The sequence below is a fragment of the Salvelinus alpinus genome, chromosome 3, assembly GCF_045679555.1.
Source record: "Salvelinus alpinus chromosome 3, SLU_Salpinus.1, whole genome shotgun sequence".
NCBI lineage: Eukaryota > Metazoa > Chordata > Actinopteri > Salmoniformes > Salmonidae > Salvelinus > Salvelinus alpinus.
Window position 1 is genome coordinate 12,879,079 of NC_092088.1, and position 116,415 is coordinate 12,995,493.

Consider the following 116,415-nt stretch of genomic DNA (forward strand, 5'->3'; position numbering starts at 1 on the left):
CTCTCTCTATTCTCCCTCCTCTCTCTATTCTCCATTATTCTCTCTCTATTCTCCCTCCTCTCTCTATTCTCCATTATTCTCTCTCTATTCTCCCTCCTTCTCTCTCTATTCTCTGTCCTTATCTCTCTATTATCCCTCTATTCCAGGCAGTTTCCATGTGGGTACAAGTGTCAGCTTGGTCCAGGACGACACCATGAAGAAGAGGATAGTGATGGCTGCCAGAGACAACTGGGAAAACTACTTCACAAGACTGTTCCCTGTCAATGTGAGTTTTCTCCCTCTGTCTCTCTCCTGTGTGTTAGAGGCTGGAGTGTGTATAAACCTGTGTGTGTGTGTGTGTGTGTGTGTGTGTGTGTGTGTGTGTGTGTGTGTTATAGGGTGATACCAGCGGGGACACCCAGGTATTGGGTGTGTCTCATCGTGGGCTTCGTCTGCTGAAGGTGACCAGAGCATCAGGCATTAACCCCAAACACCTGATCCTGCTACGCAGCTACAGGTACTCCTATCCTTCAATCACAACAAAATGGAAAAGATGTATGAACTTTGAACTATGAATGATTAAGTGAGAGTGAACATCTAGTATGTGATGTCGGTGTATGTTCTCCCTGTGTGTGTACAGTAAGTGCTGTGGTTTTCTCTGTGTAGCTATGCGGAGCTGCTGTCGGTGAAGCTGCGCTCTGCAGACATGGTAGAGTTCAGTCTGAAAGAAGAACAGCTGCAGCTGCAGAGCAACAGAGCTGTTCAGATCACTGCTATGGTCAGTCTGTTCCACCAAGAGCTCGTCGAGGTAACCGCCCTCCTCTTCCTCATCTTAAATCATACAAATTGTTGTTTATATACACTACATGACCAACAGGAGGTGGACACCTGCTCGTCAAACATCTCAATCCAAAATCATGGACATTAACATGGAGTTGGTCCCCACTTTGCTGCTATAACAGCCTCCACTCTTCTGGATTTTGGAACATCAGCCACAAGAACATTAGTGAGGTCGGGCACTGATGTTGGGTGAATTGGCCTGGCTCGCAGTCTGCGTTCCAATGTAACCCAAAAGTGTTCGATGGGGTTGAGGTTAGGGCTCTGTGCAGGCCAGTCAAGTTCTTTCACACCGATCTCGACAAACCGTTGCTGTATGGACCTCGCTTTGTCATGCTGAAACAGGAAACTGTTACCACAATGTAGGAAGCACAGAATCGTTTCGAATGTAATTTTATGCTGTAGCGTTAAGAGTTCCCTTCACTGGAACTAAGGGGCCTAGCCAAAACCATTATTCCTCCTCCACCAAACTTTACAGTTGGCACTATGCATTCAGGCAGGTAGCGTTCTCCTGGCATCCGCCAAACCCAGACTTGTCCGTCGAACTGCCAAATGGTGAAGCAATTCATCACTCCAGAGAACGTGTTTCCACTGCTCCAGAGTCCAATGGCGGCGAGCTTTACACCCCTCCAGCTAACGCTTGGCATTGTGAATGGTGATCTTAGGCTTGTGTGCAGCTGCTCGGCCATGGAAACCCATTTCATGAAGCTTGTGGAGAACAGTTCTTGTGCTGCTCGTTGCTTCCAGAGACCGTTTGGAACTCGGTAGTGAGTGTTGCAACTGAGGACAGACAATTTTTATGTGCTACGCGCTTCAGCCCTCGGCGGTTGTGCTCTGTGAGCCTGTGTGGCCTACTACTATGTGGCTGAGCTGTTGTTGCCCCTAGACGTTTCCACTTCACAATAACAGCCCTTACAGTTAACTGTGGCAGCTCTAGCAGGGCAGAGATTTGAAGAACTGACTTGTTGGAAAAGTGGCATGCTATGACGGTGGCGCGTTGAAAGTCACTGAGCTCTTTAGTTCTACTGCCATGGCGATTGCATGGCTGTGAGTGAGATAGTGTCATCTCTGACATGGCTATGGTGATTGCATGGCTGTGTGTTCGGTTTTATACACCTGTCAGCAACGGGTGTGCCTGAAATAGGCGAATCCACAAATTTGATGGGGTGTCTACATACTTGTGTATATATAGTGTATATTTCCTGGTACATCTTACCGTATAGAATCTTTGTTGTGTATAACCTCCTACCAAACCTTCTCAGGGCTCGGATCATGTGATCGCCCTGAAGAGCTTTGAGACGGTCGACAAGAGCCTGCTCAACTTCCGCAAGGGTGACATCATCAAACTGCTGCCCATAGATGGCCTCAAACCAGGTGAGGTCATCAGTGACCTTTGACCTCTGTCTCTCTCTCTGTGACAGTCCTAACCCTGCTGTCTCCCTCTCTCTCAGGTTGGTGTTTCGGTTCCATTGGGGGGCGCTCGGGTCTCTTCCCCACGGACATCACTCAGCCGTCTGCCCCTCCTGACTACCACCATGTCCACCTTGACCGCCGCGACGAGAGGAGGAAGAGCATGAGAGCTCCAGCCCCCAGACCCACCTCCCACAACGGCTCAGCACAGCCCAGCCGAGATGGCTCCGTCCTGGGGTCGGCTCGGTCGGTTCAGGGTAGTGAGATGAATGACGTACAGACGTTCCTGATGACAGAGTTTGCCATGAAATACTTCAGAGATGCTGCCACGAGGTAAGAGGGTCATTTTAATTGAACCTTTATTTAACTAGGCAAGTCAGTTAATATCTAACCCAGACAACGCTGGGCAAGTTGTGCGCCGCCCTATGGGACTCCCAATCACGGCCGGTTGTGATACTGCCTGAAATCGAACCAGGGTCTCTAGCACTGAGATGCAGTGCCTTAGACCGCTGCGCCACTTGGGAGCCCAATTACAACCCTGGTAATAGGGTTGTACAATGTACAGTGTGTAATCCTATGTTTAGTGTTACAACTGTCTCCCATAACTACACAATCACCTCTTATTTTTCTCTTTAATCATCACCCCTCCTTCATCTTTCTCCTCCTCCTCCTCTTTCTCTTCCTCTTTCTCCTCCTCTTTCTCCTTCTCCCTTTGTCTCTCTATCACAGCATGGAGGGTAGAGGTTTTCTTGATGGAGGTAGAAACTTATCAGAGATGGTTCAGTACACAGAGGTTCCCGTTCAGGAATCTCTCATCCTGTACGCTGATCCTGATCTTAATAACCTGGCTGTCCAGGCCTTCATGAGTGAGTCCACACACACACACACACCTGCACGGACACTGTTTAAGTGTACATTGCGTATCAATTTTTTGCTTCCATACTACGCTCTCTGAAGGTGTGATGCAGTTCATGGGAGACCAGCCTCTGGGGAATCACAAGTCTGAGGAAGACTGTGTCAGCCACGTCTTGATGGTGAGACATACATATATCTTACACACACACACACACTATCGCTCACCGTACACTCCTAATGAGGATACAACTGCTTGAATGAAAACATGGGAGAAATATCTGTCCATTGTGTTTGTGTGTTCAGCTGGGGAAGGAGAAGGAGTTCCTGAGAGACGAGATCTACTGCCAGGTCATCAAACAGACCACTAACAACACTCACAGGTGAGAGGCTGGCAGTCTGTGTATAAACCTTTACCTGTGAATAGTGTACAGAGGGTCAATTTCTTACGTGTGTGTGTGTGTGTGTTTTGTGTGTGTGTGTGGTATACAGGCAGAGCTGTACCCGAGGTTGGCGTTTATTGAACCTGGTAACAGGGTTCTTCCCCTGTTCTGGCACTCTCTATCCCTACGTCACACAACTCTTACAAAACATCAGCCAAGACCCCTCACACCCTTACCAAGGTACACACACACAGCCCTGCACCCCTCACACACTGGCGATGCCCCCAAAGAGATCCCTTTAAAAGTCTGCAGCTGTCTGCTACCCCAGTGCTCTTCTGTATCTAATGCAGATGTGTGTGTGTGTGTGGTTTTTCCTCTCCATCTCAGAGCTGTCTCAATACTGTAAGGAGAACCTGTTCCGGTCTCTGATCCATGGAGGTCGCAGACACATCCCCTCTCAAGTAGAGATGGAAGCTATACTGGTGAGACATGAGTGTGGATTTTATTTTGTGACGATCAGTTCCGTCATCGCTTGGCGTGTGTTGTTCTCTGCAGGCTGGCAGAAGCTCTCGCCGGTTCCCCATCAAGCTGCCAGGTGGAGTAGACTTCCCCTGTAAGATACGCAGCTTTAGCGTAAGTCAAGTCTCCTTCTTTTTCCTTCTCTCCTTTCCCCTGCCTCCCTTTAGTTATCATCATGAGAAAAATAAAGATTGACTATGTGTACCCAGGTGGCTCTGGAGGTGGTGGAAGAGCTGTGTACAGAGATGGGCATCCAGGACCTGGTAGAAGTCAACGAGTTCTCTATCCATGCCAGCCGGGACCAGGGTAGGAGGACAAACAGACATGAATCATAGTGATTCAGTAGTAACATTAAAACAGAATAAATATCCTGCCAACATTAGTCAGATTAAAAGCAGTCAGATGGTATTTTTTTGCTAAGTGCGGAGATGTATTATAGGTAATGAATGTGCAGAGATGTATTATAGGTAATGAATGTGCAGAGATGTATTATAGGTAATGAATGTGTAGAGATGTATTATAGGTAATGAATGTGTAGAGATGTATTATAGGTAATGAATATTTAGAGATGTATTATAGGTAATGAATATTTAGAGATGTATTATAGGTAATGAATATTTAGAGATGTATTATAGGTAATGAATATTTAGAGATGTATTATAGGTAATGAATATTTAGAGATGTATTATAGGTAATGAATATGTAGGGGACTTCTAAGAATGCTACAGACTTTGTGGAGAAGCAGAAAGATCTCTCTTCTCTCTTCGTCCTGCCTCATCACAACCTCTTGCCTGCCTCTCTTCTTCCTCTCGTCTGTCAGAGGGGATGGTGCGGCCAATCCACCCTGATGAGTACCTGTTTGACTTCCTTTTGGATGACGGCTCCATCTTCCTGTCCTTCCACCGCGTCATGTGGACACACCCCCTTCACTTCGACAATGACCTGTACCTGGAGTTCCACTTCCAACAGGTACCATAGTAACAACCCCTATTTCTGTCATTACCATAGAAAACACCTCCAGTTATGTCAGGCCCTGGTGACAACCCTTTTGTTCCTGTAGTTGAATGAACTCCTTCTGTCCCTGTCTGTTGCCTGCAGGTCCTGGGTGATTACCTGGATGGCAAACTGCTGCTGCCAAGCGGTGGTGCCAACACTGTCCAGCAGATGGCAGAGCTGGCTGTCCTGCAGCATCTGGCACAGGGTCTTACTCAAGAGCCCTCTGTGTGAGTACTAGCCTTAACCTTTAGCCTTTAGCTCAGTGTTACTCACTATTTTTTGTAAGGGGGTCACTTTGGGTAGACAATCATTCAGAGAGCCGCACAGATCTTTAATTTGTTATACTCTTTCTTCCAATATTATCTAATCATCAATTTGAGAGCAAATTGAGAGCAATAGAGCACCTGTAATTGATTTGATGTACAGCACATCACAAATATATACATACACACATCAAATAGGCTACATCACATGTATAAGACCTATATTAAGGGTTACCTCAGTCGTTGGATGAGCGAAAATGTCCCTTCTGCTCCTTGACTGAATTCATTCTGAATATATAGTCTGTTGTTGCTATTCTAGTTAGGCAATCCAGGTGTGCATTGGTCAGTCTGTTTTCACAATGTTCATTGTTGAAAATGTTGCTTCACATGAATAAGTCCTGCACACACTGCCTCAGAAGTGGATACTCTGTCTGACAAGGCTCCAGAAATGGGTGCTCTTAGTTCACCTTGCAATGTGTCATCTGTCTGCAGCTCCACTATCTCACTCTCTATTTCAGCACGGTCAGGACAGAGGGCTGTGATGACTGGGGTCAGAGATGACACTATCTCACTCTCTATTTCAGCACGGTCAGGACAGAGGGTTGTGATGACTGGGGTCAGAGATGACACTATCTCACTCTCTATTCCAGCACGGTCAGGACAGAGGGTTGTGATGACTGGGGTCAGAGATGACACTATCTCACTCTCTATTTCAGCACGGTCAGGACAGGGGGCTGTGATGACTGGGGTCAGAGATGACACTATCTCACTCTCTATTTCAGCACGGTCAGGACAGAGGGCTGTGATGACTGGGGTCAGAGATGACACTATCTCACTCTCTATTTCAGCACGGTCAGGACAGAGGGCTGTGATGACTGGGGTCAGAGATGACACTATCTCACTCTCTATTTCAGCACGGTCAGGACAGAGGGTTGTGATGACTGGGGTCAGAGATGACACTATCTCACTCTCTATTTCAGCATGGTCAGGACAGAGGGTTGTGATGACTGGGGTCAGAGATGACACTATCTCACTCTCTATTCCAGCACGGTCAGGACAGGGGGTTGTGATGACTGGGGTCAGAGATGACACTATCTCACTCTCTATTTCAGCACGGTCAGGACAGGGGGCTGTGATGACTGGGGTCAGAGATGACACTATCTCACTCTCTATTTCAGCACGGTCAGGACAGAGGGCTGTGATGACTGGGGTCAGAGATGACACTATCTCACTCTCTATTTCAGCACGGTCAGGACAGAGGGCTGTGATGACTGGGGTCAGAGATGACACTATCTCACTCTCTATTTCAGCACGGTCAGGACAGAGGGCTGTGATGACTAGGGTCAGAGATGACACTATCTCACTCTCTATTTCAGCACGGTCAGGACAGAGGGCTGTGATGACTGGGGTCAGAGATGACACTATATCTCACTCTCTATTTCAGCACGGTCAGGACAGGGGGCTGTAATGACTGGGGTCAGAGATGACACTATCTCACTCTCTATTTCAGCACGGTCAGGACAGAGGGTTGTGATGACTGGGGTCAGAGATGACACTATCTCACTCTCTATTTCAGCACGGTCAGGACAGGGGGCTGTGATGACTGGGGTCAGAGATGACACTATCTCACTCTCTATTTCAGCACGGTCAGGACAGAGGGCTGTGATGACTGGGGTCAGAGATGACACTATATCTCACTCTCTATTTCAGCACGGTCAGGACAGGGGGCTGTAATGACTGGGGTCAGAGATGACACTATCTCACTCTCTATTTCAGCACGGTCAGGACAGAGGGTTGTGATGACTGGGGTCAGAGATGACACTATCTCACTCTCTATTTCAGCACGGTCAGGACAGAGACATCTCACCTCATTGTGAAATATCAAGTCGCCGTATTCTGTCTGGTATTCCTCCAGCAACTCGCGGAACTGCCGGTGATTCAGTGCCCTCGCAATAATAATGTTCACCACTTCCTGGATCAAATTCAGTCACAGTCTTTGAGTTGAGCCACAAGTGCTTCCTGATGAATGATACAATGAAACGTAACACATTCTGGAATATCCTCTCTCTTTCTCATCAGGCCTATGAGTCCCTTCACCTTCCCTCGCATGTTTGGGGCGCCGTCAGTGCACACAGACGCCAGATTTGACCAGTCAATATTATTATCAGCAAAACATTTAACAAAGGCTTTCAGAATATCAGCATACAATATTTTAGCTAAGGCCAAAAAACATTATTTGACAATCTCCGCGTCTGTGAAGGCCTTCTTGTTTCTCGCGAGTATCCAAGCAGTCTCATATGTTGCCTCTGTCACTTTCTCTGCAACAGTGCTAGATCTGTCCATCATTTGTTGCTGTCCTTTGGGTTGCGCTAATTTGTTGTTTCTGAGGTTTCTTTGTGCAAGATATGTTTTGTCAAAGTGGGCATGGTGTGACTGGAAATGTCGCTCTACATTTTCTTGTTGAGAACAATTGACCGTCTTCTGGCAAATAAGACAAAGTGAGCTAGTCCCACCATGCAGTACAAAAAAAGACTTGTCTGTCCACTTCTCTTGGAACTTTCGGTGTTCTTCTTGACTCGAAGGTATCCTTCTCTTAGCCACCGGAGCCACGTTAGCTACATTAGCTAGCTGCATTTCCCCGCCGCCATCTTCCTGATTTTCCTGGTTCTCCGGTGGTTGTTCGTTCATAGCTGTCACGTTGTTCTCCAGCTCTCCCCCCTCATTATCAATGTCAATAGATTTACGTTTCTTTTTTATAATGAATTGATCCATGTCTACCAGACTGCAAAATGAGCCAGTAGCAAACTGATATGTGTCAGCAGCTGTAGCTGAGCAGTTGTGTTCTATTTCGGCAAACGTTCTATTTCGGCCTTTCTGTTCAACAGCTGCGCTTTACTGCCATCTATCTGCCGTCCAGGGAACAATAGATATATTCAATGAAGTGATTCAGGCATGCATTAAACACATTGCATTGAAATTGTATCATTGTTATGTGTTATGAATGGAAAATAGGAAAATCACTGCGAGCCTCGCAATGAGTACCACTGCTTTAGCCCCTACACTCAGCAGGCCTCACTGTGAGCCATACTGTTGTTTTCAAACCGGACATAAGTGATTGTTCTCTCTGTCCTGTGTTAAGAGTGATGGAGTTACTGATAGTTCTCTTCTGTCCCTGTCAGGCCTGAACTGAAGGAGTACCTCCCCCGACAGGAAGGGGGCAGCACCAACCTGGAGCAGATCCACTCTATCTCTCTCAGAGAGAGAACCACCATGCTGTCCCTCAGCCCCCACGACGCCAAAGCACGCTTCCTCGGTGAGGCACCAACACACACACACAGCACACACACACACGTGCACGCACACACTTTTATTTTGGCCTTGGTTGTGTAAAGCACTTTGTGATAAATGTATTTGTAAATATATTTAGATTCACTATATCTACAGTATAATGCTGTATAAATATAATTATATTGATTGATTTGCTGCCTCTATCCCCAGAGTGCCTGAGCTCCCTACCTCTGTTCGGCTCTAACATCTTCCTGGCTCAGAAGGTCAGCCATCGCAGCTGCCCCTCGCCCTGCCTGGTGGCTGTCAACCAAGAGGAAGTGTTGTTCTGCCATCCCAAAACACAGGTAATGAATTTACACCCCAGAAACACTGTTGTGTATGGAGGGGCACCCCAAACGTACATAATGTAGGCATAGTGTTTCAGGAATTATGAGTGAACTGATCAATCATGATGGATTTTATGGATGTATGGCTTTGAAATATGTCTGCTATTATTAATGTTTTAATCATTACTAGTTCACATCTACTAATGCTTTCTAATAATTTTCCTGTGTTATTCAGGAGCGGGCGTTTGTGATCCCGTTGGTGGAAGTGCAGTCACTGAGCTTGGTCAAACCCAAGCAAGACAAGAAGGTGCCAGGAGTGGAGATCAAATACGGCAACCCAGGACGCCCAAAAAACATCACCGTCCACCTCAAACAGGTGAAGTACAACTCAGTACACAGTAGGCTATGACAGTGCGGTGGTCACCAACCCCCAGTCCCGTGTAGAGATACATGGAGTGCAGAATTTAGTTGGAGCTTTCCAGGACCCCAGGTTGGTGAGCGCTGGTGTATGGGTTAGTTGTGGAAGCTGTGAGGTTAGACAGTGGAAGCTGTGGGGTTAGACAGTGGAAGCTGTGGGGTTATACAGTGGAAGGGATATGGGTTAGTTGTGGAAGCTGTGAGGTTAGACAGTGGAAGGGATATGGGTTAGTTGTGGAAGCTGTGAGGTTAGACAGTGGAAGGGATATGGGTTAGTTGTGGAAGCTGTGAGGTTAGACAGTGGAAGGGATATGGGTTAGTTGTGGAAGCTGTGAGGTTAGACAGTGGAAGGGATATGGGTTAGACAGTGGAAGGGATATGGGTTAGACAGTGGAAGGGATATGGGTTAGACAGTGGAAGGGATATGGGTTAGACAGTGGAAGGGATATGGGTTAGACAGTGGAAGGGATATGGGTTAGACAGTGGAAGGGATATGGGTTAGACAGTGGAAGGGATATGGGTTAGACAGTGGAAGGGATATGGGTTAGACAGTGGAAGGGATATGGGTTGGACAGTGGAAGGGATATGGGTTGGACAGTGGAAGGGATATGGGTTGGACAGTGGAAGGGATATGGGTTAGACAGTGGAAGGGATATGGGTTAGACAGTGGAAGGGATATGGGTTAGACAGTGGAAGGGATATGGGTTAGACAGTGGAAGGGATATGGGTTAGACAGTGGAAGGGATATGGGTTAGACAGTGGAAGGGATATGGGTTAGACAGTGGAAGGGATATGGGTTAGACAGTGGAAGGGATATGGGCACTAAGGGCAGCGCACGTTAGAGATGCAACCTGAACGCTACTCAAGTGTGTGTGTGTGTGTGTGTGTGTGTGTGTGTGTGTGTGTGTGTGTGTGTGTGTGTGTGTGTGTGTGTGTGTGTGTGTGTGTGTGTGTGTGTGTGTGTGTGTGTGTGTGTGTGTGTGTGTGTGTGTGTGTGTGTGTGTGTGTGTGTGTGTGTGTGTGTGTGTGTGTGTGTGTTTTCTCTGCCCCACAGGCTAAGGAGTTGTGCCACATCGTTGCTGTCATTATGGAGAAGCTGGTACAACCACCCATCAATAGTTCTGTCTCTAGCCGCAACTAGTAGACGCACGCACACAGACACACACACACAAACACCTACCCACACACACACACAAACACCTACCCACACACACGCACACACACACACACACACACACACACACACACACACACACACAAACACCTACCCACACACCTACCCACACAAACACCTACCCACACACACACTCTTAGAGAGGGAGCCTGCTGATACCCTCAGCCTAGATGTCTCAGGATCAGCCGATTGATAAACGGGCCTGCGCTGATGATTATCAATGCCTAGATATTTTTATCTACAACATTTAGTTATAAAAAATCGACATATTACAGCTATGAGTACCAATGAATGTCCACATTTTTTAATTACTTTGTATGTGTTTTTATAACCAATGCATCAATGTGAAGATTTATTTGCAATAAATGTTTGTGTAATTTAAGGCCAGGCACCACACCCTCACAGGGTCATTTTTTTCCCCCTTAATCAATATAACAATTAACTTTTACCAGTTGAATGCAGACACAATTATAATATTTTTTTGTATTACAATTCTCCTGAAATATTTTCTTTAAATATGCAAATGACGCAATATCTAATTAAATGGGCACATATTTGCATATCATGCACATCTATTTTTCTGGACACTGGATAAAGTCAGTATAAATATTTTGGTTTCATTTTGTTAAGACACTCCAGGACCGGACTTGTCCAGAGCAGATTGTGGATAAATACTTGTTATCTTTCTATCTGTGAAATACTAGACACGCACATAAAATGCATTTTTGGCACATTTTTCCAATGAAAATGTTATCTACAATAAAAAATGTACAACATACAATATATGTACAAAAGTTTGTGGACACCCCTTCAAATGAGGGTATTCGGCTATTTCAGCCACACCCGTTGCTGACAGGTGTATAAAATCGAGCACACAGCCATGCAATCTTCATAGACAAACATTGTCAGTAGAATGACTCAGTGACTTTCAACGTGGCACGGTCATAGGATGCCACCTTTCCAACAAGTCAGTTCGTAGAATGTCTGCACTGCTAGGGCCGACCTGGTCAACTGTAAGTGCTTTTATTGTGAAGTGGAAACATCTAGGAGCAAAATTGGCTCATCCATGAAGTGGTAGGCCACACAAGCTCACAGAATGGGACTGCCAAGTGCTGAAAAACGTAGTGATTCAAAATTCTCTGTCCTCAGTTGCAACACTCACTACAGAGTTCCAAACTGCCTCTTGATGCAACGTCAACACAAGTACTGTTCGCCACAAGCTTCATGAAATGGGTTTCCATGGCCGAGCAGCTGCACACAAGCCTAAAATCACCATGCGCAATGCCAAGCGTCGGCTGGAGTGGTGTAAAGCTCAGCGCCATTGGACTGGAGCAGTGGAAACTCGATCTCTGGAGTGATGAATCACGCTTCACCATCTGGCAGTCCGACGGACTAAACTGGGTTTGGCGGATTCCAGGAGAACGCTACCTGCCTGAATGCATAGTGCCAACTGTGAAGTTTGGTGGAGGAGGAATAATGGTCTGGGGCTGTTTTTCATGGTTCAGGCCCCTTAGTTCCAGTGAAGGAAAATCTTTCCAGGAAAACGCTACAGCATACAATGACGTTCTAGACGATTCTGTGCCTCCAACTTTGTGGCAACAGTTGGGGAAGGCACTTTCCTGTTTCAGCATGACAATTCCCCCATGCACAAAGCGAGGTCCATACAGAAATGGTTTGTTGAGATCGGTGTGGAAGATCATTTGGAATGCCAACTGTGAGCCAGGCCTAATCACACAACATCAGTGCCCGACCTCACTAATGCTCTTGTGGCTGAATGGAAGCAAGTCCTCTCAGCAATGTTCCAACATCTAGTGGAAAGCCTTCCCAGAAGAGTGGAGGCTGTTAAAGCAGCAAAGGGGGGACCAACTCCATATTAATGCCCATGATTTTGAAATTAGATGTTGGACAAGTCCACATACTTTTGGTCATGTAGTGTATCAACAAATCCTTCATGGGAAGTCTGGAGAATATATTTAAGGATCACCACACAATGTGTTGTACATGCAGTGGAAGAAGGACTTTCGGGAAGTGGCAGTTTTAAGAACACTGAATTTGGAGGCCAAATGCCTTTTTCATACCAAATCACCATCTCTTCAAAGTAGGTTACTGAATATAGTCCAGTTTGCAATGGTCTTTTAAATTATTGGTAATTTAATGTAGTGAGTTTTGAAATGATTGATATATGTCCATTTTAAAGTGGCACTATAGTATGATAAATTAAAGAAAATATACATTTTTATCAAGTTTAAAAAAATGTTATGCTTCTTTTTAGAAATGATATATTATTATAAATAAATAAAATTAATCATATTATAAAATACCGACAAATCTCAAAATGTATAGGTAGAAGCAAAAATGTCATTTCAGCCATTTTAGCCAAATATTTTTGGGATTGATGTTCTTGTTTACTTTGTGTATAACTATGAAAAAGCTTGATGAATAAAGTATTGTTGTTTAAATTCTATGTGAGCATGTATTGCTAATGGAAAAACTATGTTAGAAAGAGATACTGTTTTCCAGCTGTGTTTAATTTGATAGGCCTATAAAATCGCAAACTGATCTGTCCCATTCTTACATTACTACAGTATGGAAACAACTTCTAGCCCAGAAGCCTGCAGTAGGCCTACCTGCCTGGCAATCCTGGAATCTTTGTAGCCTACTGGTAGGTTCTAATTTCTGGTACAATAATCCAGACCAGTGGAGGCTGCTGAGGGGAGGACGACTCATAAGAATGGCTGGAATGGAATGGCATCAAACTATGTGTTTGATGTATTTGATACTATTCTACTTATTCCGCTCCAGCCACTACCACAAGCCCGTCTTCCCAAATTAAGGTGCCACCAACCTCCTGTGTTCCAGACAGACTCCGAGAAAAATCAAGCTAGATTTATTCATCACACTGTGTTGCAGCTGCAAAAGACAATCTACAGGTCACACAAGCACATAGATGTATCCCTTTCTGACTAAAATCCACTTCTGACCAGACCCCCTCTACCGTATGTCTAGGATGAACAACCAGTCTCTGTTGCTGAGCAGAAACTGAGTCCGTTCCTCTTGGTGTTATCGTGTCCCAGAGTCCAGAGCCTTCGCACTCCTCCGTGCCTTTCGCAGGTCTTCTTATCGCTGCGCTCCCGAGTGGCGCAGTGGTCTAAGGCACTGCATCTCAATGCCACTGCATCTCAATGCTAGAGGCGTCACTACAGACACCCTGGTTCGAATCCAGGCCGTATCACAACCAGCCTTGATTGGGAGTCCCATAGGGCGGCGCACAATTGGCCCAGCGTTGTTAGGGTTTGGCCGGGGTAGGCCGTCATTATAAATAGGAATTTGTTCTTAATTAACTGACTTGTCTAATTAAATAAAGGTTACATAACATTTACATCAGTCAGGAGAGGCTTTGAGTTATTGGTAGTAGACATTCCTACAGTCTACTGCTGTCCACTAGATAACTGCACTTCTCAAACACCTTAAACCTCACACTACTTTCAATCTCGAAGAATATATAAAAAAAAGCTGCATATTCATTCTAAGAGTATATAATGACACAAAACTGTAAAGTTATAAAACAGTGATTATGGTCTATCAGAGCTAACCCCAGACACATGGCTCCTATTCAACCCTGACATGCTGACCACACAGCGCGAGCGCGACCATTGCAAAATACATTTACACATACAAGTTATTCAATCATTGCGCCCACACTGCGCGCTAAAATAGAACTTGGTTCTGTTTGTGATGCTTGATGCGCTGCAAGTCCCGCCTCTCCCATCTCCTCATTGGTTTTTAGCAGCCTATACCCACGTGGGTGATTGAAAGATGAACTGAGGTCCACGCGCCAGTCCAGTTGGAGGTGGTAATGCACTTTAAAGTTGGTTGCCAACCGCCATATGAAGTCCAAAGAAGAAGATGAAGACCGTAAGGAGGAGAGATGACTAGAAACTAACTCGGTTTACCCTTTTATCTGTGGATTCATTGTCGGAGTAGAGGACCTTGTGCATTTCAGGTAAAATAACAACCCAATGTTTATTTCCCAGGACAAATTATCTAGCAACAGCAAGCTAGCTAGCTAAATTGACATACATGTTTAATGCTTTTTGGCCTGTCCCCAAATTAATATAGTTGGTTCAGAGTTCGTTTTGATATTTCAACCTGCGTGTCCTGATCGGGTCTGGTTTGGGTGGACAAAATCAACATGTGCTCGAGCGGTCTGGTCAGTATGTTATGGAATCATTCTTGCACTCAGAGACAGGCCCCCTTTATCTCTGCCCAAACACAATACACATAGATCATTCCATCTAACCCATACCATGATAATTACTACTGCTAGGCTAATTATACAATTATAAACAGATTACAACAGGCTCAAGTCAAATGGTGTCAAAACAAACCAAAGTTAATTTGTCACATGCACAGGAAACAATGAAATGCTCTCAACAGTTTATTGGTCACATGCACAGGATACAGTGTAAACGGTACAGTGAAATGCTCTCCTCAACAGTTTATCGGTCACATGCACAGGATACAGTGTAAACGGTACAGTGATACACTCTCCTCAACAGTTTATCGGTCACATGCACAGGATACAGTGTAAACGGTACAGTGATACACTCTCCTCAACAGTTTATTGGTCACATGCACAGGATACAGTGTAAACGGTACCGTGAAATGCTCTCCTCAACAGTTTATCGGTCACATGCACAGGATACAGTGTAAACGGTACAGTGAAATGCTCTCCTCAACAGTTTATCGGTCACATGCACAGGATACAGTGTAAACGGTACAGTGAAATGCTCTCCTCAACAGTTTATCGGTCACATGCACAGGATACAGTGTAAACGGTACAGTGAAATGCTCTCCTCAACAGTTTATCGGTCACATGCACAGGATAAAGTGTAAACGGTACAGTGAAATGCTCTCCTCAACAGTTTATCGGTCACATGCACAGGATACAGTGTAAACGGTACAGTGAAATGCTCTCCTCAACAGGGCAGTGTACTCTATCATTAACATTTTTTTAGCAGATGCTCTTATCCAGAGCGACTTACCGTAGTGAGTGGATACATTTTTCTACTTTTTCCTCGTGGAAATAGAACCCATAACCCTGGTGTTGCAAACACTATGCTCTACCAACTGAGCCACACGGGATCCATAAATCTTCACACACAAAAAAGTTTACGTTTGTTTTGTTTGTTTTATTGGTGGGCTCATTATTAGTGGGCTCATTATTTACTGCTACAACAGGTCTGGTTTGTGGCAGAGAAGCCGTGTCTCTTCAAGCTATCCAAAGTTCACACACCTTGCACAGTCTTCACAATTTGCTACGTTAATATTAAATCTAACAAGGGTTTCAGTTTGATTCCACTCCCCCCCTATAGATCTACTTGACATTTAAAAAAAATAAAATTACAGAACATTTTCAAAATTAATAAAAGACTAAGATGTCTTTGATGTTGTCACACCTCTTAGATGAGCGGTTCTGGTTCTGACTGACATTGGTGTACAACGCGTTCTGAACCCTGTAGGGTCCCGTGCCTTATAATGCCAAAAAGCCTAATCGGTCTGCTCAATTAAATTAAATTCAAGGGGCTTTGTTAGCATTGGAAACATTGCCAAAGCAAGTGAAATAAACAATAAAAAGTGTACTGTAAATATTACACTCACACAAGTTAAAGTACAAAAGGGAAAATAAATAAACATAAATAGGGATTGTATATACAATGGTGTTTGTTCTTCACTGGTTGCCCTTTTCTTGTGACAACAGGTCACACGTCTTGCTGCTGTGATGGAACACTGTGGTATTTCACCCAGTAGATATGGGACTTTATCAAAATTGGATATGTTTTCAAATTATTTTGGGGTCTGTGTAATCTGAGGGAAATATGTGTCTCTAATATGGTCATACATTTGTCAGGAGGTTAGGAAGTGCAGCTCAGTTTCCACCTCATTTTGTGGGCAGTGTGCACATAGCCTGTCTTCTCTTGAGAGCCAGGTCTGCCTTCGGCGGCCTTTCTCAATAGCAAGGCCATGCTCACTGAGTCTGTACATAGTCAAAGCTTTCCTTAAGTTTGGGTCAGTCACAGTGGTCAGGTATTCTGCCGCAGACAGGCTATGTGCACACTGCCCACAAAGAATTTGAAGACAAACCCAATTTTGATAAACTCCCATATTTACTGGGTGAAATACCACAGTGTGCCATCACGGCAACAATATTTGTGACCTGTTCCCACAAGAAAAGGGCAACCAGTGAAAAACAAACACCATTGTAAATACAACCCATATTTATGTTAATTTATTTTTCCTTTTGTACTTTAACTATTTGCACATTGTTACAACACTATATAATCACAATATGACATGTTTAATGGCTTTATTATTTTGGAACTTCTGTGAGGGTAATGTTTACTGTAAATTATTGTTGTTTATTTCACTTTTGTTTATTATCTACTTCACTTGCTTTGGCAATGTTCACATATGTTTCCCATGCCAATAAAGCACCTTGAATTGAAATTGAATTGAGGAAAGACCGTATTTCAAAATAAGACGGTCGGTTCGTGTCTAGACCGTAAAAATAGGACTTGCCCCTCCTACACACGCCAATCAAAACCCTTATCAACAAAAGAGACAATAGTCCACCTATGGCAAGCCCTCCAGGAATCTCAACCTATCACAACCGTACTTCACCGCTTCCAACAAAAAAATGCCACTCCTTCACGAACATGGCGTTTCACTAGTGTACTGTACACTGGCTTTTCGAGATAAAATTGAGGTTTAAACGGTGTGACGAGAAACAGACCTCGTTGCAACCTGAACGTGAGTATGACAAATATGCGGATATATTTGGTGCATTGACAGTGGTGTCATTTGCTCTGTAAATTGCTTAGCGCGCAATTGCCAATTATCGCAGGCGTCTCTTGACATCGATAAGAAAACGAACCTTGACGTTGCAAATGGCAATGCTAGCTAGCTTAACTCGTATTAGCTAGCTGGCGAGGAATCGGACACAGCGCTTTAGCTGGCAACATTGATACTTGTTTTTGTCACACAGCATTGATTGTGTGAAGTTTTAGTTAGGTGCATTGCATTCTTGTTTTTCCATGGCAGAATCTGCGGACACTACCATTGACTCAGTTATCTAGATGGCATGTGAAACCATAAGCTCCATATGCACACTAAAACCGGAAGTCAATATAAAAGCATCATGACATGTGGGCTATCGCTCCTCGCCTCTCTCCCATAGACGACAGTGTAAGTACAGGTCAAATCAGTGCAAGGATATCCAAGGATAAGCATACTCAAAGTGATTACATTAAATCTATTGTACATTTGTCAGCAACGAATAGTTCTGTTTCTGACGTAAGCTCTTGTTGTGAATGAGCTGGCTATATAAGTTGATGACGTGTTTCCGTATGTGTACAGTAGTTTGCACCAGTTGCTTATTGGACTGCATTCTTACACCATGTATACATGTAAAGTATATTATCATACAAGTTGGGTGTGGTTCCTGTATCTGTTCAGCTGAAACTGTCAGAAAGACATCCGTCTCTACCTCTTTCCCACTGCAGTCATCTAGCCCACAGATCTACTAACCTATAGCCTACTGACCTATAGCTAGGGTATGAAATCACCGCTGACTGACTGCTTATGCCAATACCATAATAACTTCTTTCCCTTTTATTGATCTCTTCCCCACACAGATCTACCCAGCCATTCGTGACTACAGTAACTAGCCTCCAAAAACTACATCTCCCAGCGTACCCTGCAGTGAGTCCATGTGGGCGTGCGTGGTCATCCCCTCAGACTGGCAGAGCAGGCTGACATAGCGGTGCCAGGAGGGGGCCAGTGGGTGACATTGTCCTCCAGCAGAAGTTGGGGATCGAGGGGACATTCGGAGGGTGAAGGCGCTGCCTATGCTCGTCTGGTGTGTGAGAGACTCGGAGCATGGTGAGAGGCTGTGCTGGTTGCCATGGAGCTACAGGATAAGAAGCAGGTGAGTTTCCTAGCGCCCAGCGACGTCAGCTGGCTCCCTGAAGTGGGCTGTTTGTGAAACAGAGACTCCTTGGTGTGTGTGTGTGTGTGTGTGTGTGTGTGTGTGCGCTGACTGATCCCCGCAGACCGCTCTTCCAAGGTTTTTTGAAGTTGGCCAATAAATGTAAGCTATTCATGACAGACACATTGAAACCGTCTTTGTTCTGGTGTCTCAAAAGAGGAACTGGACTGTCAGCTCGTTATCATGAGTCTGTACTTTAAAAGCAGTGAGCTGAAGGTTGACAAGTGTCAGCAACCACACCATCCGCTCTCTTTCTCAGCCTCCTCCCTTTCTCTCACCCCGCTCTGCTGTGGAGTATTTTTCTCCGCTCATACAGGAGTAATAAAGGCCTAGAGTATATCAGTTCAAATAATATGAGTTGGATAGTGATTTATCAGGGGGTGCTGCAGCACTCTTGGCACCATTACTTCCTGCGGCTGTGATTATACATGGGTTCTAACTTTACTGTACAATACAATTTATTCTCCCTGCATATGAAAACCGAACACAAGATGATTCACACGGTGAACCTACTGTACATGATGAGCTGATGCCCACTAAGCTGTGAGGATTTTCCTACAATATTCACAACATATTGAGCAATTATAGTCTGTAAAATTACTTTATCAAACCAGCTGCAGATGAAACAAAGTAAATTATCTCCTCCCTCTCTCTTGCGGCTATAACTGTCTAGCTGGCTAGATTTCGGATATTTACTAGCCAATACCAGTGACAAACTTTGGTATGTTATCAACATATGGTAATACACAAACAAAATCAAGCTCACTTATTTTGCCAGCTAGAAAAGGCCACAAATGAATTCAGAAACGGAGGAAGCTAACGTTAGCTGATGCCTCTTCATCAAGAAGCAACTGTGACAACGTTGAACCTAAGGTTTTTATAAAATAAAAACTTTCCCATTGAACAAAATCCACAGTCCACTCCTCCAAAGAAAGCCTGTCTCCAGGACTTCTCCAAAATGACCCCAGATCCACAATCAGATCCATGACCAAAGCCCGCTGGCAGGCTCTATTTAGCCCGCTGGCAGGCTCTATTGAAAACTCCCCCGGCACCACAGACACCATCCATCACAGTGCCATCCGTTTTGTCACCAAAGCCCCATATACTACCCACCACTGCGACCTGGACACTCTCGTTGGCTGTCCCTCGCTTCATACTCGTCGCCAAACCCACTGGCTCCAGGTCATCTACAAGACCCTGCTAGGTAAAGTCCCCCCTTATCTCAGCTCGCTGGTCACCATAGCAGCACCTACCTGTAGCACGCGCTCCAGCAGGTATATCTCTCTGGTCACCCCCAAAACCAATTCTTCCTTTGGCCGCCTCTCCTTCCAGTTCTCTGCTGCCAATGACTGGAACGAACTACAAAAATCTCTGAAACTGGAAACACTTATCTCCCTCACTAGCTTTAAGCACCAGCTGTCAGAGCAGCTCATAGATTACTGCACCTGTACATAGCCCATCTATAATTTAGCCCAAACAACTACCTCTTTACCTACTGTATTTATTTATTTATTTTGCTCCTTTGCACCCCATTATTTCTATCTCTACTTTACACTTTCTTCCACTGCAAACCAACCATTCCAGTGTTTATTTTTATTTTTTACTTGCTATATTGTATTTACTTCGCCACCATGGCCTTTTTATATTTTTATTTATTTATATATATATTTTGTTTGCCTTCACCTCCCTTATCTCACCTCACTTGCTCACATTGTATATAGACTTATTTTTCACTGTATTATTGACGGTATGTTTGTTTTACTCCATGTGTAACTATGTGTTGTTGTATGTGTCGAACTGCTTTGCTTTATCTTGGCCAGGTCGCAATTGTAAATGAGAACGTGTTCTCAATTTGCCTACCTGGTTAAATAAAGGTGAAATAAAAATAAATAAAAAATCCATCGAGCCATCCACACACACAGAGCCCAAGTGCAGACAGCCAGCGGCTCCCAAAACACAACTCATGCGGCTAGCTACAGAAATAAACTATCCACCCCTCTAAAGAAAACATGGCTCCTTTCATCGCCATGTCACCAGATCCATGATCGAATACATGGCCGAGGCGTCGTGTTTCGTTTTAGCCCGCAATCCACGCAGACGCACACAGTTTTGGCTCCAGCTACAGGGCTCTATACAAAAACATTGACCTCCATCGCGAACAAAACGACTATTTTCCCATAGTACAAGCCTATCTAGCATGACAGCACCAGCAGTTGGCTACCAGCAGCTGGCAGACGTGTTCATTTGGTTACTTTAGCGTTATTTAGATGGAAGATGTGATCTAAATGCAGAAGTTCTATAGCTAGCTAACATTAGCGTAGAGGTAGTAAGCTAGCTCTTTCACTTACAGTACTTTCTGGAAAGTATTCAGACCCCTTGACTTTTTCCACATCTTGTTACGTTACAGCTTTATTCTAAAATGGTTCAATTATATTTTTTCCCATATAAATCTACACATAATACCAAACTGAGCAATCAAGGGACAAGAGGATCTGAGCTTGAGAGGCTCTGCAAAGAAGAATGGGAGAAACTCTCCAAATACAGGTGTGCCAAGCTTGTAGCGTCATACCCAAGGAGACTCGAGGCTGTAATCGCTGCCAAAGGTGCTTCAACAAAGTACTGTGTGAAGGGTCTGAATACTTATGTAAATGTGATATTTTTATTTATTCATATTTTTTCATAAATTTGCAAACATAAAAAAAAAAAAAACTGTTTTTGCTTTGACATTATGGGGTATTTTGTGTAGATTGATGAGGGAAAAAAACAAATCAATTTTCGAATAAGGCTGTAATGTAACAAAATGTGGAAAAAGTAAAGGGGTCTGAATACTTTCCGAATGCACTGTACCTGATGAAGCCCTGATCGTAACCTGTCTCTGCAGCTGGCTGCTTGTGTTATGTTGTTGGTAGGGACAGCATCCACGTTGAAAAGCAACGTTTTGCTGAAGCACTTCCTTCCGTTGTTGGTAACCATGGAAGTTCTCCAGGATGAAATGTGCCCCGCAGATGGACGAGTGGATGACCAAGTCGTCCGCCTCATTCTCACAAATGATTCCTACTTTCTACAAAGTGTTCTATTTGCGTGACCAGAGTTATACTCACGTTTGCATAGTGCTGCTACTCCCTGCTACCACACAAAGGTTGGGTCCCTACCCCCCTTGTTTTAGGGGTCTGGGGATTGTTATGTAGAAGGACTAAGCTCAGTTTGGGTGACTTTTTAAAAGGACTTTCTACTCCAAAATGAAGGAAAAATATATATTTCCACCTCCCAGAAATTGTTAAATTATTTGTTAAAATTATTTTCACATATAGCCTATGCATGGTCCGTATTATCAGGTATGCTATTAGCAGGAATAATTATTACCTGTAGGCCAGCTAATGCAGCATAGTGGCTAGAAATAAATAGGCTGAAGCATGGGGTTGCCTCTGCGTTTACCCTGTTGGGCTAATCATTAGCTAGATCCCAAATGTGATATTTTAACTAGTTAGCATCCTATTGATGAATTTTAAGTCCCCAAAAATTGTAGGACTATCTTGTTTGGGTAACTTGGGGCCACTCCACCACCCGGAGTAATACGCCCCCTGTCTGTACTTCTCACAGAAACCACTTCATGGCAGTTTTTCCCCCAACACTTTCACTGGTGACCACTACTCTTGCTCAACTGAAAGTGTTTTGAGGTCGGGTGGCATTTTACCCCAAGTTACCCTACAAGTTACCCATGTTACATTTAGCCCCACTTTCCCCTATGCACTCACAGGGAATAGCAGTGGTAACTTGCTGAACCATGCCACTGCTAAAAACTCTTACTTTGAAATGTTGCAGTTTGCGCATATTTAGGAGTTAAAAGTAGGAATGGAAAGCTGGCGTCCTCTTTTTAACAAAGGCCATAAACTTCTGTTTTCCCTGCAATTGTGAGAATTGTTATGCATTGACCTCTTGTCAGAATGCATGTTTCTCTCCCTATAGCACTCGTAACTTGTTCCTCAAGGAATATTTATCTCGCATAAATAGTAGAATAGTTTTTCTATTCATTACTTGTTTTGTTTGCAGAGGAAAAGTAAATGTGGACTGTAATTTTGTGGTGGCGCACCACCACAGCTAAACAACTGCTGCGGAAACACTGCAAGGCACAACCTTCAATACAGGTTCTCTTCTTCTTTCCACCCATGCACTATTTCTTTCAGCTTTCATATGCCTCCACTCTTTTTACACTATCCTGTATCATCTAGCCAGACATTGCAGAGGCACATTCAGTCAGAGCTAGTCCAGCTGGCACTGGGCTGTAGCTGAGCTAGACCAAGATTCAGTGTAGGGCAGAGAGAGAGGTGAGACAGGCTAGCCAGGCATTAGGATGCTGAAGCGGTGTCACCCAGGCTCTGACGTCCGGGTGTGTGTCCATGTCTAGAGGATTATCTGCTTCTTGACTCTGGAGAATTGTCCGTTTATTTATAGCTGTGTGGGATGTGGAGCTTGAAAACAAAGCTGAGCTGAAATTAGGTGTGTCTGTAGAGTGTGGGAAAAGATTGGGTTCCCACTGACATTAGATATGGCTGTTCCTCTGCAGCTGGCTTCACTTCTGTTGTAACCCTAACCCACTGACATTAGGTATAACTGTTCCTCTACAGCTGGCTTCCCTTCCATTATAACCCTAACCCACTGACATTAGGTATGGCTGTTCCTCTGCAGCTGGCTTCACTTCTGTTGTAACCCTAACCCACTGACATTAGGTATAACTGTTCCTCTACAGCTGGCTTCCCTTCCATTGTAACCCTAACCCACTGACATTAGGTATGACTGTTCCTCTGCAGCTGGTTTCCCTTCCATTGTAACCCTAACCCACTGACATTAGATATGGCTGTTCCTCTGCAGCTGGCTTCCCTTCCATTGTAACCCTAACCCACTGACATTAGATATGGCTGTTCCTCTGCAGCTGGCTTCCCTTCCATTGTAACCCTAACCCACTGACATTAGGTATGGCTATTCCTCTGCTGCTGGCTTCCCTTCCATTGTAACCCTAACCCACTGACATTAGTTATGGCTGTTCCTCTGCAGCTGGCTTCTCTTCCATTGTAACCCTAACCCACTGACATTAGGTATGACTGTTCCTCTGCAGCTGGCTTCACTTCTGTTGCGCATAACTATGCTGAAAAAAAATATATATAAACGCAACAATTTCAAAGATGTTACAGTTCATCTAAGGAAATCAGTCAATTTAAATGCGTTCATTAGGTCCTAATCTATGGATTTCACATGACTGGTCATACCAATATGCATCTGTTGGTCACAGATACCTTAAAAAAAGGAAAACCAGTCCGTATCTGGTGTGACCACCATTTGCCTCATGCAGGGCGACACATCTCCTTCGCATGGAGTTGATCAGGCTGTTGATTGTGGCCTGTGGAATGTTGTCCCACTACTCTACCATGGATGTGCGAAGTTGCTGGATATTGGCAGGAATTGGAACATGCTGTCGTACCCGTCGATCCAGAGGATCTCAAACATGCTCAGTGGGTGACATGTCTGAGTATGCAGGCCATGGAAGAACTGGGACATTTTCAGCTTACAGGAATTATCTACAGATCCTTGTGACATGGGGCTGTGCATTATCATGCTGAAACATGAGGTGATGGCGGTGGATGAATGGCACGACAATGGACCTCAGTATCTCGTCAAACTATCTCTGTGCATTTAAATTGCCATCGATAAAAATGCACTTGCGTTCATTGTCCGTAGCTTATGCCTGCCCATACCATAACCCCACTTCCACCATGGGGCACTCTGTTCACAACTTTGACATCAGAAAACTGCTCGTCCACACGACGCAATACATGTGGTCTGCGGTTGTGAGGCCGGTTGGACCTACTGACAAATTCTCTAAAATGACGTTTGAGGATTATGGTAGAGAAATTCTTGCAACAGCTCTGCTGGGCATTCCTGCAGTCAGCATGCAAATTGCATGCTCCCTCAACTTGAGACATCTGTGGCGTTGTGTGATAAAACTGCACCTTTTAGAGTGGCCTTTTATTGTCCCCAGCACAAGGTGCACCTGTGTAATGAGCATGCTGTTTAATCAACTTCTTGATATGCCACACTTGTCAGGTGGATAGATTTATCTTGGCAAAGGAGAAATGCTCATTAACAGGAATGTAAACACATTTTTGCACAATTTTAGAGAAATACGCTTTTTGTGCGTATGGAGAATTTCTGGTATCTTTTATTTCAGCTCATGAACATGGGACCAACACTTGTGTTTATATTTTTGTTCAGTGTAGATGAATGATTAAATTTATAGCATAACATAATCTCTGCTAGAGGTTGACCGATTATGATTTTTCAACGCCGATACCGATTATTGGAGGACCAAAAAAAGACAATACCGATTAATCGGCCGAAAATTGTAAAAAAAAAAATATATATTTTAAACTTTTTTTTATATTTAAACAAATAATAATTTTAATAAAAATGTTATACAGTGGGGAGAACAAGTATTTGATACACTGCCGATTTTGCAGGTTTTCCTACTTACAAAGCCAGAAAATCACATTGTATGATTTTTAAGTAATTAATTTGCATTTTATTGCATGACATGAGTATTTGAATACCTACCAACCAGTGAGAATTCCGGCTCTCACAGACCTGTTAGTTTTTCTTTAAGAAGCCCTCCTGTTCTCCACTCATTACCTGTATTAACTGCACCTGTTTGAACTCGTTACCTGTATAAAAGACACCTGTCCACACACTCAATCAAACAGACTCCAACCTCTCCACAATGGCCAAGACCAGAGAGCTGTGTAAGGACATCAGGGATAAAATTGTAGACCTGCACAAGGCTGGGATGTGCTACAGGACAATAGGCAAGCAGCTTGGTGAGAAGGCAACAACTGTTGGCGCAATTATTAGAAAATTGAAGAAGTTCAAGATAACGGTCAATCACCCTCGGTCTGGGGCTCCATGCAAGATCTCACCTCGTGGGGCATCAATGATCATGAGGATGGTGAGGGATCAGCCCAGAACTACACGGCAGGACCTGGTCAATGACCTGAAGAGAGCTGGGACCACAGTCTCAAAGAAAACCATTAGTAACACACTACGCCGTCATGGATTAAAATCCTGCAGCGCACGCAAGGTCCCCCTGCTCAAGCCAGCGCATGTCCAGGCCCATCTGAAGTTTGCCAATGACCATCTGGATGATCCAGAGGAGGAATGTGAGAAGGTCATGTGGTCTGGTGAGACAAATAGAGCTTTTTGGTCTAAACTCCACTCGCCGTGTTTGGAGGAAGAAGAAGGATGAGTACAACCCCAAGAACACCATCCCAACCGTGAATCATGGAGGTGGAAACATCATTCTTTGGGGATGCTTTTCTGCAAAGGGGACAGGACGACTGCACCGTATTGAGGGGAGGATGGATGGGGCCATGTATCGCGAGATCTTGGCCAACAACCTCCTTCCCTCAGTAAGAGCATTGAAGATGGGTCGTGGCTGGGTCATCCAGCATGACAACGACCCGAAACACACAGCCAGGGCAACTAAGGAGTGGCTCCGTAAGAAGTATCAAGGTCCTGGAGTGGCCTAGCCAGTCTCCAGACCTGAACCCAATAGAAAATCTTTGGAGGGAGCTGAAAGTCCATATTGCCCAGCGACAGCCCCGAAACCTGAAGGATCTGGAGAAGGTCTATATGGAGGAGTGGGCCAAAATCCCTGCTGCAGTGTGTGCAAACCTGGTCAAGAACTACAGGAAACGTATGATCTCTGTAATTGCAAACAAAGGTTTCTGTACCAAATATTAAGTTCTGCTTTTCTGATGTATCAAATACTTATGTCATGCAATAAAATGCAAATTAATTACTTAAAAATCATACAATGTGATTTTCTGGATTTTTGTTTTAGATTCCGTCTCTCACAGTTGAAGTGTACCTATGATAAAAATTGCAGACCTCTACATGCTTTGTAAGTAGGAAAACCTGCAAAATCGGCAGTGTATCAAATACTTCTTCTCCCCACTGTATATATTTGTAATAATGACAATTACAATAATATTGAATGAACAATAAACACTTTAGTTTTAACTTAATATAATACATAAAATCATTTTAGTCTGAAATAAATAATGAAACATGTTCAATTTGGTTTAAATAATGCAAAAACAGTGTTTGGAGAAGAAAGTAAAAGTGCAATATATGCCATGTAAAAATGCTAACGTTTAAGTTCCATGCTCAGAACATGAGAACATATGAAAGCTGGTGGTTCCTTTTAACACGAGTCTTCAATATTCCCAGTTAAGAAGTTTTAGGTTGTAGTTATTATAGGACTATTTCACTCTACCATTTGTATTTCATATACCTTTGACTATTGGATGTTCTTATATGCACTATAGTATTGCCAGCCTAATCTGGGGAGTTGATAGGGTTGAAGTCATAAACAGCGCTGTGCCTCAAGCATTGCTAAGAGCTGCTGGCAAATGCAGGAAAGTGCTGTTTGAATGAATGCTTACGAGCCTGCTGCTGCCTACAACCGCTCAGTCAGACTGATATATCAAATCATAGACTTAATTATAATATAATAACACACAGAAATACGAGCCTTAGGTCATTAACATGGTCAAATCCGGAAACGATCATTTCGAAATCAAAAAGTTTTCTTTCAGTGAAATACGGAACCGTTCTGTATTTTATCTAACGGGTGGCAACCCGAAGTCTAAATATTCCTGTTACATTGCACAACCTACAAAGTTATGTCATAATAATGTAAAATTCTGGAAAATTAATTACGGTCTTTGTTAGGAAGAAATGGTCTTTACACAGTTCGCAACGAGCCAGGCGGCCCAAACTGCTGCATATACCCTGACTCTGCTTGCACAGAACGCAAGAGAAGTGACACAATTTCCCTAGTTAATATTGCCTGCTCACAGGAATTTATTTTAACTAAATGTGCAGGTTTAAAAAAATATATACTTGTGTATTGATTTTAAGAAAGGCATTGATGTTTATGGTTAGGTACATTGGTGCAACGATTGTGGTTTTTTTGCGAATGCGCTTTTGTTAAATCATCACCCGTTTGGCGAAGTTGAAGTAGGCAGCCAAGCTGTGTGGACAAGGTACTGCTCTGTTTCAGCTGTCATGGGCAGCCAAGCTGTGTGGACAAGGTACTGCTCTGTTTCAGCTGTCATGGGCAGCCAAGCTGTGTGGACAAGGTGCTTTTTGTACCATAAAAGTCCATGAATTTGTGACCTTTGAAATGTTTGAATCATTCTTGACTGTAATGTGATTTGTGGATTCAAATTATATATTTTGTGTGTTTCAGGAGGAGGGGGGGGGGGGGACCCTGGGCTTGTCCACTGGTCAGGCTCTGGGAACACTGAGGGACCAGCTCACCACCCTGCTTGACCAGCACCAGACCACAGGCCGTGGCAAACAACCCACTGCACAGGTAGATACCACCGCACACACTCACTCACATACATACACACGGACGCACACACACACACCCTTTGTTGTAGAGCATAATGAGCTGTTTTGTTTGTTGTTATTTTAGGAGCAGTGGGTGAAAAGCTTCCTTCACCATGGCAACCGCCACTCCTGTCTCCATTGGCCGGGAGCCGCCCTCACACTGCTGGTGGTGGTGGGACTTCTCTGTTGTTATGGCGACCAGCCGCAAGGCAGGTGTGTTTGACTGTAGAGCTGGGACAATAGACAGAACATTATCGACACAGACCGTTCCGATAGCGTTTGCTGATATCGTTCATTACGATAAGTAACCTATACTAGAGAAATGTGAAATAAGTTTGCTAATATGGGTGATTGTCAATGGGACAATTGGTGGCAACAACCATCATACTAGTAGTAGTTTTAAAGGATCATTTGAATAAACGGTGGTGCACATTGATGTTATACATTTAGCTTCTATTTATTGTTATGGCATCAATTCAGGCAATTTATTGCGGTATGGATTTGTGTCCATATGGTCCTTTATTGTGGGTGTTATTTAGACTGGGCCTCTGCAAATTGTGGGTATTGTTTAGACCGGAACGTGTGGGGGTGTTGTTTAGACCGGAACGTGTGGGGGTGTTGTTTAGACCGGAACGTGTGGGGGTGTTGTTTAGACCGGAACGTGTGGGGGTGTTGTTTAGACCGGAACGTGCGGGGGTGTTGTTTAGACCGGAACGTGCGGGGGTGTTGTGTAGACCGGAACTTGCGGGGGTGTTGTGTAGACCGGAACGTGCGGGGGTGATGTTTAGACCGGAACGTGCGGGGGTGTTGTTTAGACCGGAACTTGTGTGGGTGATGTGTAGACCGGAACTTCAACCCAAATGTTCTTATCAGAGCTACCTCACGGTAAAATAAGGTTGAAACACAGGAAGCACCAACAGTCTGTGAATACTATCATATCTCCTCTCCTCTCTCTGTAGTTCTGGGATAGAGTTGGTGAACGCTGCAGCCCTCCTCATGCTCTTCACGCTGAGCTTCATGCTGATTGGTCGACAGCAGAGGCTGAGGAGAACTGAGATGGTGCACCGGCTCAACAGCATCATCAATCAGCTCAACGGTGAGAGAAAAGGGGGGATGGCGCAAGAAGGAGAGGAGATGGGATGGGAGTTGACAGTTGGAGATTTAAATGGAGGGAAAACGTTAAGAAATTAACACTTTTACTTGAGGTTGGCAAGTTTCCACCATACTCGTTTTGTGAGCCTAATTTTTAATTTCCCCTTCCACCCTCTCTCCCGCCTCCAGGCTACCTGTCGGACTGGGCAGATTTGGGTGAGGGGATGAGGTGGTCTCCCTCCCTTTACCCTGACCTGTACACCCCCTCCTCCCCCTCCTGGTCGCTCCACTGGGCCTACCGCGACTCCAACCTGGTCAACCTGCCTGTGTCCCTACTGGTGGAGGGAGACGTCATAGCACTACGGCCAGGACAGGAGACATTCGCTTCTCTCAGAGGCATCAATGTACGGCGAGCGGGATGAAGACTGAGAGGGAAAGAGGGGGGTGGAGAGAGAGAGAGGGGGGTGTAGATGGTAAAGGTGAGAGAGAGAGGGGGGTGTAGATGGTAAAGGTGAGAGGGAAAGAGGGGGGTGTAGATGGTAAAGGTGAGAGGGAAAGAGAGGGGTGTAGATGGCAAAGGTGAGAGGGAAAGAGGGGGGTGTAGATGGTAAAGGTGAGAGGGAAAGAGGGGGGTGTAGATGGGAAAGGTGAGAGGGAAAGAGGGGGGTGTAGATGGTAAAGGTGAGAGGGAAGAGGGGGGTGTAGATGGTAAAGGTGAGAGGGAAAGAGGGGCGGAGATGGTAAAGGTGAGAGGGAAAGAGAGGGGGGTGTAGATGGTAAAGGTGAGAGGGAAGAGGGGGGTGTAGATGGTAAAGGTGAGAGGGAAGAGGGGGGTGTAGATGGTAAAGGTGAGAGGGAAAGAGGGGGGTGTAGATGGTAAAGGTGAGAGGGAAAGAGGGGGGTGTAGATGGTAAAGGTGAGAGGGAAAGAGAGGGGGGTGTAGATGGTAAAGGTGAGAGGGAAAGAGAGGGGTGTAGATGGTAAAGGTGAGAGGGAAAGAGAGGGGTGTAGATGGTAAAGGTGAGAGGGAAAGAGAGGGGGGTGTAGATGGTAAAGGTGAGAGGGAAAGAGAGGGGGGTGTAGATGGTAAAGGTGAGAGGGAAAGAGAGGGGGGTGTAGATGGTAAAGGTGAGAGGGAAAGAGAGGGGGGTGTAGATGGTAAAGGTGAGAGGGAAAGAGAGGGGGGTGTAGATGGTAAAGGTGAGAGGGAAAGAGAGGGGGGTGTAGATGGTAAAGGTGAGAGGGAAAGAGGGGGGTGTAGATGGTAAAGGTGAGAGGGAAAGAGAGGGGGGTGTAGATGGTAAAGGTGAGAGGGAAAGAGAGGGGTGTAGATGGTAAAGGTGAGAGGGAAAGAGAGGGGTGTAGATGGTAAAGGTGAGAGGGAAAGAGAGGGGTGTAGATGGTAAAGGTGAGAGGGAGAGAGAGGGGGGTGTAGATGGTAAAGGTGAGAGGGAAAGAGAGGGGTGTAGATGGTAAAGGTGAGAGGGAAAGAGAGGGGGGTGTAGATGGTAAAGGTGAGAGGGAAAGAGAGGGGGGTGTAGATGGTAAAGGTGAGAGGGAAAGAGAGGGGGGTGTAGATGGTAAAGGTGAGAGGGAAAGAGAGGGGGGTGTAGATGGTAAAGGTGAGAGGGAAAGAGGGGGGTGTAGATGGTAAAGGTGAGAGGGAAAGAGGGGGGTGTAGATGGTAAAGGTGAGAGGGAAAGAGGGGCGGAGATGGTAAAGGTGAGAGGGAAAGAGAGGGGGGTGTAGATGGTAAAGGTGAGAGGGAAGAGGGGGGTGTAGATGGTAAAGGTGAGAGGGAAAGAGAGGGGTGTAGATGGTAAAGGTGAGAGGGAAAGAGAGGGGTGTAGATGGTAAAGGTGAGAGGGGTGTAGATGGTAAAGGTGAGAGGGGTGTAGATGGTAAAGGTGAGAGGGGTGTAGATGGTAAAGGTGAGAGGGAAAGAGGGGGGTGTAGATGGTAAAGGTGAGAGGGAAAGAGAGGGGCGGAGATGGTAAAGGTGAGAGGGAAAGAGGGGGGTGTAGATGGTAAAGGTGAGAGGGAAAGAGAGGGGTGTAGATGGTAAAGGTGAGAGTGAAAGAGGGGTGTAGATGGTAAAGGTGAGAGGGAAAGAGAGGGGTGTAGATGGTAAAGGTGAGAGGGAAAGAGGGGTGTAGATGGTAAAGGTGAGAGGGAAAGAGAGGGGTGTAGATGGTAAAGGCGAGAGGGAAAGAGGGGGATGTAGATGGTAAAGGTGAGAGGGAAAGAGAGGGGTGTAGATGGTAAAGGCGAGAGAGGAGGTGGATACTGCTTATGTGGATGTCTCACCTGTATCTCCCTGTTCCAGGATGACGATCATATAGTTCTGGAGCCAGGTGACATGTTCCCACCTCGTTCCCCCCCTCCCTCCCCCCGGGGTGACCAGAAGAGGGGTCCCCAGAGCCCCCAGCAGCACCGCCTCTTCAGGGTGGTCCGCACGCCCATCCTCGACAGCGTCAGGTGGGCAATGCATCCTCTTGAGGCTAAACAGTCTGACAAACTTTGATTTTGAGGTGAACGGGTTTGAGGTAATAATTCACCACTAGCTAGTTTGATATCCAACAATTCTTGGTCCAGGAGTTCAACTCGAGGAGAAAGTTTGCGCAAATCATGAATGATCATCTAGAGTCAAAGGAAACCTGAAATTGTCACGTGATTGTGACGTCTCAGTGTGTCATTTTGAAGCAGTTTAAAGATACAGAGCAGGTTTACCAGACCCACATTAAGTCTAATACTGGTCTAAACAGCATGTTTGTTGTCCAGGATGAGGCTCAAACCGTCTCATGACATCATCTAAAATGACTGGCTGAATCCACCTCTGTGCTTTACAGGAACAGTCTGGACCTGGCTCTGTCTCGACCAATCACAGCCCTGGATAACGAGAGGTTCACCGTTCAGTCCATCATGGCCAAGTTCGCCTGCCCTATTGTACTGGTGAGAAAAGCAAACACAGAAACACAGTTTCTTAATTAAAGCCACTTTGTTGTCCCTCATGTTATCCCTCTCTCCTCCTATAGGTGGCGTTCTTGGTTGTGAATACTGTGCGTTATTTCTTTGACGCCCCTAGCCTCACTCCTGGACGCTTCAACTTCATCCAGCTGCAGGTATGGAGACTCAACACCTCTTCCTGGCCGTGCCCCTTCTCCCTATTTATAGCAGGGTAGTTAACCTGAGGGGACAGAATCTCTTCAAACCTATAAAATATTCCTATTGTAATAAGTGTTGTGTTCCAGCTGATGGGAGTGCTGCCCATCCTTCCCCTGCTGTTTCCTGTCATGTGGGTGCTGGTCAACACCTATGGAGAGGCTAGCGTCCTGGCTGAGTCCAGCAGAGCTTCTCCTACTGGCCTGGTGAGAAATACATATACACAAGCGCCATGCGAGACACAGAGAGATGCCTCCTGTGTGGTTTAACTAGCCTCTTCTCTCGCCCCAGCTTGCTAAGTTTTCCGAGGACACTTTAAGCAGCTACACTGAAGTGGTGTCCTCCCAGGTATAACTTCTCAAGTCCTACCCCTGCCTCCCCCCTCACTCCCTCGTTCCCGTCCTCACGCTGCCCGCCCTCGCCCCTTCACCCACCACTGTGAAACCCTGTAGCTAACACACACCCGCCTCATGCATCTTCTTTTGTTGTTCGAGTTTGGGACTCCAATCATCTATTTGGTTTTGCATTGTTTATCCCTAATGTGATTGATTTTCTTCAACTGGCATGATGAGATATCTTGTCTCTTTGGCATTTCTATTGGTTCTCTCTGTCAGCCAATCAGTCTTTCTTCGATCATCCCTAATGGAAGGGCAAATTTGACTCATCTAGTTTGGGCAATTTTTCATCATACCATTTCTTCAGCTAATCACGTAACCCTTTGACTCCCCCCACAAACCCCAGTACTCACCGCCCCCACCTCTACGTTACTGACACATTGGCCCAGTCCAGAACTAACCCCCTCCCTGCTATAGGGCTTGGTTCTGGATCGGCCTTTCCCATGAGCCTGCCACTTCTGTCCTCTAGCTTGCAATGCATGATGGGGAAACTCTGCCTCACTAGCTGTGTACTTCAACTCTCAAACGACTTCCTTTCCTTGTGTCCTTGACTCAAATGCCTTACTTGATGAACATTAATCTGGAAAGGGTCGGAAGGACCTGGGAGAAATATAATTTCTTAAGAAAAGGACTTAAGGAAAGGAAGCATGTGAGAGTATTGGGTCATAATCCCTGATTGCATCGCCTGGACTGTAGGCACACTGAAGACATCTAAAATGGCGTCTACAAATACTGTGTTTACTCACATTTAGGTTTCAACCATTTTGGGGAAGATGAAGGTGTTCTAGAGGTGTTTTCTACTCCACTTTGCCACTAGTAGTATACAGTGCCTTCAGAAAGTATTCAGACCCCTTGACTTATTCCACATTTTGTTGTGTTACAACCTGAATTGAAAATGGATTAAATATATTTTGTTTACACACAACACCCCATAATGACAAAGTGAAAACATGTTTTTAAAATGTTGGCACATTTATTCACACCACTGAGTCAATACATATTAGAATCACCTTTGGAAGCGATTACAGCTGTGAGTCTTTCTGGGTAAGTCTCTAAGAAGAGCTTTGCACACCTGGATTGTATAATTGCACATTATTCTTTTTGAAATTCTTCAAGCTCTGTCAAGTTGGTTGTTGATCATTGCTAGACAGCCATTTTCAAGTTGATTTAAGTAAAACTGTAACTCGGCAACATTCAATGTCGTCTTGCTAAGCAACTCCAGTGTAGATGTGGTATTGTGTTGTAGGTTATTGTCCTGCTGAAAGGGGAATTCCTCTCCCAGTGTCTGGTGGAAAGCAGACTGAACCAGGTTTTTCTCTAGGATTTTGCCTGTCCTTAGCTCCGTTCTGTTGTATTTTTATCACCAATCTTTAATGATTACAAGTATATCCATAACATGATGCAGCCACCACTATGTTTGGTAACATGGAGCATTGTACTCAGTAATGTGTTGGATTAGTCCCAAACATAATGCTTTGTATTAATTGCTTTGCCACATTTCATGCAGTTTTACTTCAGTGTCTTGTTTGCAAACAGGATGCATGTTTTGGAATATTTTTCATTCTGTACAGGCTTCCTTCTTTTCACTCTGTCATTTAGGTTAGTATTGTGGAGTAATAACTACAATGTTGATCCATCCTCAATTTTCTCCTATCACAGCCATTAAACTCTGTAACTGTTTTGAAGTCAACATTGGCCTTGTGTTGAAATCCATGAGCGGTTTCCTTCCTCTCCGGCAACTGAGTTAGGAAGGACGCCTGTATCTTTGTAGTGACTTGGTGTGTTGATACACCCCCCAAAGTGTAATTAACTTCACCATGCTCAATGGGATATTCAGTATCAGCTTTTACATTTTTTATTTTTTTACACATCTACCAATTGGTGCTCTTCTTTGCGAGGCATTGGAAAACCCCAGTCTTTGTGGTTGAATCTGTGTTTGAAATTCACTGCTCAACTGAAGGACTTTACACATATGTTTGTGTTACAGGGATGAGGTAGTCATTCATAAATCATGTTAAACACTATTATTGTCATTTTTTTAATTAATTGGTAAACAATTCTTAAAACATAATTCCATTTTGACATTATGGGGTATTGTGTGTAGGCCAGTGACACAGAATCTCAATTTAATACATTTTCAATTCAGGCTGTAACACAGCAAAATGTGGAATAAGTCAGGGGGTTTGAATACTTCCTGAAGGCACTGTAGCCCACTACTGTAGATTATATTGCCTGCAAAATTGAGTCCACTATGTATCAACTATATATTTTTTAGAGGGTGAAAATGCGATGTAGCCTAAATGTGTGCTTGTGTTTGTGTGTGTGCAGGAGATTCTGCGGTGTGTGTGGAGACACCTGGTGGGCGTGCTGAAGGGAGAATCACAGACACTCTGCTATACTTCCAGCCTGCTACACACACTTGGCTCTGTCACTGTAAGTGTGTGTGCATTTGTGCTTTTGTGTGTGTGTCTGTGTGTGTGTGTGTGCATTTGTGTGTAACTCGCTTTCTTTCTCTAGGTGTTGTGTTGTGTGGATAAACGGGGTGTATTATCCTGGCCTAACCCCAGTCCAGAGACGGTGCTGTTCTTTAGTGGTCGCGTGGAGCCGCCTCACAACGACAGTCAAGAAGACCTGCGAGACGACCTCTCTGTCAACTCCGAGGACCGGGACGAGGTGGGTGGGTGGGTGGTATGTCGTGTCTTCCTATATACCGGTATGGATGCATTTACTTCACTGTTTCTAACACTGTTTCAATGTTTGGTTAAATGTGATACGCCACTCCGCTGTGTGTGACGTCCGTTTTTATTCTGCTACTTGAGTCGTCTCTCTCGCCATGCCCCACCCCCTGTCGCTCAAGGAGCGCCGTTGTTGCTCGACCACGAGACCACTTGACGCTCACTGGTCAGTCTGCATGGTCAATGCAGCAGATGAAACGAGACGTTGACGACAACGATGCTGCTTTCCGCTTCGGCTATTTCAGCCACGCCCGTTGCTGACAGGTGTATAAAATCGAGCACACAGCCATGCCATCTCCATTGGCAGTAGACTGGCCTTACTGAAGAGCTGTGACTTTCAACGTGGCACCGTCATAGGATGCCACCTTTCCAACAAGTCCGTTTGTCACACTGCCCTTCTAGAGTTGCTGTTTGCTTGATTTTTGCACATCTGGGAGTGGCTGGGTGTGGCTGAAATAGCCGAAACCACATATTTATTTTAAGGGGTGTCCACATACTTTTGTATATATAGTGTATATTAGTATGTTTTTTTTTTTTTGTATTTGAATTTTTTTTAATAATAATTGACTAATGTTAGAATTTTTCTTCCACTTTGACATTAGAATATTTTGTGTAAATCGTTGACAAAAAAATGACGATTCCATTTGAATCGCACTTTGTGAGAAGAAGTCCAGGTGTGTGAATACTTTCTGAAGGCTCCCATTGTCTTCCGTCAGATGGCGCTATCTGACGTGAGACAATGATCTAGTTCCTGTGAGACTCGTTTGATAGGTGACACTGTCTTTTCAGCAGTGGTGGTAAAAGTAAAGATACCTTAATAGAAAATCACTCAGTAAAATACTTCTTGAGTAAAAGTATTTTTTTTAAATATACTTAATTATCAAAAGTAAAATTATTAATAATTTCAAATTCCTATTAAGCAAACCAGACGGCACGATTTACAATTTTATTTTATTTTACGGATAGCCACAGGCACAATCCAACACTCACACATAATTTACAAACAAAGTGTTTCGTGAGTCTGCCAAATCAGAGGCAGTAGGGATGACCAGGGATGTTCTCTTGATACGTTTGTGAATTGGACCATTTCTGTCCTGCTAAGCATTCAAAATGTAATAGTATGGAGAAAAAAACAAATTTTCTTTAGGAATATAGTGACCTAAAAGTTATAAAAGATGTACCCCACAAAAATACTTAATTATTTATTTACTTTATTTTAACTTGAGTACTTTACACCACTGCTTTTCAGTGATTGAAAGAGTAATGTCTGATTGGCTGTTCATCCTGTCCATCAGACACAGGAGGGGGAGGCTCTGCTATGTATGCCAATGATGGATGGGTATGAGCCCAGCGAGACGTCACATGACACTGGCTGTTCTCAAGCACGGGAGACACACACACGCACCAAACACCCCTCAGGATCTAATGTCAGCTTCAGCCACGACACAGATGGAGGGGATCAGGGCCCTGAACAGGTAAAACACACACACATCCTGTATATAATTCTCTTGTCATTTTACTACACAGCATTTATCTCCCCTCTCTCTCTTCTTTCTCTCACCACCCCTCTCTCCAGGATACACACATCCTGTATATAATTCTCTTGTCATCTTACTACACAGCATTTATCTCCCCTCTCTCTCTCCTTTCTCTCACCACCCCTCTCTCCAGGATATGTCGGGTTGCTATGACAACGAAGCGGAGGACTACGTGTGTGACTACCACCTGGAGATGTTGAGTCTGTCTCAGGACCAGCAGAACCCGGTGAGTATCCAGTTTGACGAGCAGGGCTGGCAGTGCCACTTGCCCAGCCTCAAGCCCCTGGGCCTCAACATCCTGCTCAACCTGTGCAACGCCAGCGTCACCCAGCAGCTCTGCCGCTTCTCCGACCACCTCAGTAACCTGGCGCTGCAGGAGAGCCACGGGGCCGTGCTGCCCGTCCACGTGCCCTGGGGACTGTGTGAGCTGTCCAGGCTTATAGGTGAGGAGAGGAAGAGAATCACACACACACAGGAAAGTATACATTTACTCTGTGAACTCCAGACTCATACACACTGACCCCTTCTCTTTCTTCCTGGGTTTCTCTCAGGGTTCACTCCCGGGGCGAGGGAGCTGTTTAAACAGGAGAACCACCTAGCTCTGTACCAGCTGCCCTGTGGGGAGAAGGCCAAGGAGTCTGTCCCTCGACGCCAACATAACTTTACCAAGAGACAACCTCCCATCAGCCACCTCATCTCCCTCTTCATCAGAGACTCCTCTTCCAGTGAGAATAGCTCAATTTGTATTCTTTTTTTTTCTCTATAGCTCTTTTGTTCTTTGTATTTCTCCCCTCTCACTCATCTCTCTGATTGGTTACTCGCTCTCTCCATCTCTTGCCCACCTCTCCTTTAACCCTTGACCTCTTTCTTGGAATCGTTTTGTTGCACCTCTGTGACCCCTGAACTATCACCTCTAGATAACGTCCAGATGTTGTCTCACGGCTCAGCTGACCTCATCCTGGAGGCCTGCACTGATGTCTGGGACGGAACCGACATCTACCCCCTCTCTGGCTCCGACAGGTCAGAACAGCCTTGTGACAGCCTTATAGCAGCCTCATGACAACCATTATTAACCCTTAATATGTCTACCCCCCCCTACAGGAAGAAGGTTCTGGACTTCTACCAGCGGGCCTGTCTGTCGGGATACTGCTCTGCCTTTGCCTACAAGCCCATGCAGGTGTCTCTGTCCAACCAGCTCAATGGGAAATGTGTGGAGCTAGCTCCGGGACCCAACCTCTTCTCTGGGGTAGAACTGCCCTCCACCACCCCTATCAAACATGTCTCCCGCAGGAACTCCTGGAGCTCTGATGGTGAGGGTGGGACTGAGGGAGGGAAGACTGGAGGATGCAGGAAGGGAGATGCTGCTACACTCAGAAGATGTGTTGTACCTTAGTGTAACTTTGTCTTGTCCCCCTCTTCTCTCTTTCCCTCTCTCTCTCTCTCCATAGAGGGTATAGGAGGTGTGGAGAAGGACGACTGTGTTCAGGCTCTGAGTGGTCAGATCTTCATGGGGATGGTGTCATCCCAGTTCCAGGCTCGTCTGGACACCGTCAGGCTCATAGACGCTCTGGTCACCGCCTGCATACGCTTCGTCTACTTCTCTATGGAGGACGAACTACGCAGCAAGGTGGGTGTGTGTGTGTGTGTTTGCTGAGATGTATGTGATGATGCCGGTGACGATGATTGTCTGTTTTGTGAATTTGGTAGGTGTTTGCAGAGAAGATGGGCCTGGAGACAGGGTGGAACTGTCACATCTCTCTGACCCCAAACAGAGACAGTCCCTGTGACGGCGCCCCCAACAGCCCCGGCCAGTACTCCGTACACGATGAACATCAAGACTCCAGAGATGAGGCAGAGGGACTGCTGTTACCAGAGGAGGAGACCGCTGATGTCCCCAGCTTCCTGGAGGACTGCAACAGGGTACAGGAACAAATACAGTTTTTTGTCTTCCCTCGTCTGTCCCTTCCCCCTGTCTCATGCTAATCCTTCTGTGTCCAGGCGAAGCTACCTCGTGGTATCCACCAGGTTCGTCCTCACCTGAAGAACATTGACAACGTGCCTCTGTTGGTGCCCCTCTTCACCGACTGTACCCCAGAGAGTGAGTCAGAACATCTCCACTTACATGAAACAAACTTTTCTGTTTTTCAAAAACCGTGGTATTTGTTACGTAGACATTCCTATATTTTAATATACAAATCAATTGACCATGGTATAGGATTGTATTTTATCACAAGATATGCAATGTAGTTTTGCGTGTTACAGCTATGCATGTGTGAGTGCTCTAAATCTCTCTCTTTCTGTGTGTGTGTAGCCATGTGTGAGATGATCAAGATCATGCAGGAGAACAGAGAAGTGACGTGCTGCCTGGGGAGCTCTGCTAACTTCCGCAACAGCTGCCTCTTTCTACAGAGTGACCTCAGGTACACACACACGTAATCACATGTCACAAACACGGCAGCTGCTGCCTAGTTAATTTATAAATAGTCTTTGTTGTGTGTCCATAAGTACGCTTACAACCACATAATAATGCTAGACGTAATGACAGTATGGAGAGAAATACAGATCACACACACTGTTTCCTAAACCCCCCCCCCTCCAGCATCGCCCTGGACCCCCTGTACCCGTCGCGGTGTTCGTGGGAGACGTTTGGCTACGCTACAGGAGCAGGGCTGAACGGGGAGGTGGAGGGTCTGTCTCCCCTCAGTCTGTCTGGTCAACTCAACACCCTGGCCTGTTCTGTCACCTTCCACCAGGGGGAGTCAGTCAGCATGGTCAAACTCATAGAACAGGTGAGACACACACCAGAGGATGTGAGTGGAGCTGGAGCAGAGCATGAGTAATTTGTCTGGAACGTGGAGAGTATAAAAGTGTTTTAAAGTGTCGTCCTTCTCTCCTGCTCTGATTTCTATTTATTTAGCCTACCCCATCACTAATGCACACAGATGCGGATGAGTCTACCAAGAACTAGGTCACACAGCCTTATAAATTGATGGCAAGACGATGAATGAACCCATGCTACAGCACCAGAGATGTTTTCATTTCTATACAGGCTATTATAAAAAATAAAAAAAATGAAAAAAGGAGTAAGTTTGGAACAATACTAAAGTTGTCTATCGACTGTCAAATGTGAGCGCAACAGAACCAGTTATAACTGAAGTATCTGATCATCAATAGATTAGATAAATAGCTATTTGTTTTTTAACACGGTGGCCGCATAGCCTACCGTCAGGTAGATCCTTGTTTAATAGCCTACGACATGTTGAAATGTTGAAGCTTTTTACGACAGCCTACTTCAAAACCAAATGCTACATAGTCACAAAAGTAGATGCGGTGTTTGTTAAATGATATTTTTAAACAAAATTGAGCTGCATTTTTTGGGGGGGGAGTTCTGAGCGTTTAAAAAAAATCCTAACCTTTTTTTATTTTTTGCATAGTGTGGGACGTTGGGTGAAAAGTGGGATTTCCGACCACATTCTCTCTCTCTCTCATATATGACATTTCAGGGCTTTTTGGGGAGTAAAAATGTATTGCCATTCAAAATCCTATTTTCCCTAATCTTTAACCTTAACCCCAAACCTAACCCTTAAGACTAAAATAGCATGTTAACAAATTCAGGACCTGAAAAAAATAGAAAGAAAGAAAATATTTCCAAATTATTCTTGTTTTCCTACCTTGTTGGAACATTCTGGTTCTGATAAGGTAGGAAAACATGTACACACGCACAGACACACAAAGATACAATATATTTATTTGACATGTATGATTCCTTCCCAGGCACGTCACACCACCTACAGCATCCGCAAGAGCTTCTTGTTCCTGTTGCAGTGTCAGCTGACTCTGGTCCTCATCCAGGTGAGAGAACACCTGTACAGCCAATTAATTTCAGCTATAATGAAAGACCTGATGATGCAACAGTTTCACCTGAATATTTGATTACGTTATTGTTGCTTCCCCTCCCGTTGGTGTAGTTTCTGGCCTGCCTAGCCCAGCTCCCTCCTCCTATGAACATCACTGACATCCTGTGGCTGTCCTGCTTCAGCTGTCCATTGCTCAGGTACCACCACTACTAACCATATAGATTTCACACTCGTGTTATATAGTACAACAGTAGACTTGCATGATACTAACCATGTCTGTGTGTTGTGTTGGCAGTGTGTCATTCTTAGGAAAGCCACCAGACAGTTCTGTGATGAATGTAGCCACAGGGAAGAACCAAGATGCCATCCCCAGAAAGGTACTATACCCGCACCGGCCCTGTTTCAGACATATTACCTTACACTATGCTAATTTTATGAGGATTGTCATGATTGGCCAACTCCAAATATGCTGAGTCAGATGCTTATTATTGATACACTACATGACCAATAGGATGTGAACACCTGCTGGTCTAACATCTCATTCCAAAATCATGGGCATTAATAAGGAGCTGGTCCCCACTTGCTGCTATAACAGCCTCCACTCTTCTGGGAAGGCTTTCCGCTATATGTTAGAACATTGCTGCGGGGACTTGCTTCCATTCAGCCACGAGCATTAGTGAGGTCGGGCACTGATGTTGTCGATTAGGCCTGACTCACAGTCGGTGTTCCAATTCATCCCGAAGGTGTTCGATGGGTTTGTGGTCAGGGCTCTGTGCAGGCCAGTCAAGTCACACCGATCTCAACAAACCATTTCTGTATTGACCTTGTTTTGTGCACAGGGGCATTGTTATGCTGAAACAGGAAAGGGCCTTCCCCAAACTGTTGCCACACAGTTGGAAGAATCGTCATTGTATGCCGTAGCGTTAAGATTTCCCTTCACTGGAACTTGAAAAAAACATGAAAAACAGCCCCAGACCATTATTCCTCCTCCACCAAACTTTACAGTTGGCACTATGCATTGGGGCAGGTAGCGTTCTCCTGGCATCCGCCAAACGCGGATTCGTCCGTCGGACTGCCCGATGGTGAAGCGTGATTCATTTACACCACTCCAGCCGACGCTTGGCATTGTGAATGGTGATCTTAGGCTAGCCATGGAAACCCATTTCATGAATCGCCCGACAAACAGTTCTTGTGCTGACGTTGCTTCCGGAGGCAGTTTGGAACTCGGTAGTGAGTGTTGCAACTGAGGACAGATTATTTTTATGCGCTACACAATTCAGCATTCGGCTGTTCCATTCTGTGAGCTTGTGCGGCTTACCACTTTGCGGCTGAGCCGTTGTTGTTCCTAGAAGTTGCCACTTCACAATAACAGCACTTACAGTTGACGAGGCAGCTCTAGCAAGGCAGAAATGTGACAAACTGACTTGTTGGGAAAGTGGCATCTTATGACAATGCCACATTTGAAAGTCACTGAGCTCTTCAGTAAGGCCATTCTACTGCAATATTTGTCTGTTGAGATTGCATGGCGTTTTGCTCCATTTTAATAGCTGAAATAACCAAATCCACTAATTTGAAGGGGTGTCCACATACACTATATATACAAAAGTATCTTAATTATGACGTGTACCATGGCATTCCTTTTAACATCTTGATTTGTGTACATATACTTCCTGCAGACGCAGACCTACTTCCTGGGTTGTTTCCTGCTGAAGTTTGGCCTGACCGTGTGTGCCTACCTGCTAGGCTTTGGCTTTACGCTGCACGAGGTCTGCCTGAGGACCAACAACCTGACCCTGGCAGAGAACACCACCATCAACTGTACTGATATCCTCAGTGTCAGTTCAGCTCGGGACGCTCCCCATTGGTTCAGAGAGCTGTCCAACGGCCTGCTGCTCACTCAGAAGGTCATGGCTGGGTTCCTGGCCCTGCACACCGGTAGGAGGAGCTCTCGGTGAACTCTCACCCCTGCATCTGTTAAGTCAGGATGCATCCTAAATGGCATCATATTCCCTATATAGTGCACTACTTTAGATCAGAGCCCTATGGCACAATATTCCCTATATAGTGCACTACTTTAGATCAGAGCCCTATGGCACAATATTCCCTATATAGTGCACTACTTTAGATCAGAGCCCTATGGCACAATATTCCCTATATAGTGCACTACTTTAGACCAGAGCCCTATGGCACCCTATTTTCTATATAGTGCACTACTTTAGACCAGAGCCCTATGGCACCCTATTTTCTATATAGTGCACTACTTTAGACCAGAGCCCTATGGCACCCTATTTCCTATATAGTGCACTACTTTTAACCAGTGTGTTATATAGGGAATAGGTTTCCATTTCAGACGCAGCCTCTGACTTCTGTTCTGCCCCTGGAGAGTCATGTGTCTTTAAGTGTCCTCCCTTCCTCTTTTCCAGTCGTCATCTCGCTAAGTTACGTCCATCGCTCCCAGCCTCTGTGGAAGAAGAACCCTTTCAGCAACACCTGGTGGTGCCTCACTGTCCTTGTAGTGTAAGTGTGTGTGTGTGTAGCCTAATTGTTTCAAACAACTATGAAGCGGGCAGCTGCAATAGTTGTTTTTTACGTTGCCATCATCTGATACTCTCTTCCTCCCCACCTCCAGTCTGTTGGGTCAGATGGTACAGGCCACGGTGGACTACAAGCTGTGGCAGGACAGGTCGGGTTCTTTGACCTTTGGCCTGAAGGACATCCCCATGCTGGCCTGGCTGTTGGTCTCCCTGTCCTGCCTGGTGGTGGTGCTGCTCAACGAGGCCGTCAAACTACACGAGATACGGTAAGATGAAGGAAGGGGTGAGAGGAGGAGTAGGAGGGGTATGATGGGAGGAAGATTGCGGAAAAGACAGAAGGGTTGAAAGTAGAGTATTCTGAGAGGATTGTGGGATGGAGGATGATGTCATGTGGGCGGAAAATGGTTCTCATGTGTTGATCTTTCCATTCCTTCTGTCTGCAGGGTGAGGGTTCGCTACCAGAAGAGACAGAAGCTACAGTTTGAGACTAAACTAGGGATGAACTCTCCCTTCTGATTGACAATTAACAGAGAGGCGTGGCAATGCATGCTGTGAACCAATCAGCCCTCGGGGGGAAAAGATGAGGCACCAGAATCTGTAGGAGGTCGAAGTTGGATCTAACCACTCGCACAGGGTCAGATGGTTCTCATCCCTCTGTTTGTTAGGATTGGAGAAAGGGTTATCTGATTCTAGATCTGTGGTTTAGGGGAACTTCTACCTTAAACCCAGAATCAAACTCCTCGAGTGCCCATTGACTTGAACCCAGGATCACTCAATCCACCTCAGCCCGAAAGCACTTTGCCTAGCGGGTCCTCCAAACCGCTACACGTGCTCGGTGGTCTAACACTGCGAAAATCCAATCTTTTTTATTTTTTAGATTTAAATTATATTGTATCATTGTTATGTTAAAAAAAAGGAAAATCCCAAAGAATGTTTCCTTTTTTGCTTTTAAAAGAAAGACAGCAAAGAAATGTGAATAATTTATTATATAGTGGAATGTTTTTTTTAAACGCATGGGGAATGTTTTACTGTATCCCCTACTTGAGTTTAGGGGGTATTTTCTCCTAGTCACTGGTCTCTGGTACTGGCTCACATGGGGATTATCACACTTTATCACACTTCAGCATGTCTCCCCCCTTTCACATGAATCCCAATACCATAGTAGAGTACAATAGCCTTCACCTTGAATGTAGTCCGTCATTACAGCCACTTGCTGCTGTATATCTGAACGCCAAGCAGTGCTAAAAGGAAAGGAGACCTGTATCTAGTAACATGGCCCAGATCCTGGTCTGGGACAATGTCCTGGTCCTAAAGCTGTCAAATAATTGGCATTGATAGACTTGAAAAGCCTGCCATCAGGTGAAGTCTGGAGTCCACAATGTAGTGCTGACCCTGTGGATTCACGTGAAGCCGTTTCGGAAAGGTTCTGTTGACCATACTAAGGATTTCTTAACAAGGCTACTCTTTATAGCCCAGCCTTCTAGCCATATAATGAACGTGGCATGTTCTTAACCAGGATCCAAGAATATCCCTTGCGATTTTCCTTCCTAACAAATGTTTCCTTTGTTTCACCCACACGATCCGACTCCCGAGCTAAGCCAAGGGCAATCCTGCTCAAATGCAATAAGTAATGAAGATTTAATTTAATTTACTATAAACAAGTAAAACCGAATTTGTCTCTTTCTAGGTAAATTGTATTTTGAAGAATGTGCTAGCCTGCCACTTTGAAACTCATGTACTGTAAGAAAGGGATTTGTTTAATAATCATCAATCATCTGGTTTGATCCTTGTGTACATACTGTTTTTCCCACCAGAGTTCTACTGAGGGACTGTGGTCTACTCCAGCTGATAAGGTTTTGTCAGTGGTGTTCTAGATTAGAATAGCCTCTAGAGTTCTAGAGCATCCCAGGGTATTCTGAAGGTGCTTCATGTCATCCAGTTGTCGTTTTACTAGCCTGTGTGCTTGTTTCTGCATTCGACAACAACAATGCACAAGCTGACTAGGTCCGCGATTCAATCCGATCACGCTTGTAGACAGTGCTGCTTTCAAAGGCAATGGTACCGCGTTCGTGGAGATCCCATTTAAGGTTAAAGCTGCAGATCTCGGCTCAATTGGAAATGACCTATGTCAAGCGCTTTGAATGGTGGTTTTGGATTGAATCCCGGCCTAAAAGCAGAATTACTGAGACCCACCAGGCTACCTGTCTGTGTTGGGTGATCATATCAGTAGACCCATTTGAACTCTACAAATGATGACAATCTACAGATTGATCAGCCACAGCTGTTTGTGTGTCTGTGCGTGTGTACATTTTTGTTGTATCTTATTTTTACAGCTTGATGTGTTGATCTTCTTATCTTTGTTCCCCAAATGGCACCCTATGCACTTCGGTCTGGAGTTTCCCCCGGTTGTATCACGTGGTCAGAGAGAACTCCTGTGCCCCAGTCAAACTGTATACATTTGATAATGCGTGCGCCACACCTCTCGACTTCTCACCACGTGCTCTGGTATTGTTTACCTCTCTGTTTTGAATGCGGGCTACAATGCTCATATGTTATATTGACTAGGAGTCGGGGCAGGGCCCAAGATGGCATAAAAACATGGTGCCTACCATTTTAGATTAACACCTCAGGATCGGGCCTCGCACACTTGTGGTCTTCATAGGCTCCCTTTGGTTGGAGCGTACTTTTAAGTACACTATTTCATAGAAGAGTTGGTAGTTGCATGGTCTGCTAGATCTGTGTGTGAGGTAGATATAATGTAAAAGCACTGAACTACTCAGAGTTCCTTATTGAATGAACAATGTAGCGATCTTAAGAGGGAAAACAGACTGAAGATGTTGATTTTTATACCGTAGAATGCATCCACACATTGCACATAAATACATTTCAATCCATTTATTTTTATTTTTATGTATTTCCCATATATATATGTCTGGACACACCTACTCATTCAAGGGGTTTCTTTATTTGTACTATGTTCTACATTGTAGAATAATAGTGAAGACATCAAACCTATGAAATAACACACATGGAATCATGTAGTAACCAAAAAAGTGTTACATATCAAAATATGTTTCATATTTTAGATTCTTCTAAGTAGCCACCCTTTGCCTTGATGACAGCTTTGCACACTCTTGGCGTTCTCTCAACCAGTTTCATGAGGAATGTTTTTCCAACAGTCTTCAAGGAGTTCCCACATAATGAGCACTTGTTGGCTGCTTTTACTTCACTCTGCGGTCAAAATCATTTCAAACCATCTCAATTGGGGTTGAGGTTGGGTGATTGTGGAGGCCAGGTTATCTGATGCAGCACTCTTCTCCTTCTTGGTCAAATAGACCTTATGCAGCCTGGAGGTGTGTTGGGTCATTGTCCTGTTGAAAAACAAATGATGGTCCCACTAAGCACAAACCAGATGGGATGGCGCATCGCTGTGGTAGCCATGCTGGTTAAGTGTGCTTTGAATTCTAAATAAATCACTGACCGTGTCACGAGCAAAGCACCATCACACCACCTCCGGCAGGTAGCCTAGTGGTTAGAACGTTGGGCCAGTAACCGAAAGGTTGCTGGATTGAATCCGCGAGCTGACAAGGTAAAAATCTGTCGATCTACCCACTGTTGCCTGGGCACTGAAGACGCCAGCCCCCCCCACACCTCTCTGATTGAGGGGTTGAATTAAATGCTAAAGACACATTTCAGTTGAAGCCATCCCCCTTTCCCTTTCCTCCATGCTTCACGGTGGGAACCACACATGCGAAGGTCATCTGTTCACCTACTCTGCGTCTCACAAAGACACGGCAGTTGCAACCAAAAATCGCAATTTTGGACACATCAGACCAAAGGACAGATTTCCACCGGTCCATTGTTCGTGTTTCTTGGCCCAAGCAAGTCTCTTATTGGTGTCCAATAGTAGTGGTTTCTTTGCAGCAATTCGACCATGAAGACCTGATTCACGTAGTCTCTTCTGAACAGTTGATGTTGAGATTTAACTCTGAAGCATTTATTTGGACTGCAATCTGAGGCTGGTAACTCTAATGAACTTATCTTCTGCAGCAGAGGTAACTGTGGGTCTTCCTTTCCTCTGGCCGTCCTCATGAGAGCCAGTTTCATCATGGTGCTTGATGGTTTTTGTGACTGCACTTGGAAGAAACTTTCAAAGTTCTTAATCTTCCAGATTGACTGACCTTCATGTCTTAGAGTAATGATGGACTGTTGTTTCTCTTTGCTTATTTGAGCTGTTCTTGCCATAATATGGACTTGGTCTTTTACCAAATAAGGCTATCTTCTCTATACCAACCCTACCTTGTCACAACACAACTGATTGGCACAAATGCATTAAGAAGGGAAGAAATTCCACAAATTAACAAGGCACACCTGTTAATTGAAATACATTCCAGGTGACTACCTCATGAAGCTGGTTGAGAGAATGCCAAGTGTGCAAAGCTGTCATCAAGGCAAAGGGTGGCTACTTTGAAAGATCTAAAATATATTTTGATTGGTTTAACACTTTGGTTACAATATGATCCTGTATTAGTTTGTCTTCACTATTATTATACAATGTAAAAAAATAAAAAAGCCCTTGAATGAGTGTCCAAACTTTTGACTAGTTTTGTGTGTGTCTCTAATATATATTTATCTCATCTCATTGCTTAAATGTATGCATAAATAAGACCTTATAGATGCCAAGTCTTGGTCGCTCTGGATAAGAGCGTCTGCTAAATGACTTAAATGTAAATGTAAATGATATGTTTTTTTTGGGGGGGGGGGTTCTTTCAGTTTGAGTATGCAATGTGAACTCAGTGGAGCTTGGCCTGCAGGTGTTGTTTTTCACTGCACAGATCGACCTAGACACCTTCTTACCACTCTTCTACGACCCAGCTCCAAATCGACATATACTTACCACTCTTCTACGACCCAGCTCCAAATCGACATATACTTACCCCTCTTCTACGACCCAGCTCAAATCGACTCCTAGACCCCTACTTACCCCTCTTCTACGACCCAGCTCCAAATTGACCTCTAGATATGTGTAGATCTGAAAGGACTGGATCAGTGTAGGCAATACACTAGGTGGATTGGGGTGGTGTTGACGGTACGGGCTGTGGGTTGATTGGGGTGGTGTTGACGGTACGGGCTGTAGGTGGATTGGGGTGGTGATGACGGTACGGGCTGTAGTTGGATTGGGGTGGTGTTGACGGTACGGGCTGTGGGTGGATTGGGGTGGTGTTGACGGTACGGGCTGTAGGTGGATTGGGGTGGTGTTGACGGTACAGGCTGTGGGTGGATTGGGGTGGTGTTGACGGTACGGGCTGTAGGTGGATTGGGGTGGTGTTGACGGTACGGGCTGTAGGTGGATTGGGGTGGTGTTGACGGTACGGGCTGTGGGTGGATTGGGGTGGTGTTGAAGGTACGGGCTGTGGGTTGATCGGGGTGGTGTGGACGGTACGGGCTGTGGGTTGATTGGGGTGGTGTTGACGGTACGGGCTGTGGGTGGATTGGGGTGGTGTTGACGGTACGGGCTGTAGGTGGATTGGGGTGGTGTTGACGGTACGGGCTGTGGGTTGATTGGGGTGGTGTTGACGGTACGGGCTGTAGGTGGATTGGGGTGGTGTTGACGGTACGGGCTGTGGGTGGATTGGGGTGGTGTTGACGGTACGGGCTGTGGGTAGATTGGGGTGGGTATACAGAAGTTTTGGTGGAACAACGAAGGCTCTGGAACTTTGTCCATATTAAAATGCGTAAAGCTGAACTGTGTGTCAATTGACTTGAAATGTGAGACTTTTGGTGAATTGATAAATGTATATATTTTTTAAAGATGTATAATTGTTTGGGGTTTTTTTTGTGCAAAAATATGTGAATCAATGTCATAAATATGGTATTTTTAAATAAATATTTATTCCACCTAGCTATATATATTCCACAAATTAAAAGTATCCAATGGCCTCTGCGATACAAAAGGGATGTTCTGTGCAGAATTAAGGCAGGCTGCTTGAGGCTTAGAGAAGGACATGTTGAGAACGACTATAGAATACACGTATTAAAATGTCTTTGAATAACAATATATGGGAGAGCAACTATTTAATTTAACGCAGAACTAGATAGACTAGTATTCTGACCCTATAAATCAGAGCTATGGCCTTTACAGTACCATAGTGCAGTCAAAGATGTACCTCTTCATCTCTGATACAGTACACAGATTAGACAGTTAACAGCGTTGGGTCAGTAACCAAAAGGTCACAGACTAGGTGAAAAATCTGTTGTGCCCTTGATCAAGGCACATAACCCTAATTGCTCCTGTAAGTCGTTCTGCGTCTGCTAAATGACAAAAATGTCATTTAGGGCAGGTGGGGCAGAGAGCCCCACATTTTTTGCAAAAACAATTTTGGGCTTTCCTGTTTTGAATGTTATTTTTTTGTATTAATACGTGTCGCATCAATTTACAAACAATGTAAAAAAATATATATCATTGAGTAAATAAAGCCGCATACAAACATGGTCTCGTTTTTGTGTTCTTGAGTAGGGCAGCTCTAAAATGCAGGTGTTTCAGCCTAGCTCAGTACTTTCTGTGGTGGAGGGGCAAGCCAGCAGAAAATACGGAGCGTTGTGCCTTGATTGGCTCAGTGTTCTGTCATTCATGGGGACACTACGTCATCGCTAAAATCTAAGGGTAGAGCTCAAATTCAAGCCACTTGGCCAAGGGGCTGCCATAGAGTTACATTAGAAGTGCCCATCCAAAAAGGCTCAAGGTCATTGGCCACAGATAAAATGATGTCAGATCACGTTATATCTACTGTAGCTTTGATTGGACTGATCATGTCAAAATCATACCTTTAAAATCTTAGCTAGCTGTCCATCATGAATCAAGTCGACGATCTACTGGCAAATACTTTTTAGTCCTTGTCATATGAAGAGAAATAATGAAAAAAAATTATAGATAAAACGTATCGGTGCTCATCGGCCATTGGACATAAAAATGACACAAGTTGGAAATCACAAATTCAACAATGAGTTGTTTGGAAGGAATCAGTGGCTAACTGCAAGCATTGCAAAGCAATCACTAGCCTGCTATTCAGTGGAGTTGCTGTGTGGTCCCAAGTCTAAGATTAAGGGGCTCTTTTCCTAGTTTAAAATGATAAACATTCAACATTGGCCGTGCTGTCAATAAAGCATAATTTGTGCCAGGCTCAAAACAACTTAACGCAGAACTACAAAATCTGACTTTAGTGAGTTCAAGACAACTGGGAACTGACGTCATCATGATTCAACCTTGTTTTTTTCTCGAGTTCCCACTTGAAAGCACAATAAATCCAGAGAATGCCAGACTTTGATGACAAAGTTTGATGACAAAATTTTCCCACAAAGGACCGCCGTGCCACCTTCCTGTTCAGGTGAGCACAGCACAACGAGGTGAGTCCAAAAAATTTATTGTATGCTGCTGCATAAATGATGTAATATGCCAGTGAGATATGTATACTGTAGCTAAGAAAGTAATTCTAAGTGTATGTTGTGTAGTAAGCTATTAGTAGCCCATGTGCCTCACCCTAATAATTTGGTCTATTTTCACCTCTTAATTTCACCTACTGTTCTGACTTGGTGGTGCACATATACCCTATAACCTGTTTTTGAGAAATGTAATCATTGAATATTGTAAGAGCTTTCATTGTCTGCTTATATGCCCCCTTTATTTATCTTATGGTTCTGACTTGGTGTACAGGGAGAACACTGTAAGAATGGCCCATGTTCTGAATTCTGGCGCTGTACATTTCAAAAGTGCTGAACAAATAGTTATATTGGCTATGTCCGTCCTAGCTCGCTCATTAATGTCTTAATCGAAATTACGGATTGCCTCTTATCCGCTTGTCGTCGCCTTATGCCATAGTTTGTACATCTCAATTGTCAGCAGAAACCACATTTGTTTAAACAAGTCAGCCATTTCATCTATGTTTTTTTAAAGGCAGTAAATGAGGCTGAATTAACTGTTTTGCTGCCAGACAAGGCTCCGCTGAGAGCCAGGTGTAGCAGCGGTAGGGTGTTGGGACTGCTGTTGGGACAGCTTTATGTAGGCCCTAACAGTTTGTGGGCACCGTTTGTCACCGTTATAGTGTAATTAGTGTATTGTTTAGTGTTGTGGCTTTGCTGGCATGCATCCCACATTTATTTTTATTTTGCCCCACCAAGATTTACATGCAAAAATTGCCACTGAAACCTCATGATTTAAAGGCCATCACTGCCCAATCATCCTACAGTCAGGTCAAAAATTGTCACCCTTGAGCTAAAAATACTATAAAATAAGTAACACAAGTATTGAGCTATATTGTATGCAAAAAATATATATTTTATACTACTACAATTGCTCAGAGAAAGAGATTTTGTTTGTGCACTTTACCCAGCATCAGGACATTTTAGCCTCAGTTACCTCTGCTAGGAGGCTGAAACTTGGCCGCAAGTGGATCTTCCAGCAAGACAATAACCCCAAGCACATATCAAAATCCACTAAGAAATTGTTAATTGACCACAAAATTAACCTTATGCAATGGCCATCTTAGTCTCCTGACTTAAACCCCATTGAAAAGTAGTGGTTTGAATTGAAGAGCAGACGAAGATTATCAAGGATCTGGAATGATTCTGTATGGATGAATGGTCTCAGATCCCTCCCAATGTGTTCTCCAACTCATAAAACATTTAGGAAAAAGGCTCAGTTGCATTATTCTCGGAAGGTGAGGTATGGAAAACGGGTGCAAATAATTTTGACACTTATCTATTACAGAATAAATATTACTTGTTAAACAAAATCTATCTGAGCAATTGTATTAGTATAACATAATATAATTCCCCTTTTTTTGCATACAATATAGCTCAGTATTTGTTATTTAATACAGTGTTTTTTTCTCATCTTTATCAAGGGTGGCAATAATTTTGGACCTGACTGTACACGTGCAACAGCGTGCGCTGTATGTACAATATATTTATTTCATTGTTTTTTCTGCAACATCAATTCCCGTTCTTGGGGACAATTTGAACATTTGATTGGTGATTGGTTATTTTAGGCCACAGCTCTTCCCCCAAAGCGTGACCAACCGAGCACCTCGGCTGTGATTGGCTGAAATGACCAGTATTCGGATTCTTAACCAACCAGTCAAAAGCATTGAGTTTGCCTTGAAATAACATTACTTACGTCCGTCCATACATCGATTTGGAACGGGAAAATTTTTGCAGAGCGGTCAAACGACGAGAGAAGGTGTTTTTGTAAGTGTCAACGATAACTAACACTAGTTTTGATTGCTTTTAATGTATTTGACATTGATGATCATGTTTGACATATCGAATGCTGCTAGACAATGTCACTGCGACTCCGCTTGCACCAAATTACTTGAGACCTCATTCTGACATCGAGTGCTGCTAGACAATGTCACTGCGACTCCGTTTGCACCAAATTACTTGAGACTTCATTCTGAGTGAGCAAACACGCTAACTAGCGTCGGTACACTGCGTTCTAAACGGTCACTGCCCGATATACACCAGATGCATATGCGTTTTGCCGGATGTGTAGTCCGCATTTGCCGTACATGTGTTTAGCTTTTAACTAGCTTTTAACTAGTTAAAAGCTATCTAGTTGGAGTCTGTACTTCCGTTTACCACCACACCATAAAGCAACGCACGAGTTGAAAATATTGAACGCATGTGGTACACAGAACGCATCGCAACCTAGTGTGGCACTCCAAACGTAGCGTTGCGTACTTCTCAATCGCAGTGACTAACGCATGAAAGGAAATAATTCGTTGCATCCGCATGTCATTTGAGCATATGTCTCAAAGGAAATGTCAAGAATATTTGCTCATTTAGAACGTCATAGTTGAAAACCAGGTTCTCTACGTTAGCATCTTCGCTTGTGGTCTCCCGAGCTAATTGTTTTACACGACGCAGTACACTTGAGTACTACGGATGAATTGCTGCAGCGGTACCTAGTGGCGATGCTTTCTATAGCCTGTACAGCATAGTCACGCACATTTTACATAGACAAGGTACGATTAGTTATTTTTAAGTCTGAATACAATTTATATTTGAACGTACTCTGCCGATTGTCCGTGAGGTTGGACCCACTTCAATATGCGGGTCTCTGTGGTAATCAAGATGTTTGCTCATGACCTAAGGCACGTGCACAATTTGGATGTACATGCAGGTGAGGCATGCATACTGAAATATGTCTTGCAGGTGTTTTGCATGGTATTGCTCATGTCAGGTGATAGACATTTCAACATCAGTACTGGCGCTCTAAAAAGCTGGGTAAATAATACTTTCCTGTGGCTTTTGTCTCAGATTTCGACCAGCTGAAGGACCAGCCCCGCAGAGAGCCAGTAGAGTAAGTACAAATGTAATTTTATTCAACATTCTGGCTTGTAAGTGCATTGTTTGACTATACACCAATAATTACCATCAGTCTGATTTTTATTAGGCTAGCTTTCTGCATACAGCAGGGTCACTGACATTCAGCCTAATTCCAACCAATGGTCCAGCTCAGCATGAGTGTATGATAAAACTTTGTCCTTTCCACATTTGCAAGCAGGTATCTACAGTCTCTAGACGGTGCCAAATACATAATTCTTGCTGTAAAATCTTACCGGTCTGTCAATTCTCCTTGTTGGTGAACTCAAAAAGCCCAAATTCTAGAGGAGTGACATTGTTTGTGTTGCCAAGATGGACGTGGGGAACCTGGGCATCTCTCGGTCCCAGGTGTTTCTCAACTACAGCCCGCGGGCCATCCTGTCACAGTGAGACGACACACGCCTCAGTCTGCATGGTGTGACCACTATAGCTGCCTCAGGCCCGAGTGGGCCGTATACACCACACTGTTGGGTTACGTATGCCCCAAAACCGAGTCGAATCCAAATCCTTTCAGTTCTACAGTATAGTCTCCTCTCCAGTCCTGTCCCTTTCCAGCATAAGCAGCAAACACATTAACATTAATAGACCTGGACCCGTTTTGAAGATTAGAAAGATGGACGTATTTATCAGTATAGTGTTTTGGGCCGAATGTCGTCTACTTCTAATAGCAGGAGTTGAGCTGGCCCAACTGTGGTGTTTGTTGCACAGCTAACAGCACGTCAAGGTTAGCTTCTCTCTGCAGCCGCCACTCTGGGCTGAGGCAAAGGCAGTATGCTCTCTGCCCTATGGCTGAACAGTGCTTTGTGTGTGTTCGTGCTCAGCGGCTAATCACATAGGTTACTATTGTGTGTGTTGGTTTGATCTGAAAGAATGCAGTAGCCTACATCAGGGATCAGACTAGTGGGGCGATGGCTTCACGTTCCTATCCATGGTAATAGATGTTGAGGAAAAGGGTGTTATTCCCTGTTCTCTTGCTTTGGAAGAACTATTTTTATTTAGCCAATTTCAATGGTAAGTATAATTTAGCCAACTTGTTTGTGTGCTCGCATTTTCACTGCATGGCTTCTATGGAGCTTTCAGGATGTGAAGTTTCCAACCGCAGATGTGTCATGTGGGAATGGATGCCACTGTCAGGAGGAGATTTAACACGTGCTTTTCAGGTGGATTCTGATGTCTGTAGGTAATCTGAATTATGACATGTTCTATTTGTCTAAGGGGTGTCTGACGTAACATGCCTTGTGTAGGTGGAGTCTCTCCCTGGGCACGTGGCGTGTGATGGAGGCAGTGAGGGAAGGGCCTAAGAGCACCCTGAGCTCTGGTAAAGTTGTGGCTCTGGCAGCGGGGCTGTCTGTAGGAGCGACGGTGGGATACATCGTCTACCGACAAATCAAAAGCACCAGCCGTGAGTCTCGCATCTCGTTGGTACTAGATAATCCTCTCTTTTACACTATGGATTATGGAGTGGTGTCTTTTTTTATTTTCTAGCTCCGCTGGCTAACACCGAAGAGTCCAGGATGTCAGTACCTCTGGAGGTTTACAGGAACATTACCAAGTACCAAGCCTCCTTCCTGGACCTGGTCAGTGACCTACCAGCCCGCCTGGCCCAGTAGTCTTACTATTTCATCATGTTGTCAGGCTCTGTGTGACAGTGTGGAGGGTCTCATCTCACCTGTCCCTCTTTCTCCCTCCATCCAGGTGATGCAGAAGTCCGGTGCCCGCGTGAGGGTGCTCTCTGAGTCTTCGCAGGCAGGGGAGGGGGAGCAAAGTTCCCAGAATTCAGTGTGTTTCCTGCTGCAGGGCTCACCTCAGCAGGTGCTGCTGGCCAGGTGTGCCCTGGAGAACCTGGCCACAGACTGCGAGACCACCACTGAAGTCATGGAGGTGCCCCAGACCGCCTTCGGACGCATCATAGGTAAAGAGGGTTTTCTACATGTCTGTAAAAAACTGCCATGTGTAGGTTAAATGATGTATGTTCCATTTCTCACCGTTTCATAGATATAAATCGTATGAATGATTGAATTATATTGCTGTGTGCTAAAGGTCGTGGAGGGGATTCTCTGAAGCTCATCACCAGGACAACGGGAGCAAGAGTCCTATGTCCCAGGGAGAGGGGGCGGGGTCTAGAGAAGGGCAAGGTGTCCGTCACAGGGACGAGACTGGAGGTCAGACAGGCCAAGGTGAGGGCAAGAATGTATCTTCTGCAGCGTTATAACCAGCTATGTACCTAACACTTAAACAATGTCATGTTAATTATTCTTATAGGAGCTCATCCTAGAGAAGGTATTTGAGGATGAGGCTGTAAGGAGGAGGATTACCCAGTCCTCAGCACAGCGCCAGAAACGAAGACCCTTCGAGACCCAGGGTCAAAGGTCAGAGGTAAACAAAGGTCCAACACGTCACTTCTCTGGACTGCACAAGTCCTGCTATAGTAGTCATGTAGTGGCCCATACACCCTGATGCTCTAACATTCCTATATAGGGGTGTATTAGAGCATCTGGCTGTATGGACTCTACTCTGTCGCTACAAAGTTCAGAGGTCACTGAGATCAAACCCACACAGGAACTGAAGCTGGAGGAGGCTCCACGATCTCTCTGGATGGAGGAAGGGGGGCTAGTCCATGCTAACGGTGTCCAGACCGCAGTGGGAGCCCTTTCCCAGGCTAGAGGAGAGGCGGTACAGCTGGCTACAGAGGCACGAGAGGAGGATGATCTTCTGTCGCCTGACTCCCTATCAGATGTTTCTAAATTTGAAAGTAAGTTTGGATGTTCTGACTTTTTGGGATAGTTGTAGCCATTTTGAAATTGGCTGTACAATACTGAGATGAATACAGGTGCTCTCCCATTGACACTGCTAATTTCCTAAATCATTGACTACGGAATGAGTTGTCCTATTCTCTGCAACACATAGACTATGTAATGGTGTGCATGTTCCTATTTTCTCTCAAATCTATATCTCTCATCTAGTCCCCAGTCCAGACCTGAGCTTCCAGCCAGATGAGCACCTGGAGGTGTATGTGTCAGCGTCAGAGAACCCCCACCACTTCTGGATCCAGATCCTGGGGGTCCGCTCCCTCCAGCTGGACAAGCTTACTGCTGAGATGAGCCGCTTCTACAGCAACGGCACCCTGCAGGTCAGTCATTGCTCGTGTTCTTTAGACACCAAACAGGTGAAAATGGACTGAAACAGGAAGGGATTTTTTTGTCTTGTCCAATAAGACATGCACATTTGTTTCCTGTTGCGTGCCCCAATGAACATGATTGTCTAGATTCCACCTACAATAAACCATTGAAATAGTCCGCTCTGAACACCCTTTTATAATTTCATTCTACATTGCAGAGAAATGCTTTTTTTTACACTTTCTATAGGATTGTCTGTAGTGTTGAGACCGTTGTGTTACTCTTCCAGGAGCAGCGAGTGGAGACCATCGTGGTGGGGGACATCGTGGCAGCTCCGTACCGGGACTACGGCACCTGGAACAGGGCGAGGGTCCTGGGGATGATGGGCTCTGGCCTGGTGGACCTCTACTATGTCGACTTTGGCGACAATGGAGAACTACCCAGGGATAGTCTCCGGAGTATGAGGTGAGGGGTCAGAAAAAGCTGGACAATAGTCCAGCACTCCTCATTGTATTTAGGACTTAATAAATAATAGATGAAAGCTTTCTCTAATGGCTCTTTTGCAAATTTTTTGTTTTGTCTTCTCTCATGCCCCTTCTAGAAGTGACTTTCTCAGCCTACCATTCCAGGCCATCGAGTGCAGCTTAGCTGGAGTCAACCCGGCAGGTGAGGTGTGGAGCGACCAAGCCCTGGACGACTTTGAGCGCCTGACGTATGTTGCCGAATGGAGACCCCTGCTGGCCAAACTTTGCAGCTACACCCACTCTGAGGTCTCCTCTTGGCCAAGTGTACAACTCTACGACAACACAGAGGGCAAGGTCAGTACTGGACTAGGATGGAAAATGGCTGCCTCAACTATCACTTATTCACTCACACTTTCTCTCCCTCTCAGGCTCTTACAGCCCTGTCTCTCTCTGTCATACTTTTTTCTCCCCCTATGATTGTCAATATTTGAACTTCCTGATCTGGTGGTCTCTCTGTCAGGCTGTAGATCTAGGAGAGGAGATGGTGAGTCTGGGCCATGCTGTACCTAGCCAGGATAATGGGAACGGGGGTGGCGACAGGGACGACCCTGGAACACTACAGAGGATGCTGGTAAGAACACCAGGCAGAGGACAGGGACCATCAATTAGAGATGAAGACTTCAAGTGCAGAACTATATATGACTTATAACTGTGTTTCTTTTAGGATGATGTGACTGGAGCCACGTCAGAGCTAAGCCTGTCCTGCATCAGCTTATCAGGTGGGTATACACTGAGGGTTCCGTTCCGTAGGTAAATCAACAAAAACATTTAAATGGATTATGTTCTACCTGAGTGAGTGAAATAATTTATGTTCCTTTTCAATGCATTTATTTGCTTTATTTCACATGACTAGGGCTGTTGCGGTGACTGTGTATTTGGCGGTCACGTGTCATGAAACCAGTCAAATTCCACATGCTTCTCTAAGCTCTGCTGCTGCTGGTCATTAGCAAGTTTGGTAGGCTACTAAGTGCCTGGTACTCGGCGCTCTATTGTCCCTCTAATCACTGTGACATCAATGCAAATCTAATCCATCACTTGTTGCTCAACATTTCTATAGGCTGTATAATTGAGGGAGAAACAGTGATGGCCGCTAATATAAAGAGGATCCCATCAGCTTTCTATAGACTAGACCTACTATTTATTTCTCAACTTTCCCTATGTTAAGCACATTGCTTCTCTCTACAACAGGAGTATAGCCTAGCTGTCTGGCATGAAAATGAACCACGGGGAAAGCGTCCTCCATTTGCTTTTTAAGTGCATAGATATAGTTGAAGTCGGAAGTTTACGTACTCTAAGGTTGGAGTCATTAAAACTAGTTTTTCAACCACTCCTCAAATTTTCTGTTAACAAACTCATTTTGGCAAGTTGGTTAGGACATTTACTTTGTGCATGACACAGGTCATTTTTACATGACGGAGAGCCGTGTGAGACGCTTTGGATTGTGCAGCACACATAGGGAGAAGGTCACTCCGGGCTGCAAAATACATGTTTTAATTTTTTGGGGATCATTACGGCCACAAAGGGGATTCCGCCAGGAAATTTGAGTGCTTGTCAAATTGTGAATGAGAGACTATTGGAGTGTGTGCAGCCTGCGCAAAAAACAAAGCAGAGCTCATGCCTTTCAAGCTACTTTATTCAAATTATTAGTCTCATGCAGCCTTGCAATGTATTAAAACAGCCCAACATTTGTATAACGTTACATTAATAACTCTAAATTAAGCGTATAGGAATACCTATTTCTTTGTTAACCGCTCAACACAGAATAGCCTCATGTGCACACCATCGTTTGGAGTAAATATTAATATTTTATTCAGCTTTGTTCAATTGTATTCATACTATAAAATCATTCCACGGAATTCTAAGCAAATCTTGTCTGGTAAATGAACTAGTGTAGCCCACAGCCATTTGGCATAGCCACATCAGGACCTAACAAGGACAACTCAGAGTACGCAATTCTGTTCTTCTGCAATGGACTACATTTTCTTAATGTCATGCTGCTTTAGACCTGTTTAAAATAAATAATGGATGTATTGTGATGGTGTAGGCTATATTACATGGATTTAATCATTTTTAAAGTGGCTTGTAGGGTGTGTGGAAGCCAGGAGATGCTAAATGTGTATGTCAGTTACCTTGAGACCAACAGTTATTTGCTTGACAATCACCGGCGGATGAAATTTCGTGACCGCCACAGCCCTAAACACGGCCCTAGAAATCAAACCGTTGTCCCCAGGTGTTTTCTCTCTTCGCAGTGTGACAACTCCTTTTGGCGACATGTGTTAAGTTACAGGCCATCAGAATGAGGAGTTGGTGTTAGAGCTGGCCACACCGTCATTCTCAGGCTCTCTGAGCCCTCTGGAGCTGCAGCGGGCTGACGTTGATGACAGCGCCTCTGGGTTTGGCTTTGGGCTGACCCACTCCACCCCGGCCCAGCGAGCCCTGGTGGACCTGGTTTCCCACATCCTGGAGTCCCCCAGCCCCTCTGAACACCCCCTCTCCCCAGACCACCAGGTCCCGGGCGAGCGCTGTCACACACTCAACCGAACCACCAACCTCCACAGCTCAGTGGCCCAGCTGCATCTCACACACACACTTCCTATGTCCTCCTGTACCTCTTCATCTACTTCCTCGTCGCCTCTGGAGGTCGTGACCTCTGTGTTGGGTTCGGTCATGCTGAGTGACGACGTCTTCCTGGAGGGCTCCAGTTATGACGGGTATGAGGAATGTGGCGTAACCTCGTCTTCCGGAGAAGTGGAGACAACTGGGGGAAACTCAACGTGGTGGTCGACTAGAGGTTACAGTCTGGAGGAGGAAGTGGACGAGGAGCAGAACAGTGAGGGGGCTATCGGTTCCACTCCTACCTTCCCCACACAGAGGCACGCGTGGCTGGAAGAGGGCAGGCATGGGGGTGGTGAAGATGGCACTGAAAGTCCTAGTGTGGTTGTAGTTGGCAGCAGTAGTAGTAGTTTCAGTAGCAGTGGGAGTGATATTATCTATATGGGGTTAGTGGCGCCTGCTTGGGAGAAGGGTCAGGCTGTGTCCTGCCCTAATGTTGATGGTGGCAACCCACAGAGGAAGAGGAAAGCAACAAGACTACCATTCCACCTCTCTGAGGCGGCAATGGACATGAATGCTCTGGAAAGCCAAGCTGGAATGGATGAAAAGACTGAGGAACAGAGAGACCGACTGGATGAACACGAGATGGAGGAAGTGACGAGTCCACTTGGGAAGGAGGCAGGATCTGAACACAGGAACGAACCTTCAGCGGGATTCCATTCACCAGAGGAGGTTGGGATGGAGAGGGGAAGATTGGGTATTACAGAGCGGCCAACGCATCAGAGGAGTGGTCTGCAACCCTCAGAGCAATTCAACGAGGAGCCCAGCTGCACTGAAGCTAATGACAGGAGAGCGAGCCCTCAGGAATTATGACCTATGAAGGAGTCTATCCCAAACAGAGGTAAAGCTGAATTTCAGAGGGACTCCACTTTTCACAACGAGGGTTGATTTGTCACATGGCTATTGTGTGTCTTTGGGCCTGCGTCACTCCTCAATCACCAAGGCACTTCCTGTCGTTCATCAGGGATCACGTGGAACACTGTCTGGACAACTCACTGATGTGGTGGTGAATTAATTTTGAGACCAGAATGATGATGCTTATTTATTAGTTAACCTAATGCGTGTTTTTATATTTTTGTTTCAGAAGTGGCCTCAATCTCAGGAAGCGTTGATGATGTTCTAGACGACGAGTTCGTCTGAGACCAAAGACAGACATGTCAAGTTCCGTATACCCTTCCCTGGTTTTTGTAATATATGCACTGATGTAATTTATCTATTTTAATGATGAATGGATACAAATTGAAAACGCTATACTTTTTGTTAACATGTCTTTATTAGTATTGGAAGTGTGTAGTGGGATGTGTCTTGCACAAACATTGGTGTTTATTTTTCCTCTCACCTTAGCTTTCTTTCAGCACTGACCATCCACTCTCTGCATCAACTCCATGTTATGAAGTGGACACCTTCCCTCACCCCCATGCCACCAACCCCCTTGCCCTCTTCGAGAAGCCTTACGTGACTAATGCTGAATCCCAAATGGACCATTAGCCCCATACTCCTTGGCATTTTCTGTTTATCTGAAACAATTGGATGATAATTTTTGCAAAACCTCAGCGGGCAAGTTGAACCACTTACCATGTGGCCTGAACTTATCCGATCACTACTGATCTGCAGGAATGGTTAGAGGTCGATTTGGAATGCAGACTATGCAGCAGTTCTCCCAGCCAATTTCATTGAACTGTTGTATTTCCCGAATACGGGTTGATTTTGGTTATTGCCTTATGCCTTTCATGCAGTTATGCCTTGTGCTGCTATGTGTTTATTGTAGAAGTTGCCGAGGAGAAGAGATGGAGAAAAATAAGTTGAATGCCAGTATTGTTTAAGATAACACACTGATATGAGCCATTCGAGCCCTATATTAGGTGATTGTGGCTGTTAGAACAAAATCAATCTGTAAATTAAAATGTAAGCCTCTGTAGTATCGTGCTTCAGTTTTATGTTGTGAGAATAAAGATATAATACACTTAAATATGTCAGAATGCTTTGCTGATTTGATTTCAAAGTATAGCTGTGCCTTGTCTGTTCCACTCTACAAACGTCTTTTACAGTATATTGACTATGAACCTTTTGGCAGGTCACTTTGCTCTTTTTACTTTTACAATCGAAAATTGTGGTTATTTACTAATATTTATTGAAAGTAGGGTAGGCTTTACACAATTGTTTTGTTTCTGTGTCTTGTCGTTAAGCACTGACCAATCACAGCAAAGTGGGTTCTGATCGCGCATGCTCATTTGATACATTGGATTTTTGTTGATACTATCCTGCTTGAGTTCCTTTCGGGGCTCTGAGTTTAGCTTTTTCAAGCTATTAAACCCCCTACTTTGGGGGGTTTACTATTCTAATTGAGCCAATAAAATACTGTAACTATATGAAGGGCTGATGGAGAACACAAGGGATTTGGTGAGTTAATTTTCCCGATGTGGGCCGTCCGTATCCGATTTGTTGTGTAGCAAGCGTGCTAACTTTAGCCTTAGCTAGCGCTCCCCTTTCGTTATCGGATTGTAGTAACAGCTGATTGAATCCCCTAAACTACAAAATAGCAATATCCAACAGCCCTTTATTGAAAAGTGAATATGTGGACACTTTTATTCGGTTTTTACATGCTAAATGGATACTCATTTAAATAATGTATTGCAAGCGGTGTCTTGTAACTGACGGTAGCTAGGTCAGCTAGCCAAGTAACTAACGCTAGAACTGGAATAACAGGTTTGCTAGCTGAGGCCCAGCCCATGTCTCTCACATTCATTGTGCACAATCCGTTTTAACAATGTTAACTAAGTGTTAACGGTAACATAAATAGCTAGCCAGTAACGTTAGTGCGATTAAGATGATGGGGAAAGGATCGTTTAGCTGGAGGTGTTTCTCCAGACAGCTAAATTAGCAAGCTAGCGTTAGCTACCAGCTACTATTATATGCAGAGGTGGTAAATAAATTAACACTTAGGCGGCTTTGTGATTATATAGCAAGGAAACTGGTATTGTATTTTATATATATATATATAAATACGTAAGACTCAGTTATTGCTCAGTTAAATGTTATCCGATGCTAGTAACTGTATTGGTATGGATGTTATCTCATGGATGTCTGTAGCCATGTACATATGCTTAGCCGTGGTAGTTATATCTGCTACATATCAGTGTGGCTGTTGTATCACATTGTTTACCGTACACGGTTTCCAAGTATACCAATCTTCTATTAGGACTAATATGCCATAATAAAACATGTTTAAGTTGTGATTATTCACTTGTTGAAAGAAAAACAAGTGTCAATAAATGATATTATATCCTTCTCACTGTACAATTGGTGTCAGTAGGCGTCATGCGTTCCCTCTCTCTGCTCCTTCCAGGCTGAACGCACCCCGCGTTCAGAGCGTAAGCGCCAGGACTCGTTTGGGATGTTTGACCGGTACGACAGCTGCAGTGAGGAGAGCACCAGTAACTCCAGCTCAGAGGACAGTGAGGACGAGGTGCCCTCCATCCCCGCCAGCCTGCCCATCATCAAAAACAATGGACAGGTCTACACCTATCCCGACGGCAAGACCGGCATGGGTCAGTACAGGGAAATATTGATATAGAATCCATAGATATAAATCAGTTAAGAATCCTATGGGTCAGTCAGTGTCTCTGGGGTGATTGCACAAAACCGGTTACGCGAGTGAATTAAGTGGCTGCCTGTGATTGACATAGATCCCGGCCTGCTACTGTCATAGTTATCCTGTCATTTCATACAATATAGTTGAGGAAAATAACTGATGAAAGAAGACTACATTGCTTTGAATGAATTGGAATATCCTGCTTTATTCTGAGTTTCCAGGAAATCTTTATGTGTTGCCTTGTTTTCCAGCCACGTGTGAGATGTGTGGGATGGTCGGAGTGCGAGACGCCTTCTACTCCAAGACTAAACGCTTCTGCAGCGTCTCCTGCTCTAGAAGTTACTCCTCCAACTCTAAGAAAGCCAGCATCTTGGCTAGACTCCAGGTAACCATATAACCCCATACTATGTTCTGTATGTTATTTGTTGTAGCCAGATAGTAGAATTAGAACATCTTCTCCTTCTATTTCCTTTGGAAGTGCAAGATAACATAACCAGTAAAAAGTGTGGGCATATTTTGTTTCTTCAATCTAATCTCACTGTAAATGTTTTGTGCTTTTTACTGAAGGGTAAACCACCTACGAAAAAGGCCAAGGTCTTACAGAAACAGCCTCTCATGGCAAAGTTGGCAGCTTACGCCCAGTACCAAGCAAGTCAACAACAACAGAACCAGGCTAAGTCAAAAGCAGGCGAGTCCACCTGTAGTTCAGTTGGTAGAGCATGGCGCTTCAAAGCCAGGATAGTGGGTTCGATTCCTGGGACCGTCTATATGTAAAATGTATGCATGCATGACTAAGTCGCTTTGGTTAAAAGCTGCGAAATGGCATACATTATAGACAGAACACACAATCTCTCATATTGTTGTTATGCAGAAGAATGCCCTTGAATGGACGATGGTTTTAGTCATAAGAACACACATTCTCTTTCCTGACCCAGTATAGTGAATGTTGACCTTGTTCCTTCTCCCCTACAGTGGTTCCTGTTGAAGGCTTTGACTGGGGGCGGTACATCTGTAGCAATAACTTGGTTGGAGCACCAGTCAGCTGCTTCAAGCACGTACGTTTAAACAACAGCTAGACATTCAAATTGTCCTGTATTGAAGTCTATTGCAGATGCTAAGGTTATATATCTGTAAATCCACCTTGTTTTGATCAACACAATTGTACCTTGTGGGATATATTATGAACTTCTGTTACATTTCATTATTTCTCGGTGTCTCAGGTCCCTATGGGTACGTGCTGGGGAGACCTAGCTGAAGGAGTGATGGTCGAGGTGCTCAACTCCGATACTAACCTCTCTACTAAAGTCTACTGGGTAGCAGGGATCGTCAAACTGTCAGGTAAGAACACATCTAACCACTTGAAGGATTTCTATCCGTGTAACCAAACAATTTTTAACATTTTAAAAGTATTTTTTATTTTTTTGCCATAATGAGCAGACTATTCTTAATATTTCTTAGAAGAATGCACAGTAATGGGGTTGTAAAGATGTCCCATGAGAGGCTGTTTCTGTTCTCTTCCCCAGGGTTCAAGGCTCTGCTGCGGTACGAGGGTTTTGACAACGACACCAGCAGGGACTTCTGGTGTAACCTCTGTGTTCCAGAGATCCACCACGTAGGGTGGTGTGCATCCAGCGGGAAACCGCTCGTACCTCCCAAATGTAAACATCATTCCATAATCATGATCATAGTAATACGCTTTCTTTTTTAACATGCCTTTTTTAACATGCCTTTTTTAACATGCCTTTTTTAACATGCCTTTTTTAACATGTTTTTTAACATGCCATTTAACATGCCTTTTAACATGTTTTTTAACATGCCATTTAACATGCCTTTTAACATGTTTTTTAACATGCCATTTAACATGCCTTTTTTAACATGTTTTTTAACATGCCATTTAACATGCCTTTTTTAACATGCCTTGATCTTAACAGAAGATGGAAAACAGATTGATAGACTAAAATGGATTTTGTTTTTGGTTTCTCTCTCAGCGATACAGCTAAAGTACTCTAACTGGAAAGCTTTCCTTGTGAAGCGTCTCACTGGAGCCAAAACACTACCACCGGACTTTGCCACCAAGGTAAGATTTCATCATTTTGAGCTGCAAGACGTAAACACTGGTAAGGACGATGGCTTAAACTCTACCTAGTTCTCTAAAAGCACCCACTCTTAGCGCTTCCTTTCATTCCCCACTCTCTACCCAGGTCCATGAGAACATGCAGTTCCCCTTTAAGAAGCTGATGCGTGTGGAGGTGGTGGATAAGAGCCACCTGTGCCGGACGCGGGTGGCTCTGGTGGAGCAGGTGATTGGGGGACGGCTGAGGCTCGTCTACGAGGAGGGCTCTGACGACTTCTGGTGTCACATGTACTCCCCGCTCATACACTCCATCGGATGGTCCCGGAGCATCGGACACCGCTTCAAACGGTCCGGTCAGTCAAGTTAGTTGGTTTTGGGTAGTTCATTTGGTAGTGAGTTAGGCCTAGGTAGGTAGTTAGTCCAATGTGTTTGTTTTCGGACTCTGCTGACAATGTTTGTTTCCCAGATGTGTCAAAGAAAATCGATGGTCAAATGGACGCCCCCGCCCAGCTGTTTGCCAAGGTAATGTAAATACACCACATGTTTACAATGCCCCAAGTCTTTGTGCCTCTGTGGTTTGTATTGATATTTTCCAATGTACGGATCCAGAATGATGAATGAATCTGTGATATCTCCTCAGGTGAAAGACGTGGACCAGAATGGTGAATGGTTCAGGGACAGGATGAAACTAGAGGCCATCGACCCTCTAAACCTCTCAGCTATAAGTGTAGCCACTGTAAGAAAGGTAACTGTCTCACTTCTCCGCTTTCTGTGTAGCCACTGTTATAAAGACATGGCAACAGTTTGGGTCGTTTCCATGGTAAAATTCAAGGGTCATACTACTCCGCTGTTGGCTCCCCTGGATTGGGGTTTCCCTCTACTTACTTTCAGTCCCCGGTCACCTGTTAAGGTTTTGAGTTGTATACATCTTAGATTGATGTTTGCTGTCTGTTTCAGGTGTTGGCAGACGGGTACCTCATGATCGGCGTCGACGGGTCGGAGGTGACGGACGGCTCAGACTGGTTCTGCTACCACTCCACTTCTCCCTCCATCTTCCCTGCCGGCTTCTGTGAAATCAACAACATCGAACTCACACACCCTAGAGGTACACTTCTTACCCCAACTTTCTTTGACAGACTGCAACATTCCCTCACTCAGTTATTTTTTTTCACCCGTTGTTTATTTAATTAAGGATAGTCTCATTGAGATAGTCTCTTTGTCCCAGTTGTTGAAGGTAGCTCTTGTTCCTCTTCCTCTTTGGCCTCTCTGGTCAAGGGTTATGTGTTAACCCAGCCTTACCACTGACTCTGCCCCACAGGGTACACTAAACTGCCATTTAAATGGTTTGACTACCTCAGAGAAACAAGTTCAATAGCCGCTCCTGTGAAGCTCTTTAACAAGGTAGGACTGATTCCTGACATCGTGGCTGTGTTGTTTTGTTGGTTAGCGCAGTCCTGTAGTTCTGTCTTTCTATGATCACATGAAAATTATACTTCAAATAAAAACGACTACAAGCAGGCATTACCTACAAGGCAAATTATTTATCTATTTTTCGCTTACATACATGTTTGATGTAAGACCTTTTTCAAAAATTGTTATGGAAAAAACACTGTATTGACGAAGAACCTAAAAATGTCTCTCGTCTTTGCCTCCGCCATCTTGTTGCCCCTGCCCAGGATGTTCCAAACCACGGGTTCCGTCAGGGTATGAAGCTGGAGGCCGTGGACCTGATGGAGCCCAGGTTGGTGTGTGTTGCCACTGTGACTCGGATCGTCCACCGCCTGTTGCGCATCCACTTTGATGGCTGGGAGGACGAGTACGACCAATGGGTGGACTGTCAGTCGTCTGACCTCTACCCCGTGGGCTGGTGTCAGCTGACCGGCTACCAGCTACAGCCCCCCGCCGCACAGAGTGAGATCAAACACCACAGTTCTACCCAAATATAACACACTGACATGTAACACACTAACATGTAACACACTAACATGTAACACACTAACATGTAACACACCAACATGTAACACACCAACATGTAACACACCAACATGTAACACACCAACATGTAACACACTAACATGTAACACACTAACATGTAACACACTAACATGTAACACACTAACATGTAACACACCAACATGTAACACACCAACACACCAACATGTAACACACCAACATGTAACACACTAACACAAAACACACCAACATGTGACACACTAACACGTAACACACTAATACACCAACATGTAACACACCAACACATAACACACTAACATGTAACACACCAACATGTAACACACCAACACACCAACATGTAACACACCAACACAACATGTAACACACTAACATCCAACACAACATGTAACACACTAACAACATGTAACAAAGGAACATGTAACACACTAACATGTAACACACCAACATGTAACACACTAACATCCAACACAACATGTAACACACTAACAACATGTAACAAAGGAACATGTAACACACTAACATGTAACACAACAACATGTAACACACTAACACACCAACATGTAACACACTAACACAGGAACATGTAACACAGGAACATGTAACACACTAACATGCACAATCATAAACCAAACAACTACCACTTAGGCTCTCATTGATGGATTGGATTAAGTTCCAGCTAATACGTGACCAATTACTTGATAACATGCGATTGGAGTCCCAAACTAACAGGCAGAAATGTACATTTGTGTAAAACAATAGGCCACTGTTTATGCTCCCCTCTATTTTCTATCATTTCAGTGGCCAGAGAAATCCCAGCAGCTGTACCTAAGCACAAGAAGAAAGCTCAACAATACAAAGGACAAAAGAAAAGTGAGTTCTCTAATCTTTTATCATCACTCGCTTCCCTCTTTCCCTCCTTTCGTTGGTCCACACCAGTGGAGGCTGGTGGGAGGATCTATAGGAGGATGGGCTCATTGTAATAATGGCTGGAATGGATTCAGTAGAACGGAGTCAAACGTGGTTTCCCTGTGTTTGATACTGTTCCATTGATTCCATTCCAGCCATTGCAATGACTCTGTCCTCCCAAAGTGCCTCCCACCAGCCTCCACTGTTCCACACTCTGGTGGGGGGAAATCTATCTAGCTTAGAATCTCTGTTAATGTTTAGTTTTTTCTTTCTTGTCTGTTCTTTGGGATCTGATTGGTTGGCATGAGTCCCATGACAGGAAGCTGTGGTACTCTGGGCGAGTGCCAAACAGGTGGCGAGGGTGTTGTAACACTGGGTGTGATGGTCCAAACCATAGAGATAAAAATAGGACTTATCATTCTGTCTGTGCCATTATGGTGTCCATGACAACATGGGCAGTGCCATTGGGTCTCTCTCCATTTTAAAGTAGTGAATGTTCTTCTGTTGTGTTTGAAAAAGCATAAAGATAATATTGTTGATTTATCGTCCCCTGCTGTGTGTCTTCTTTCTTGTGTGTTATTCATTTGTGGCCACTAAATGGCAGTGATATAGCTTAAAGCCATCTACAAACCAATTTGAAGAAGGCAATGCTCTGATCTTTGGCTAATCACTCCCAGCCCATAGGAATCCCCACCCAGTTGACCACTTTAAAATGGTGGAAGGCCTCGATGGCAATGTCCATGCTAAAACTGGTTCTATCCATCTAGAGCCATCTGTCTACCTGTATGTTCCAAGCACAACTTGTTCCACGTCTTAGGAAGTGGTTTAGCAGGGCTATGTGCAGACATGTGGTCACACACTAACGCTAGTCTGGTTTGCTTGAGTCTGGCTTACCTTGGGTGTATTCAGAACATGTTTTAGAACATTTCACAATGGATCAGAGGTCATCCTTCTGAACCGTTTGAAACATGTTTGGTGTTTTTGAAATATTGTATTTAAACAGAATAAAATAACTTGAATATGTACAGTTGAAGGCGGAAGTTTACATACACGTAGGTTGGAGTCATTAAAACTCATTTTTCAACCACTCCACAAATTTCTTAACTGTGGATGTATTTCAAGGCCTACCTTTAAACTCAGTGCCTCTTTGCTTGACATCATGGGAAAATCAAAAGAAATCAGCCAAGACCTCAGAAAATAAATTGTAGACCTCCACAAGTCTGGTTCATCCTTGGGAGCAATTTCCAAACGCCTGAAGGTACCACGTTCATCTGTACAAAAAATAGTACGCAAGTATAAACACCATGGGCCCACGCAGCCGTCATACCGCTCAGGGAGGAGACGCATTCTGTCTCCTAGAGATTAACATACGTTGGTTCGAAAAGTGCAAATCAATCCCAGAACAACAGCAAAGGACCTTGTGAAGATGCTGGAGGAAACGGGTACAAAAGATTCTATATCCACAGTAAAACGAGTCCTATATCGACATAACCTGAAAGGCCGCTAAGCAAGGAAGAAGCCACTGCTCCAAAACCGCCATGAAAAAGCCAGGCTACGGTTTGCAACTGCACATGGGAACAAAGTTCGTACTTTTTGGAGAAATGTTCTCTGATCTGATGAAACAAAAATAGAACTGTTTGGCCATAATGACCATCGTTATGTTTGGAGGAAAAAGGGGGAGGCTTAACAAGCCGAAGAACTCCATCCCAACCGTGAAGCACGGGAGTGGCAGCATCATGTTGTGGGTGTGCTTTTCTGCAGGAGGGACTGGTGCACTTCAACAAAAATAGATGGCATCATGAGGTAGGAACATTATGTGGAGATATTGAAGCAACATCTGAAGACATCGGTCAGGAAGTTAAAGCTTGGTCGCAAATGGGTCTTCCAAATGGACATTGACCCCAAGCATACTTCCAAAGTTGTGGCAAAGTTGCCTAAGGACATCAAAGTCAAGGTATTGGAGTGGCCATCACAAAGCCCTGACCTCAATCCTATAGAAAATTCTCTCTACTATTATTCTGACATTTCACATTCTTAAAATAAAGTGGTGATCCTAACTGACCTAAAACAGGGAATTTTTAACAGGATTAAATATCCGGAATTGTGAAAAACTGAGTTTAAATGTATTTGGCTAAGGTGTATGTAAACCTCCGACTTCAACTGTACATGCTATATAATTCATTAAATAATGTGATTATCTAGGCCATTTACCTTTATATACACACACAATAGGATCTGTAATGAATTAATTAATAAGTTAGCATTTATTTTATTATTCAAAATACATATGAAGTAACCCTATGCAACCGAACATTCAAACCTACACTGTTGGGAGCAGTAGCAACCTGAAAGCACCCGTAGTAGCTTACCTGAGTCTAACTTGGTGTCTAGAGCGGAAGGTTCCGGTTGGTCGTCGGCTCTTCAGTCAGGCAGGCAGGAGGAGGAGCCTATCAGGGGAGGACGAAGAGCAGAGTCCGCCCCCTTACTCCAGCCAGTGCTCCACTCTGGCCCCCCGGTCCCGCACCCACCACCACTACCACCACCACCATCACACCCACAAACCAGGTAACACTACCAATAAATAACCAGTGAGACCTCCACACAGACAGAGGGTGCTAACAGGGGTCAGTCCTCAGCCACTGTAGGTGCTGACCCTGCTGTGTGATCGCTGTGTGTTGGATACACCTGCATGAAGGCAAGTTCTATTCACCTGTTTCTGTGTCACGTTATTGAAGTGAAAGTACTAATGTGAGAAAGGGCAATTTCTCCTCTCACCTCATGATGCGTACTAGGTGAGCAGGACGTCTGCAGGAAGGAGGAGAAGTGGTGATATAATATACTGTAGAAGTCTGGTTTCATTACAGGAACTACAGGCTCAGATGGAGGGCTAGGTATTAACAAGGATAGCTGGTCTTGTGCTGAAAAGCGTTTTGTGACTAAAAATGGTTGTTTACCCCCTAAGAGAATATATATATTTTTTAATGGTTGTTTAGCTATTTTGTTCTGTCTTGGTGTTAAACATTTATTATCTGTCTTGGTATGCTGGACAGGCTTTCGACAATTTATTTTAAAATGATGTAACCCTCTATTTTGCTAACTCTCTCTCCCTCTCTCTCTCCCTCACTCTAGAGTCTCTGTTACGTCTTAAGGAGGAACAGGCTGAGGTGGATGAGTTCACCTTCTCCCAGGGCGTCTCAGACCAGGAGAGCAACGGCTCTGGCAGCTACTACATCAAACAGGAGCCCTGTTGACAGGGGGGACAGGGGACCGGGGCTAAGCCTGGGAGGGTAGGGGGAGCCGGACAATACCCCTGAAATCCAACATCCAGAGAGACACTGCCTACAACCCCCTACTACGACAAGACACATCCCTAAACCAAGACAAGAGCAACAGGGCAGGGAGCATGGAGAGCTCTAAAAAAAACTCTTCCAGAAAAGATGGCCTCTAACACTGCAATCAGGGGAGAATACTGCTGGGGGACTTGGTACCCCAAAAACACTAAGTGACTACATGCCCTGAAACCCAAACCCTTACCCCACAAAATCAAGACAGGGAGCTACTTAGGTCTCCCCAAAACCATCCAGGGAAGAAGAACACTTCTGAGCAGCTACAACATCAAACCCTGGAGCCCTGATGGACAGTCACTCATTCAGTGAGACCGACATACCATATAAACCATATAAACGGGTAACCGGTACACTTCCTAAAGCCACTGGCCCGGAAGAGGGCTATGATACCTGGACAACCTGATCAGAATCCCACATCCCTGAATGATTGGAAACGACCATGGCTTTCTGTCTTCCTCCATAAATGCATCTAGGCAGGGGGCCTTGGAGCTCTGGATGCCCACAACAGAAGCCTGTTCTCTGGGTACTCTGTCTCTCCCACCACCCTGCCGTAGGCCAGGCAGGACCTCTGACACAACTCGGGGACACACACACACAGACACCTGCACTAAATGTGACAGATATATAGGTCTTTGGTTTATTTCTTTCAGGTAAGAGAGCTAAGGAAGGAGGGATTGAATTTCACTTGGTCTTGAGCGAGGGAGGGAGGGATTTTATTTCACGCGGTCTTGAAAGCGAGGAAAGGAGGGAGGGAGGGAAAGAGCTGTATAAAACAGGAATCTTTTTTCCAACAATTTTGCCAGGTGGACTTGCTTTGATTTGCTAATAGTACATGAAGTTTTGGTAAAGTTTCTGTTTTTGTTAGTTTTTGTACTTTTAAATTGGAGGGTTGTTATTTTGTCTTAAATGCTGATTTGTTATCGACAGCTCTTTGGGGGAGTGGTGTGGATATTATAGTAAGGATACATATTCATAGACGAGACCTATTCAATATAGAACTATGTAGATATTAAGGAAAGTGATTTGGCCTGAGTGGGTTTTGAAACCTTGTGAAAGGAGTCTCTTAGACTAGATGGGGTTTGTGCCCCAATAGGTTAACGGACATACTCCTTAGTATTGGCTATGCATACTATGTAGTCTGCTAGTGTGTGTGTTGGGAAACACTAGATAAACACGATCACAGATTGCACTACAGGAACAAACAGCCAGTCTCTCTGGCTTGTTGAAACCATCCTTACCTCTAGCATGTCAGCAGCTTTACAATAGAGAGACCAGACTTATCTAGTGTTTGCATCAGTGTTTTTTTACTGGGGAAACAACTCCAGAAACGAAGCTAGACCACATTAGATACTCGTTATTACACTCAACCATAATGTCTTATTCCTTGTCATAACCTATTTTCTTCTAAGAAAACAAGTGCAAACTCTTCATAAATCTGTCCCTAAAAGAGAGAGAATTTCTATCAATCGAGCAAAGTTTAATCCTAAAATGATGTCAATCAGAAATAAAACATTGTAGGCTACATGTCAAGAATGACATCAAGGTATGCAAAACCGTTTGGTTAGGGATTCCCCTCTCTTGTTTATGGCTAATTCTTTATTTCAGAGCCAAATGGATGTGTACTGGTTAAGTATTCAACTGAGCCACTGTATAACAACTTTGTCGGTGTTAATGTCTCCATTTATTAAACATTGCTTTGTTGATAGCCTTTGTAAGTGTCCATTCACAAAACCAATGGGATCTGATTGGATTAGGCTATAGCAGGAGAAAACCTTTCCCATTGGCTTCTTTATTCACCATTTAGGCCGCATAAATTTTTGCTAGATTCCTGATTGGTTGGAGATCCTCCCAACTTCCTGAATCTGCTTGTGCATTGTAGCTGGTAGTGAGTGGTGACAATTGTATCTAGACTTCCTCTCTTCCCTCGCAGTGATATGTTATATTGTTGTACTACCTCCTGGTGAGCTTGGCAGTCAAATAGAGACAGGGTTGGGGGTCATAGTGACATCATAATGTGTCTCTAATCCGAGATGCAGGTTTGGGCAACTTGATATACCATATGCAAATAAAAAATAATAATATCCTCATATGTCTGACTAGACACCGAACACAGATATTTGTAACAGCACATTTTGAGGTAGTCCTCGAAATGGAATAATATGCAATAATGTTTTCTGTATTTTGCTATGTCAGATCGCTGAATTACAACACCCTAAAGTGATATTAAGGTACATGAAATATATTATACTTGCTTCAATTGACCTACATTCTATTGCATAACTATGGCAACTATGTGAACTATGGTCTATAAACAGAATATAATAGATGTTATTTGAATCCACTATGTATAAATAGAATAGTACAGAAAAGTTGATCTAGCTCAGTTATTGTTGCAGTGGATGGGAGATGACCTAGAATCTCTCTTTCTATACCAGTAAGGTTGACAATTAACTTCTCAGGAAATGTTTGCATTTTTCTCTAAGGTGTTTTCTTGGCTGCAAGGGTCAAGCAAAGTGCATTACAGTCACAATATTAAACAGAATGACATTGCATAAAGTTATTCAAAGGAAAGTCTTAATGGAATAACTTGCTCACAAATTAATGTTTCTTGTCCATGTCTGAATGTTGATTTCTCCCCTGTTTTTGATATGGTTTCTTGTATTGTTATTGTTCTGTTGATTTGGTGAGGTATTTTACATAAACCCTTCATGTTCTAATGATTAACAATGCGTTGAGAACCCCTTGATCGGTGTTCAGTTTGACGCCATGCTTTGTGTAGCTAGGTTTTACCCTCAATTATTGTTTCCATGTGTAGTTCCTTTTCCAAAGGATGTACGATCAATAGTTTCTACCGTTTCCTCTCTGGATTTTAGATTGAATTTTTAATATTAATTAAGGTTATATACAATGTCCAGCGGAGTAATTAAATGTAGTGTGTCACTATCCTCTTATGTGAAAAAGGTTTGGAGTTCAGGATTTGGTTTTTGTTAACTTCAAGAAATCAGATCTGGCACAGACTATGACTAACTAGATGAGAATGAAGAAAGTGTTAAAGAATTGTGGTAATCTTAACCAATTAACTGATCAAATTACGTATCTTAGAAAAACAAAAAGACACAACTGTTTATAGACTAACTTTGCTGCTACCTTCCAAATAACCCAAATAATTCCTAATGCACAATCACATTTTGGAGAGAGGTTTCTTTTTCAGTGATACTATGACTCTTTATTCTTAGAAATGGATGTAGGAATATCCCAATGTCACTGAGATGCCCAATCCAAAAGCAACACCTCTCAATCCCCCCTTAGAGACCTGAAAGAACAGGATGCCATTATAGGCTCCCACCTATTCGTTCAGATGTACAAGGGGCGATTCAGGAAGTGTGTAGAGGGAGGGGCTGATTTGGGACCGGATGAATCGGAGTTAGTGCATGCAAAATTGTAAGGTCTTTCTGTGGACCAACACTGAGCTTGTTTTGCTGTTATGGTCTTTGGTCGTGCTACCGCTCACTCTAAATCGATCCCTAGCCACTAACCCTACTCATCCTATAGATCCGAAAGGATTGGATAGGTATGAGAAAGATGGTACTAGCTCCATTTTGCCCTTTTGATAGGCTTAGTGGCATTTTGAGGCATATTTCTTACACCTATCCAAACCTTTCAGATCTTAAATGTCTAGTGGAAGTAGGGGGTCAATCTAGAATGAGGTGTCTGTTCTTTGAATACTAACACGGGTCTCTTTTTGTATGTGACAACCCCACTATATTCAACCGTTATATATCATGGTGCTACATATATATTTGATAAAGTGATTATTAGTTATTTTATTGGGGAAATAATTCTCATTAACTGTAATTATGAATGGAGGGGCTTAAGTTATGTTTTGGTGTTTTATTTTGGATACAAATAACTAAATGATTTGTTTAAAAAAAATTATAATATTGAAATTATAAACACTGACCCTTGTGGTAGAAATTTGGTTGCAATGTGGTTTGTACATCTCTATCTAGATACATGAGGTTTCCGTTCTTTCTTCTGGTCATTTTGTGCTGTGATCGAGGTTTGATAGACAATACCTTGAATTTGTAAATAAACCAAATGTTTGGTAGACATAATATCGGTTGTATTATTTTTGTGTCTTTTGTTTCCAAGTATTACAAACTGTTTCCGCATGGCTGTGAAAAGGTATCTGTTAACGATTTTTGTAAGAAACATTTTTTACGCTGATTAAAATGATACTTATAAATTACCATATTTGTCAATGGCGTTTTTTTTCTTTTTTCTCTATAGTTCTATAGGCTACTTCACCTCAATGCTGTTTGAACCAGAGGAGGCTGGTGGGAGGAACTATAGTAATGGAATAAACGGAACGGTATCAAACACATGACAATCACGTTTGACTCTGTTCCATTTCAGCCATTATTACAATGAGCCTGTCCTATAGCTCCTCCCACCAGCCTCCTTTGGTTTAAACACCACAGGAAATTAAAGACGCCATGAAAAGATGTGGTCAACAAGTCGTATGAGGTAATATGATGTTCCATTATCAGTGGTGGAAAAAGTACTCAATTCTCATTCTTAAGTGAAAGTAAAGATACCTTAATAGAAAATGACTCAAGGAAAAGTGAAAGTTACCCAGTAAAATACTACTTGAGTAAAAGTCAAAGTGTTTGTTTTTAAATATACTTAAGTATCAAAACTAAATGTAGTTGCTAAAATATACTTAAGTATCAAAAGTAAAAGTATGAATAACTTAAAATTCCTTATATTAAGAAAACCAGTTTATTTATTTACGGATAGCCAGGGGCACTCCAACACTCAGACATAATTTAAAAACAAAGCATTTGTGTTTAGTGAGTGTGCCAGATCAGAGGCATTAGGGATGACCAGGGATGTTCTCATTTCCTGTCCTGCTAAGCATTCAAAATGTAACGTGTAAGGAAAATGTATGTAGTAAAAAGTACATCATTTTCTTTAGGAATGTAGTGAAATAAAAGTTGTCAAATATAAATAGTTAAGTACAGATACCACAAAAAACTACTTAAGTAGTACTTTAAAGTATTTTTTACCTAAGTACTTTACACCACTGTCCATTATGAAGCACACTCTCCAAAACCTTTTAAACCACGGCTTCGCCTCAAGTCATTATAAATCCATCAGAAATGGACACATGCATCAACTTGTTTGAGTCTGTTCAACAGAACGCCGAGAAGGCCATTGATGGGAAGATGTCCCCGGCCGATTAGACAGACAAAATGGGGTTTGGACTTGTGGGCAACGTCCTGGAGATGAGAGCCAGACCTGAGGATTGTGTGCGTGATGCTTCCAACCTTAGTGTCATCCCAGGTCACACCCGCTCCTCCACCATTAGGTCGACCGTTAGTTCAACTGAGCAAAGCAACAGATCTAGTTAATCCCAATCTGAGATTATGGAGCCGGCTAATCCCTCTTCATGTTGGCAGTGACGAGGCCTGCCTGCTAATGTTTGAAATGTCAATCTGGTCACAGCACTGAGGCACACAAGACATGGACGCACTACTAAACTGTATGTTCAAAGAAAAGTTTATGTTCATGATGTAACGTACAATAACAATATAATCTATAGAAAATGATGTGTGTTATAATCAGCAACAAGGAAAAATAAGGGGTTGTGATTTTATTTATTTATTGGAAAGTTGAACAAATGACAATAAAAAACATATTCACTATGACAACTATGTCCAGAGGAATGAATGGAATCAGCGATGGACCAATTACAAATGGGTACAGAAGATGAACAGGAAGTGGTGTGGTCCTCAGTGGCCAGGAAGAGATTTATATTCCCCCTTCTAATGCTAATGGTTTATGGATGGTAAACTGATCCTAGACCTGTGCCTGGGGGCAACTTGTAGCCTTTAGCTCCTCAGTAGAGCCAGCTGCTGGAGCAGCTAGTGTAACTGTACAGCTCCTCAGGTTTGAACCACAGCTTGATCTCTCTGTTAGCACTCTCTACGGAGTCACTGCCATGGATGATGTTCCTGAAACAATAAGGAAAGAACCATTATTATTGTTTAATGACATAAGGAAACAGATATTTATCTTTAGGGCCTATGGATAGAGTTTGAAAGTACTGTAGTTGTCAAGGCGATATAAATAGTGTCTGATAGCTGATAACGCAGGAGAGCTTGTTCTGAAGGAAGCGCTGCAGAGAGTGGTCACTAGCTGGCACAGCCACAAAGTCATCAAATCTGATTTTTAAACCTAACCATAACCCCACAGGTCTAGGATCAGTGCCCTTAAAGCTCATCACTAAGCTAAGGACCCTTGGACTAAACACCTCCCTCTGCAACTGGATCCTGGACTTCCTGTCGGGACGCCCCCAGGTGGTAAGGGTAGGTAACAACATCAGCCACACTGATCCTCAAAACTGGAGCCCCTCAGGGGTCCGTGCTCATTCCCCTCCAGCGCTCCCTGTTCACCCATGACTGCATGGCCAGGCACGACTCCAACACCATTATCAAGTTTGCCGACGACACAACAGTGGTAGGCCTGATCACGGACAATGATGAGACAGCCTATAGGGAGGAGGTCAAAGACCTGGCCGGGTGGTGCCAAGATCAACATCCTCTCCCTCAACATGATCAAGACAAAGGAGATGATTGTGGACTACAGGAAAAGGAGGACCCCCATTCTCATCGACAGGGCTGTAGTGGAGCAGGTTGAGAGCTTCAAGTTACTTGGTGTCCACATCACCAACAAACTATCATGGTCCAAACACACCAAGACAGTCGTGAAGAGGGCACGACAACACCTTTACCTCCACAGGAGACTGAAGAGATTTGGCATGGGTCCTCAGACCTTAACTACACTGCTAACCCTAATGCCTAACCTTAACTACACTGCTAACCCTAATGCCTAACCTTAACTACACTGCTAACCCTAATGCCTAACCTTAACTACACTGCTAACCCTAATGCCTAACCTTAACCACACTGCTAACCCTAATGCCGAACCTTAACTACACTGCTAACCACAATGCCTAATCTTACATTAAGACCAAAAAGCACATTTTTGTTTTCATTAATTTTTTACAATATAAACAATTTTGACCTTGCAGCCGGCCTATTTAAGGAGAAATGGCTCAATTCTGCCTCCAGGAGAAGACGCATGACAATAAGCGTCAACCTGCACGGATAACGCCACCGCCCTGCAGCACAAATACTACACCGCCCTGCAGCACAAATACTACACCGCCCTGCAGCACAAATACTACACCGCCCTGCAGCACAAATACTACACCCTCAGAATGGGTACGAATCCTGTCCCAGCTACCACTCTGCATCTCCCTCGCTCTCTCTGTCTAAATAAAAAGTGAAAATACCCCATAAAGTGTGTGTATATATATATATATATAACGAGTATCGCGATACTGGTATGGACCTGGCCCTGATGATAACCCCATTATCCATCATAAGGTTGAGGCTTCATAGAATCGTTACATTATAGGATCATTGTGTTATGTCTCGTACTGCGATTGATTCTCACCTGCCCACTTGGACGCAGTAGTCTCCTCGGATGGTGCCGGGTTTGGAGTCGGCAGGGTTGGTCTCGCCCAGCATCACTCTGCCTGTCTTCACCACATTTAACCCTTCCCACACCTGCCACCACACACAGAGGGATAACACTTGATTAACCCAGTATTCTTTCTGATCTTACATTTCTTTGCACAGCGGTCAAATACATTTCAAAATATAAGTACTAATCTTAACCCTCCTGCTGTGTTCCAGTCGTATTGGACCGATTTACAAGTTCTCTCTGAAAAATGTAGTTCATTTAATCTGATTGTCATAATGTTCCATGACTTTGTCCACACAAGGCATCTGAACACACAAAATACATGTTGATGATTTTCATAACGTTTTTGGTGTTTTATTTAACTTGTGTACACCTGTGGTGTTCCTGGTCAAAAATGACCGGTCATTAGAAATGAATGGGTGAGACTACAATTAGTGTATAAAATTGAGTTCAGGCACATTCATCAGATGGACATACTTCCTCTCCCAGACCCCCCACATGCATGTGTGTTTGAGCACACACACACTCACACCTTCTTGGCTTCCATGGCAACCCCCACGGGAACCTTTCCCCAGTATAATCTTTCCCCCAGGGGAACCTTTCCCCAGTATAATCTTTCCCCCAGGGGAACCTTTCCCCAGTATAATCTTTCCCCCAGGGGAACCTTTCCCCAGTATAATCTTTCCCCCAGGGGAACCTTTCCCCAGTATAATCTTTCCCCCAGGGGAACCACACCTGTTGGCATTCTCACAAACAATCGCAACATTGTTTCAATAACATATAGAACTATTCTCGCAGCTCTGGTATATAAAGCTTTTTTGAGGCCTTGCTCACAATTCATTCTGTGGCGGCACAATGACCAAACAATATACTGTATGTGAGGTTCTTGATCATATCTTTGATCATGACACTGGTGAGGAGGAGAGTCCTTGTTAAACTTTGACACAAAGTAGTCTGTGATAAATAGCACAATATGTTTCATCTGAGTATTTGTTATAGTCAAAATAATCCATACATTATGCTTTTTTAACTCAAAAACTAGTTGTATGAGCTCTGGTCAATGAGGCCTGTAGGCCATAAATAGGAAATAGAAGTTCAAAACTTGTAATGTTCACAAGAACTTAAGTTGATAAAAAGATCTAACACAACATTAGGTGATAATATATGTATTATTATGGATTTATAATCAGCTATAATGAGGAGGTCATTTTGGACCGGGAACACAATTAATTAACATGAAGCGAACACAACAGGAGGGTTAATATGTTGACGCCTGGAGGATCAAAGTTATGATCTGACATCGGTACAGATAGCGAATGTGTTTATGGTGAAATTTATGGTGCAGTTCCCTGTTACAGGTGCTATTAGGAACCACAGTTCCCTGTTACAGGAGGTATTAGGAACCACAGTTCCCTGTTACAGGCGGTATTAGGAACCACAGTTCCCTGTTACAGGAGGTATTAGGAACCACAGTTCCCTGTTACAGGTGCTATTAGGAACCACAGTTCCCTGTTACAGGAGGTATTAGGAACCACAGTTCCCTGTTACAGGTGCTATTAGGAACCACAGTTCCCTGTTACAGGAGGTATTAGGAACCACAGTTCCCTGTTACAGAAGGTATTAGGAACCACAGTTCCCTGTTACAGGAGGTATTAGGAACCACAGTTCCCTGTTACAGGATGTATTAGGAACCACAGTTCCCTGTTACAGGTGCTATTAGGAACCACGGTTCCCTGTTACAGGAGGTATTAGGAACCACAGTTCCCCGTTACAGGAGGTATTAGGAACCACAGTTCCCTGTTACAGGAGGTATTAGGAACCACAGTTCCCTGTTACAGGAGGTATTAGGAACCACAGTTCCCTGCTACAGGAGGTATTAGGAACCACAGTTCCCTGTTACAGGAGGTATTAGGAACCACAGTTTCCTGCTACAGGAGGTATTAGGAACCACAGTTCCCTGTTACAGGAGGTATTAGGAACCACAGTTCCCTGTTACAGGAGGTATTAGGAACCACAGTTCCCTGCTACAGGAGGCATTAGGAACCACAGTTCCCTGCTACAGGAGGTATTAGGAACCACAGTTCCCTGTTACAGGCGGTATTAGGAACCACAGTTCCCTGTTACAGGAGGTATTAGGAACCACAGTTCCCTGTTACAGGAGGTATTAGGAACCACAGTTCCCTGTTACAGGAGGTATTAGGAACCACAGCATTACAATGTGTAGGCTTCTCTGTCTTCTTGTAGGAGAAACTAGATGCTTACATCATGTCAATGAACACAATAAGGAAGATTTGTCTTACCATAGCCACCACTGGGCCTGAGGTCATGTAGCTGACGAGACCAGGGAAGAAAGGTCTGTCCTTCAGGTCGGCATAGTGCTCCTTCAGCAGAGACTCTGGGGCCTGGGTTAGTCAGACACAACACAACAGCCACAACCGTCAATAACCCATCGTAACCATAGGAACACACACAAGGCATATCACGGCAAAATACAGTGGGCTATGTTGAACATCAGTCGTGGAATCGACCAGCGCAAAGGGTTTGGTAAAGCTACAGCCAATATCTGGAGAGCTCCAGTGTACAGAGTGTCCAACACATTAGGAACACCTTCCTAATATTGAGTTGCACCCCCTTTTGCCCTCAAAACTGCCTCAATTCATCGGGGCATGGACTCTACAAGGTATTGAAAGCGTTCCACAGGGATGCTGGCCCATGTTGGCGCCAATGCTTCCCACAGTTGGGTCAAGTTGGCTGGATGTCCTTTGGGTGGTGGTCCATTCTTGATACACATGGAAAACTGTTAAGCATGAATCATCCAGCAGCAATGCAGTTCTTGACACACTTAAACTGGTGTGCCTGGCACCTACTACCATACCCTGTTCAAAGGCACTGAAATATTTTGTCTTGCCCATTCACCCTCTGAATGGCACACATACACAATATATACCTCAATTGTATCAAGGCTTAAAAATCCTTCTTTAACGTGTCTCCTCCCATTCATCTAAACTGATTGAAGTGGATTTAACAAGCAACATCAATAAGGGATAAAGGCTTTCACCTGGAGTCACATGGTCGGTCTGTCATGGAAAGAGTTCTTCATATTTTGTACATTCACAGGAAGTCACCAGAGCTTATAACTAGGAACCAGTTGACTGCATGCGCTTAACCCTGAAATAGCCCACCGTAAACAGAGTGACTATTATGAGTGGGCCCTCCTGATCCCTGGGTTCGGGGGTCACAGGCAGCCTTCCTGGCCACAGACCAACACACAGAGGATCAGGAGACAACACTCAATGCTAATCACACGTGTGGATTAGAACAGTCAGCAAGATCCTCTGTACTGTACTCTACTCTACTCTACCCTACTGTACTCTACCCTACTGTACTCTACCCTACTGTACTCTACCCTACTCTACCCTACTGTACTCTACTGTACTGTACTCTACTGTACTCTACCCTACTGTACTCTACCCTACTGTACTCTACTGTACTCTACCCTACTGTACTCTACCCTACTGTACTCTACCCTACTGTACTCTACCCTACTGTACTCTACTGTACTCTACCCTACTCTACCCTACTGTACTCTACCCTACTGTACTCTACCCTACTGTACTCTACTGTACTCTACCCTACTCTACCCTACTGTACCCTAATGTACTCTACCCTACTGTACCCTAATGTACTCTACTCTACCCTACTGTACTCTACCCTACTGTACTCTACTCTACCCTACTCTACCCTACTGGACTCTACCCTACTGTAGCCTACTGTACCCTACCCTACTGTACTCTACCCTACTGTACCCTAATGTACCCCACTGTACTCTACCCTACTGTACTCTACTGTACTCTACCCTATTGTACCCTACTGTACTCTACCCTACTGTACTCTACCCTACTGTACACTACTCTACTGTACACTACCCTATTGTACTTTACTCTACTCTACTGTACTCTACCCTAGCCTACTGTACTCTACCCTACTGTATCCTACTGTACTCTACCCTACCGTAGCCTACTGTACTCTACCCTACTGTAGCCTACTGTACAGCACCCTACTGTAGCCTGCTGTACAGCACCCTGCTGTAGCCTACTGTACAGCACCCTACTGTACAGCACCCTGCTGTAGCCTACTGTACAGCACCCTACTGTACAGCACCCTACTGTACAGCACCCTACTGTAGCCTACTGTACCCATACTGTACCCATACTGCACTGTACCCTAATGTACAGCACCCTAATGTAGTCTACTGTACCCATAATGCACTGTACCCTACTGTACAGCACCCTACTGTAGCCTACTGTACCCATAATGCACTGTACCCTACTGTACAGCACCCTACTGTAGCCTACTGTACCCATACTGCACTCAGTGGTGGTTGGTGTCGTTTAAGATGAGGCAGGACGACCATTTTTTTTATGAGCAGGGCTTTAATTCTAAATACACCATATTCAATGTAACAATGATAGGTTCAGGCTACTACATGTTACTCAAATGTTCCCTATACCCATCATGAGGTTGCTACAACCTAGCCTATGAATGAAAGTTTACAACGTAGGTGCACTCAGGTAGAGAGAAATTGGAGTAATCAAGGTGACAGACAGTGACACATTCAATACCGCCTTGCACACTCTTGCCTGCTGATCTAGGGTGTAATCATTAGTCCAACAGTTTTAAATAAGAGAGTATATAATGGACAGATTCAGGTATGTTTATCCAAGTGGAGGCTGCTGAGGGGAGGACAGCTCATAATAATGTCTAGAATGGAGTCAATGGAACGGTATCAACCATGTGAAAACCAGGTTTTTGATACCATTTCATTTACTCCATTCCAGCCATTATTATGAGCCGTCCTCCCCTCACCAGCCTCCACTGGTTGATCCCCGTTTCGTTATGTTTGCTTCCGCTTGAGAAAGTTTTTCAACAGAATCAGTGGAATGAATACAGTCAGTTACACCAGCGACCCCGGTGGCAATAAATGAATTAAACCAAAAGCTTACCTTGGAAGAGTTCCAGTGTTGGATAGCCATAAGCCAGCTAGCTAACATAGCATCCCTCTCTGTTTGAGCCAGGTGTTTGAGTAGGCTAAACTAGCTAGCTGCATTCGCTAGTTAAGTGAAAGAAAAATACAACGAAATATCTCTCTCTCGCTTCTCCTTCATTTTTGTTCAAAACTGTTCAACTATTTTCTTTCTCTCTCTTTGAGTCAGCTACTTAACACATTTTATGTACTGCAGTGCTAGCTAGCTGTAGCTTATGCTTTCAGTACTAGATTAATTCTCTGATCCTTTGACTGGGTGAACAACATGTCAGTTCATGCTGCAAGAGCTCAGATAGGTTGGAGGACATCCTCCGGAAGTTGTCATAATTACTGTGTAAGTCTATGGAAGGGGGAGAGAACCATGAGCCTCCTAGGCTTTGTATTGAAGTCAATGTACCCAGAGGAGGATGGAAGCTAGCTGTCCTCCGGCTACACCATGGTGCTTCCCTACAGAGTGCTGTTGAAGCTACTGTAGACCTTTATTGCAAAACAGTGTGTTTGAATCAATTATCTGGTGACGTGAATATATTTTCTATAGTTACTCTAATGTACAAATGTACCCGACTTTACCCTAATGTACTCTACTGTATGTCCAATCATTGTGTATTGGCACAAGTTCTTGCTTAGTTGGTATTTTATTAGGATCCCCATTAGCTGTTGCAAAAGCAGTAGCTACTCTTCCTGGGGTCCACACAAAACATGACATAATACAGAACATCAACAGAAAAGAACAGCACTACAAATATATATTTTTAAAGGCAAACGTAGCCTACGTATCAATGCATACACACAAACTATAGTTGACTTTTGTCATGGTTCAAGATACGTGTTTTTTTTAAAGAATATCTGTCAGATAGCTGATTTACATAATGGACAGGCCTGCCATTCAGTCCTAATTATTGGTTAATAATGTCCTGAAAGTGAAAAGGATTATATGGCTTACATTTGAAATAAAATAAAAGAGATTACAGTAAGTAGAATAACGTACCTGGATGAGTTTCATCCCCACCATTTTGAAGCCCTTTAGCTCAAATCTCTTGATGATATCTCCGACAAGCCTCCTCTGAACTCCATCTGGCTTGACGGCAATGAAAGTCCGCTCCTCGTTTGACATGGCGCTATAAGGATAGAAGAACGTTACAGTAGAAAGAGATAGAGGTACACAGTGATGAGGAGAGAGAGAATAGAGAGAGAGGGGGGGTGGGGTTAAGAGAGAAAGAGGGGGTAGAGGAGAGAGAGAGAGAGAGAGACAGAGAGAGTAAATAAACAAGCAAATTCCACTGAATATCAGTGCAGACAACGTTACTTACGTGCATTTGGCACATTGGGTTTTGAGTCGCGGTGCCGAGGCACTGACCCCCATCACGGGACAATCTCATGAATACAGACACTGTGCACACCGGACTCCCATTGCAAGGTAACACCTCTAACTTTGCATTTGAGGTCCATTGCAAGGTAACTGTCATGCTCTGTAAGGTCTTTGACTCGCTGCCAGAAGGTAATCTTCCATAATCACCTGCATCAAAATCAAGTTTGCGCATGACCAGAAGTGTGCCGCTCAGTATCCTCAGTCCTCTTCACGTTTAAATAGCTACCTACTGGCTACGCCAAGAAGTAGCCACACTGTAATGGGAAAAAACCATTGATGTGCCCTTCAGCAAGGCACTTAACCCTAATTTGCTCCAGTGTTGCTGTAGTTCTATTACTGACCTTGTAAAACAACACATTTCACTGCACCTATACAGTGTAAATGACAATAAAATAAAATAATTTATACAGTCATTTGGGGTTTTATCAACATAAAAACACTGTGAAACATTTTACTGCATCATACTGTAAATGATGGTGCATTTTGGGAAAATGTTGTGGGTGGGGAAAGAATTGCTGAATTTCAAATGGTACTGTAATTCCACCCCACAGAATACAGTAGTGTACCGTATTTTTGGACAGCCCAAAACCTTTTGACCACTAGTGGGTGCAATGTATTGTTTTGAGGTGTGCCTTGTAAGAGGCTACATTTGTGCCAGCAGTTAGTGAGAATACGCTACCAATTTATCCCCTGTTGTTATAGTGCCTCATCAATTTAGGGGACAGATTGGAGTGTCAGTCTTAAACTTTACTGGTTGAGCATTTTGCCATGTCCTTTTGGTCTGTTTTGCTCTGTAGTTGCTACCAGTTTGGAAGCCTTGGTTAAGGCTTATACAAGTGCAAGTGACATAAAATACCAAATATGAATTGATATTGTAATGAAACAGCAGGGGTGTATGATATGATGTAATGTGTAAACACATTACTTAGGATTGGTGCAAGCAGGTTGGATGCTAAGTAATTAAAGTAAAATGCTGTGAAACATAAACTCTTCCCCTCAATGAATTTCCTTCCTTTATCCATTAATTAATTACAACTAGCTTTATTTTTTTGTAAACAATAGTTAAATAGTTATTTCTTAGGTATTGTATAGTGTGCCATTGCACAGTATTTGCTTTGTTACTGTTTTTAGATTAGGGTAGATGTAATGCAATATGAAATACGGTAACTTACTTGCCACTGAGCTGCCTGTAAATTACTGTCAAATTCACTCCCTCCCCTTTACAGTGCAAGCCTATACAAGTGAGTGAACTGGAGTGCCAGAATATGCTATCCCTCACCTCGTCCCACCATCGCTAACACCCAACGTGGTGCCACGAACCAGGAAGAGCAAGTATGCTACATTCTGCGCACTCGCTTTATGACCTCAATATACACTACTGTAATCGGTATTAGAGCTCAATTAATGTTAAACACTTGTATAACACAACACAATGTAACATGTTTGCAAAATCCTACAAATGGAAGTTGCAACTCGTTCAAATGAGCGCAAGAGTCTTTTGACTAACGTATTTGTAGTTATGTGTCCGATCCCAGTAAGACTATGGCGTCGGCTAATGAGATCCTAATAAATCAAAGCATCAATACAACCTGATTCGTTCCAACACATTGTCTTACAACATTGAACAAATACAATGTCATAAAAACACCAATGTATTCATATATTCTGTAGGATAATATCCCGAATGGCACCTATGTGCGTCTCCAGGTAAAACTGTGGAAAATCATTCCCAAATTCATTCCCGCTAGATGACATATCGCCATTCGAGAGGGAAAAGGGTGTCTATAAGAGCTACAACTAGCCTACGACATGTTTACCGCGATATTAAACGATTATATACACCGAATAGAAACTAATTAGGTCTGAAATATACCAGTTGAAGATATGGCATTTATTTTTAAGTTAAACTGGTCGCAAGAGGTAGCATATAGACTATGAAATAGTTTTACTATACCTTGATGACTGAGCCCCTCTTAGCGACGGACAGTGAGCTATGCGGGTTACTTCCGCTAATGCTGTGCTTTCAGTAATCCAAGGCAGATTGTACGAGTGTTTCTTGCTTTTATACATGGAGGCGGGGACTGCCATACTGGTTCAACGAAATACATTAGTTATAACGAATAAATATTTGTTTATCCGTGTTGTACTATCTCCCTCTTTATGTGGGTCGTAACAACCTAATGGGTATGGGGAGTATTGAGATTATATGAACATTATTGAAACAAGTAGCCTACTTTTAGGTGCGCAGTCTAAAAATGGTGACAACTGTGGCATGCTACTGTGAAGGATGGTTTTGTTCTCTTTTTAACAAAAATGTATGCCTTATAGAAATAGGACATGTTAATCACAAAACATAGCGTGACTGCAGAAAAACTGTTGTTAATCTAGGGTGTCGACTGTGCAAACCACAAGGTTGAGACAAGATGGAAAAATGCTGAATAACAAGAAAACAGGAACTGAGGAATGTGTAGGGAAAATGCTGAATAACAAGAAAACAGGAACTGAGGAATGTGTAGGGAAAATGCTGAATAACAAGAAGACAGGAACTGAGGAATGTGTAGGAAAAATGCTGAATAACAAGAAAACAGGAACCGAGGAATGTGTAGAAACCGACAACTCAGGTCAATCTTCACAAACACCATTCCGGACATCTGAATGCTGAGTGCTGTGGGGCTGGGACCAGTCTGGGCACCACCGATAGGCTAGCAAGTTTAAACCACGCTAAGCCTCTACTGTGACAGGCCAACTCTAAAGTTTGAACTACCTCTGTCACAGTATAAAATAAGATGTCTGTACTATTTCAGTCAGTTCTCTGCTTTACCCTGCGTGGTGTTACAGTGAACCCGTATATACGAAAATTGCATTTACCATTTATCGCTTATGTTAAATAAAAATACTTAAAGTATATTCGGTGACTCAGAATCACATTTTATCCTGATACCAGATTCGATTGACGCAACCCTTTACACTACACGCTAAAAACAAATGCTTCTCTACTATAGTGGCTTGTAAATATAGCATAATCCTTTTTGGTGCTTTATGGAACCCTTTTTTTCAAGGTTCTATGAATAACCATGCTCAAATGGAACCTGTATGGTGCTATAAAGAACCCTTTCCTAAAGTTCTATAAATACCCATTAAAAAAAGCTTCCTTAGCACCAAAAAAGGGTTCCACTATTGTTAAACCCCATTTTTTTTGCGCTATATAGAACCCTTTTAAAGTTTTTTTTATAGAACCTTTATGGAGAATGGTTCTATAAAGAACCTTTCTAAATCTCAAAGGTTCTTTGTAGAAACATACATAGTTTTTATTCTGGTTTAGTAGCCATATGTTGTTAAAATTCCATAGGTTTTATTGTGTTATATTAACTAGTTAAATCAGGTGTGCAAGCTCTGAAACAGCTGGGTCCCTGAGGAGACAACTGAGAACTACTGACTTATTCAGCAGTTCTCAATTAGCACAAGGTCATACATGAGTCTTTCACAAGACACTATCACTGGCTGTAGTCATACATAATTATTAATAGCATAACACAACAGATTAGATAAACTGGAATAACACTCTCATTTACGGTTGCACAAAAAGAGCTGTGAACAAACTTTGACCCAAAATATTCAAATGAGTCGCCGCCCCTACATTTTAAGTCTAAATGGGATCCTTGGGGCCTTATCCCATTGAAGTTAAAATGTAATATGTTTAAGGTATGGGTTAATGTTAGGATTGGGTAAGGGTTATGGTTAAGGTTAGGGGAAGGATAGGGTTAGGGTTTAGGGTAGGGACATCCCAATGATCCCGGATAGCACTAACCTTTTAATTATCACTAAAAGAAGAAATAACCATTGAAGGGCTCAAAGGGTTCTTTGAGTCAGTATGGTTCCACATAGAACCATCACCCTTCCCAATAACCTTCGAGGAACCCTAATTGTTTGTGTGTCTCGTGCGAGCCATGGTGCATTTTGGCACCACTACCAGTAAAGGCCCCCTGATGTTGATATCTAATTCATTAATTAATTTAACAGGCTAAATGTTTGACTCAATCTTTATAATGTTTTTACAATAGATTACACAGGTCAACATACGGACTTGAGTCAAACATAATTGGGTGAAAATGTTGCATTAAATTAAAATGAATGTAAAAATGAACTCTCAGTCAAGGAAAATAGGTAGTCTACAGACAGTAAGACTATGTGTACAAGGCAGACTTGTATTGACCTATGGGCTGTCCCCATAGGAGAACCCTTTGAAGAAACCCTTTTTGGTTCCAGGTAGAACCCTTTTGAGTTCCATTTAGAACCCTTTACACAGAAGGTTCTATGTCGAACCAAAATCAGTTCTACCTGGAACCAAAAAGGGTTCTACCCGGAACAAAAAGGGTTATCCTATGGGGACAGCCATAGAAACCTTTTGGAACCTTTTTTTTCCAAGAGTGTAGGATCAGTTTAGCTATTTATATCATAATGAATAAGACTATATGGACAGATGGGAACCTGATCCTGGATCAGCATACCTCCTCTGAGATGCTTTGTAGATACTGGCCTAGATCACCAACCGGGCTGTCTCAGTCTGGCAGGATGCTAATGTCTCCATCTCAATAGTCTAATGTGGCATCCTCTCCTCATCTCCTCTCCTAAGTAAAAGTCCATTACAATGGTTTGAAAGAGCTGGACAGGTGAAACCAGGGAAGCCATTGTAGACTATTGAAATGGATCCCTGCTACACATCCCATGCTGTCCTGTAAGGTAATGACCTCTCTGACTTCAGTCAGGTGATGGTGTGAATTTAATTTAATTTATTTGGTTAAAAACATATACAGGAAGACGTACATTGTATTCCCAGGGGACAGCGCTTAGCAGTATTAATTAAAACACTTGTTTCCAAAGGTGTTCCTCTATGATAAAAAGTAGCCTACAACACTATTTTGACTAAAACAGACTCACCACCTGAGAATGTATACCTTTAAACATATTACATGATGTTCATCACATGTTTATTACATTTTATAACATGTTTTTAATACAGTTTAGTTTCATATAAGGCTGTAATGCTGCATAAAATGGGTACCGCTTTTAATCTTATGGAAGTTAATCTTGTGGCACCTGACATTTCTCGCTACGGTGCAGAGACATTTAATCTATGAAGAGTTATGATGTCATTACATTTCTCATTGAATAACATTTCACTGATGGAAATCCTCATAAGCTGCCTCTTATGAAACAGTCTAATCACAGATTTGATGAGATCTACATCGAGATATAGGATCTACATTAATCTACACACATCTCTCCTTGTAACTTAAAGTTAATTCTGTGGAAATGGACTGAGAACTGTCGAGCAGCTCCCCTGAGGTTTTTTAGAATAAAAATATTAGATATCTCAATATTGACTCAAATCTCCCCCTTAGATGGAATCTACATTTAAACATGAAGTTTTCATCCCAGCTCTTGGCTTGTATCCAAGTCAGTGATCTAATGTCTACTAAGACCAGTCTCTCTCCCTCTCTGCAGGCTGGCTGACTGTTAAACAAGGAAGGCAGCTTCTGCAGACTGGAGTATTTATAGAGGAGCTCCCTGGTGATTAGTGTGATCATTAGACAGGTAGAGCAGCTCCCTGGGGGTTAGTGTTATTATTAGACAGGTAGAGGAGCTCCCTGGTGATTAGTCTGATCATTAGACAGATAGAGGAGCTCCCTGGTGGTTAGTGTTATTATTAGACAGGTAGAGGAGCTCCCTTGGTGTTATCATTAGACAGGTAGAGGAGCTCCCTGGTGGTTAGTGTGATCATTAGACAGGTAGAGGAGCTCCCTTGGTGTTATCATTAGACAGGTAGAGGAGCTCCCTTAGTCTGATCATTAGACAGGTAGATGACCTCCCTGGTGGTTAGTGTGATCATTAGACAGGTAGAGGAGCTCCCTTGGTGTTATCATTAGACAGATAGAGGAGCTCCCTTGGTGTTATCACTAGACAGGTAGAGGAGCTCCCTTAGTGTGATCATTAGACAGGTAGAGGACCTCCCTGGTGGTTAGTGTGATCATTAGACAGGTAGAAGAGCTCCCTGGTGATTAGTGTGATTATTAGACAGGTAGAGGAGCTCCCTGGTGGTTAGTGTTATTATTAGACAGGTAGAGGAGCTCCCTTAGTCTGATCATTAGACAGGTAGATGACCTCCCTGGTGGTTAGTGTGATCATTAGACAGGTAGAGGAGCTCCCTTGGTGTTATCATTAGACAGGTAGAGGAGCTCCCTGGTGGTTAGTGTTATTATTAGACAGGTAGAGGAGCTCCCTGGTGGTTAGTATTATTATTAGACAGGTAGAGGAGCTCCCTGGTGGTTAGTGTTATTATTAGACAGGTAGAGGAGCTCCCTGGTGGTTAGTGTTATTATTAGACAGGTAGAGGAGCTCCCTGGTGGTTAGTGTTATTATTAGACAGGTAGAGGAGCTCCCTGGTGGTTAGTGTTATTATTAGACAGGTAGAAGAGCTCCCTGGTGGTTAGTGTTATTATTAGACAGGTAGAAGAGCTCCCTGGTGGTTAGTGTTATCATTAGACAGGTAGAGGAGCTCCCTTAGTGTGATCATTAGACAGGTAGAGGACCTCCCTGGTGGTTAGTGTTATTATTAGACAGGTAGAAGAGCTCCCTGGTGGTTAGTGTTATCATTAGACAGGTAGAGGAGCTCCCTTAGTCTGATCATTAGACAGGTAGAGGAGCTCCCTGGTGGTTAGTGTTATTATTAGACAGGTAGAAGAGCTCCCTGGTAGTTAGTATTATTATTAGACAGGTAGAAGAGCTCCCTGGTAGTTAGTATTATTATTAGACAGGTAGAGGAGCTCCCTGGTGGTTAGTGTTATCATTAGACAGGTAGAAGAGCTCCCTGGTAGTTAGTATTATTATTAGACAGGTAGAAGAGCTCCCTGGTAGTTAGTATTATTATTAGACAGGTAGAGGAGCTCCCTGGTGGTTAGTGTGATCAGTAGACAGGTAGAGGAGCTCCCTGGTGGTTAGTGTTATCATTAGACAGGTAGAGGAGCTCCCTTAGTATTATCATTAGACAGGTAGAGGAGCTCCCTTAGTATTATCATTAGACAGGTAGAGGAGCTACCTTAGTGTTATCATTAGACAGGTAGAGGATGGAGGAATTGCAGTTATACAAAAATATGGGATGTTGTTACACAGGTTCTACACACTCACACACACACACACACACACACACACACACACACACACACACACACACACACACACACACACACACACACACACACACACACACACACACACACACACACACACACACACACACACACACACACACACACACACAGACACGCACACAGACACACTCCCCTGGAGTGACATAAAATACATCCATTCTCTACACAACTATGTGTGGAAATCTCACTAGTCACCCTCTTGTCCTCCCCCCTACTCCCTTGTCTCTCTGCATCCCTAAACCATGATTCACCATCACCCTTTCAGCTCCTCCTCTCCTCCTCTGTGCTCCCTCTCTCTCTCAGCTCATTATGTCTAATGGAATAACAAGCATTAGCTTTCCAGGCAGGCGAGGCGAGCTGAACGGAGCACCAGCAGCCAGAACCTCTCCAAGCCTTTTCTCTTACCTCTCCATCCCAATCCACAGCGCTCACCGAGCGGATGCACTTAGAGAACAATTGGATAGCTAATCCCTTCCCCTAATCTCCTGACTCTCTGTTGCCTGGATGACTGCTATTCCCAGTCCTATTTTTACCAGCGTTTAAGGCCAGGATTAGGAGCCTCTGCAGCCAAGTGGTACTGTTTAATACCCATGTTTAAGTGAGGTTCTATTCCGGAGCGCCTGTTTATCGTAATCGTTATTCATTCATCTCCTTAAATCTAGTTACGCTTCTCTCTGTGTGTGTGTGTGTGTGTGTGTGTGTGTGTGTGTGTGTGTGTGTGTGTGTGTGTGTGTGTGTGTGTGTGTGTGTGTGTGTGTGTGTGTGTGTGTGTGTGTGTGTGTGTGTGTGTGTGTGTGTGTGTGTGTGTGTGTGCATGTGTGCGTGTGTGTGTGTGATAGAGACCGGAACAGTGTTAAATTAACGCACTGCTTAGTGTAAAGCCTTATTCAAATATTTCCCAGAGTGCCTTGCCTTTGGAGAAAATTGTAGTTAGCACAAATGACTGTATTTGTTAGTGACGAAGACATGGTTGTGACAGAGACATTCATCCATTTCCGGTCCTATGGAATTCACCAAGTGAGATCCTAAGCAAATATTATTTATTTAATATAATACCATACATATTCCATAAGGCCTTATTCTGAGGGCCTAAGTTTACCCTAATAGAGGGGCCTGAAACTCATACACATCACTTTGAACCAAAACCACGTCCATCATTTGTTTGTTACAATGTCATGTTTGTGCATATACATTGATTGATTGATTGGGGTACACAAAGATAAATAACATATCATATTTTCTAAACTAATCCAACCAGATATTTCGATTTTTTGCACCCGTTACTGAAATTGTATGGTATCTGGTATGGCAACTGCATGGCAACTCTTTTGACTCATCACATATGCTGCTGCTACTGGTTATTATCTATCCTGTTTAGTCCCTTTACCCCTATCTATACAGTACATTTGGAAAGTATTCAAACCCTTCGACTTTTTCCACATTTTGTTACATTACAGCCTTATTCTAAAATGGACAAAAAATATATTTTTGTCCCTCATCAATCTACACACAATACCCCATAATAACAAAGCGAAAATAGGTATTTAAAAATATATATATAAATATTATTTACATAATTATTCAGACCCTTTGCTATGAGACTCAAAATTGATCTCAGGTGCATCCTATTTCCATAGATCATCCTTGAGATGTTTCTACAACTTGATTGGAGTCCACCTGTGGTAAATTCCATTGATTGGACATGATTTGGAAAGGCACACACCTGTCTATATAACGAGACAGTATTGTGTCGAGACGCAGATATGGGGGAAGGTACTGAAAAATGTATTTAGCATTGAAAGGTCCCCGAAAACACAGTGGCCTCCATCATTCTTAAATGGAAGAAGTTTGGAACCACCAAGACTCTTCCTAGAGCTGGCCGCCTGGCCAAACTGAGTAATCAGGGGAGAAGGGCCTTGGTCAGGGAGGGGACCACAAACCCGACGGTCACTCTGACAAAGCTCCAGAGTTCCTCTGTGGAGATGGGAGAACCTTCCAGAAGGACAACCATCTCTTCAGCACTCCCCCAATCAGGCCTTTATGGTAGAGTGTCCAGATGGAAGCCACTCCTCAGTAAAAGGCACATGACAGCTCGCTTGGAGTTTGCCAAAAGGCACCTAAAGGACTCTCAGACCATGAGAAAAAGTTAAGGGGTCTGAATACTTTCCGAATACACTGTATGTACATATCTACCTCAATTACCTCGTACACCTGCACATCGACTCGGTACTGGTTCCCCTGTGTATATGTTGGGAAGTAAGCATTTCACGGGTAGTCTACACTTGTTGTTTACGAAGCATGTGATTGATAAATACAATTTTATTTAATTTTATTTGGTTTGTTCCAGTTTAAATGCTTTAGGTAGTGTCCTCACAATGCTCCTGACCCTGGCACTCATTCTGAATGTGGTCGCAGGTGAATACAAATTTCAACTGTTGGATATACTAACTTTGGCTGGATTCCAATAGGAATAACACATCTTTGCAAGCCAGAAGTTTGTGGCTTGCAGTTAGGGTTGCAAAATTCCGGTAATTTTCCCGAAAATTCCCAGGTTAACCAGCAATCCTGTAGACCTGGTCGTAAAGGATGTTCAAGTCCAGGAAGACATTAGGTATTGAGGCTGTATAGTGGCAGGGTGGAGATAACCACTTGTGCGTTGGGGAAAGTGGAATAAGCTTTATGGAATGTTTTAGAGTGTTGTTTGTCTCTCTCTCTCTCTCTCTCTCTCTCTCTCTCTCTCTCTCTCTCTCTCTCTCTCTCTCTCTCTCTCTCTCTCTCTCTCAATGCATTCAGTTGTGCAACTGACGAGATATCCCCTTTACCTGTATTAGAGTAAAAATAGGACCTCAAAATAAGGCCTTATGAAATACGTATGGTATTCTGTTAAATATATATTTTTCTAATGATAAAATATTATCTTAGGATCTCACTTGGTGAAGTCCATAGGACTAAGATGGTTTATTTGCAACAATCATGTCTCTTTTGATTTAACACTCAGTGTTATTTATATATATACAGTGGGGAGAACAAGTATTTGATACACTGTCGATTTTGCAGGTTTTCCTACTTACAAAGCATGTAGAGGTCTGTCATTTTTATCATAGGTACACTTCAACTGTGAGAGACGGAATCTAAAACAAAAATCCAGATAATCACATTGTATGATTTTTAAGTAATTAATTTGCATTTTATTGCATGACATAAGTATTTGATCACCTACCAACCAGTAAGAATTCCAGCTCTCACAGACCTGTTAGCTTTTCTTTAAGAAGCCCTCCTGTTCTCCACTCATTACCTGTATTAACTGCACCTGTTTGAACTCGTTACCTGTATAAAAGACACCTGTCCACACACTCAATCAAACAGACTCAAACCTCTCCACAATGGCCAAGACCAGAGAGCTGTGTAAGGACATCAGGGATAAAATTGTAGACTTGCACAAGGCTGGGATGGGCTACAGGACAATAGGCAAGCAGCTTGGTGAGAAGGCAACAACTGTTGGCGCAATTATTAGAAAATGGAAGAAGTTCAAGATGACGGTCAATCACCCTCGGTCTGGGGCTCCATGCAAGATCTCACCTCGTGGGGCATCAATGATCATGAGGAAGGTGAGGGATCAGCCCAGAACTACACGGCAGGACCTGGTCAATGACCTGAAGAGAGCTGGGACCACAGTCTCAAAGAACCATTAGTAACACACTACGCCGTCATGGATTAAAATCCTGCAGCGCACGCAAGGTCCCCCTGCTCAAGCCAGCGCATGTCCAGGCCCGTCTGAAGTTTGCCAATGACCATCTGGATGATCCAGAGGAGGAATGGGAGAAGGTCATGTGGTCTGATGAGACAAAAATATAGCTTTTTGGTCTAAACTCCACTCGCCGTGTTTGGAGGAGGAAGAAGGATGAGTACAACCCCAAGAACACCATCCCAACCGTGAAGCATGGAGGTGGAAACATCATTCTTTGGGGATGCTTTTCTGCAAAGGGGACAGGACGACTGCACCGTATTGAGGGGAGGATGGATGGGGCCATGTATCGCGACATCTTGGCCAACAACCTCCTTCCCTCAGTAAGAGCATTGAAGATGGGTCGTGGCTGGGTCTTCCAGCATGACAACGACCCGAAACACACAGCCAGGGCAACTAAGGAGTGGCTCCGTAAGAAGCATCTCAAGGTCCTGGAGTGGCCTAGCCAGTCTCTAGACCTGAACCCAATAGAAAATCTTTGGAGGGAGCTGAAAGTCCGTATTGCCCAGCGACAGCCCCGAAACCTGAAGGATCTGGAGAAGGTCTGTATGGAGGAGTGGGCCAAAATCCCTGCTGCAGTGTGTGCAAACTTGGTCAAGAACTACAGGAAACGTATGATCTCTGTAATTGCAAACAAAGGTTTCTGTACCAAATATTAAGTTCTGCTTTTCTGATGTATCAAATACTTATGTCATGCAATAAAATGCAAATGAATTACTTAAAAATCATACAATGTGATTTTCTGGATTTTTGTTTTAGATTCCGTCTCTCACAGTTGAAGTGTACCTATGATAAAAATGACAGACCTCTACATGCTTTGTAAGTAGGAAAACCTGCAAAATCGGCAGTGTATCAAATACTTGTTCTCCCCACTGTATATTTATTTTTATACAGGAGAAGTTGCTGTGTCGAGTAATTGGATTTAATTGTGTTTCACCTTGGGATTTGTATGGCTCTGTCTCTGTACGTGGAGCTCATCTTTCATTGAGCATGTGGTGCACTGTGGGTAAGCAGGGAGTCGTTTCTGTTTTAATACTGTAGCCTGTAATGGTGTGGGATCATTGTGTACCACAGCAGAGGCATCACTATTCATAACAGGAAGGGTGATAACAGCACTCATCCACCCATAGAGAAATTGAGAGATATGGAGCTGTCGGGGGGAAAAGGTTGGCCTAATGGTTGTTGCAGATCATCTGGCAGGTCTATATGAGAAATTACAGGCAACATTTAAAGTGCCTGGGAGGACGCTCTAGCTCCTCTATGTTATCTTAACAGATAGGGGGCCAGACTCAGTCTGTGGAAGCAGCCAGCGCATCCAGTTGGTCACATACATTATTCCCTGATTGAGTTGCTCAGTTTTTACCACAACACTTTATGAAATCTGCATATGCAAACAACTCTGTCTGTCCAAGGTGGATTATTACAAGGCCAGGGATCACTACTGTAAAAGAGAGGTGATTGGCAGGCCAGGGATCACTACTGTAAAAGAGAGGTGATTGGCAGGCCAGGGATCACTACTGTAAAAGAGAGGTGATTGGCATGCCAGGGTTCACTACTGTAAAAGTGAGGTGATTGTCAGGCCAGGGATCACTAATATAAAAGAGAGGTGATTGGCAGGCGAGGGATCACTAATGTAAAAGAGAGGTGATTGGCAGGCCAGGGATCACTACTGTAAAAGAGAGATGATTGCTGTGTGATCAAAATTGTGATTTGCCCCTTGTAAGCAAACTCTGTACTGTACTCTCGAAAGTGCAGAACCCCCCTCTCCCCAGAAAATGCGGTGTTTTATGAATCCATAATTTAACAGATTGCTGAACAAGCTTTGTCGAGAGAGATCTGTTTTCTTGTCAGTTCAAATTAGTTTTAGTTTTTAGTGTTTTGTGCAGTGAATATTTCTCAAGCTGTCTGAAGTGACTTTGTAAGCACACACGCTGACACTCACACACGCACGCACGCACACACACGCACACACACACACACACACACACACACACCTACTTCGATCTGTGACTCCGACAATATCACCATAAACTGAGGGTCATAGTTTATTTTAGTTGATTAGGATCCTCATTAGTTACTGCACATGCAGCAGCTACTCTTCCTGGGGTCCACATAAAACGTACAAATACATGACAAAGTACAGAACAGTTATAGACAAGAACAACATAAGATATTACATTAAAAAAAGGAAGAAATTCTAAGAGTTATATATTGGAAAGACACCAAGGGACAACAAAAATACTATTTACACAGTAACCATACATATTCATCAGTGGTGTAAAGTACTTAAGTAAAAATACTTTAAAGTATTACTTAAGTAGTTTTTTGGCGTATCTGTAATTTGCTATTTATATTTTTTACAACTTTTACTTTTACTTCACTATATTCCTAAATAAAATAATATACTCCATAATATGCTCCAATTCACATTCTTATCAAGAGAACATCCCTGGTCATCCCTTCTGCCTCTGATCTGGCGGACTCAATAAACACAAATGCTTCATTTGTAAATTATGTCTGAATGTTGGAGAGTGCTCATGGCTATCCGTCGATAAAAAAAACAAGACAATTGTGCCGTCTGGTTTGCTGAATTTGAAATGGTTTATACTTTTACCTTTACTTTTGATACTTAAGTATATACACTGCTCAAAAAAATAAAGGGAACACTAAAATAACACATCCTAGATCTGAATGAATGAAATATTCTTATTAAATACTTTTTTCTTTACATAGTTGAATGTGCTGACAACAAAATCACACAAAAATTATCAATGTAAATCAAATTTATCAACCCATGGAGGTCTGGATTTGGAGTCACACTCAAAATTAAAGTGGAAAACCACATTACAGGCTGATCCAACTTTGATGCAATGTCCTTAAAACAAGTCAAAATGAGGCTCAGTAGTGTGTGTGGCCTCCACGTGCCTGTATGACCTCCCTACAACGCCTGGGCATGCTCCTGATGAGGTGGCGGATTGTCTCCTGAGGGATCTCCTCCCAGACCTGGACTAAAGCATCCGCCAACTCCTGGACAGTCTGTGGTGCAACGTGGCGTTGGTGGATGGAGCGAGACATGATGTCCCAGATGTGCTCAATTGGATTCAGGTCTGGGGAACGGGCGGGCCAGTCCATAGCATCAATGCCTTCCTCTTGCAGGAACTGCTGACACACTCCAGCCACATGAGGTCTAGCATTGTCTTGCATTAGGAGGAACCCAGGGCCAACCCCACCAGCATATGGTCTCACAAGGGGTCTGAGGATCTCATCTCGGTACCTAATGGCAGTCAGGCTACCTCTGGTGAGCACATGGAGGGCTGTGCGGCCCCCCAAAGAAATGCCACCCCACACCATGACTGACCCACCGCCAAACCGGTCATGCTGGAGGATGTTGCAGGCAGCAGAACGTTCTCCACGGCGTCTCCAGACTCTGTCACGTCTGTCACATGTGCTCATGTGCTCAGTGTGAACCTGCTTTCATCTGTGAAGAGCACAGTGGCGAATTTGCCAATCTTGGTGTTCTCTGGCAAATGCCAAACGTCCTGCACGGTGTTGGGCTGTAAGCACAACCCCCACCTGTGGACGTCGGGCCCTCATACCACCCTCATGGAGTCTGTTTCTGACCGTTTGAGCAGACACATGCACATTTGTGGCCTGCTGGAGGTCATTTTGCAGGGCTCTGGCAGTGCTCCACCTGCTCCTCCTTGCACAAAGGCGGAGGTAGCGGTCCTGCTGCTGGGTTGTTGCCCTCCTATGGCCTCCTCCACGTCTCCTGATGTACTGGCCTGTCTCCTGGTAGCGCCTCCATGCTCTGGACACTACGCTGACAGACACAGCAAACCTTCTTGCCACAGCTCGCATTGATGTGCCATCCTGGATGAGCTGCACTACCTGAGCCACTTGTGTGGGTTGTAGACTCTGTCTCATGCTACCACTAGAGTGAAAGCACCGCCAGCATTCAAAAGTGACCAAAACATCAGCCAGGAAGCATAGGAACTGAGAAGTGGTCTGTGGTCACCACCTGCAGAACCACTCCTTTATTGGGGGTGTCTTGCTAATTGCCTATAATTTCCACCTGTTGTCTATTCCATTTGCACAACAGCATGTGAAATTTATTGTCAATCAGTGTTGCTTCCTAAGTGGACAGTTTGATTTCACAGAAGTGTGATTGACTTGGAGTTACATTGTGTTGTTTAAGTGTTCCCTTTATTTTTTTGAGCAGTGTATGACAAAAGTATGTTCATACAGTTCTTATACATGTGTAATTGACAAAACAAATAAAAAGAATTTCGAAAAACAGTCCAGAAAGCACTTTTTTAAGTGGGTGATAAGTTTTTGAAAAAATGTTCAAATATTTGCAATATGAAAATTTATGTTACACTTCGCATTTGCCATATGGCATTTGCAATCAGTTTTGAAAGAAACGACGTCCAATTGAGTGGTATTGTACATCGTGTATATGTTTCGTACGGTGCCAATAACATCCCATTAATTTTTGTCCATTTCAGGGGGGTGTTCCCTTACTCTGACACCGCCTGGTAAGGATCATTCTCAACGTACTTAAGAATTCCATTACATTTCTACACCTCTGTGTTCATGATTTTACATTTTACCACTCCTGACCTCCTAAGACAACAGTACTGTACTAAAGAAATAGAATGGCAAGAACGTAGAATGTCACATGAACTCACTTTCAAACATCTAAATAATTAAAATCTATCTGTACCCAACACTCTATTGCGATGACTCATAAATAAAAAAAACTTAGATGGTTGGCTCCATCTCACATATTTAGCAGATGCTCTTATCCCAAGAAACTAGGGTTAAGTGCCTTGCTCAAGGGCACATTACACATAGTCAGCTTGGGGATATGAACCAGCAACCTTTCGGTTGCCAGCCGAACCTCTTAACAGCTAGGCTACCAGCCAGCCCTCAACAGTCTAAAGTGATTTCCACTCCTTGTCTCCTTCATTTATAGTCATTCTAAGCAACAGGAAAGGAAACCACTACAGACAATTATTAAAATGCACCCCAAGGAGATAACGAATGTAGATTTGGAGCTCAGCCCGTAATCAACAATCTCCTGCATGCCATTATATCTACCTCCACAAGATGGCAGTGTGGCTGTTTGAATGAGTTAGAGTGGTTAGCGGAGAAAGATCTGCTATCAACATGGTGGACGTGTTCTAGTAATGTTACACCTGTGTCTTCACCCTGACATGAATGTTAATGTTGTTCCTCGGTGAGCATGTCCCTGTTGACATTCACTGAACACATCTTCAGCTGCAGAACAAAACTATATTTCACTCTCTTCTCAAATGTAGTATCATGGTAGATAACTGGTCTGTGAAGCACATTTTACAACTCTAGAATCTTTCATGCAATCATTCCCCCCAATTGACAGCAATTTTGCAGCTTTGCGCTAGATATTTAAGTTTAATACATCACATTATAGCACATCACCAATCAATACAAAAGTGGATATACAGTAAGTACACCAAACAGGTGAGGTCCTAGCCAATATCTGCCACTACAAGAGTACCACAGTATGAGTCGAAATACCCATAAAACCTAGCGGTCAAACACGGAAATGGTTCCAATCGTTTTTCCACCATTCATTTTTCCAATAGGGGATTTTGAAACACTTCAAATAAGGGCTGTATTTTGTGTAGCCTCACTCTGGCATAACCTTTTAAATCTCTCTCAGACAAGATGGCTTTTATCAATATATTCACCTGTATTTACCCCCCCCCCCAAAAATGAAATGCTTATTAACTGCAGAACTACAAAGGCCTGTCTCAAGCTTCACATCACCAAAGATTATGGATATACTGACAAGATATATGTCTCTCCGCTCGAACAATGGGAGTCGTTGTCCACAAAGCGGCACGGCGGCCTTTCTAGGTCCCACCTATAATTTCTTTGGATTGGTGGATACATCTCATTATTGTAATCCTTTTTCAAATATTAGATGAGGGTTGTGAGGTCAACCGCCTGTATTCAATGGAGAGAAATGCTAGGCTACTAGCATCATTTCATGAATATGTATAGCCGTCTCGAGACAAGTCCGATGTAAAGAATACCTGCAGGATCGTCGGGGGGGTGGGACAATTTTTTCAAAATATTTCTCAACATATACTGAACAAAAATATAAACGCAACATGCAACAACTTCAATGATTTTAATGATTTCCAGTTCATATAAAGAAATCAGTACATAAAAAAAATCATTAGGCTCTAATCTATGGATCCCGCAGGTGAAGAAGCCGGATGCCAGGCCCACCCACTGGGTTGTCAGGCCCAGCCAATCAGAATTCGTTTTTCCTCACAAAAGAGCTTTATTACATACAGAAATACTCCTCAGTTTCATCACCTGTCCGGGTGGCTGATCTCAGATGATCCCGCAGGTGAAGAAGCCAGATGTGGAGGTCCTGGGCTGGCGTGGTTACACGTGGTCTGTGGTTGTGAGGCCGGTTGGACGTATTGACAAATTCTCTAAAACTACGTTGGAGGCAGTTATTGGTAGAGAAATGAACATTAAATTATCTGGCAACAACTCTGGTGGACATTCTTGCAGTCAGCATGTCAATTGCACACTCCCTCAACTTGAGACATCAGTGACATTGTGTTGTGTGACAAAACTGCATATTTTAGAGTGGCCTTTTATTGTCCCCAGCACACAGTGCACCAGTGTAATGATCATGCTGTTCAAACACCACAGGTAGCGGCAGGTACCCTAGTGGTTAGAGTGTTGGATTAGTAACCGAAAGGTTGCAAGATCAAAACCCCGAGTTGACAAGGTAAAAATCTGTTGTTCCATCCCTGAACAAGTCAGTTAACCCACTGTTCCTAGGCCATCATTGAAAATAAGAATTTGTTCTTAACTGACTTGCCTAGTTAAATTATTATTTTTTTTTTTATCTGCTCATTTATATGCCACACCTGTCAGGTGGATGTGTTATCTTGACAAAGGAGAAATGCTCCTTTGTACATATGTACAGAGTACTTTAGAGAAATATACTTTTTGTGCATATGGGACATTTCTGGGATCTTTAATTTCAGCTCATGAAACATGGGACCAACACTTTACATGTTGCATTTATTTTTGTTCAGTATACTTTAAATTTAGGCTGCGATAACACAACAAAATGTGGAAAAAGTCAAGGGGTGTGAACGCTTTCTGAAGGAACTGTAGGTTGCCTTGACGATAACTCATCAGACATGATCTGTGTGGTGTGGCTCGTCAAGTAGCTCTGGTAGCAGGGCTTGACGAGGCACGTCAGTTTGCCGTTTTGCAGAAAATCCTCCTCACCTCTTATCAGGTCCACATGAACTCCTCCCCAGATGTCTCTCTCATCCTTTGCAGGCACTCTCGACCATGCGTCTACGACCCATAGAACACAGTACCATTTGCATCAGTCTCAAGTCATGAATTTTTATATAATTAATATAAAATGGGGAACTTTATCCAACCCACAGATTGAGATATAGTAAAGGGGAATTCTCACCTTTGACCTTCATCTTCATGATATGTTGTGAAATTACTGTGTTTATTGGCAATATGGGACTACTGTGAAAACAACAGTTGAATTCCATCCTCCTGGTTGGAAGAGGCTCCACAAGCATTTGGCTACATACACTCAATGTATCTCCCACAAACACCTACCCAAAGGTCATTATAATCAAACCAGCTACAAGTTTTTCATTTGATACTGTCAGTGCACAGAGCTACAGCCATGTGGACTAGAGTATTAAACAGCATTTGTGCCAAAACGTGTACCAAGCTCATGATTACTGTTATTTTCAGTGAAACAGTCCATGCAGTTACAGAAGCAATTAGTGTTTCCACCAAAGTACAGCAATCAGTGAATAATTGAACTATGCGGGTTAGCAGCCACTCAGGTGGGTGGAACTCAGGTGGGTGGAAATCAACGTCTTGTTTTCGTTCTACTCCTCTAGATTCCAATATACAATAGAAGATCCGATTTCACCCAGGAACTCTGCTTTTCATGCAGTGTTTGTGAATGGGGCGGAAGAAGGAAAACAATCACTTTCGATCGGGAACTGGGTCAAGTGGGCACTTGGCACCATAAGGTGAATACCATAAAGCAGCGTTCACCAACTGGTGGCCCGTGGGCTGAATTTTTGCTTGCGGGTGATTGTATTCCCCCCCCAAGTTTTATGAGCCAAATAACAGTTTATTTAATTTTAGTTTTTATTGTTGGACATAAGAGACTGTAAAAACACCAACAAATCAGCTCCAAGTGATTTTATTCTTGGAAATCTGTTTCAAAGTATTCCCACGCTTAAGAGAGAGATATGTGCTCCCATGCAAATGTTAGCAAGGTTTGAAATTAATATGTTTTAGTGAAATGTTACGTCTGCATGGGTTTCTTGAGGTCAATTTGCAGTCTACAAATGATTTGTAATTATGTTCAGGCCCCCTGACTATCCACACAAGAAAAATCAGCCTGCGGCTAAGTCTAGCTGATGATCCCTGGGGTAAACAATTGACCCTTCGCTAAGCCCCACCCCCCTTGGTTACTGATGCAACCTCAAACAACATTTTGCCCAATTCCCCATTGAACCACTCTCGAAATCCCCTCACAGTGATTTCAAACTGTGTTTCTAATACACAATGGCTTGCTAATCAGGAAACTTTTGGGTATGTTGTGTGTTGTGGTGGACTGTCATTACAAGTCCTTCATGGGAACCTGGTCAAATTATGTTTGTACTGTAGCTAGCTAGCCACTGAATGTTGCTGAATTCACTGTCAGCATGCAGTAAAAGCTATACACACTTTTGGAGGTAACTAGTGCTCTTGAATCGTATCCTGGTGTTGACAGCAGATGGGAGCTGTATTAGTAACATGGATAACATGGATAACCTTACATACATTTTGAGAAAACAAGTGACATTAAGTGGCTAGCTAGCTAGCATTGGCAACGTTTGGTGGTCAATGAGACTGAGAGCTAGCTAGCCTGCTGAGCTAGCAAACAATGTAACAAAAGTATAATTTGGGATTAGAAAAATACTCCCAACAGGCTCTGCATTTCAGGAATCACTGTAGCAAGTACTTCTGGTGCACTGTTCAATTATTTATCTATTTAAACATGCATTTTTTAAAGAAAACTCAGTTTTTGCCATAGCCCTCATTGGATTGCAAGAGAATTTGAGTATTTTCTAATTCAAAATTATACTTTTGTTACGGGTGTTGTGTTGGAGTTCCTTGGTTCTCTCCTGGCTCGTTCCCATGGCACCCACAGTCCTCAGTGACAGAGAGGCCAGGGTTATTGGCTGTGACAGCCACTTCTAGGAGGAAGACAGGGGGAATGATGATGGCCTGACACACACACACACACACACACACACACACACACACACACACACACACACACACACACACACACACACACACACACACACACACACACACACACACACACACACACACACACACACACACACACACACACACACACACACACACACACACACACACACACTGTGAGTGATGCTGTGCTGTCAGACTGTGAGGGCTGGTGGTGTCTCAGGTACATCTTTACAACGTTGTGACAGCGTTTCCTCTGTCAGCCTCTTGGCAGACGCCAATGAAGCTAATGTTCTGTTTTCCTTTACAACCATCACTCTACCTCTACCTCTGCTCTGGGCCAAGGATAGGCTGGGAGTGGAGGTGTTTTTCTGTGTGAAATATAGTATGACTCCAAAATCAATTATCCTCTATCAGTTGCAATACCTTTTCAATGCTCTCTATCAATACCATTACATTCTAACCACTGGAGAGCACAGGGACATTACTACCCACTTAGCAGAATAATACCTGAAACATTAACTTCTCAAATAGCTTTAAATCAATTCATCTCCAAGTGCATTAAACTGGTGTTGGGTAATGCATGTCGCATACAACTACTTACCCCAGGATCCACTGTCTTCAATTTATAGCTCCGCTCACCCGCTCAGAGCTCTTTAGAGCCATTTCATGGCAGACGGGAATTTACAACTCAATTCACAGGACCAGAGGGTGACTGTATCACTACAGGGAGGGAGGGAGAGAAATTGGGAGGGAGGGTGAGAGAGATGGATAGTGGGGGGGGGAGCTCAGTACTTCCCTTGATGCCATTGTATGTCATTGCATCTAAATAATGGACTTCTCCTTTATTGTGATACAAGAACTGAACACAACGCCAACATCCACATCCTATAACGTCATGCTGGACCAACCGGAATGCTGAACACATATTAACACACATTTTTGATTCTGTCAGAGGATTGTTGTTATGTGTCTGTGGTAGTAAAGTGATCGCGGTACACTCAGGGTCCTCAACTGAGCTATTAACACTTTCTTTTTTATCCTGAGGGGAAACTCAAGCTGTGTACCGAATAGCTGCCTATTCCCTTTGTAGTGCACTACTTTTGACCAGATGGCCATTAGGGATGCAGAGCATTAAAAGCATCCGATGTTGTTGGCACGCTACATTCCCCTGATACAAGGCAATGGGGGTACGCTGTGCCATTTTGACATTCATTTGCCATTATGGAACCGTTACCAGTGCTATTAAATGTGATGTGGAGAGACAGACAGACAGACATAGATGATGTTACGCAAATGAGAGGATGTGTACAGTCACAAATGCCGTTTGTCACTACTCTTACTAAACTCGTACATGGCGGCGAGTGCTTAGTTTGTGGCTTGTTGCGGGTCTACTGTGTAGGTGGGTGTGTGTGTGTTCTCTTATTGTGTGTGTGATTAGTGTGTGTACACTACTGTGTGTGTGTTTGTGCGCCAACCAAAACCTCACGATTTGCCAAGGACAGTAGAGGTCCCCATTAATACCACATTAGCCCCCCCTCAACCCACTCCTCCTCCCCCCTAACCCAGTCCCAGCCCTAGGCTTTGTCTTCGTTAGGCCACCCTGACAAGCTCCCTACGCTTCTCAGAGAGACCCATTACTGTCCACTAACACCACAGACCCTGTGCTAACTACCAATCGCTATCTGCTGTCTGCTGTCTGCTATCAGTCTGTTCCACAGGGCGGAAGCAGGGTATAAAGTGGGGGATTGATTGTTAAGATGTCTCATAAAAGTTCTCTATCTCTCTTCCTACTTCTATCGTAGCCACTTAGGAGTCATTTGACCACTTATAATGCTGAAAGGTGTGTTCCTCTCTCTCTATAGGGTGTCCAATCAAAATGTATATTTTGACTAATTGTGGAAATAATAATTGTGCAGATACTTCTGTAATAAAACCAACAGTCCAAACCTCATGTTTCTATCATAACCCGTTCAAAACTTATTGGAGTTTTAACCCTTGTAGGATGGCCAAGAGTAGGGTGACTAAATCAATGGAGGCCGGAGTAAAAAAGGTGGTCAAGAATCAGGAAAATAGGGTAACGTCAGTAAGTCTACCTGACAGGCTCACTATTGACCTTATAATCTTCCTTCTAGAATCCTATATAGAGGTACGATAGATATTGATTTTTAGACATGTAGTATTTTTCTATTTTAGTATACGCCAGTCATATTAATGCAAAATTCCTGTTATTTTTCCGAAGACTTATCACAAAATCAAGCGTATCTCTGTGAAATGTCAAGGAAGCGCTGGGCGCACCCAATCTTTTTTTATTTTGAAAGCTTTGTACATTTAATTCAGCTCGTGTCGTGCTCATTTTGAAAGCTTTTTACATTTAATTCAGCTCGTGTCGTGCTCATTTTGAAAGCTTTGTACATTTAATTCAGCTCGTGTCGTGCTCATTTTGAAAGCTTTGTACATTTAATTCAGCTCGTGTCGTGCTCATTTTGAAAGCTTTTTACATTTAATTCAGCTCGTGTCGTGCTCATTTTGAAAGCTTTTTACATTTAATTCAGCTCGTGTCGTGCTCATTTTGAAAGCTTTTTACATTTAATTCAGCTGGTGTCGTGCTCATTTTGAAAGCTTTGTACATTTAATTCAGCTCGTGTCGTGCTCATTTTGAAAGCTTTGTACATTTAATTCAGCTCGTGTCGTGCTCATTTTGAAAGCTTTGTACATTTAATTCAGCTCGTGTCGTGCTCATTTTGAAAGCTTTTTACATTTAATTCAGCTCGTGTCGTGCTCATTTTGAAAGCTTTGTACATTTAATTCAGCTCGTGTCGTGCTCATTTTGAAAGCTTTGTACATTTAATTCAGCTCGTGTCGTGCTCATTTTGAAAGCTTTGTACATTTAATTCAGCTCGTGTCGTGCTCATTTTGAAAGCTTTTTACATTTAATTCAGCTCGTGTCGTGCTCATTTTGAAAGCTTTGTACATTTAATTCAGCTCGTGTCGTGCTCATTTTGAAAGCTTTGTACATTTAATTCAGCTCGTGTCGTGCTCATTTTGAAAGCTTTGTACATTTAATTCAGCTCGTGTCGTGCTCATTTTGAAAGCTTTGTACATTTAATTCAGCTCGTGTCGTGCTCATTTTGAAAGCTTTGTACATTTAATTCAGCTCGTGTCGTGCTCATTTTGAAAGCTTTTTACATTTAATTCAGCTCGTGTCGTGCTCATTTTGAAAGCTTTGTACATTTAATTCAGCTCGTGTCGTGCTCATTTTGAAAGCTTTGTACATTTAATTCAGCTCGTGTCGTGCTCATTTTGAAAGCTTTGTACATTTAATTCAGCTCGTGTCGTGCTCATTTTGAAAGCTTTTTACATTTAATTCAGCTCGTGTCGTGCTCATTTTGAAAGCTTTGTACATTTAATTCAGCTCGTGTCGTGCTCATTTTGAAAGCTTTGTACATTTAATTCAGCTCGTGTCGTGCTCATTTTGAAAGCTTTGTACATTTAATTCAGCTCGTGTCGTGCTCATTTTGAAAGCTTTTTACATTTAATTCAGCTCGTGTCGTGCTCATTTTGAAAGCTTTTTACATTTAATTCAGCTCGTGTCGTGCTCATTTTGAAAGCTTTTTATATTTAATTCAGCTCGTGTCGTGCTCATTTTGAAAGCTTTGTACATTTAATTCAGCTCGTGTCGTGCTCATTTTGAAAGCTTTGTACATTTAATTCAGCTCGTGTCGTGCTCATTTTGAAAGCTTTTTACATTTAATTCAGCTCGTGTCGTGCTCATTTTGAAAGCTTTGTACATTTAATTCAGCTCGTGTCGTGCTCATTTTGAAAGCTTTGTACATTTAATTCAGCTCGTGTCGTGCTCATTTTGAAAGCTTTGTACATTTAATTCAGCTCGTGTCGTGCTCATTTTGAAAGCTTTTTACATTTAATTCAGCTCGTGTCGTGCTCATTTTGAAAGCTTTGTACATTTAATTCAGCTCGTGTCGTGCTCATTTTGAAAGCTTTGTACATTTAATTCAGCTCGTGTCGTGCTCATTTTGAAAGCTTTGTACATTTAATTCAGCTCGTGTCGTGCTCATTTTGAAAGCTTTGTACATTTAATTCAGCTCGTGCCGTGCTCATTTTGAAAGCTTTGTACATTTAATTCAGCTCGTGTCGTGCTCATTTTGAAAGCTTTGTACATTTAATTCAGCTCGTGTCGTGCTCATTTTGAAAGCTTTGTACATTTAATTCAGCTCGTGTCGTGCTCATTTTGCGACCAGCGGAAACAACTTGGAAGACGATGACCACAAAATGTAAAATCTTCAAAACTTTCAGCGATAAAGTCATGGCGCTCTGTCAACAGAAGTGTGTATTACCCAACGTATTAGGTTAGGAAATCTGACTTTTTGGATACAATGTTAATGACATTTCTTTTAAACTTGGCAAGTCAGTTAAGAACAAATTCTTATTTTCAATGACGGCCTAGGAACAGTGGGTTAACTGCCTTGTTCAGGGGCAGAACGACAGTTTTTTTACCTTGTCAGCTCAGGGATTCCATCTTGCAACCTTTCGGTTACTAGTCCAACGCTCTAACCACTAGGCTACCTGCCGCCCCTACACTCTAACCACTAGGCTACCTGCCGCCCACTAAGAAATAGAACATGCTAGGGAAAGATCCCACTGAACGACTCAGAACATGAAGAATCCATATTTGTCTTGGTAACATGTATTTTATAACATAAAGAAGGGAGAAGTCATCACCAAAGCGCGTTTTCACCCACTCTCAGCCCATCCTCCTATATCTCCTCCCACCAGCCTCCTCTGATACACTACCTACCTGAGTTTAGTAAATAAGATATCGGTGGGAGAAGATAAATCAACCGAATACAGGCATTGGGAAAGTATTGGGAAAGGTGAGCAGTACCACACGAAAGGACAGGTCCTTATACACAGTATGCCTCCAATATACTGACTGTCTGAGTGGGATTCACACAGTAGGAGGGCAATACAGACTAGCTGAATCACAAGGAGTTTTGTTGAGGGGTGCATGATGATGACAGTAACAGGACAAGAATAAAAGCCAGAACAGGAGTACAGTAGTTAGTATTCACGGCCGCTCATGTCCTTGTAACCGCATCAAGGAATTCTGCGAGAGGGGGAGCGGGAAGGACGGAAGAGAGAGAGCGAGAGACAGAGAGAGAGCGAAAGAGGGAAGGAGGGAGGAGAGAGAAGAGAGAGAGAGACAGAGAGAGAGCGAGAGACAGAGAGAGAGCGAGAGGGGGAAAGAGAGAGAGAGAGAGAGCGAGAGACAGAGAGAGACAGAGACAGAGAGAGAGACAGAGATAGATAGAGAGAGACAGAGAGAGAGCGAGAGACAGAGAGAGAGACAGGAAAGCAGCAGCGAGGTGAAAAAGTGGCTAATTTGTTAATTTCTTCATGATATTTTCTTCATGTATGAACTGGGGACTGCTGCCTGACCCACATCCACAGACCAATCACTGCTTTGACATACATGTATGCTGCCATGCAGAAACCTTCATATGGCAGGACCGTGTTCATACATTGAGAATTATTATTCCATCTTATGATGCAGATGAGGATCATCTGATACAAAAATGTTAATCAGAGGATTTACTGGGATGAGATAGTCATTATAAATTGTGTCCCACGGAGAACTGAAGCTGTGTGCCGAAATTTATTATTATACAAACTGTAATATATTCCAAGAGCATGTTGTGTTGTTACAGGTAGCCTAGTGGTTAGAGTGTTGGACTAGTAACTGAAAGGTTGCAAGATCAAATCCCCTGAGCTGACAAGGTAAAAATAATAATCTCTCGTTCTGCTCCTGAACAAGGCAGTTAACCCACTGTTCCCTAGGCTGTTATTGAAAATTACAGTTTGTTCTTCACTGACTTGCCTAGTAAAATAAAACATGGCTAGTCCACCAGGGTGCAGTGTTGTTCCAGTGATGAGTTCTGGGTCTGTCTCAATAGTCTACAGTGGTCTCCTTTGTTCGCACTGATCTGACCACAACCTTTAGGAACCTGATTTCACCTGTCTAGTTGTTTCACATCAATTTAGAAGACTGTAAGGAGACACAAGGACAGCTGAAAACGGAAGGGGACAATTTAGGGGTCCTGAGTGGTGCAGCGGTCACGACAGACCCTGGTTCGATCCCGGGCTCTATCACAACCGGCCGTGATCGGGAGTCCCATAGGGCGGTGCACAATTGGTACAGTGTCGTTAAATAAAGGTTCAATTTAAAAAAAAAATACTGAAATTATCCCCTTTTTCTTTCCCACTAATGTTACAAGACAGAGGCTCAGTGGAGGCTACTGACGGGAGGATGGCTCATAACAATGGCCGGAACGGAGCAAATGGAATGGCATCAAGCTTTGTGTTTGATGTATTTGATACCATCCCACCTATTCCGCTCTAGCTATTACCACGAGCCCGTCCTCCCCCAATTAAGGTGCCACCAACCTCCTGTGCAGTGGCTAAAGCGTCAACTCTTCAGTGGAGCTGTTTAGTTAAGAGGAGGAACTGGAGGTTCTGTGGTATAGCGGAGTATAGGAGGTCATTTACAGTAGGACTGGAGGTGTGGTACAGAGAGGTACAGAGACCTCTCAGTCGCAAGTCAGAATTAGACAGAAATTCATCAGTGGAGATTGGTGGCGCAACCAATTTTTTTAGATGCATGCCAGCAAAGCCACTACACAACACAACACTAAACAATACATTAATTGCACTAGAATGGTGACAAACGGTGCCCACAAACTGTTAGGGGTTACATAAAGCTGTCCTGACACGGGAGCTTTCCTTTCAGCACAATCCTTACCACCGCTACACCTGGCTATCAGCGGAGCCTCGTCTGGCAGCAAAACAGTTTATTCTGCCATTTTAAGAAACACAGCTGATGTGGTAGACTTGCTTAATTAAATAAATGTTTTCTACTAACTCCTTGTGGATTTGTGTAACTCGATTAACAACTGCATTCTCCTTAAATAATAACGAATGCCGACATTAGTTTTGGCTTCATTTGACTTTATTACATTTATGTCAATTCATAATGTATGTTCTTATATTATTAACTAAGCATAAGCACGAGCAAACAAATGAACTGCGACGAGGTAGGCCTTTGTTCAGCACTTTCAAAATGGACGCCGATAGATATTAAGATGTTAGTTCAGATAAATTGAGCAAGATGTTGAGGCCTTAACTTTACTCTTCTTTAAGTCACCACAGAGAGTGAGAGAGAGACACGGTTAGCCTACCATTTGAAGTATTTTATTAGGCGTATGTGAATAAGAAAAGAAAATACAATCACAAGGATACACTTATAGACAATATACCGACGCACAGACAGCGCATTGAGCAAACAAAACAACCCTTGCAATATGAACTGGAATTACATGGGTCTATTACTGAACTGTATCACTGGCAAACATGAGCTAATTAGCACAAAACGATGAAATAATACATATGGAATCATGTAGTACCCCAAAAAAGTGTTTAACAAATCAAAATATATTTTAAATTTGAGATTCTTCAAAGTAGCCACCCTTTGCCTTGATGACATCTTTGCACACTCTTGGCATTCTCTCAACCAGCTTCACCTGGAATGCTTTTCCAACAGTCTTGAAGGAGTTCCCACATATGCTGAGCACTTGATGGCTGCTTTTCCTTCATTCTGTGGTCCAACACATCCCAAACCATCTCAATTGGGTTGAGGTCGTGTGATTGTGGAGGCCAGGTCATCTGACGCAGCACTCCATTACTCTCCTTGGTCAAATAGCCTTTACACAACCTGTAGGTGTGTTTTGGGTCATTGTCCTGTTGAAAAAAAATGATAGTCCCACTAAGCGCAAACCAGATGAGATGGCGTTTCACTGCACAATGCTGTGGTAGCCATGCTGGTTAAGTGTGCCTTGAATTCTAAATAAATCAGTGTCACCAGCAAAGCACCCCCACACCATCACACCTCCTCCTCCATGCTTCAAGGTGGGAACCACACATGCGGAGATCATCCATTCAACTACTCTTCGTCTTACAAAGACACGGTGGTTGGAACCAAAAATCTCAAATTTGGACAGATTTCCACCGGTCTAATGTGCATTGCTCGTGTTTCTTGGCCCAAGCAAGTCTCTTCTTACTATTGGGCTATCTTCTGTATACCACCCCTACCTTGTCACAACACAACTGATTGGTTCAAACTCATTAAGAAGAAAATAAATTCCACAAATTAACGTTTAACAAGGCACATCTGTTAATGCCAAGAGCCTGCAAAGCTGTCATCAAGGCAGGGTGGTTACCTTGAAGAATCTCAAATATAAAATATATTTTGATTTGTTTAACACTTTTTTGGTTACTACATGATTCTATATGTGTTATTTCATAGTTAGGATGTCTTCACTATTATTCTACAATGTAGAACATTGTAAAAACAAAGAAAAACCTTTGAATGAGTAGGTGTGTCAACATTTGACTGCTACTGTATATATATTTTTTCTAAACAGTTCAAAACAGGTGGGAGTTAAAGTGTAGACATTAACCCCAAATTTTTAAGCTTAGGGTTAAGTTTAGGCATGAACTCCAAATTCTTACGTTTAGGCGTTAACTCAGAATGGTTAAGGTTTGGGTTAGGCTTAAGACAAAAATATCAAAACAACTCTATCGATGGATTCAATATGGCAACCTTTGGAATCAAAAGCAGATGCTCATGCACATCCAGCATCCCCGTCCACAAGGCCCTAGCAAAACAGAAACCTACTTGAAGGTAGCAGCTCTAACTGTTGCCTCAAGTGTCCGGTTTCCACATCATTTCCGACGTCCTCAGACATGGATGGATGTCAAATACTGATTTGTATCATGGGTGACCTGGCTGACAGAGGTAGAGAGAGAGGCAGAGAGTGGTATTGAGGTAGAGAGAGAGGTAGTGGGAGGTCATATATCTGATACAGCAGGTCACCTGACATGCTCTGTTAATCACTCCCTTGGCTACATTGATTGGAGCCGCTCTACATAGGAAACAATTATCAACCTAGCCAAGTGAAAGAGACACAGCAGCTCAATTTAGGAAGAGCCAGAGCCATATAGATTAACTCATTTTGGCAAGTTTAGTTGATGATTCAGAATGTGTTTTGTGGGTTTTAGAAGCTTCGAGAATGTTCTAATAAGACAACTTAGAAAGTAGAGAGACAGAAATATCTGACCGGTCTGGCTCTCCATCCCTCTCGTTCTCCATTTCCTGTCCTCTCTTTCATTCACTAGCTGTAGCTCAAATTTGGTCATTCTGTCTCAGGGAAGTTACTACGATCTTGACCAAATGCTCACAAATTCCTCACTTATGGTGTCTGAAAACCCGCCATTATATTAGCACAGAATAACAGATTTAATCCACAACCCTTGTTCACCGGTTACGTGTTTTAAACTTTATGGGTTGGTTATGTACGCTTTATCTAACCCATCTCTTTCTACTACATATAATAATACCATGAAATTAAATCTTTACAATAATATCATTTATAAGTCCAAAAATGGATGTAGCAACTACAGATTGCCCCTTTAAGTCTATCAAAAGTGTGCGAGTTTAAGCATGTGTCCATTAGGCTTATGGATTTTTTTTTATCAGCATGAATTAGATTGAGCAATAAAAGCCCCACTTTTATTCCATAGGCTGGGATCCTCACTATGCAGCTGTTGCACGAGTGCATTTTTCACTGTCTGTCCTCTGAATTCAACAATTTTTGGGTTCAAATACACATTTAGATTTGTGAACAGCCATCCACAACAACCACAATCCGCAAGGTGCAAATGGCTAAATGAGAGAGCATCAGTGTGATTCACTTCAATGCACTATGTAGATATCAATAATAAGTGATATCCGTATCGCAGTAGACTACACCACTGCTGTCATCCTTACCTCCAAGCGTTTATTCATGTTGGATAATCTTTGGATGCCGACAGCAGTCGCACCATTGGAAGACATAGCTTGGACTGTAGCCTACAAAAGCCTATTCCTGCTCTTTTTCCGCGATCCATCAAACACATTTTGTGTGCCATCATAGTGGTGGTCTTTGACTTCTGGTCAGACTTGCTCAGGTAGAACAAACTTAAACTTATGCTGATTTGAATGTCATTGAGAAAACCGAGAAGTGTCAAAGATTATTTTTCTCGCAAACATCCTTAGTAATCATCTAGTTTTTGAAAAGTATGTATTTTTTATATTTTTTATATTTTATTTATTTATTCATAATACAAAAATCAACTTACATTGCTAGATCAAACATGTCTAGCAAACCAAACACAGGTATTAGCAATGCTCAAACATACAAAAAATATCAATAAAAATAAAATACAAAAAATAAACAATTTAAGTGCAATTATATTCACTCTGAAAAGATCTTATTATA

At 43.4% G+C, this 116,415-nt stretch overlaps 5 protein-coding genes across 12 annotated transcripts in view; 4 read left to right on the top strand and 1 right to left on the bottom strand.

Annotated features, from left to right (window-relative positions):
* Nucleotides 1-11,191, top strand: part of LOC139569723 (unconventional myosin-XVB-like) — a 33,539-nt gene extending 22,348 nt beyond the window's left edge. The window contains 18 exon segments of the mRNA XM_071391114.1: nt 147-265; nt 378-496; nt 646-787; nt 2,079-2,190; nt 2,268-2,559; nt 2,956-3,092; nt 3,184-3,260; nt 3,385-3,461; nt 3,571-3,701; nt 3,849-3,943; nt 4,017-4,094; nt 4,190-4,286; nt 4,801-4,949; nt 5,079-5,203; nt 8,419-8,552; nt 8,738-8,871; nt 9,089-9,229; nt 10,325-11,191. Of these exon segments, the coding sequence (XP_071247215.1) occupies nt 147-265; nt 378-496; nt 646-787; nt 2,079-2,190; nt 2,268-2,559; nt 2,956-3,092; nt 3,184-3,260; nt 3,385-3,461; nt 3,571-3,701; nt 3,849-3,943; nt 4,017-4,094; nt 4,190-4,286; nt 4,801-4,949; nt 5,079-5,203; nt 8,419-8,552; nt 8,738-8,871; nt 9,089-9,229; nt 10,325-10,411 (2,246 nt within the window). The 3' untranslated portion in view covers nt 10,412-11,191.
* A 13,068-nt stretch (nt 11,192-24,259) lies between these two features.
* Nucleotides 24,260-49,743, top strand: LOC139569727 (transmembrane protein 94-like). The gene is made up of 29 exons (XM_071391116.1): nt 24,260-24,343; nt 27,793-27,918; nt 28,024-28,151; nt 28,898-29,034; nt 29,220-29,434; nt 31,357-31,508; nt 31,880-31,982; nt 32,066-32,152; nt 32,282-32,398; nt 32,484-32,540; nt 34,916-35,020; nt 35,105-35,260; nt 36,618-36,797; nt 36,994-37,303; nt 37,412-37,585; nt 37,778-37,880; nt 37,962-38,170; nt 38,309-38,487; nt 38,568-38,780; nt 38,859-38,958; nt 39,172-39,280; nt 39,460-39,649; nt 40,635-40,712; nt 40,829-40,914; nt 41,013-41,094; nt 42,394-42,652; nt 43,141-43,234; nt 43,347-43,517; nt 43,695-49,743. The coding sequence occupies exons 1-29, from the start codon at nt 24,260-24,262 to the stop codon at nt 43,765-43,767; spliced, it is 4,077 nt and encodes a 1,358-aa protein (XP_071247217.1). The 3' UTR covers nt 43,768-49,743.
* Nucleotides 49,744-52,364: 2,621 nt separating this feature from the next.
* On the top strand, nt 52,365-61,853 carry tdrkh (tudor and KH domain containing). 8 transcript variants are annotated; one of them, XR_011674002.1, is made up of 17 exons: nt 52,365-52,494; nt 53,566-53,608; nt 53,813-54,017; nt 54,876-55,033; nt 55,117-55,208; nt 55,327-55,543; nt 55,672-55,808; nt 55,894-56,007; nt 56,191-56,383; nt 56,595-56,761; nt 57,037-57,212; nt 57,349-57,565; nt 57,732-57,842; nt 57,936-57,990; nt 59,553-60,725; nt 60,969-61,045; nt 61,229-61,853. XR_011674002.1 is itself a non-coding variant. In XM_071391489.1 (16 exons), the coding sequence occupies exons 3-15, from the start codon at nt 53,944-53,946 to the stop codon at nt 61,022-61,024; spliced, it is 1,767 nt and encodes a 588-aa protein (XP_071247590.1). In that variant the 5' UTR covers nt 52,368-52,494; nt 53,566-53,608; nt 53,813-53,943; the 3' UTR covers nt 61,025-61,045; nt 61,229-61,853. The 8 variants fall into 8 exon arrangements, 3 of the variants coding, with proteins under 3 accessions (XP_071247590.1, XP_071247589.1, XP_071247587.1); XR_011674003.1 differs by having other exon boundaries at nt 53,905-54,017; XR_011674004.1 differs by lacking the exon at nt 53,813-54,017 and having other exon boundaries at nt 52,366-52,494.
* Nucleotides 61,854-62,114: 261 nt separating this feature from the next.
* LOC139570040 (MBT domain-containing protein 1-like) lies at nt 62,115-76,027 on the top strand. The gene is made up of 17 exons (XM_071391490.1): nt 62,115-62,284; nt 63,231-63,432; nt 63,728-63,861; nt 64,044-64,164; nt 64,449-64,531; nt 64,697-64,814; nt 65,000-65,134; nt 65,465-65,553; nt 65,678-65,903; nt 66,017-66,072; nt 66,191-66,295; nt 66,508-66,655; nt 66,869-66,951; nt 67,227-67,461; nt 68,323-68,394; nt 70,822-70,995; nt 71,560-76,027. The coding sequence occupies exons 1-17, from the start codon at nt 62,264-62,266 to the stop codon at nt 71,679-71,681; spliced, it is 2,124 nt and encodes a 707-aa protein (XP_071247591.1). The 5' UTR covers nt 62,115-62,263; the 3' UTR covers nt 71,682-76,027.
* Nucleotides 76,028-77,425: 1,398 nt separating this feature from the next.
* LOC139570041 (nucleoside diphosphate kinase A-like) lies at nt 77,426-88,046 on the bottom strand. The gene is made up of 5 exons (XM_071391491.1): nt 87,699-88,046; nt 85,364-85,493; nt 81,632-81,733; nt 79,302-79,414; nt 77,426-77,794 (listed from the first exon to the last, which is right to left on the bottom strand). Exons 1-5 carry the CDS (start codon nt 87,830-87,832, stop codon nt 77,680-77,682), a joined length of 594 nt encoding a protein of 197 aa, XP_071247592.1. The 5' UTR covers nt 87,833-88,046; the 3' UTR covers nt 77,426-77,679.
* Nucleotides 88,047-116,415: the final 28,369 nt, after the last annotated feature.

Bases quoted from the DNA above. Each gene is read 5' to 3' on its own strand.
- LOC139570041 (XM_071391491.1), bottom strand. From the start codon at position 87,832: ATGGCAGTCCCCGCCTCCATGTATAAAAGCAAGAAACACTCGTACAAT. The intron at 79,415-81,631 runs GTAAGACAAATC...GTGTGGTGGCAG, and splicing joins CAGGCCCAGTGGTGGCTATG to GTGTGGGAAGGGTTAAATGT. The intron at 77,795-79,301 runs GTGAGAATCAAT...TTATTGTTTCAG, and splicing joins TACTGCGTCCAAGTGGGCAG to GAACATCATCCATGGCAGTG.
- tdrkh (XM_071391486.1), top strand. From the start codon at position 53,356: ATGCGGGTCTCTGTGGTAATCAAGATGTTTGCTCATGACCTAAGGCAC. The intron at 55,809-55,893 runs GTGAGGGCAAGA...TTATTCTTATAG, and splicing joins TGGAGGTCAGACAGGCCAAG to GAGCTCATCCTAGAGAAGGT. The intron at 57,991-60,968 runs GTGGGTATACAC...TTTTTGTTTCAG, and splicing joins GTCCTGCATCAGCTTATCAG to AAGTGGCCTCAATCTCAGGA.
- LOC139569727 (XM_071391116.1), top strand. From the start codon at position 24,260: ATGGGGCACTCTGTTCACAACTTTGACATCAGAAAACTGCTCGTCCAC. The intron at 35,021-35,104 runs GTAAGTGTGTGT...TTCTTTCTCTAG, and splicing joins ACACACTTGGCTCTGTCACT to GTGTTGTGTTGTGTGGATAA. The intron at 40,915-41,012 runs GTACCACCACTA...TTGTGTTGGCAG, and splicing joins TTCAGCTGTCCATTGCTCAG to TGTGTCATTCTTAGGAAAGC.
- LOC139570040 (XM_071391490.1), top strand. From the start codon at position 62,264: ATGGAGAACACAAGGGATTTG. The intron at 63,862-64,043 runs GTAACCATATAA...TTTTTACTGAAG, and splicing joins GCATCTTGGCTAGACTCCAG to GGTAAACCACCTACGAAAAA. The intron at 68,395-70,821 runs GTGAGTTCTCTA...CTTGGTGTCTAG, and splicing joins ATACAAAGGACAAAAGAAAA to AGCGGAAGGTTCCGGTTGGT.